This window comes from Chrysemys picta, chromosome 5 (assembly GCF_011386835.1).
Source record: "Chrysemys picta bellii isolate R12L10 chromosome 5, ASM1138683v2, whole genome shotgun sequence".
In the NCBI taxonomy this organism is placed as follows: Eukaryota; Metazoa; Chordata; order Testudines; family Emydidae; genus Chrysemys; species Chrysemys picta.
This window is the reverse complement of record NC_088795.1, coordinates 129,515,297-129,633,906: the sequence shown is the minus strand read 5'-3', so window position 1 is coordinate 129,633,906 and position 118,610 is coordinate 129,515,297. Positions and strand designations below refer to the sequence as shown.

At 42.8% G+C, this 118,610-nt stretch overlaps 3 protein-coding genes and 1 long non-coding RNA gene across 10 annotated transcripts; 3 read left to right on the top strand and 1 right to left on the bottom strand.

Moving 5' to 3' along the window:
* The first annotated feature begins 206 nt into the window (after window positions 1-206).
* CD8A (CD8 subunit alpha) lies at window positions 207-38,164 on the top strand. Of its 2 annotated transcripts, none has more exons than XM_065597244.1 (6): window positions 207-391; window positions 1,106-1,480; window positions 3,905-4,000; window positions 28,740-28,856; window positions 30,059-30,089; window positions 35,196-38,164. In XM_065597244.1, the coding sequence occupies exons 1-6, from the start codon at window positions 268-270 to the stop codon at window positions 35,245-35,247; spliced, it is 795 nt and encodes a 264-aa protein (XP_065453316.1). In that variant the 5' UTR covers window positions 207-267; the 3' UTR covers window positions 35,248-38,164. The 2 variants fall into 2 exon arrangements, with proteins under 2 accessions (XP_065453316.1, XP_065453317.1); XM_065597245.1 differs by lacking the exons at window positions 207-391; window positions 1,106-1,480; window positions 3,905-4,000 and adding exons at window positions 22,844-23,006; window positions 23,459-23,636; window positions 24,459-24,833.
* Window positions 38,165-49,336: 11,172 nt separating this feature from the next.
* RMND5A (required for meiotic nuclear division 5 homolog A) lies at window positions 49,337-85,269 on the bottom strand. Its single transcript, XM_005292446.5, has 9 exons — window positions 84,956-85,269; window positions 75,554-75,696; window positions 63,673-63,807; window positions 63,374-63,474; window positions 56,607-56,773; window positions 54,639-54,804; window positions 51,801-51,903; window positions 50,176-50,330; window positions 49,337-49,492 (listed from the first exon to the last, which is right to left on the bottom strand). Exons 1-9 carry the CDS (start codon window positions 85,095-85,097, stop codon window positions 49,429-49,431), a joined length of 1,176 nt encoding a protein of 391 aa, XP_005292503.1. The 5' UTR covers window positions 85,098-85,269; the 3' UTR covers window positions 49,337-49,428.
* A 47-nt stretch (window positions 85,270-85,316) lies between these two features.
* Window positions 85,317-88,347, top strand: LOC122174204 (uncharacterized). The gene is made up of 2 exons (XR_006175717.2): window positions 85,317-85,449; window positions 86,193-88,347. It is a non-coding gene; the product is annotated as an uncharacterized LOC122174204 (long non-coding RNA).
* Window positions 88,348-94,687: 6,340 nt separating this feature from the next.
* Window positions 94,688-116,022, top strand: RNF103 (ring finger protein 103). Of its 6 annotated transcripts, none has more exons than XM_005292442.5 (5): window positions 94,688-94,972; window positions 96,661-96,929; window positions 100,425-100,564; window positions 110,388-110,503; window positions 113,993-116,022. In XM_005292442.5, exons 2-5 carry the CDS (start codon window positions 96,704-96,706, stop codon window positions 115,563-115,565), a joined length of 2,055 nt encoding a protein of 684 aa, XP_005292499.2. In that variant the 5' UTR covers window positions 94,688-94,972; window positions 96,661-96,703; the 3' UTR covers window positions 115,566-116,022. The 6 variants fall into 6 exon arrangements, with proteins under 6 accessions (XP_005292499.2, XP_065453308.1, XP_065453309.1 ...); XM_065597236.1 differs by having other exon boundaries at window positions 94,720-94,972; window positions 96,527-96,929; XM_065597237.1 differs by having other exon boundaries at window positions 94,944-95,039; window positions 96,527-96,929.
* The last annotated feature ends 2,588 nt before the right edge of the window (window positions 116,023-118,610 follow it).

Genomic DNA, 118,610 nt, shown 5'->3' with positions numbered 1-118,610 from the left:
GATCCAATGCTGCTCCAATCAACATTCGTCTGAGTGAATGGTAAAGGAAAAGTACAGTAGCTGGCAAGAAGACAGATACATGACAGATCATCCCTGTTTACAATGCAAAGGTGTTTGGCATTAAATGGAAAGATAATTGAAACCAATATTTAAAAATGAACCAAGACTGACTTAGGGATAAATTCTTCTCTCTTGGTTCATTTAATTTTGGAGGCTGAGAAACTTTCCCATGATGTTTGCTGACATCACATCCTCCCAAAAAGCACTATGTCCTATCAAGCCAGACCAGCAAATTCATCTTTGCTCTGCTGCGCCTTTCTTGAGACCAGTCAGCACAAGGAGATAATGGCCAGATATTTTTCTTTGCTGTTTTTTCTCAGTCTGAACTTGTGTGAGTACAGAATCGCTATTTAGTGTAATCTCTTTAAGAGGGGTAATTAATAATGGGAGTTTAGGATGGTCTCTCCAGAGTCATCTGGATGGAGGAGTCAAAACGAACGGGCAAGGAGTCAAAACAAAGGTTAAAAAGCAAACAAACCGGCCAGATTAATTTTTAGTTTTGTGTTTTACTTTGTTTCTGTGAGCGAATAGAGAAAATGGCCCAGAGCCTGAGCTCAGTCATGCTGGTGCAGCCAGTGGAGTTACTCCAGATTTACTCCAGCATGACTGAGAGCAGAGTCTGGCCCAAAGATTTTTTTGAGTTCCAGCACAGTTAAAACTAATGCATCATTTTAAAAAACTTGGTATATGTCAGTGTAACCTGAGCTTTCACCCAGATGGCTTCTCTGCATCAGATGATCTACTGAACTAGGGCAGCCGGTGTAAGGACTCGGGCGATCGCTGAGCACGCTGTAGAACTGAATCCTGGCAGTCGCTGAAATGGATTACCCGAGTCTGCCTGAGAGCGTGTTAATCCCTTAGCCCTGTGCATGTTCTTGGTTCACTGCTCTGGGTGTCTGCATGGCACTAATCAGCGAGGATGGAGCTCTGAGTGAGGTCTGAGACCCCAGTAAGGGGAATACGGCTTGGGATGGTGCTGAGGACGCTCTCTGTGGATGGGTGTGACTGTGCTGATAACTGTGCTGGGTGAATTTCTCTCCCTCAGGCTGCTGCAGATCCCAGGACCAGGGAAGCAAAATGAGTGTGAAGCTCCGCAGCGGCGGCAGCCCCCTAACCCTGAAAGCCCCGGTGGAGCTGGAGTGTGTGATCTCAGGCCCTGGGCTGTCCGACAGCGGCGTCTCCTGGATGCGCCAGCACAGGCAGTCTGCCCCCCAGTTCATCTTGTTCGTTACCTCCCTCGGCCGGGTGGCACAGACGGAGAATGGAAAACCACCCGAACGCTTTGACGCAAGAAGAGAAACCAAAAACTACAGACTGACCGTGAAGTCCTTCCAGGAGCAGGACCAGGGCAATTATTACTGCATCATCAACCAAAACCAGAGGCTGCACTTCAGCTCCGGGATCCCACTCCATCTGCCAGGTCAGCACCAACCTCACCCCATTTCAGCCCCCTCTGCCTGGGCTGGAGCCCCAGCATTCCCCCTCCCTCCCAGCCCAGCATCATCCTTATCATCCTCATCACCCCTCAGACCTGGCCCTTTCTTCCTGTGTGCCCAGGTGGGCAGGTGTCAGGGGTCCCTGTAAAGAGCCTTCTGCCCAGGATGCCCCTCTCAATGTTTCGCTTTCCCTAAATGTCTCAGCCACATGGACTCTTGGCATCTGCCTCACCCTCCTTCTCCGTCACTCCCCTTCACCTCCACTCACTGCCCATAACTTCCAGCAGTTGGGTGTCCTGAGCATGGTGTAGGTTTCCCTGTAGGGTCCTAATGATCCCCCTCTTTCAGGAGACTGGAGACAATGGGATAGATGCCTGCTCACTTTCCCCTCCCCATTCCCAGTCGTGGCTCAGCATGGATAATGCCGTAGGAATGATGCTTAAAACACTGGCGTCCCCTTCTACCCAACAAACCCCATCACTGACCCCCCCCCCCCCTTGTACCTAACAAACCGCATGTGACCCGGGTCCCAGTGGGGAGCCAGCTGTGATCACTCAATTCGGGTGAACTGCAAAGAATGGGGCAGACAATCCTCATAAAGCTGTTGGATATGCCAATACTTAGATTTACCAAGACAGCATAAAACAGCTTCTTTATTACCTTACTGGCTACTCAGAAGTCCAAACAACACAGTTCCCTTAAACTGATCCAGCCTCAGGTCTCCATCCAGGTACCCACATCAAATATGATGATTTCTGAAAATCTTATTTCATCATATAAAAGAAAAGGGTCTACCAATCCCAAAGGATCAGACACATTACCTCCCAGGTTGATGAATGTTTCAGATCTTACCCAAATATATGCTGCAGCCAATTCTTATTAACTAAACTAAAAGTTTATTAAAAAACAAAAGAGAGCAAGTATGGTTAAAATATCAATATACAGACAGACATGAGTTCAATTTATTTAGGTGCAGATTCATAGCAGAGATGGGGAGCTTTGTGGTTGCAAAGAGTTCCTTTAGAATTCAGTTCATAGGTCATAGTCCAATGTCCAAATCTTATACAGTATTCAGGGTGCACCAGCATAACTGGGACCTCAGTCTTGCGACTCAAACTTCCCCTGATGAAGTCTAAGCAGATCAGAGAGGACAGATTCAGGCCTCAAGGATCTTTTATACAATTTCATGTCTTTTGACAAGTTGGAGTTCCTCAGGGAACAAAAGGTAATTAGGATGACTTTGAAGAAAGTCCATCACCTGTATTTAGCTATGCGAATTAACATAATGCCATTTGCTTGTTCCTCCACCATCCACAGTACATTTCAAAGAGAGATGAATACTGAGATATCATGTGTTTACAATTCATTTACATGATAGGATGTTCTTTTGACCTCTGAATTATCAGAATACAGTATAGACAGGGACTGTTGATTACATTGTCCACCCTATTCATACATATGTAAATACACAAAAACACAAACATTATCCCCCCACATGTCTTCTGTGGGTTATTTATTTTGCAGGATGTTTAACCCTTTCTAGCCATACATCACACCGCATCACTCACACCCCCTGCTACCCAACAAACCCCATCACTCACACCCCTTCTACCCAACAAACCCAATCACTGACACCCCCTTCTACCCAACAAACCCCATCACTCACACCCCTTCTACCCAACAAACCCCATCTCTGACACCCCCTTCTATCCAACAAACACCATCACTCACACCCTTCTATCCAGCAAACCCCATCTCTGACACCCCCTTCTATCCAACAAACACCATCACTGACACCCCTTCTATCCAACAAACCCCATCTCTGACACTCCCTTCTATCCAACAAACCCCATCTCTGACACTCCCTTCTATCCAACAAACACCATCACTGATACCTCCTTCTACCCAACAAACCCTAACCAACCCCTAAACATTAAGAAAATCTTTTAAACAATCAAACCCCAAGCCTTACCCAAGCAGAGTTTTGACCCCAAAACGGGATAAGTGCCAGAGACTCCGTAACGTCCACTAGGGGCTTTGCTATTGCTACTGATTTTATGAGGACTGGAAGATACCCAGATATAATGATGATGGGCAGCAGGATAAAACCAGAATAGATAGATAGATAGATAGATAGATAGATAGATAGATAGATAGATAGATAGATAGATAGATAGATGAGTTTGGAGTCTGTTCCAGGACTGGGATTTCCCCAGGAGATCCCTACAGAGTAGCCTTGGCTGGGGAAGGAGATGCTGTCCACATGGGCTATGGGTACGTGGGAGCACGGCCTCTATTGGCTCTATTGAGGGAGTGAGTCCTGGAGGGAGGGACAGAGGAAGGCAGCGAGAGGAGATGAAGGGACAGAGATTGACTTCACTACCTGTTGTTTCCATTCTTGTTTCCAGCACCCCCCACCACAGCCCCCACTACGAAGGCGACCACCCCCCAGCCCAGCACCGCCACCGACAGCAAGGAACCCTGCCAACACTCCCCGAACACAGGTACCGGCTTTGGCCCATCCCCACAGCTTTGGGAGAGCCAGAGCCCCCAGCGGCGGGGCTGGCTGTGATTGCACACGCCCTGGCTGCTCGCTCTGCACGCAGCATTGGCTCCCGGACTCGCGCTGGCTTTCCCGGGCTGGACAGATCCCAAACCCGGGTTTGCCGGCCACGTGTTTTCCCTGCGGAGGGAAACCTGGCGGCTCATTAAACCAGCCCTGCAGATAAATTCAGCGGCTCACATATGAGCACCAGCCCCGTCCTCCCCGCTGGGATCGCTGCTTATTAGCAGAAATGGCTCCCCACACTATTGGCCAGCACGGGTCGTCTCTGTCTCCACAGCACGTGGTGCACCCTGCACCTGTCCCTCCCCTGCATCGAGTGCATCCTGCACCCCCACCCACCGCCTGATCCCTCCTCTTGGAGCGGAGCCGGGGGCGGAGGATCGCTGAAGCTCCTGGTTTAGTTTTATTTTTTACGCTATTTTGTTTCTGCAGCGAAAGCCCCAAAGAAGGGGCTGAGTTTATCCTGTGACTTTTACATCTGGGTCCCCTTAACCAGCGCCTGCCTGCTCCTCCTCATTGCCCTGCTGGCCACCATCACAGTGTGTCAAAGTAAGTGACTCCCCTCCATCCGGCTGAGCCAGATACTCCCAGGCCAGAGAGCAGCGTTTAAATTTAAAAATTGTCAGTGATGGTGACTCCACCATGACCCTTGATAAATTGTTCCAATCGTCAATTACTTGCACTGTTACAATGTACAGTAGGCCTTATTTCCAGACTGACTTTGTTTAGCTTTTTACTGAAAAAGTCCTCCTTCTTTTTCAGGTTCAGGTCTCAGTTACCTCGTATAAATTTGGTTGTGCTCTTCTGGCAATCCATGCCGCTTGCCTATTGTAGAAATAACCACGGCAAACAAATGTTCACCGGCTTTCCAGATTGGTATCGATAGCAAACACTAACGTACAGTCAATGCTCCAGTTTTGAGTTTTAGTCCTGAATACAAACCGAAGGCTCAATCCTGCAGCCATTAATCATATGAGTGGCTCTTATACCTGGGAGCAATTTCATTGACCTCAATAGGACTATGTGTTGGATAAGGACTACTTGCCTTGCTTAAGGGTTGCCCAAAAGAAAACTAAAAGAGACAGTGGCCGGACCAAACCTACAGCAAATATAAACTCAACTCTAGCATGCAGAGGACGATTTGGGGGGGGTGGGAGGCAGAATGCTGGTAATGTGTTGCTGCAGCGTCTTTTTTACTGAACGATGACTCGCTTGCTAATTCTTTCAACTTCATCTTCTTTTCTTTTAAAAGAAACCAGAAGACGAAGATGCAAATGTAAAAGGTTGGTAAACTTCCATTTGGGGCATTTTCTCTTTAGTTCAGTGGCTTCTTGCGCAGCATGTTATAAAGTAAATTGATACCACAAGCCAAAAAGTCCCACGCATCGGCCCCCTCACATGCACACAATATTACTTCTGAGGGCTTGTGTGTGTCGTTAAGTCCGGAAAATCAGCCTTAAGGTTCTTGCTTTAACCCTTTCCCCTTTGTTATTATTATAGACCATTTAAATACACTAGCACCCAATATAGGGTAGGTGCTGTACAGACGCACAGGAAGACAGTTCATGCCTCAAAGAGTTTGCAGGCTGCAGACTTTGTGGATATGAATTACAGTAGGCCCTTTCATTAGAGGATCACCCAATGTACCTACCAAATGTTACATGTCTCCGTCATGTCTACATGGATAATAGGGAAAAGTATAGTTTGTTTTTCCAGCAGGCGTGCTGTCACATTGGCCCGTGTTATCTAAGGGCTGCAAGGTGCTGAGCCCTCTGGGCCGGACCCCAAAAAATATTTTAGCACATGCATGATCCTATTGAAGACAGTGGGACTACACACATGCTTAAAGCTGAGCTGTACTTAAATCCTTTTCTGGATCAACTGAGGCAGGCAGGTTTAAGTAGTTTTAAATGACTTCCCGAAGGTCTACAGAAGATTTTTTAAACTGGGGCAAGTCACACTTGTGTGAACCTCATTTTACACTGTCCCAGTGAGTGCACACTAGGGATTTGCACTGGTGGAACTACATTGGTGCACAAATCCATACAATAGACAAGCCGTAAGTGTCAGGGTTCGGATTAGCATTTAGACGATCTGGACTTAATGAATGCTCAGGGTGATATTTTCAAACCTCCAGAGCCTTTTCTTTGGCAAATCCAATGCCTGCAGACGAAGCTAAACTCACATTCCCCCTTCAGGACCCACATATGTCAGATTTTAAATTTCAGAACAAGCTATTTTTGAGTTACCTACATGAATAAATTCATCAGAGAAAAATTTACACCAGAAAAATATTAAATATTTAAATAAAATGTTTTTAATATCTCCCTAAGACAGAATGGTTACCAGATTGTTAAAAGGTTTTAAAAATGAACTCCTAGGCTGAGATCAAGCATTAGAAATTGCTGCCCAAAGAGTAATGTTTTGTGAAAGGGTTTTAGAATGAAAATGCTTCTGATCTTTAAATATAACACAGCGATCACAGTGTTGGGACCACATCATAGCAGCTTAACACAGGAACCTAAAAAATATATATGCCTCTATTATCTCACTCTATTTCCAGTATGAGCTATGTATTGCCTTGCAAAGTGCCATTCTAATTCACTGCGGAGTGTGTGTTACAGGCCCCCTCTGTGCTGATCTACAGACAATGGAAGTTGTTATGGTCAAGAGCTGAGCGTATAACAGATTTTTTTCAGTTTGTGGGTTGAATTGGGGGGGGGGAAATGGTTTAGTTAGAACCAAAACTGAATTTTTGCTATTTTTCCTTGCCAAATGAAAAATTTTTGTTTCAGGTCAAATGAAACGTTTTGTTCAACCCAAAACGAGGGGTTTTTTTGGCTCAGTTTTGGATTGTTTTGGGGTGCCTTTTACCCTTTCTTTTTCTAAAAATTAAATTTCAAAATAAAATACCCTTTTGAAACCAAAACTCCATATTTTTCATTTTGAAATGGCTGAACCGATACACTTCAACATTTTTGAAAATAAAATTCCCATTATTTTCGGCCAAAACTACCCACTAACTTTGACCCTAATTCGCAAATAGTTTTGGTGACCTGAAAAATGCATTTTGTGGTGAAAAAAGTATTCACTTAGCTCTATTACAGCCCCCAGCTAGAAAGGGTTGATACCCCAGTTCAAACCCTGGTGTGTTGGCCAAGAGGTCATCATGCCACGACATATCTTTTTGTTCTGTGTTTGTGCAGCACCCAGCACAATGGGGCCTGGGTCCATGACTGGGGCTCCTAGGTGCTACTGTAATAACAAATAAAAATATTGCCTGTTTGCCTACCCAAAACTCCCATTGAAATTCCTATGCTATGTTAGTATGGGAAAAACCTAACAGCAGAACTATGGAGTGTAGAACCAATACCGTGAGATTCCAAGTGCCTCAGGAAACAGATTTTCTGTGCAAGTCAGAAAAATTATATTTTAATTACTTACATTTCCATTATTTTAAAACTTTCCCCCCAAGAAACCTAGCAAAGCAATTATGCCTTAGTGTGTCAAGTTCATCTATTGATATGTCATTTGTGCACAAAATGAAATCTTGGGAAAATGGGAACAAGTATGTATATTATTCCAGACTCCATTCAAAAACAGCTGAATGGGTTGCACTCAAACTTCCCCAGAAATTCACCTGAGGGCTGACCAAAGATTGGAAAGTTTCAGGCCAGAAAGAACATCTTGGAGAATGTTAGAGCTAGGAGCTGTTAAAGGGGAAGTACCAGTTTTCTTTTTGCAGTGTGAGGCATTTAAACCTTACACTTTACCGTAGTGAATAGAATGAATATCACACATATTGACGGGAAATGAGAATTAAAGGCCCAATCCTGAAAACCTTTATTCACAGGAGTAGCCCTTGTTCTGGTGAGCAGTTCACTGATTTCCATAACAGCTCTTCAGAAGTCAGTGGTACGACTCAGGGTATGTCTAAACTACCCGCCGGATCGGCGGGCAGCAATCAATCCAGGGGGGGCGATTTATCGCGTCTAGTGTAGATGCGATAAATCGACCCTCAAGCACTCTCCTGTCAACTCCTGTACTCCACCAACCTGAGGTTGCATAACTTAGATCAATCCCTCCCCTTCCCCCTCAGTGTGGACCAGGGCTAATATGATAAAGGACTGCTTCTCAACAGGATCTGGCCCCAGGACTGACACAGGCAACTTCAGGGTTTATTTTTTCCACCGCAAATGAATTTTCAGTGAAAATATGCTCTGTACACTGAGCTAGATCTTCAGCTGCTGTAAACAAGCGTGCATCCAAAGGCCCTGGAGAGGCGCAGATTTACACGGTTTGAGGATCTGGCCTGCTAGACTTTCCTTTTAGCTGAACCTGATGCAACAGATTACGATAGAAGAAGGTGATTCCAGACATTACACTGACAATCCTGGGCCTGATCCTGTGTGTACTGAGCCCTTCCTGCAAGGTGACAAGTGCCTAAAATGAATGGAGGTGGTGGGTGCTAAGCAAGAGGCTGGACCCGTGATCCTTTGCTCAAACAAGCAGTCCCAGTGCTTTCGGAGCTACAACTCACATGACTGAGAAGGGTTAGCAGGATCAGGCCCGAGATGCTCACCACTTGTCAGCATTTGGCCGTTAGTAGACTTGGAGAGCACAACAAGAGGGAAATAGGAGCAGGCTTATTATTTGCTGCCAGCTTTCATCATAAAGTAAAGTATGATGGTGATTATTTATTTGTACTATTGTAGCATCTAAGCGCCCCAGTCACGGACCAGGACCTCTTTGTGCTAGGTGCTACACAAACATAGAACATAAAGCCCCAAGGAGCTCACAGTCTAGGTATTAGACAGGAGACGACGGATGGATACAGACGTACAGGGGAGTAGATTCATAGATTCATGATTATAGGACTGGAAGGGACCTCGAGACCGCATGGCAGGACCAAATACTGTCTACAGTACAAGGAACCAATGAGACGATATTGGTCAGCATAACAGGCAATGGTCTCAGAGCACCAGCAGCCTAACCGTTGTCAAGTTTTTTGTAGGCATCACAGCCAGAAAGAGTTTGAAGGAGGGATTTGAAGGAGGATAAAATGTATTAGTTATGCAGATGTTTATGGGGAATTTCTCCCAAGCATGAGGGGCAGCATGGGAGAAAGCACAAAGTGCTTGTTTGAAAATTTAACAAGTGAGAGATGGAGTCTGATTTCATGGCCTATCGGAGGCAGTAGTTGATAGGTTGTGAGGGGCCTTGAAAGTAAAGCCAAGTCTTTAGTCTTAGAAGGATTCAATTTTTAATCAGTAAATGTCAGTAAACACTGATTTCACCGCACACACACAAACCGACAAAAATATATTTCCATCGATAATTGAAATTTACAAATAGGCAAAGTAAGAAAAATGCTGTTTAAGAACTTATTAGTCAACATTCTCTTATTTATTCTTGTGAATTAGGCTTATTGCAAATGGACTAGCAAATGAATAGTAAAAACAGGTATGACTGCTTGATTTAAGGCTATTTACTTTGTATATTTTGACATGTGATGTTGACAATTTGTGTTTTAATGGTTTATAAAGCTCTAACTTTAAAGCTTTGAATTTCAACGTCTAAGGTCATGAAATAATTGTCCATCCCCCATAATTTCCCACAATTGTGAACATTTTAATCGATAAAAATAGAAAAAAGTCTTAAAACCCATAAATTGTGCAACTGTAAATGTAGAAATTGATGAAAATCTAAAAAATTGCTTTAAAATAGACATTGACATTATCTTTCAAAATTATACAAAAAATAAAAATCAAATTCTGCCAAGCCTACTTATGTTTGATACAAGATTTCTCTACAAAGTACACATTTCGATCTGTGGTTCTTAAACATTTACATATTTTCTTAAGATCAGAAGCATCCCAGGGACCACATGCCCTTTCCCCCTCCAAGTCCAGAAGCCACATCTGCCTTGCAGAAACCAGGAATCTTAGCTACGTGAACAAGTAATAGCAGGACAGTATAGCAAATAAACTCACTCTGACATGGTTGGTACTGACAGCTTAGTTACTTCCCTCCTTTTTTCTTGTGTCTATTTCCTGTTCTCTGCGCAGAACCTTATAGTACATTCTACTGGATTTCCCCCAGTTGCCTGCAGCCCCCACTGCCCTAATCAATCCAGGTCACTTTGCATTATAGTTCTCTTCCCTGAGTGCTTGTAACTCCTGCAGGTCTGGCACAGCAGACAAATTTGATCATGGTTGTACTTCTTCCAAAAAAGCCACAAGATAATTCTTGCCATTTTATCAAAAGTCTCATAATATTTAATGTTAAGGTGCTAACTCCAGGAGTCATGTGATTATGTAAGAGTCTCGGCTTTCATTAAAAAAAAGACATTTCTAGCCCACATGATTTCAGAGAAATCCCTGAAAACATAACCTGAGTGTATCCCAAAGGCTCAGAAACCAGAGGCAAATAAAAGAATCCAAAATGCATTATTATTATTATTTTAAATCTCATGCTTTTAAAGGCAGTCTCATGATTACTGGGGCCCTGACTCAGGATTTTTGATGTTTGGGATTGGCAATACCGTCTCACAAAGAACAATACGAAGCAGCTGTACAGGATCCAGATTGGGGACTGTTTTGTTGATCAAAAAGCCTTTGTAAGGTCCTGAAAGAGTTATGGAGCGGGCTACAGCAAGCAGAAGGTGTCACTAGTTGATGATTGGCAGGTGCTTTGCCAGTGTGAAGTGTACCCAGAAGTACTCCATGGCCTACAGCTTGAGAACCATTGGTTTAGATGAAGGCCAGATGAGCTGATCAATGCTGGTGGATCTTGCTTTTTTACAGAACTCATTTTCTTGTTCACTTCACATCCAAATAAATTGTAAACATTGCCTTTTCCTCTCTCTTTAGGCCTATGAATGGAACCAATGGAAAACCCACCATGTCAAACAGATACGTGTAACGTGACTGAGCCATTTGCATTTGGATCTCCAAGCGGGAGCTGTCACTGCATAAACAAACCCTACGTCCATTTCCATTACTGATTCTCACCCTCACTTTATTTTTTAAAACGTTCTTGTACTTTCTATTCTGTTAATTTTTAAAAGGCAATTTCTTCCAAAAGAACGTATAGGTAATGCTGGACACCAGCCACATCCTACATCAATTGTATTGCCTGGATTTTAAAATGTAGCTCCCTCCAAAATTTTCTTGGTTGAATCTTTCAAGCTGGTTTCCAAGTCATTAAAAAGAAAAATATGCCAAATGACATAGTCCATAACTCTAACAAAGCCCCCACTTACTGAAGTCTGTGGCGCAAATCCTGAGATTTTCATTGTCCTTACTCAGATATATACCAATTGACTTCAACAGCTAAGTAAAGACCTCAACATTCAGTCTGTTGGGAATTTTGCCTGAATAAAAACCAAATAAAGACTGCCAAATTAGGCCTGCCACGACAAAGTGTGTGATCCTGCAGCAACTGAAGTCAGTGGTAAAGCTCTCATTCACTTCAGTGATGCAGGACTGGGGCCTTCGTGAAGACATTTTTATTTGTGATGCTGTCTACAATGGGGAAAGGAGATCAAAGGTATTTAATCTAATGAGTATCCCAATCCGAGCTAACTGGTAGTGGGGCATTAGCACAGGCTAATTTTAATTTTTTAATTTTAAAATGGGGCAAAAAGCCAGACAAGTTTGAACAATCACAGAGTTTAGTATCTACAACTGGCTGAAATCAATGAAACTGTAAAACTTTTAGAAGACATGAGGCAGGGTTGAAAGGGCAAATGCTAAAAAGGGCTGTTATTCTTTTATGGTCCCTAAGACTAAAGATTGCAGGCTCCAGCATTCTGCCCTTACTCAGGTAGACGCTCACTGACTTCAGTGGGAGATTTGAATGATCAAGGTATGCAGGATTCATCCTATTTCTAGGTACCCACAGGTAAGTGGCAAAAGAGTAAATCTAACCCCACTCTCCCTTCCGCAAACCAGTGTTTTAAGCACAGAATGAAAGATCTTCGTTTTTTCAATTATGTAGTTGATGTAAATATTTTCTTGCTATCATTGCCATAAAGTTTTTCAATATTTCTGTTCCCAACAATCAGTATAAATACTGTGGAACAATTCAACTATACTTCTAGATATTCTCACTAAAGTACATTTCCTTTTCTTCTTCTTAGCCTCAGACAAGCTAGAGAACTAAATAAAAATATAAATGACCTTTATGCTGAGACATTTGAATAAGAGAAGAAAGGTGTTGCTGTGGTTAAAGATACAGGACAAGGCTTCAGAAGACTTGGGTTCAAATCCCAGCTCTACCACAGTCTGTAACCTTAATCGCTCTGTGTCTCAGTTTCCCATCTGTAAAATGGGGACAATAACACTTTCGTATCTTGCTGTCATGCTAAACCCATAAATACTTTGGGGATAAAGGCCTTATAAGTCTGTAGATACAAGATGTTGAGTGGCAAGAGAGATCTCTTACTACATATTTGTATACAAATCAGCCGGGCAAAATGTTCCCATCTGTATTGGCACTACCACAGCAACACAATCCAAATCCACTTCCAACATCCCAAGTGTCTCTCTCCTTAAACAATGGATCTGGTAATAAGTGTGGCCCCAATTTAGTAAAGTCCTTAAGCTTGTGCCTATCTCGAGACTTGTGAGGAGTCCCATTCACTAGACCAAGAAATCCTTTTGTGACAGATGTTGAGATGCCATGTAATAATCTATGAATACTGAGATATAATAATGTTATGAACACTGCATGTGACCTGTTCTGTAAAGGAAAGTTACAGTAGAGTATGGTGGGTTATTGGAATTTCCTGAATGAATGTATCCATCTGACTTAATAGGAGGTTGTGAGAAAAGCAGGCAGGAAAGCAACAAAATAGCTAGAGGTAAGCAACCCTCCCAACAAACACGGGGGTCAGGGAGGGAGGGAGTCTGAGGGGCAATTGTAAGACAATGGCATTCCTCCAGGCCCTAGGCCAAAGTGACATAGCGGTTCTGCTATCAAAGGGCTATAAACAGTTAAGCCTCCTCAGAAGAAGAAAGAGGATCAATTGTCAGCATGGGTGACAGACCCAGAGATAGGCTCTGTGGAGGAGTCTGAGAGAATAGGATCTTTCCCCAGATCCAGGGAACAGTAAGCCTTAGGAAAAGACAGGATAGCATATAGGGTGTTGATTGTTTTAAGATCTGTTTCTCTGAAAGTCTTTTGTACTAAATAAAGAATACATTGCTTGACGAATGCTGCCTGGTCACTAGTTATCACTGTCATTGCTCCAGAGGCGATGGAACTGCAGGCACTGAGAGTAAATCAGACCTGCTGAGGTAACCATGGTTGATCACAGGGGACTTCAGAGTGGGAGAATCACATGATTCCATACCAAGAGAGGTGATGGCGTGATGCCCAAGACCTGAGAGGGGTGCATTTGACGAGACCTGAAAGAGTCAGAGGTGCAGTTAGCTCAATAAATTGGACAACTTTGTTACACAATGCATAACTAATCTGTGGAACTCATTGCCACAAGATATTAGTGAAGCCAAGACCATAGCAAGATTCAAAAAAGAACTATGTAGTTATATTGCAGTAGCACCTAGAGGCCCCATTGTGTTAAATGCTCTACCTACACATCATGAGAGACAGTCCCTGCCCTAAAATTTATAGTCTACATATACAAAGGGTAGGAAGGGCAATAGAGGCACAGAGAAGGGAAATGACTTATCAAAGGTCACAGAACAGGTGAGGGGCAAAGCTGGGAGTAGCACCCAGGTCTCCTTACACCAAAGTAGTATACGGCTTGATAGTATTCATCACCATGTATTTTTGACAGGTTTCCACACCCCATTTAGGGCTTATGTTCTGTCCCCGTTTCCATTGGTGTCGAAGTTTGGCACCGTCTGCCATTTTGAAAAAAAAATTGATTCTTTTTTATGTTTGTATAGGGGAAATGTTGCGTGCTTGTGCTTTCATACATTTTCTTGATTGTTTAGAGAAAAAGATTGAAAGAATAGAATGAGAGAGCTTAAAGATTTAAAAAAGAAAGCTTTGGTAAGGTTTAGAGGAAAAAGAAGAGAGAGATTTTTGGTGAGGTTGAGTAAGGAGAGATGATTTTAAAGGCCTAGTTTGGCATGTTATTAAAGAATAGAAAGAGAGAACTTTTAAAAAATAAAGATATTTGTTTTAAAGAGTTAGTTTGAAAGTATGGAGGCAAGTTATTAAAGAAAAGAGAGATTTTTGGTGAGGCTTAGTAAGGACAGCTGTTTTTAAAGAACTAGTTTGGTATGTTATTAAAGAATAAAAAATTTTGAGATAAATGTAAAAGGTATATTAAATATAAGGGTAGGTTAAGAAAAGATCATTTAAAAAAATTTAATACTATTGAAAAATAGGATAAAAAAGAATACACCTGGCAAAAAAAGAGAATTTACTAAAGCAGAGACGGTTTAGTAAGCACATAGTAAAAAGTATAAAAGGAGGTTAATAGAAAAGCATTTAAAGTATTAAATACAAGGATAGGTTAAGAAAAGAGCATTTAAAGAGTTAAATAAAAGAGAAGCATATAAAGATAGGTTAAAAGAGAGAACAGGGTAAGAAAAAGGAAAAGAAATCCCCTTTGTAAACCTTCCAACTGTTCCTGGGGAAAGAGGCAACTTCCCAGGTTCACAGCCCCTCAGGTTAGTTATCTCCACCTTTGGATTGGACCAATCAGATGCTGTTCTACAGCTGCGTCATAGAATACATTTTCCTGAACCAATCCTATAGTCCCAAGATTTTTAAACAAGAGCCATCTCCCTTCCCTCCCCCTTTAACTGCCTTATTCTCATCTAAAGAAACAGACCTCAAGCATCTTTCCCACCATGTAGCCCTTTTACATAGGTGCTTTAAAAAAGGTTAAAACCATAATCCCTTAGTAACGAACAATTTTTAAAAGTTTTCCCCAATGTTTTAGACCAGGTCTGCACAACTTGTAAAGTGGCGAGGGCCATATTACTCCAAAGAAAACAGCTGAGGGCCGAACCCCCCCGGCCCCGCCGAACACCCCCCCCAGCATCACCGACTCCCCGCCCCCAGCACCACCCAGCCACCCCCGAAACACAACACCCCCTCCCAGCGCCGCCCGCCCCACAGAAACAACCCCCCCCGTGCTGCCGAAACACCCCCCCAGTGCCGCCCAGCCCCCCCCAAAACAACCCCCCCCCCAGCGCTGCCTGCCCCGTGGAAAAAAACCCTCCTTCCCCAGCGTCACCCTGCTGAAACAGCAGTATTGAACCTTGGTAATATGTTATAGCTGGCCCCTAAGGTAGTATAATCAAGGTAAAAGAAAAATGTCTTTTTGCTAGAAGTAAAATAAGATCTTCCCTCCACTTTGTAATCAATTGCCCCGTTGAATGAATGAGGTGTGGAAGGCAACACCTCCAGACAGCTGCAACCCTTGGAGAGCGGATGGGAGCCAGACCAGATCAGTAGAACAGGTCAGCCACCGACTTGCCGCTCGCCTCCTCAGCCCCCCACCGCCCCGGCTCACCCACTCAGCCCTCCTCCCCCACCGCCGACTCACCTGCCCTCCCACCACTGCCCGCCCGCTTGTCTCCTCAGCCCCCCACCCCCCTCCAGCTTGCCTACTGACCCCCCACGGGCTGCACAGTGAGCCCACCTACTCACCCCCCGCGGGCCGCACAGTGAGCCCACGCGGGCTGCATGAGGCCCCCGGGCAGCAAGTTGTGCAGGCCTGTTTTAGACTAACATTGGTTATTTTTTAGTGAGGACAATTTGAAGCTGCAGCAAAGTCCCTGTTAGCAAAAACAGCGTCTGTGAGTCAATGGATCAGAGATAAGAAGGCTGCTTCTTCCCCCACTTTTAACAAATAGAGGTGAAAGTTCTATTAAGTTTTGTATAGCTATAAACACTTTAAAAGACAAACCTATATGAAGACACGTCCCTTTATTTACAGTGTGTTTCAATAAAATAGAGCATGCAGAAACACCCCAGGTTTAAAACCACAGGTCCTTAGTAACAGCCAGTTTATATTCCCCTTATTCTGTAAACCAGTGGATCAGAGAGAAGAAGTTTGTTTCTTCCCCCACTTTTTAACAAATACAAGTGAAAGTTATATTAAGTTTTGTAAAGGAATAAACACTTTAAAAGACAAGCCTATATGAAGACAGAGCCCTTTATTTAACATTTTTACAGGTGTTTCAATTTTAAAAAAAAGAGCATGAATCTTAGTAACGGCTAGTTTATATTCTCCTTATTCCGTAATCCAGTGGATCAGAGAGAAGTTTATTTTCCTCCCCACTTTTTAACAAATCCACGCAAAAGTTATATTAAGCTTTCATTTTCTTAGGACTTTTAGATTTAAGTATGAATTTTTCTGTTGCATTATCAGAATGTCTTTGTTTTTAAATGTTTGCCACCCGCGTGCTGAGACTCAAGTAAAGTTCCTGTGTTTGTTCTGGGTCCATAGATTTTATTAAAATAATACATCACAGACTGGAGCTGTGGCTTTCTCTACATTTTCAAAACAGATTAGACTAATTAGGCTAGCCAGTGATCCATGCACTATAGTCTGCCTTAACAATGCTCTAGGGCAGAGCATCCTGCCCACGGGACCATCCTGCCCAGCCCTTGAGCTCCCGGCCGGGGAGGCTAGCCCCCGGCCCCTCCGCCGCAGCCTCAGCTTGCCGTGCCGTCAGCGCTCTGGGCGACGGGGCTCCGAGCTCCTGCCGGGCAGCACGGCTGCGAGAGCCGCCAGGGGGTAGTGTATTAAATTGCTCCCCGTAGGAATGTGCTACTTATGGTGTTCTACTTACGTCTGCCAGTCCTGGTGCTCCATGAGTAGCACATTCCTACGGGGAGCAATTTAATACAGTTTCGGAACCCCGATGTGGCCTCAGGCCAAAAAGTTTGCCCACCCCTCCTCTAGGGGTCACCCTTTCAGTTTGCTTCTTTTTTCACACAGATTCTTTCGTAATTTTTTTAACGCTGTTAAAGTTTTAACAAAGGGTGAGATTGCATTGAAAGACACTTTGTGAAAGTTATAACAAGTATTTTATTCCATTTACTGATTGTAAAAGACAAAAAACGTCACTTCGTGACTGCATGAAGCTCAGAGATAGCCTATCTGAAGAACACCCCTACTCTTGACTTTTCCCCATACTTGTAACACTTGCTAAACCTGCAGTGTTTCATTATATAAAGGGTTTTTGTTATATTTAACATGAAAAAGCAGTATTGACTGAGCTGTAACAAAACAGGCCACTCTTAGAGATATTTTATAGAAGTTTAGTGAACTAAAAAGGTTTAAGATACTAGCCTATCCTTTTAAAAATAGTGTTTTTAAAGTACCAAAACAGCAACTGGGTAAGAATATGAAAACTGGCAATTGAGGGGAGTTTACATGTGTTTTAATTAACAAAAAAATAAACAAGACTGCTTTTTAAAGTCTGGATTTATACAAAAAAAAACAAGAAAAAATTAGCATATGTAAAAAAGTTAGCTGGTTTTCTTTTTAACCAGCGATAAGGAGTCTGTCCCCATCCCCCCCGCCCCCCCCCCACACACACACAGCTTCCTACTTCCCCCCCCCCGCCCTTCTTCTTTTCTAATGTTTTTTAAAATCTAGACCGAGGACAAACAAATTTTTAAAAAAGCCACAGTCACAGAGATCAGGCCATAGGGGTAAGAAAGCTGTCCTGAGTTTTAGGGGGAATGTTGATAACTCTTTTAATGAAACAGTTTTGTAGACAGCCATTCTGTGTTAGATGTTATGGTTTAGCATGGGCAAGCGGTTGTCATTCGGAAGCACTTTCCTACTTTATGAGGTATTTTCTCCCCCATCCTACAGCATATCAGAAAGATTAACAAAAACAAACTTAAATATACTTTATAGCAGGACCTGCAAAGCAACAATTACAATTTTGTTTATCATTATCTTGTCTAAGCCCCTAGAGAATATATTTTGTTTTGTTTTTATAAAACACTTTTATGCAAACTGTAACCCTAGATGATGTACAGCATTAAATAATATGAAACAATAGATGAGAGACCAGAGACACTGTTGAAATCAGAGGGGTCATGATTAAGTCTTAATGCAGAGGGCCTGGGATGGAAAATGAAAAGGTACAGCCGAAGCGGAAGACGGTATGATTTAAGAGGGGTTCTGGGGCTGTTTTGGAACAGTCCAGATGCCCCAACAGCCTATATCCCTCACGCACAAGCGCCAGGGCTGGGTGGGGTGAGTGGGCCTTTGTTAGAGAAACGGGCCGTTCATATACCTCTTGTTGTTGTTGACAAACTGTAACCTAACTGCACATATACTATGGGGGCATCCTACTGCCCTTTTGACAAACCCCACACCCCTTGAACTCCATAAAAACACGCTTCACACAGTTATTTTCAACTGACATTTTATTTTACAACACGCCCTGTTTTGTTCCCAAAACATGCTCTAACTTTTAGTGTTTTTTCTTAGCAAGATTTTGTAATTTGCTGAACAAAGAAGACGGTCAACATTTCGCATTAAAGATTTATCTGTCGGTTTGATGATTTCATCTAAAACGCTATTTGGGTCCTTGGCCTCTGTCACTTTGTCCACCAATTCTGTCCCTACAGCTAAATGTTCCTGGGTTAAACAGAGGCACTGCAGCGCGTATTCCAATGTGATGATGATATTTAATACACTTTCCATACACAAACTACTGCTAATTTCTTAAATTTTACAGTTCACATCATCTAAAGACCAGTACACACACTCATGATGCCTCTGACCGGGGGCATCTATGGTTCACCCAGGACAATCCTCATTTTGTTTCTCACTCAGGTAGTGCTTGATGATTCCGTGCACAGCCACTCGCACAAATGCTCACATCACGGTTTTATGGTTATGAACTCGCACAGGCTTAATACCGAATTTCTCTGTCAAGTTTAGACAGTACAGGGCGGCCTATAGAATAAGCATCCCCTCTGTTTCAGCATTCTGTTTAGCATCTGGTTTTGGGTCTGGGCAAAAACAGATCGGGCCCAATCTGATCGTCCCTTCAGAGCTGTTGGTGTCCAGAACCTCCTGGATCAAGAGACCCCTGCAGCACGCAGCTTTTAAAAACAACAAACAACAACAATTGCAATATGTCTCTGTGCGGGCTTGATCCAAAAGGCTCTAGGTGCAGCCATCTTTAATCATCAGACCCATTTAAGTAGAAGCTCCTCCTTACTTACGGAGGGAGAGCAACGTCAGCTGTAAACTATTGGCTAAGAATGTCATGTGGCCTGGCTAAAGTAATAATCATAGAATCATAGACTTTAAGGTCAGAAGGGACCATTATGATCGTCTAGTCCGACCTCCTGCACAACGCAGGCCACAGAATCTCACCCACACACTCCTGTAACAAACCCCTAACCTATGTCTGAGCTATTGAAGTCCTCAAATCGTGGTTTGAAGACTTCAGTGTGCAGAGACTCCTCCAACAAGTGACCCGTGCCCCACACTGCAGAGGAAGGCGAAAAAACCCCAGGGCCTCTGCCAATCTGCCCTGGAAGAAAATTCCTTCCCGATCCCAAATATGGCGATCAGCTAAACCCTGAGCATGTGGACAAGACTCACCAACCAGCACCCAGGAAAGAATTCTCTGTAGTAACTCAAATCCCACCCCATCTAACATCCCATCCTAGGCCATTGGGCATATTTACCGCTAACAGTCAAAGATCAATTAATTGCCAAAATTAGGCTATCCCATCATACCATCCCCTCCATAAATTTATCAAGCTTAGTGTTGAAGCCAGATATGTCTTTTGCCCCCACTGATCCCCTTGGAAGGCTGTTCCAGAAATTCACTCCTCTGATGGTTAGAAACCTTCATCTAATTTCAAGTCTAAACTTCCTGATGACCAGTTTACATCCATTTGTTCTTGTGTCCACATTGATACTGAGCTTAAATAATTCCTCTCCCTCCCTGGTATTTATCCCTCTGATATATTTAAAGAGAGCAATCCTATCTCCCTTCAGCCTTCTTTTAGTTAGGCTAAACAAGCCAAGCTCTTTGAGTCTCTTTTCATAAGACAGGTTTTCCATTCCTCGGATCATCCTAGTAGCCCTTCTCTGTACCTGTTCCAGTTTGAATTCATCCTTCTTGAACATGGGAGACCAGAACTGCACACAATATTCCAGATGAGGTCTCACCAGTGCCAGGTATAACGGTACTAACACTTCCTTATCTCTACTGAAAATACCTCGCCTGATGCATCCCAAGACTGCATTAGCTTTTTTCACGGCCATATCACATTGGCAGCTCATAGTCATCCTGTGATCAACCGATACTTCGAGGTCCTTCTTCTCCTCTGTTACTTCCAACTGAGGGGTCCCCATCTTATAACCAAAATTCTTGTTATTAATCCCTAAATGCATGACCTTGCACTTTTCACTATTAAATTTCATCCTATTACTATTACTCCAGTTTACAAGGTCATCCAGATCCTCCTGTATGATATCCCGGTCCTTCTCCGTATTGGCAATACCTCCCAGCTTTCTGTTATCCGTAAACTTTATTAGAACATTCCCACTTTTTGTGCCAAGGTCAGTCATAAAAAGATTAAATAAGATTGGTCCCAAAACCGATCCCTGAGGAACTCCACTAGTAACCTCCCTCCAGCCTGACAGTTCACCTTTCAGTGTGACCCTTTGTAATCTCCCCTTTAACCAGTTCCTTATCCACCTTTCAATTTTCATATTGATCCCCATCTTAATTAGCTAATAATTCCCCATGTGGAACTGTATCAAATGCCTACTGAAATCGACGTAAATTAGATCCACTGCGTTTCCTTTGTCTAAAAAATCTGTTACCTTCTCAAAGAAAAGGAGTATCTGTGACACCTTAGAGACTAGCAAATTTATTTTTGCAACAGAAAAACTTGCAATTTTGCAACAGAAAAGCTTCAAAAATGGACTCCAACGAGAAACTGCTGAACTTGAATTAATATGCAAACTAGATACCATCAATTTAGGCTTGAATAGAGACTGGGAATGGCTGAGCCATTACACACATTGAATCTATTTACCCATGTTAAGTATCCTCACACCTTCTTGTCAAACTGTGTGAAAGGGGCCATCTTGATTATTACTACAAAAGTTTTTTTTCTCCTGCTGATAATATCTCATCTTAATTAATTAGCCTCTTAGAGTTGGTAGGGCAACTCACACCTTTTCATGGTCTCTGTATGTGTATATATATCTCCTTACCATATGTTCCATTCTATGCATCCAATGAAGTGGGCTGTAGCCCACGAAAGCTTATGCTCAAATAAATTTGTTAGTCTCTAAGGTGCCACAAGTACTCCTGTTCTTTTTGCAGATACAGACTAACACGGCTGCTACTCTGAAACTTCTCAAAGAAGTAGATCAAGTTGGTTTGGCACGATCTACCTTTTGTAAAACCATGTTGTATTTTGTCCCAATTACCATTGACCTCAATGTCCTTAACTACTTTCTCCTTCAAAAATTTTTCCAAGACCTTGCATACTACAGATGTCAAACTAACAGGTCTGTAGTTACCCGGATCACTTTTTTTTCCTTTCTTAAAAATAGGAACTATGTTAGCAATTATCCAGTCCTACGATACAACCCCTGAGTTTACAGATTCATTAAAAATTCTTGCTAATGGGCTTGCAATTTCATGTGCTAGTTCCTTTAATATTCTTGGATGAAGATTATCTGGGCCCCCCGATTTAGTCCCATTAAGCTGTTTGAGTTTGGCTTCTACCTCGGATGTGGTAATATCTACCTCCATATCCTCTTTCCCATTTGTCATCCTACCATTATCCCTAAGCTCCTCATTAGCCTCATTAAAGACTGAGGCAAAGTATTTGTTTAGATATTGGGCCATGCCTAGATTATCCTTAACCTCCACTCTATCCTCAGTGTTTAACAGTCCCACTTCTTCTTTCTTTGTTTTCTTCTTATTTATATGGCTATAGAACCTTTTACTATTGGCTTTAATTCCCTTTGCAAGGTCCAACTCTACATGGCTTTTGGCCTGTCTCATTTTATCCCTACATGTTCTAACCTCAATAAGGTAGCTTTCCTTGCTGATCCCTCCCATCTTTCACTCCTTCTAGGCTTTCTGCTTTTTCTTAATCACCTCTCTGAGATGCTTGCTCATCCGGCTTGGTCTACAACTCCTGTCTATGAATTTTTTCCCCTAAGGAGGAGCTTCTACTTAAAGAGGTCTGATGATTAAAGATGGCTGCACCTAAAAGGCCCTGGCCAACACCGGCAGTCAAGCCTCTCATGAAGAGACATTATATATATAAATAAATATAATATAAACTGTCTGTGGTTTTAAACCTGGGGTGTTTCTGCATGCTCTATTTTATTGAAACACACCTGTGAATAAAGGGATGTGTCTTCATATAGGCTTGTCTTTTCAAGTAATTAATTTTATTTCATTTATTATATTATTATTTTATACTTTATTCCTTTACAAAACTTAATGTAACTTTTACTTGCATTTGTTAAAAAGTTTGGGGATGAAGCAGCCTTCTTATCTCTGATCCATTGACTCACAGACGCTGTTTTTGCTAACAGGGACTTTGCTGCAGCTTCAAATTGTCCTCACTAAAAAATAACCGGTGCTAGTCTAAAACATAGGGGAAAACTTTTAAAAATTGTTTGTTGCTAAGGGCTTATGGTTTTAACTTTTATTAAAGCCCCTATGTAAAAGGGCTACATGGTGGGAAAAATACTTGGGGTCTGTTTTTTTAGATAAGAATAAGGCAGTTAAGGGGGGGGGTAGTGAGGGGAGGGGAGGGAGATGGCGCTTGTTTAAAAATCTTGGGATGAAAGGGTTGGTTCAGAAAAAAGAATTCTATAACACTGTTGTAGAACAACATCTGATTGGGCTGATCCAAAGGCGGTGATAACAAGCCTGAGGGGCTGTGAACCTGTGAAGTTGCCTCTTTCCACAGAAACACTTGGAATGGTAAGATCTCTCTCTCTCTGACTCAACCATGTGCTGTCAATCTTTGCCCTTTGCAAAGGGGCTTTCTTTTCCCTTTTCTTGCCCTGTTCTTTCTTTTAACCTATGTTTAGATATTGAATCTATCTAAACTCTTTTTAAATGCTTTTTTCTTAACCTACCCTTATATTTAATGGTTTAAATGCTTTTCTATTAACCTATCTTTATACTTTTTACCATGTGCTTATTAAACAGTCTCTGCTTTAGTAAATTCCTTTTTCTTGCCATGTGTGTTCTTTTTAAACCTATTTTTCTCTTTTATTTAATGTTTTTAAATGTTCTTTTCTCAATCTACACTTATATTTAACATTTTAAATGTTTCTTTCTTAACCAAACTTTATATTTTTACCATGTGCTTACTAAACAGTTTCTGCTTTAGTAAATGTGTTTTTTTTTTTTTTCATTTAATTTTGGAGGCTGAGAAACTAGCCCATGATGTTTGCTGACATCACATCCTCCCCAAAAGCACTATGTCCTATCAAGCCAGACCAGCGAATTCATCTTTGCTCTGCTGCGCCTTTCTTGAGAACAGTCAGCACAAGGAGATAATGGCCAGATTCGTTTCTTTGCTGTTTTTTCTCAGTCTGAACTTGTGTGAGTACAGAATCGCTGTTTAGTGTAACCTCTTTAAGCAGGGTAATTAATAATGGGAGTTTAGGGTGGTCTCTCCAGAGTCATCTGGATGGAGGAGTCAAAACAAAGGTTAAAAGGCAAACAAACCCACCAGATTAATTTTCAGTTTTGTGTTTTACTTTGTTTCTGCGAGTGAATAGAGCAAATGGCCCAGAGCCTGAGCTCAGTCATGCTGGTGCAGCCAGTGGAGATCCTCCAGATTTACTCCAGCATGACTGAGAGCAGAGTCCGGCCCAAGGATTTTTTGGGGTTCCAGAAATCAAAACTAATGCATTATTTTAAAAAACTTGGTATCTGTCAGTGTAACCTGAGCTTTCACCCAGGTGGCTTCTCTGCATCAGATGATCTATTGAACTAGGGCAGCCGGTGTAAGGACTAGGGCGATCGCCGAGCACACTGTAGAGCTGAATCCTGGCAGTCGCTGAAACAGATTATCCGAGTCTGCCTGAGAGTGTGTTGATCCCTTAGCCCTGTGCATGTTCTTGGTTCACTGCTCTGGGTGTTTGCATTGCACTAATCAGCGAGGATGGAGCTTTGAGTGAGGTCTGAGACCCCAGTAAGGGGAATACAGCTTGCGATGGTGCTGAGGACGCTCTTTGTGGATGGGTGTGACTGTGCTGATAACTGTGCTGGGTGGATTTCTCTCCCTCAGGCTTAGGGTGACCAGATGTCCCTATTTTATAGGGACAGTCCCGATATTTGGGGCTTATTTTTATATGGGCTCCTATTACCCCCCACCCCCGTCCCGATTTTTCACACTTGCTATCTGGTCACCCTACTCAGGCTGCTGCAGGTCCGAGGGCCAGAGAAGCAAAATGAGTGTGAAGCTCCGCAGCGGCGGCAGCCCCCTAACCCTGAAAGCCCCGGTGGAGTTGGAGTGTGTGATCTCAGGCCCTGGGCTGTCCGACAGCGGTGTCTCCTGGATGCGCCAGCACAGGGACTCTGCCCCCCAGTTCATCTTGTTCATTTCCTCCCTCGGCCGGGTGGCATCAACGGAGAACGGAAAACCACCCGCACGCTTTGACGCAAAAAGAGAATCCAAAAACTACACACTGACCGTGAAGTCCTTCCAGGAGCAGGACCAGGGCAATTATTACTGCATCGTCAAACACAGCCAGAGGCTGCACTTCAGCTCCGGGATCCCACTCCACCTGCCAGGTCAGCACCAACCTCACCCCATTTCAGCCCCCTCTGCCTGGGCCTGAGCCCCAGCATTCCCCCTCCCTCCCAGCCCAGCATCATCCTTATCATCCTCATCACCCCTCAGACCTGGCCCTTTCGTCCTGTGTGCCCAGGTGGGCAGGTGTCAGGGGTCCCTGTACAGAGCCTTCTGCCCAGGACGCCCCTCTCAATGTTTCACTTTCCCTGAATGTCTCAGCCACGTGGACTCCTGGCATGTCCCTCACCCTCCTTCTCCGTCACTCCCCTTCACCTCCATTCACTGCCCATAACTTCCAGCAGTTGGGTGTCCTGAGCAGGGTGTAGGTTTCCCCATAGGGTCCTAGTGATCCCCCTCTTTCAGGAGACTGGAGACAATGGGATAGATGCCTCCTAACTTTTCCCTCCCCGTTCCCAGTCATGCTTCAGCATGGATAATGCCGTAGGAATGATGCTCAAAACACTGGCATCCTCTTCTACCCAACAAACCCCATCGCTGACACCCCCTTGTACCTAACAAACCCCATGTGACCCGGGTCCCAGTGGGGAGCCAGCTGTGGTCACTCAATTAGGGTGAACTGCAAAGAATGAGGCAGACAATTCCCATAAAGCTGGTGGATATTCCAATACTTAGATTTACCAAGACAGCATAAAACAGCTTCTTTATTACCTTATGGATTACTCAGAAGTCCAAACAACACAGTTCCCTTAAACTGATCCAGCCTCAGGCCTCCATCCAGGTACCCATGTCAAATATGATGATTTCTGAAAATCTTATTTCATCATATAAAAGAAAAGGGTCTACCAATCCCAAAGGATCAGACACATTACCTCCCAGGTTGATGAATGTTTCAGATCTTACCCAAATATATGCTGCAGCCAATTCTTATTAACTAAACTAAAATGTATTAAAAAACAAAAGAGATCAAGTATGGTTAAAAGATCAATATACAGACAGACATGAGTTCAATTAATTTAGGTGCAGATTCATAGCAGAGATGGGGAGCTTTGTGGTTGCAAAGAGTTCCTTTAGAATTCAGTTTATAGGTCATAGTCCAATGTCCAAATCTTATACAGTATTCAGGATGCACCAGCATAACTGGGACCTCAGTCTTGCGACTCAAACTTCCCCTGATGAAGTCTAAGCAGATCTGAGAGGACAGATTTGGGACTCAAGGATCTTTTATACAATTTCATGTCTTTTGACAAGTTGGAATTCCTCAGGGAACAAAAGGTAATTAGGATGACTTTGAAGAAGGTCCATCACCTGTATTTAGCTATGCGAATTAACGTAATCCCACTTGCTTGTTCCTCCACCATTCACAGTACATTTCAAAGAGAGATGAATACTGAGATAGCCCATGTTTACAATTCATTTACATGATAGGATGTTCTTTTGACCTCTGAGTTATCAGAATACAGCATAGACAGGGACTGTTGATTACATTGTCCTCCTTACTCATACATATGTAAATACACAAAAACACAAACATTATCTCCCCACATGTCTTCTGTGGGTTATTTATTTTGCAGGATGTTTAACCCTTTCTAGCCATGCATCACACCCCATCACTCACAGCCCCTTCTACCCAACAAACCCCATCATTGACACCCCCTTCTACTCAAGAAACCCAATCAGGGCCGCCGAGAGCGGGTTCGGGCCCCGGTGAAAAAATTTTGGGGGCCCCCCAGCAAGGGCAGACTGGCTAAACAGGGCTGACGAGAGGGGGGGGAAGCTGGGCCCCGGGCCCCATTCCGGACCGCCGGGCCCCAGTAATTTGTACCGGCTTTCCCCCCCTCTCGTCGGCCCTGAACCCGATCACTGATACCCCCTTCTACCCAACAAACCCCATCATGCCAACTTCTGCCCAACAAACCCATCACTGACACCCTGAGCTACTCAACAAACCCCACCACTGACACCCCCTGCTACCCAACAAACCCCATCACTGACACCCCCTTCTTCCCAACAAACCCCTAAACATTAAGAAAATATTTTAAACAATCAAACCTCAAACCTTACCCAAGCAGAGTTTTGACCCCAAAATGGGATAAGTGCCAGAGACTCCGTAACATCCACTAGGGGCTTTGCTATTGCTACTGATTTTATGTGGACTGGAAGGCACCCAGATACTATGATGATGGGGTGATGGGTTGGATCACAGAAACCCCCTTGGGAACTGCCACCTGATGTGCCAAGACTACTTCTGCCCCTGCTTTCCCTCTGCCAGCCTGGGAATCCAGCACCCTGTCTTGCTGAGCCAGACACACCCGTCTGTTCCAATACAGACTCAGGGTCCGAACCAAGTGCCCAAAAGCTGCAGACTTAACTGAAAACAGCTTACAGAAATGTTCCTGTCTTTAACACTGAGATACCCAACTCCCAATGTGGTCTAAACCCAAATAAATCCGTTTTACCCTGTATAAAGCTTATAAATTGTTCGCCCTCTATAACCCTGATAGAGAGATATGCACAGCTGTTTGCTCTCCCAGGTATTAACAAATACTCTGAGTTAATTGATAAGTAAAAAGTGATTATATTAAATACAAAAAGCAGGATTTACGTGGTTTCAAGTACTAACAGAAAGAACAAAGTGAATTACGAAGTGAAATAAAATAAAACACGCAAACCTATGCCTAATATAACTGAATACAATTGAGTACAGATACAAATCTCACCCTTAGAGATGTTTCAATACGTTTCTTTTCTCAGACTGGACACCTTCCTAGCCTGGGCACAATCCTTTCCCCTGGTACAGCTCTTGTTCCAGCACACGTAGTAGCTAGGGGATTCCTCATGATGGCTGCTCCCTCTTTCCCTGTCCCAACCACTTATATATCATTTGCATAAAGCATATTCCAGTTACACTATAGTCACTCATTAGCATATTTTTATAAAATCATATAGACTGCAGCGTCACAATGGGCAGCAGGATAAAACCAGATTAGATAGATAGATAGATAAAGGAGTTTGGAGTCTGTTCCAGGACTGGGATTGCCCCAGGAGGTCCCTACAGAGTACTCTTGGCTGGGGAAGGAGTTGCTGTCCACGTGAGCTATGGGTACCTGGGGGCAAAGCCTCTATTGGCTCTACTGGGGGAGTGAGTCCTGGAGGGAGGGACAGAGGAAGGCAGTGAGAGGAGATGAAGGGACAGAGATTGACTTCACTACCTGTTGTTTCCATTCTTGTTTCCAGCACCCCCCGCCGCAGCCCCCTCTACGAAGGCGACCACCCCCCAGCCCAGCACCAAGGAACCCGGGGACTGCAAACACTCCCCAAACTTCGGCTCGTCCCCACAGCTTTGGGGGAGCCAGAGCCCCCAGCGGCGGGGCTGGCTGTGATTTCACAGGCCCTGGCTGCTCACTCTGCACGCAGCATTCGCTCCCAGGCTCGCGCTGGCTTTCCCGGGCTGAACAGCCCATTGCAGAACAATCCCCAGAGCGCCAAGCTGTGCTCACTTCTTAGCACACACAGCCAGGCATGCCGGGGGGACAGCCCCGCTCCTGCCCCTTTGCCAGTGCTGGGCTCTGTGGGAAGCACAGGGCGGACAGGGAGATCCCAAGCCCAGGTTTGCCGGCCACATGTTTTCCCTGCGGAGGGAAACCCGGCGGCTCGTTAAACCAGCCCCGCCGATAAATTCAATGGCTCACGCACGAGCACCAGCCCCGTCCTCCCCGCTGGGATCGCTGCCGAGTAGCAGAAACGGCTCCCCCCACTATTGGCCAACATGGGTCATCTCTGTCTCCACAGCACGTGGTGCACCCTGCACCTGTCCCTCCCCTGCAGCAAGTGCATCCCGCACCCCCACCCACCGCCTGATCCCTCCTCTTGGAGCGGAGCCGGAAGCGGAGGATCGCTGAAGCTCCTGGTTTAGTTTTATTTTTTACGCTATTTTGTTTCTGCAGCGAAAGCCCCAAAGAAGGGGCTGGGTTTATCCTGTGACTTTTACATCTGGGTCCCCTTAACCAGCGCCTGCCTGCTCCTCCTCATTGCCCTGCTGGCCACCATCACAGTGTGTCAAAGTAAGTGACTCCCCTCCATCCGGCTGAGCCAGATACTCCTTAGCTCCCAGGCCAGAGAGCAGCATTTAAATTTAAAAATTGTCAGTGATGGTGACTCCACCATGACCCTTGGTAAATTGTTCCGATCGTCAATTACTTGCACCGTTAAAATACGCCCTATTTCCAGACTGAATTTGTTTAGCTTCAGCTTCCAGCCATTGGATTGTGTATTTCTATAACGGGTGAGTGTAGGGTGACCAGATGTCCCGATTTTATAGGGACAGTCCCGATTTTGGGGTGTTTTTCTTATATAGGATCCTATTACCCCCATCCCCTGTCCCAATTTTTCACACTTGCTGTCTGGTCAGCCTAGGTGAGTGGCAAGGAGATTCCCCCAGCAGAGAGCAGCCTGGCCATGAAAATAATTTTGACCAAAGATGTGGCCTGCTTCTTTGTGCTAAAATAAATGGTTCTCCCATATATTGGGTCAAATACAGCCCTGGTGCAATGTCAGTGGAGTTATGCCAAGGATGACTTTGGCTAAATGGGCCAGATCCACCGTTGGTGTAAATCTGCAGAGCTTCATTGAAGTCAGTGGAGCAATGGTAATTTACACCAGGTGAGGATCTGGCCCAATATGTCTTATTATCCCAGAGTACGTTGGCAACAGAAATGGATTTCGTGACCAGTGCACAGGGGGATCTTTACTCAAAAAAACCTCCTTCTTTTTCAGGGTCAGATCTGAGTTACCTCGTGTAAATTTGGTTGTGCTCTTCTGGCAATCCATGCCGCTTGCCTATTGTAGAAATAAGCGTTGCAAACAAATGTTCACTGGCTTTCCAGATTGGTATCGATAGCAAACACTAACGTACAGTCAATGCTCCAGTTTTGAGTTTTAGTCCTGAATACAAACCGAAGGCTCAATCCTGCAGCCATTAATCACACAAGCGGCTCTTATTCATGGGAGCAATTTCATTGACTTCAATAGGACTGTGTGTTGGATAAAGACTACTTGCCTTGCTTAAGGGTTGCCCAAAAGAAAACTAAAAGAGACAGTGGCTGACCCAAACCTCAGCAAATATAAACACCGCTCTAGCATGCAGAGGATAATTTGGGAGGGGGGGGGGAGAGAAATGCCAGTAATGTGTTGCTGCAGCGTCTTTTTTCCTAAACAATGACTCGCTTGCTAATTCTTTCAACTTCATCTTCTTTTCTTTTTAAAGAAACCAGAAGACGAATGTGCAAATGTAAAAGGTTGGTAAACTTCCATTTGGGGGCATTTTCTCTTTAGTTCAGTGGCTTCTTGCACAGCGTGTTATTAAGTAAATTGATACCACAAGCCATAAAGTCCCACGCATCAGCCCCCTCACATGCACACAATATTACTTCTGAGGGTTTGTGTGTGTCATTAAGTCCGGAAAATCAGCCTTAAGGTTCTTGCTTTAACCTTTTCCCCTTTGTTATTATTATTTACAATTTAAATACAGTAGCACCCAATATAGGGTAGGTGCTGCACAGGAAGACAGTTCATGCCTCAAAGAGTTTGCAGGCTGCAGACTTTGTGGATATGAATTACAGTAGGCCCTTTCATTAGTGGATCACGCAATGTACCTACCAAATGTTACATGTCTCCGTCACGGATAATAGGGGGAAGTATAGTTTGTTTTTCCAGCAGGCGTGCTGTCACATTGGCCCGTGTTATCTAAGGGCTGCAAGGTGCTGAGCCCTCTGGACCGGACCCCAAAAATATTTTAGCACATGCATGATCCTATTGAAGACAGTGGGATTACACACATGCTTAAAGCTGAGCTGTACTTAAATCCTTTTCTGGATCAACTGAGGCAGGCAGGTTTAAATAGTTCTAAATGACTTCCCGAAGATCTACAGAAGATTTTTTAAACAGGGGCAAGTCACACTTGTGTGAGCCTCATTTTACACTGTCCCAGTGAGTGCACACTAGGGATTTGCACTGGTGGAACTACAATGGTGCACAAATCCATACAATAGACAAGCCCGAAGTGTCAGGGTTGGGATTAGCATTTAGACAGACTTAATGAATGCTCAGGGTGGTATTTTCAAACCTCCAGAGCCTTTTCTTTGGCAAATCCAATGCCTGCAGACGAAGCTAAGCTCACATTCCCCCTTCAGGACCCACATATGTCAGATTTTAAATTTCAGAACAAGCTATTTTTGAGTTACCTACATGTATAAATTCATCGGAGAAAAATTTACATCAGAAAAATATTAAATATTTAAATAAAATGTTTTTAATATCTCTCTAAGACAGAATGGTTACCAGATTGTTAAAAGGTTTTAAAAATGAACTCCTAGGCTGAGATCAAGCATTAGAAATTGCTGTCCAAAGAGTAATGTTTTGTGAAAGGGTTTTAGAATGAAAATGCCTTCTGATCTTTAAATATAACACAGCGATCACAGCATTGTGACCACATCATAGCAGCTTAACACAGAAACCTAAAAAATATATATGCCTCTATTATCTCACTCTATCTCCAGTATGAGCTATGTATTGCCTTGCAAAGTGCCATTCTAATCCACTGCAGAGTGTGTGTTACAGGCCCCCTCTGCTGATCTACAGAGGAAGGAGGTTGTTATGGTCAAGAGCTGAGTGTATAACAGATTTTTTTTCAGTTTGTGGGTTGAACTGGGGGGGAGAAATGGTTCAGTTAGAACCAAAACTGAATTTTTGCTATTTTTCCTTGCCAAACGAAAAAAAATTTGTTTCAGGTCAAATGAAACGTTTTGTTCAACCCAAAACAAGGGTTTTTTTTGGCTCAGTTTTGGATTGTTTTGGGGTGCCTTTTACCCTTTCTTTTTCTAAAAGTTAAATTTCAAAATAAAATACCATTTTGAAATCAAAACTCCATATTTTTCATTTTGAAACAGCTGAACCGATACACTTCAACATTTTTGAAAATAAAATTCCAATTATTTTCGGCCAAACTACCCACTAACTTTGACCCTAATTCGCAAATAGTTTTGGTGACCTGAAAAATGCATTTTGTGGTTGAAAAAAAAGTCACTTAGCTCTATTACAGCCCCCAGCTAGAAAGGGTTGATACCCCAGTTCAAACCCCGGTGTGTTGGCCAAGAGGTCATCATGCCACGACATATCTTTTTGTTCTGTGTTTGTACAGCACCCAGTACAATGGGGCCTGGGTCCATGACTGGGGCTCCTAGGTGCTACTGTAATAACAAATAAAAATATTGCCTGTTTGCCTACCCAAAACTCCCATTGAAATTCCTATGCTATGTTAGTATGGGAAAAACCTAACAGCAGAACTATGGAGTGTAGAACCAAAACTGTGAGATTCCAAGTGCCTCAGGAAACAGATTTTCTGTGCATGCCAGAAAAATTATATTTTAATTACTTACATTACCATTATTTTAAAACTTTCCCCCCCAAAAAACTTAGCAAAGCAATTATGCCTTAGTGCGTCAAGTTCATCTGTTGATATGTCATTTGTGCACAAAATGAAATCTTGGGAAAATGGGAACAAGTATGTATATTTTTCCCGGCTCCATTCAAAAACAGCTGAATGGATTGCACTCAAACTTCTCCAGAAATTCACCTGAGGGTTGACCAAAGATTGGAAAGTTTCAGGCCAGAAAGAACATCTTGGAGAATGTTAGAGCTAGGAGCTGTTAAAGAGGAAGTACCAGTTTTCTTTTTGTAATGTTAGGCATTTAAACCTTACACTTTACCATAGTCAATAAAATGAATATCACACATATTCATGGGAAAAGAGAATTAAAGGCCCAATCCTGAAAACCTTTATTCACAGGAGTAGCCCTTGCTCTGGTGAGCAGTTCACTGATTTCAATAACAGCTCTTCAGAAGTCAGTGGTACGACTCAGGGTATGTCTAAACTACCCGCCGGATCGGCGGGCAGCAATCAATCCAGCGGGGGTCGATTTATCGCGTCTAGTGTAGATGCGATAAATCGACCCCCAAGCGCTCTCCTCTCAACTCCTGTACTCCACGAAGCTGAAGTTGCATAACTTAGATCAATCCCTCCCCTTCCCCCTCAGTGTGGACCAGGGCTGATATGATAAAGGACTGCTTCTCAACAGCATCTGGCCCCAGGACTGACACAGGCAACTTCAGGGTTTATTTTTTCCACCGCAAATGAATTTTCAGTGAAAGTATGCTCTGTACACTGAGCTAGATCTTCAGCTGCTGTAAACAAGCGTGCATCCAAAGGCCCCGGAGAGGCGCAGATTTACACTGCTTGAGGATCTGGCCTGCTAGACTTTCCTTTTAGCTGAACCTGATGAAACAGATTACGATAGAAGAAGGTGATTCCAGACATTACACTGACAATCCTGGGCCTAATCCTGTGTGCAGTCTAGGTATCAGACAGGAGACGACAGATGGATACAGACATACAGAGGAGTACAAGGAACCAATGAGACAATATTGGTCAGCATGACAGGCAATGGTCTCAGAGCACCAGCAGCCTCACCATTGTCAATTTTTTTGTAGGCATCACAGCCAGAAAGAGTTTGAAGGAGGGATTTGAAGGAGGATAATGTATTAGTTATGCAGATGTTTATGGGGAGTTTCTCCCAAGCATGAGGGGCAGCATGAGAGAAAGCACGAAAGTGCTTGTTTGAAAATTTAACAAGTGGGAGATGGAGTCTGATTTCATGGCCTATCGGAGGCAGTAGTTGATAGGTTGTGAGGGGCCTTGAAAGTAAAGACAAGTCTTTAGTCTTAGAAGGATTCGATTTTTATCAGTAAATGTCAGTAAACACTGATTTCACCGCACACACACAAACCGACAAAAATATATTTCCATCAATAATTGAAATTTACAAATAGGCAAAGTAAGAAAAATGCTGTTTAAGAACTTATTAGTCAACATCCTCTTATTTATTCTTGTGAATTAGGCTTATTGCAAATGGACTAGCAAATGAATAGTAAAAACAGGTATGACTGCTTGATTTAAGGCTATTTACTTTGTATATTTTGACATGTGATGTTGACAATTTGTGTTTTAATGGTTTATAAAGCTCTAACTTTAAAGCTTTGAATTTCAACATCTAAGGTCATGAAATAATTGTCCATCCCCCATAATTTCCCACAATTGTGAACATTTTAATCGATAAAAATAGAAAAAAGTCTTAAAACCCATAAATTGTGCAACTGTAAATGCAGAAATTGATAAAAATCTAAAAAATTGCTTTAAAATAGACATTGACATTATCTTTCAAAATTATACAAAAAATAAAAATCAAATTCTGCCAAGCCTACTTATGTTTGATACAAGACTTCTCTACAAAGTACACATTTCGATCTGTGGTTCTTAAACATTTACATATATTCTTAAGATCAGAAGCATCCCAGGGACCACATGCCCTTTCCCCCTCCAAGTCCAGAAGCCACATCTGCCTTGCAGAAATCAGGAATCTTAGCTACGTGAACAAGTAATAGCAGGACAGTATAGCAAATAAACTCAGTCTGACATGGTTGATACTGACAGCTTAGTTACTTCCCTCCTTTTTTCTTGTGTCTATTTCCTGTTCTCTGCGCAGAACCTTATAGTACATTCTACTGGATTTCCCCCAGTTGCCTGCAGCCCCCACTGCCCTAATCAATCCAGGTCACTTTGCATTATAGTTCTCTTCCCTGAGTGCTTGTAACTCCTGCAGGTCTGGCACAGCAGACAAATTTGATCATGGTTGTACCTCTTCCAAAAAAGCCACAAGCTAATTCTTGCCATTTTATCAAAAGTCTCATAATATTTAATGTTAAGGTGCTAACTCCAGGAGTCACGTGATTATGTAAGAGTCTCGACTTTCATTTAAAAAAAGACATTTCTAGCCCTCATGATTTCAGAGAAATCCCTGAAAACATAACCCGAGTGTATCCCAAAGGCTCAGAAACCAGAGGCAAATAAAAAAATCCAAAATGCATTATTATTATTTTTTTAAATCTCATGCTTTTAAAGGCAGTCTCATGATTACTGGGGCCCCGACTCATGATTTTTGATGTTTGGGATTGGCAATACCGTGTCACAAAGAACAATACGAAGCAGCTGTACAGGATCCAGATTGGGGACTGTTTTGTTGATCAAAAAGCCTTTGTAAGGTCCTGAAAGAGTTATGGAGCAGGCTACAGCAAGCAGAAGGTGTCACTAGTTGATGACTGGCAGGTGCTTCGCCAGTGTGAAGTGTACCCAGAAGTACTGCATGGCCTACAGCTTGAGAACCATTGATTTAGATGAAGGCCAGATGAGCTGATCAATGCTGGTGGATCTTGCTTTTTTACAGAACTCATTTTCTTGTTCACTTCACATCCAAATAAATTGTAAACATTGCCTTTTCCTCTCTCTTTAGGCCTATGAATGGGAGCAACGGAAAACCCAGCATGTCAAACAGATACGTGTAACGTGACTGAGCCGTTTTCATTTGGATCTCCAAACGGGAGCTGTCACTGCATAAACAAACCCTACGTCCATTTCCATTACTGATTCTCACCCTCACTTTATTTTTTAAATTGTTTTTGTACTTTCTATTCTGTTAAGTTTTAAAAGGCAAATTCTTGAAAATGAGCCTATAGGTAATGCTGGACACCAGCCACTTTCTACATCAATTCTATTGCCTGGATTTTAAAATGTAGCTCCCTCCAAAATTTTCTTGGTTGAATCTTTCAAGCTGGTTTCCAAGTCATTAAAAAGAAAAATATGCCAAATGACATAGTCCATAACTCTAGCAAAGCCCCCACTTACTGAAGTCTGTGGCGCAAATCCTGAGATTTTTATTGTCCTTACTCAGATATATACCAATTGACCTCAATAGCTAAGTAAAGACCTCAACATTCAGTCTGTTGGGAATTTTGCCTGAATAAAAACCGAATAAAGACTGCCAAATTAGGCCTGCCACGACAAAGTGTGTGATCCTGCAGCAACTGAAGTCAGTGGTAAAAATCTCATTCACTTCAGTGATGCAGGACTGGGTAGGGTTACCATATTTAAAAAATAAAAAAGGAGGACACTCCACGGGCCCTAGCCCCGCCCATTTCCCACCCCGGCCCCGCCCCAACTCCGCCCTTTCCCCGCCCCTTCCCCAAAGTCCCTAACTCCCCCTCCTCCCTCCCAGCCACGCGAAAAGGGCTGCCCGAGCGCTACCGGCTTTACGGTTTGCCGGGCAGCCCCCAGACCCTGCGCCCCCGGCCGGCGCTTCCCCAGTGCAGCTGGAGCCGGGACGGGAAGCTGGAGGCTGCCCTGCAAACCATGAAGCCGGTAGCACTCGGGCTTCGGGCAGCCCCATGCCTCCGGACCCTGCGCCCCCGGCCAGGCACTTCTGCTCCCCGGCTCCAGCTGCTCTGCTCCAGCGGCGCAGGGTCCGGAGGCACGGGGGCTGCCCGAAGCCAGTAGCGCTGGCTCGAGCAACTTGGCTCTTAAACAGAGCCGAAGTCTGAGTCCGGGGAGGAGCAGAGCAGCCACGGGAGAGGAAGTGCCCGGCCGGTATTTTTCCCAGACATGTTTGGCTTTTTGGCAATTCCCCCCCGGACGGGGGTTTGATTGCCGAAAAGCCGGACATGTCCAGGAAAAACCGGACGTATGGTAACCTTAGGACTGGGGCCTTCGTGAAGACAATTTTATTTGTGATGCTGTCTACAATGGGGAAAGGAGATCAAAGGTATTTAATCTAATGAGCATCCCAATGCCAAGCTAACTGGTAGTGGGGCATTAGCACAGGCTAATTTTAATTTTTTAATTTTAAAATGGGAGAAAAAGCCAGATAAGTTTGAACAATCACAGAGTTTAGTATCAGCAACTGGCTGAAATCCATGAAACTGTAAAACTTTTAGAAGACATGAGGCAGAGTTAAAAGGGCAAATGCTAAAAAGGGCTGTTATACTTTTATGGTCCCTAAGACTAAAGATTGCAGGCTCCAGCATTCTGCCCTTACTCAGGTAGACTCTCACTGACGTCAGTGGGAGATCTGACTGATCAAGGTATGCAGGATTCATCCTATTTCTAGGCACCCACAGGTAAGTGGCAAAAGAGTAAATCTAACCCCATTCTCCCTTCCGCAAACCAGTGTTTTAAGCACAGAATGAAAGATCTTAGTTTTTTCAACTATGTAGTCGATGTAAATATTTTCTTGCTATCATTGCCATAAAGTTTTTCAATATTTCTGTTCCCAACAATCAGTATAAATACTGTGGAACAATTCAACTATACTTCTAGATATTCTCACTAAAGTACATTTCCTTTTCTTCTTCTTAGCCTCAGAAAAGCTAGAGAACTAAATAAAAATATAAATGACCTTTTTGCTGAGAGATTTGAATAAGAGAAGAAAGGTGTTGCTGTGGTTAAAGATACAGGACAAGGCTTCAGAAGACCTGGGTTCAAATCCCAGCTCTATCACAGTCTGTAACCTTAATCGCTCTGTGCCTCAGTTTCCCATCTGTAAAATGGGGACAATAATACTTCCGTACCTTGCTGTCATGCTAAACCCATAAATACTTTGGGGATAAAGGCCTTATAAGTCTGTAGATACAAGATGTTGAGTGGCAAGAGAGATCTCTTACTACATATTTGTATACAAATCAGCCGGGCAAAATGTTCCCATCTGTATTGGCACTACCACAATAACACAATCCAAATCCACTTCCAACATCCCAAGTGTCTCTCTTCTTAAACAATGGATCTGGTAATAAGTATGGCCCCAATTTAGTAAAGTCCTTAAGCTTGTGCCTATCTCGAGACTTGTGAGGAGTCCCATTCACTAGACCAAGAAATCCTTTTGTGACAGACGTTGAGTTGCCATGTAATAATCTATGAATACTGAGATATAATAATGTTATGAACACTGCATGTGACCTGTTCTGTAAAGGGAAGTGACAGAGTATGGTGGGTTATTGGAATTTCCTGAATGAATGTATCCATCTGACTTAATAGGAGGTTGTGAGAAAAGCAGGCAGGAAAGCAACAAAATAGCTAGAGGTAAGCAACCCTCCCAACAAACACGGGGGTCAGGGAGGGAGGGAGTCTGAGGGGCAATTGTAAGACAATGGCATTCCTCCAGGCCCTAGGCCAAAGTGACATAGCGGTTCTGCTATCAAAGGGCTATAAACTGTTAAGCCTCCTCAGGAGAAGGAGGATCAATTGTCAGCATGGGTGACAAACCCAGAGAGAGGCTCTGTGGAGGAGTTTGAAAGAATAGGATCTTTCCCCAGATCCAGGGAATGGTAAGCCTTAGGGAAAGACAGGATAGCATGTAGGGTGTTGATTGTTTTAAGATTTTTTTTCTCTGAAAGCCTTTTGTACTAAATAAAGAATACATTGCTTGACGAATGCTGCCTGGTCACTAGTTATCACTGTCATTGCTCCAGAGGGGATGGAACTGCAGGCACTGAGGATAAATTAGACCTGCCGAGGTAACCACGGTTGATCACAGGGGACTGCAGAGTGGGAGAATCACATGTTTCTATACCAAGAGAGGTGTTGGCGTGAGGCCCAAGACCTGAGAGGGGTGCATGTGATGAGACCAGAAGGAGTCAGAGGTGCAGTTAGCTCAATAACTTGGACAACTTTGTTACACAATGCATAACTAATCTGTGGAACTCATTGCCACAAAATATTATTGAAGCCAAAAGTAGAGCAAGATTCAAAAAAGAACTACACACATATTTAATTATATATATGTTATATATATAGTTAGTTATATTGCAGTAGCACCTAGAGGCCCCGTTGTGTTAAATGCTCTACCTACACATCATAAGAGACAGTCCCTGCCCCAGAATTTATAATCTACACATACAAAGGATAGGAAGATCAATAGAGGCACAGAGAGGGGAAATGGCATGCCCAAGGTCACCCAGCAGGTCAGGGGCAAAGCTGGGAGTAGCACCCAGGTCTCCTTACACCCAGTCCATTGCCGTAGCCTCTGAACAATAGTGCCTCATTGAGTGTATTCAGAGTTACAGTAGACAGATTTTTTTTTTGTTAATGTTTGTTAAGAAGGGAGCATTTACATTCATGCTGCAGGGCATAAGCCAACTTCTAGCTTATTAGAGGTTCAGAAGAACCTTCCCCTTTGGGGAGATTATTCCAAAATTGTCCACCAAAGCATTTCTTACAGTTTCCTCTGAAGCATCTGGCCACTGTCAAAGACAGGATACTAGACTAGAAGGAACCCTAGCCGGATCCAGTATGGCATCTCCTCGGTTCCTAAGAGAAGCTGTACTCTGGGTTGATACTTTCCCCTAAGGAATAATGGGGGACTCAGAAATAGTCTCTGCACCTAAAACAATATATCTGGGGTCTGTAAAACAGGTATTACAATCTCACTGCACTGAGCTCAGACTAAGAGAGTTGAGCTGTCGTAAATAGAACCGTAGAAAATCTCACTAGTTGGAACTTTTTAAAAAGTTTTTAAAAGTAAAGAAAGTCCTTTTCTTTCCCCCACACATCAAAACAAAGGCCGAGGTGTGTTGCTCTACTCAGTAGTAGCATTTGTCACTTTAAAAACAATAGTCCAACCACTTTTTACAGTAACTGAAAGATCAGAGAACCCCTCCAGCTGTGACATCCCCAGAGAGCTGTGTGCTCATCGAGGCATTTTAATGACATTATGTTAACCACACAAGTAAAGGCCACATAGTTTGTGTTGGTTTTCAGAACCCTAAGAGAAGTTGGTGGCCTTTGTATCTGTTTACACCTATTGCGTATTTACAAGGGCTTCCATGCCTGTCTCTAAAACTACAGGCAATCAGCATAGTCTAGTGACTGGGAAACCTATCCGGGGAAATCCTACTATCAGCCTTGCCACTGAGTTGTTTTCAAACCAAAACTTCTCTTTGCCTTAGTTCCCGCTGCTTTAAAGACCTAGCCTTGCCAAGAGCTCGAGTGTTTTGGAAACTGCTGTATAAGTGCAAAGTATTATAACTGCAGTGTGTTCTCATGAGTGGTATGGGTAATGCCTAGTGCCACAAACTGTACAGTTGTCCAAACATCAAGCAAGTGAACATCACTCCAGAGAAGGCCCTTTTTCTGGCGAAATCCCTAGGGTCCAGGGCGTCTGACCACAGCAAGGCTTGGCCGAATTCACCCAGTCAAAGCTCTGTCCGAGTCCTTCCTCAGTGACATATTGGAGCTGTGGAACCACAGAAGTAGCCTCCCAGGCTCTCTCTGAGGAGCTTGGATTCTGAGGTCTCTTGAGTTATTTCTGGGACTTCCTACAGGGCATCTTCGCCAGAGACCAACCCTTCCGGCTCTCCATGGAACCACCAAACTTCAGATCTGAGGCAGGTTTCACAGACACACCATTTGGGCCTGGAGAGCTTCACTTTGCAGAAAACCTCTCCAGGTCTGGAGTTGTTAAAGCTCCCTCACACCAGAAAGTTTTAGAGCCTTGCTCGGTAATCCTTTGAAAAGAGGCCGGGACACTGGGCAATTCTTTGCTGAATAGCCTTTTCCTAACCAAGAGAGACATACTTGGTACCCATCAGAGGATGGGAATTTGCTGGGAATGTGGTGCACCTCTTCAACCCATTGATTGTTTGATATTTTGCCAGATCCGCAATAATGACCAGATCCAAAAAGATCCTATAAACTTAACAACATATGAAATAGAGTGAAGCACAGAACTAGCTCCAGGGCAGAGATTTCACACCATTTTCCCGCATAGAGCAAGAGGAGGGAAAATTATCTAGATCACTGAGTTTGGCACAGAAAGAGGAACTGGGGAGTAGAGGAAATGGGTTAATTATAGCATCAACCCAGAGATGGTAGGCATGAGGAACATACCTGCATTTCCAACCATAAGGCTTGAAAAAGGTTCCGTGGTCCAACAGCTAGGCACCCAGGCCTACATTTTCAAAAGTGACTCATGGTTTTAGGTGCCCAGGTCAGGACACCCTGATGGAGCCTGATTGCCAGAAAGCACTGAACATCTGCCCTCTAAAAATCAGGCCCTAAACACTGAGGCACCCAAAATCACTAGTCACTTTTGAAAATTTAGTCTACAAATACCTACTGTAGGGCTTTGGGAAAGGCAGTGTCAGGAAAGAGAACCAATCCTTTTCTCATATCCACACTGGCTCCCTTAAACGCTACTCACACTGGATTATCGTCTGCAATGCTCCCTGATGTGTACAGAAAGGTGCTGCAGGAATATGGTAAAATGTGCTCATCATGTATTTTTTGTCACAAAGAGAGAGACGTTATATTATGCACAGTTATTAACGTCTTTTAAATGAATGACCTGAAGAAGAGCTCTGTGGAGCTCGAAAGTTTGTCTCTTTCACCAACAGAAGTTGGTCCAGTAAAAGATATTACCTCATCCACCTTGTCTCTCTCACATCTTTTAAAATAGCATTTCCTGTTCACAGTCCTTCAAAACTTCATTAGATACCACAGCTACGTGAGATGTATAAATAACGTTAAGCAGAATATTACCAAAACCAAATACTATTCCATTTTTAAGTAAGTCCCTGTAAGTGACAGTGCATACTCAATAGATTTTTCAAATCAAATGGACTGATTCTTTCACGATTCATGCATTAAATAATATCCGTCTCAGAGTGGAGTCAGCAACTAGCTCATTGGAAAGCGGTCCATTGTTACAACAAATATTCAGGTGCACATTACAGCCAATTCTAAGTGGCAAAAACAGCCTGCAGGCCACTCACATGGTATTTGAAGGGGGCTATCCCTAGGTGAAAATAACAAGGCTGATCCAGACCCATTGAAGGCCATGGAAACCTTTCCATGGACTTCAAAAAGGGTGGGGACTAGGCTTATAATGCTGTGTATATTGAAAGTGCTGGGAATGAGAGGAAAATTCAGAATAATTTAACTCTGAGGCCCTAATCCAGCAATTGGATCCATGCAGCTGGCCATATGCCCATATTAATCATGTTGTTTAATGTATCATTAGGAGACACCCAGATAATACGGCAACGAGTACAGTATACAAACCTATATAGAATACTCTGTGGAGGCCCAGTGACTTCCTGAATTAATCTGCTGCCAGGTTCAGGGCCTACCTTTATATATATATATATTAGTAATTACTGTTTAAATTGAAGATTAACATAAAAATTCTATGATACGAACAAAGAAACAAAAATAATAACCCTCCTATGTATTGTCTAAAAATACATTTGCAGTCCCACCTATTTTGCATATCTAGTTTAATCCCAACATCTATTTCAAGAAATTTTGTAACTATTCATATACTCTTCATGCTAAATCACCAAGCTGCACTCTGCTGGCCAGAAGTTAAATAGCACCATAAGTATTTTCTCCTCAGGAGCATTCTCAAGTGCTGCGTAGCACAGCTGTAGCTGCTGTAAAAAGAACAGCATTTGAGATCACACAGCCAAATGCAGCAATTGTTCCTTTTCTAGATGCCAGTCCAAATCCAGATTATTTGGTCTGATGCCCAAAAACGCATTCCCCTTCCTAGACTCCTTCCTAAAGATAAAGCTAAGTAACACCTCGCCTTTTAAAATAACCAGAGTCTTCATGGATACACTGATGAGCCTAGCAAGATCTCCATGATTTTTGAGCTTAAAGAAGCCTCTTGTCACAGTACTTATGCAACATGCTCCCTCTCTCAAGGTTAGAGCTGACTGTTTCAGAGGGAAAGGAAGGATATTTAGCTCAAAAATCTCAGCATCCCTGACAGGAAAAGCGTATTTACCCTCCTCCACACCACTGGCTACATTGGGACTGTGCAGTGCTAGGTTACAGGCAATTGCACTAATTATTTCACAGTCACCATATTTTCTAGTTACTTTGATTATACATTTAAGGCAAAGGTCGGGACTCTCAATATTTATATATATTGTTTACCAAAGAACATGGGATCAGTGCTACTTACACACACACTGCCTATGGAAGTGAGATTCTTAAATATCCACATGAAAACAAACCATTCTATTCTGTGTTAGAAATTAGTTGGTTCCACATCACACCCTTCCTCCCCCCGCACTCTCTGCTGCACTATCTCCCCCAGTCCATCCCCATGGGGGGAGGGATAGCTCAGTGGTTTGAGCATTGGCCTGCTAAACCCAGGGTTATGAGTTCAATCCTTGAGGGGGTCACTTAGGAATCTGTGGCAAAAATCTGTCTGGGGATTGGTCCTGCTTTGAGCAGGGGTTTGGACTAGATGACCTCCTGAGGTCCCTTCCAACCCTGATATTCTATGATTCATGGGGAGGTGGGTAGGCAGATCAAGACAGCCAAGTCATGTTCTTTGCCTTCTGTCCACATGGAGAATCCGCAGACTAGATTATACGGACCGAGGCTGCTCCTAGCTGGGGGTCCTGAGTGCAGCCATGGCCAGAGAGGTCCTGGTAGTGGGGCTTCAGTGAAGTGGTATTTCCAGAAAGGATGCCAGGGACCAGGGCTATTGTGGTGGCACAGGACCCCTGGAGAGCAGCGCTTCTGGCCTTTCCCATGGTAGGTAGGGCTAGAACATCTGCTTCCCTCAGTGGTGCAACACAAGGAACAAAGCTTGGAGCAGCATGGAGGAATCTCTGAAAGGGATTCTCACAGAAATTCCCTCCCTTAGAGCCCTCTCCTCAGGTCTTACAGCAGGTGGAGATAATCTGGGCCCTGGGTTTATAAAGTAACAGTTTATCACCATTAAAATGGGAGAATGCCAAGGAGATGAGGGAGCTGGAAGAAGAATGCTCTGGCTTTCATGTCTGATTTTACTATACAGCTCTTATCGTGAATCGCTCTGTGGAGCATTTACATCATACAGTGTTGTCTCTCTTATTTCCAGACGCTAAATTACATCAAAGACTGCTGTAAACTCATTAAATGCTCCTACCATTTTTCCATGTAAGCACTTTCTGGATTTGCTACAAGGGATATTATTGCAATGGCATGTGGGAGGAGCCCTCACAACCGGGAAGGGAGATGTCTTATGAACCTTCACAGTATTTAAATATGGTTCATGCTATGAAAGTGCTTGAGAACCCCTATTCCATTGCTTTAAATCAATGGGTATTTAAAATATTATTTAAAAAAAACAATCCTGCTAGCATCATCTCTTGAAGGCAAGGATGGGGGTTAAAAACTGCAAATAATTCCTGTTAAAGCAAATGTAGATTGCTTTTACCAGGAACAGGACGGCAAAGGACTTAGTAATGCAAAATCAGGGTGTGATGAAAATAGTAAAGCGATTGTTTTAATTATTTCCATTTAAATATATTTACAGACATGCATTACATAAAAGGCGAAACATGAAGGTGTGGTATAAAGATTCTGGTGGCATGGCTGAATGACTCATACCTGCCTCACATTCAGTGAGGATGAGGGAAGATGAATGAGGTCTATGGTCTCCTCATACTGCAAGGTTGTGACTCTGGCCTAGGCTTTTCCATTCTTCCTGCACAAACGGCGCACCTTCTAACTCCCTGGGTGACAGAGTGAACACGAAAGCAGCTGCTCCACAGGAACTGGACTCACCCCAAGCTAGCATTCCCAGAGTCCCAAGCAAGAAGAAGCTTGTTAACAGTAAAACAACCTGTTGAGAAATACTCAAGAGGCAAGAGACAATAAGAATGTCATATTTAGGGCCCTAAAAACACATCACGGACCGTGAAATCTAGTCTTTTGTGTACTTTTACCCTATCCTATACAGATTTCACCAGCATTTCTCAAACTAGGGGTCCTGACCCAAAAGGGGGGGTTGCGGGGTTATTGTAGGGGGGTTGCTTTATTGCTACCCTTCTGTGCTGCCTTCAGAGCTGGGTGGCTGGAGAGTGGCAATTGCTGGCCAGGCGCCCAGCTCTGAAGGCAGCACCCAGCTAGCAGCAGCACAGAAATAAGGATACCAATACCATGCCACGCCACCCTTACTTCTGCAATGCTGCCTTCAGAGCTGGGCTGCCGGAGAGCGGCAGCTGCTGGCTAAGGGCCCAGTTCTGAAGGCAGCAGCGAAGAAGTAAGGGTGGCAATATTGTACCATGCCATCCTTACATCTGCGCTGCTGCAAACAGCGGCGCTGCCTTCAGAGCTGGGCTCCCAGCCAGCAGCCACCACTCTCCGGCTGCCCAGCTCTGAAGGCAGCACTGCCGCCAGCAGCAGAGTAGAATTAAGGGTGGCAATACTGTGACCCCCATACAATAGCCTTGCAACTCCCCCGCAGCTCCCTTGTGGGTCAGGACCCTACATCTGTTACAACACTGTGAAATTTCAGCTTTAAATATCTGAAATCATGAAATTTATGATTTTTAAAATCCTATGACCATGAAATTGAACAAAAGGGACCGTGAATTTGGTAGGGCCCTAGTCATACTGGGTCTGACCAATGGCCCATTTAGCCAGGATCCTGTCTTACAACAGTGGCCAGTGCCAGAAGGGATTCAGAGGGAATTAATAGAACAGGGCAATTATCAAGTGATCCATCCTGTTGTCCAGTCCCAGAGGTTTGGGGACACCCAGAGCATGGAGTTGCATCCCTGACCATCCCTAACAGCCATTCATGGATCTATCCTTCATGAATTTATCTAATTCTTTTTTAACCCAATTATACTTTTAGCCTTCACAACATCCCCTCACAACGAATTCCACAGCTTGACTGCATTGTGTGAAGTGCTTCCTTGTGTTAGTTTTAAACCTCCCGCCTATTAATTTAATTGGGTGACACCTGTGAAAGGTAAATAACACCTCCCTATTCACTTCCTCCACATCAGTCATGATTTTATAGACCTCCATCATATCCCCCCTCAGTCATCTTTTCTTAGATGAACTGTTCCAGTCTTTTTAATCTCTCCTCATATGGAAGCTGTTCCATCCCCCTAGTCATTTTTGTTGCTCTTCTCTGCACCTTTTCCAGTTCTAATATATCTTTTGTGAGATGGGGCGACCAGAACTGCATGCAGTATTCAAGGAGTGGGTGTACCATGGATTTATATAGTGGAATTTTGATATTTTCTGTCTCATTATCTATTCCTTTCCCAATGGTTCTTAATATTGGCACTTTTTTGCCTGCTGCTGCACATTGAGCAGATATTTTCAGAGAACTGTCCATGATGATGCCATGATCTTTTCTTGAGTGGTAACAGCTAATTTAGACCCCATTTTTTGTATGGAGAATTGGGATTCTGTTTTCCAACGTGCATTACATTGCACTTAAAAGAGCCCAAATACCCTGACAGGGAACAGCTCCACTCAGGCACTATCAACTTTATCAGACTCCAGCTGGGAGACCCTAATCAACGCACTGATATGGGAAAGCATCACTTACTGCATCGAAGCAAGATAAAGACCCCATGCATGTAGCCAGAAAGGAGACATTGTGGTTGGTGTTCTCACTGCATTCAACATCATAAAACACAGGCAGCGTGGGCAAAGCGGCAGGCAGAGCTCAAAGCTAGTCCAACATTGAAGAACACACATGGGTTCCATATATGGGAAAAGCAGCAGGCAAAGCACTAACCAGGCCCCGGTGCTTGGTCCTGCGCCACTCAGGCAATGCAAAGGAAATGGCAATGGCCCACAAGGTCCCAGCTAGGGAGATGCTGGAGGAAGGGCCAGGGGGCCTAGAGGCAGCATAGCTAGCTCCTGCATTGCCAACAGCAACAGTACAGGAGGCAGAGCCAGCATGCATTACACTCCAGCTCTTCTCAGGTGGTGGACAGTCTTTTTAGGGACTATCAGCTGCCAGGGGTTAGAACAAGGGTTGGCAACCTTTCAGAAGTGATGTGCCGAGTCTTCATTTATTCACTCTGATTTAAGGTTTCGTGTGCCAGTAATACATTTTAACGTTTTGAGGTCTCTTTCTATATGTCTATAATATACAGTCAAACCCCGTAATAAGACGCTCCGCCGTAACGCGAAATCGCATATAACGCGATCACAATTTGGCCCCCCTTTAAGACACACAGTAATACAGTACTGTATGTACTGTACCAGTGGTCCCCAACGCCATGATGGCTGCCGGGACATTGATGTGCCCCCGCCTAGTGCCAGGCAGGGGAGAGGAGCCGCGGCCCCGCGCCTGCTGGGGACAGGGAGCTCGAGGGCTGCGGGCGCCGGTGCTCTCTGTCCTGGGCAGGTGGGGGGCCGCGGCTCCTCTCCGGCTTCAAGAGGAGCCGCGGCCCCGCGCCTGCCAGGGACAGAGAGCTCCAGGGCTGCAGACGCCGGTGCTCTCTGTCCCCGGCAGGTGCGGGGCCGCAGCTTCTCTCCCCTGCTGGGCACTAGGGGGCGCACATCAATGCACCGCGTTGGGGACCACTGACGGGCTTGAAACCCCGCTATACCGCGACCACGCATTTAGCACGATGTAATTTTTTGGACCCCAAACATCGCGGTATAGCCGGGTTTCACTGTATAACTAAACTATTGTTGTATGTCAAGTAAATAAGGTTTTTAAAATGTTTAAGAAGCTTCATTTAAAATTAAATTAAAATGCAGAGCCCGCCGGACCGGTGGCCAGGACCCGGGCAGTAGGAGTGCCACTGAAAATCAGCTCGGGTGCAGCCTTTGGCATGCGTGCCATAGGTTGCCTACCCCTGAGTTAGAAGCTGGTCCTTGCAGGCCAGGATGGAGCCAGATGGAGAACTAGAGAACAAAAACCAGTTCCCTAGTAATCCCTATCTCTGTCCCCAGGCCTGAGCATATTTTGATTACACAGGAGACTCTGGGACAAAGTTTCTACCTACTTAACATACAAATGGCACCATTTGTATGTTATGAACAATTCTCTGTTCAGGACACCACAGAAATTAGCTTTTGTTTATGGTGATCCCACTGCACCAGCATTATAGATAGCACTATATGTTACAAAGTGGAAAGATACAATAACATTTTTTAAAATTACATTTCCATCATTTTTCTTTACAATACACATGCTATTTTGCTGAAATGCCAAATAAAGCAATTCCACTCAAGATAAAGGTTAAAAGTAACTTCACCGAGACTAAAAATCTACATTAAAAATAATATCCTCACCCGTTTATTGTTGATTTCACCACTTAGCCTCGTTTTTTTTAACTCAGTATGAATACAATTTAATTGCAGAAAAAGTCACACACACAGCTCTATTTTTTCCACACACATACTGAACACATATTCAAAGTTTAATGTGTCTTGGTTTGCTCCTCTTGTCTCACTCAGAGTGTCCATTGCCACTGAGCCCAAGTCCATCTCTTAAATCAGACGAAACAGGGATGCAAAAATGTAGATTTCTCAGTGATGTTCTTCTCTGTCGTGCATTGTACTAGTGCATTCAAACAGTGTCAGAATTCAATCAGCTAAGCTGGGGGGGATTATTACACAATACAGAAATATATTTTTACATGTATCTTAACATGCCATATGGCTGCTTGCCCTACTATAGTACAGTGCAATAAATACAAATATATTCACACTAGAAAAGGTTTAACTGCCATGATCTACATCTGGTTTATGAGTACAAATTCACCTAGTCAACAATATAACAAACTGAGCAGGAAAAAGTGGCATTGGCAGTAACAGTCTAGTACGAAACGCAAGGCTAGAAGCAAAGTGTTTTCAAGCTACAGAAAATTTGCAAGCTTCTAATATGAGGATGTAGGGCCCAATCCTGCAAGGTGCAGATTTGTGATCAGTAGATTGCAGCAGAACATGGGTTGTTTTTTCCCCCCAATTTAACAATGAATACTCTGACCGTTTATTTGGCTTTGCTAACCGTTTATAAATAACACACGATGTCTATTAAACTATACAGCAACATGACATTTATAGCCTAATCCTGAATACAAAGTTCAAAGAACATGACTACAAAGGCCAAAGAGCAAGTGTCATTGACTAAAAGCATTTCCACTTAGAACTCCATTTTATTGAATATTCTGTTACACAAACATTTCTTGATCACGAAAGCAAAAGGAACAGGATTCCCTATTCCACTCCATTCCAGTAGTAATTTATCCATACACCACTTTTATAAATTAGTGATGGAATTTAACAGTTAGCCCCTCAGGGCTATATATTTATATATTTTATATATATATATATATATATATATATGCACATTTACTTTGAGTTCTATGTAAAAATTGAAAAAATGTTTGAAAGAAAACTCAGAATATATCACAGCTTTTTTTTTCCCAGGAAAAAAAATTAGTTTTATAACACTAGTCAACTTATCAAACTTTTTCGGAAGTATTTACTTTGAATTATGTACACATTACTGGAAATAAAACTTTTTCCACAAACATTCCCTAAGGTGACAGTTATCAACAGGATGACAGAAGAATAGCAGGATGAATATTAAACATACTGAGGGGCGAAGAGGGAGGAGGTGATCCGTTTATGCTTTAAAAAGTCACCATATAATTAAGTACAAAAACCTGCATTGAATGACAACTGCTGGTGTAGTAACTTGATCAGATATGGAGACCAAGAGTATAGTAAAGCTCTATGGTAATATTATTTCTGTAGCATTTCCACTCTGTATGTATATACTAAATGTTGGCAAAGTTTCTGTAGCATTAGCTTATACAAACACAGGAGTCCTCAGTCTGCTGCGTAAAATGGAACAAGTGTTTTTAATTCTTCTGAAATGCACCCGTAATTCAGAGTGTCACTTACAAACTGCATATTGAATCATTTCTTCAGAAAAATATCTGTTTGGCATCTCCAGGGCTCTGTTCCATTGGACAATAGGGGCATTTTAATCTAGAGACAAAGACAATGTGTTAGGATTGTTCTAATAAGACAGCCTACAGTGGAGCAGCAACTGCAATTTCTGGACATCTCAATTGTTTTGACACGTTGAAATAACAGAGCACTAGGCATTTACATTCATTATTATTTGTATTATAATAGCGCCTAGTTCTCAATTAAATTCCATAGGGTAGGCAGGAAAAGGAGACTAGATAGCCCTTTCTGCATAATGCTTTCCTAAGCGCCACTGAACAGATCCCTACCTATAAAGGGACCCTAGCCAGAGTTAGAATAATTATTTTAAAGATGTAGTTGCTACTTACCTTATTAGTCACACCTAGATTATTAAAAATGAAGAAGTTAGATTTTAAAATTCATTCTTTATCCTGCGCGGTTGCTTGCTGCATTTTGCTCATTTTGGACTATGAAATTAGACCGGTCACTTACAGTTAATGTCTAGACAGTTTCACGGACTGCCTTCAGTGTCATACAAGAGTATAATATACAGCCAACTCACATTGTTATTGTTCTAGTGCACCAACCATGCTATTCTGCTTTGAAGTCAGCCATCAGAATTTCAACTAGCTTCCACCCATTCTGAGTTTATGGAGTCTTCTCCCTCCCCAAACTCACTATTTTAACCTTAAAATTGGTCATGGCCCACACTTTGCTAAGAGCGAAAGAATGAGACTTACTTGCTGCCATTAAACATTTTATTCAGAGCGTCTCTTGATATAATATGACCACAGACCAGTTTCATAGGTGGATTATTATCTGTTGTTTGCTGACGAAGAATGGGACAGGCAAATATTGAGTGATACCAGCACTTTTTACCAAGGTCCACTTCAATCTGTATAAAAGAATACATTAATTAAAATCACCATGTATCTTGCGTAACTGCATTTCCAGCAGACAGTCATCACTACTCTATACAGGACCATTAAACACATTTCAGTACAACTTTAAGTACACCAGAATCACTTGTGCTGATGAGTGGGAAGCCTTCAGCCAGAAATATCTCAGAGTGATCTTAAATTAAACTGTTTTAGGTTTTTTAAAGCAGAGCATAGTGCTGGCCCACCACTTGTAGGTACACATTGTAGAACAAACCAGCATTGACAGGAAAATGGACCTGGAAATGAATGATCCCACAGGACTTATCTGTTCTAGGCAGAGATTTCCAAAGCTGGCTAAGGGATTTGATGACTAATTTCCATTAGAAATTAACTAGAACGGATTATCCACATTCCTAAAGTGCTTTTAAAACTCCCACCACTAACACGTATATGATTCACATCAAAAGTCATGTAACATCTTGGGATCACTTGAGTCAGAAGCCAATGCAGAAGATACAAGTCCAGGCAAAAATTCCTCCACCGCTCCTCAGGCAGGAGGGTTGTATGATTTCAGGAAGAGACGAATGCAAAGACAGAGAGAGAAAAATGTGGCTCAGTAGTTTAGACAAAGGACTGGGGACTAGGAACTCCCAATTTCTAGTCCTGGCTAACCCTCGTGGTTCTGATTGAGTCATTTAACCTTGATATTACTTAACCTCTCAGGATTCTTGTATGTAAAATAACAACAATGCTTTCCATACCTTCAGCGCCTCACAGGGGCGTGGTGAAGATTGATTAGGCAGCGTTTGTGAAGTGTTTAGAATATGCAAGAAGCTATATAAGTACTATTAACTAATCCACATCTGCTGGATAATCCTTTGCTAAACCACTTTCTTTCCAGTGATTCTTTCAGGACTGGTCACCCACCTCAGACCAGATTCAACAGTCACACTTATAAAAAGCAATATCAGACTGGTCCCAACAGACACATTGGTGCCACACATGGATCTTCATCACAACTACAGTCAGAAATGCGACGTCTGCTGCTGCCCAGCTCAATGCCTGAAAAGTTTTCTCCTTCTCAAAGCAGGAGCAGAGAGCCTTGAACAGTTCCATGGACATGGTCCCACGGATTTTGCTATGAACAAGCTCCTCCAGAAGTGTGTCTGTGGGTCCCAATTCAGTCCACCAATCATGCAACGATGCCATTCCTGGTCATTTCAAGCCCACCTAGTGTTGTGGCAATACTCCAGCAAGCTGTGGATGGAGCTCAGGCCTGGCTGAACAATGGTAATATAACAATTTGATTTTTTTCCTCCCCATTTTTATGGCAGCATACACTCCTGGCTGTTTTAGCAGTTATACAGTTCACATTGACTTTTGGGGTGACGGAAAATCCATACACACTTTCAGTATAAGAGAAACTCAAAGGGTTTGCTCATTGTCCGAATCCTGGTCTGTCTGAAAGTACAGAATATACTCACCGGCAATTCATCTTTCTGGTTCCAAACTCCAGTGCACTGTCTTTGTTCGATCACAGCTTTGATATTAATTAAAGCTGGCAATGCTACACAACCTGCTGAAAAACTGCAGAATGCACAGAAATATTAGCACAGGATGCTGTTTTGAAATGAATATTTCTCATAGCTCTACTTCATTAGTAAGTTACTGGGGACAAAAGACTGTCATATTTCCTCAGTCCGTTCTTGCCTTCTCTATTACTACCCAACCAGTAAGACTGCAGGTTGCTGGGATTCTGGGTTCTGTTATGTACAACAAGCTGAAGGGTAACAATTTGAGCAGAGCACATCAATCATCTGATTTACTGTACCATTTGTTTTGGCCAAAATGTGATCTGAATGCAGCCTAAGGAGTTGTACATACATGGACCACAATCAGACCTTTAATAGTGTGTTAGTGTAACTTCAAGAGACCACATATCTCACTACCTATGGTCCCTGGGATTAAGATGGAGAAGGAGTCTCCACAGAACGGAGCTGAGGAAGGTAATGCAACCTGCTCTCTTTATGTTGCAAATGTGGTCTTCAGCTGGGCTAAGATTGGGTGCTACACAGAGTCTGTTCCAGGAGCTTCCTGTTACCCAAGTATATTCTATTCCTTTGCAGTACTCCACGAGGTTGCCACAATAAATGTGGAAATGATTTTCGGCAAATTAACAGGAAAGTCTGAATATTTTGCACTGAGTACGTTTACCCCCTGCAACAAATTAACTGAGGACAGGAAGGGGAGCCAAGAGTTCTAATCCCAGCTCTGCTACTGACGTGCTATGTTGCCTGGGCAAAGTCACGTCACTATTTGTGCCAGTTTTATCATCTGTGAAAATAATACTTGCTCCTTCACAGTAGCTTTGAGAGGTTTAGTTAATAAAATGCTTTTAGAACATTGCCTCTGGCAGGGTCGTCTGTGGGGACTACACCTGGAACCTCTGGATCTAAAAGCCTGAGCCTGTAGCATCTGAGCTAAAGAAACAGATCCACTACCTCAGACACAGTAGCCAGTTCAAACCGTTATCTGTGCTCTAGCCAGTAGGGGGAGACAAAAAGCTACAGCATTAGCCTACATTACACTTGGAAGGTTTATATTCTGCACAAACAAAAGCACCACCTCACTTAGTAGTCCTAAAAGAAAACCGCTGTGAGGGATGTCAGAGAGCCTTCTGAAGACTAACAGTAGCTAAAAGAAATTGATTTAATACATGACAATTTATTTGGATTGCAGTAGTGCTTAAAGGGCCCGATTCAAAGCCCACTGAAGCCAATGGGAGTCTTTCCGCTGACTTCAACGGGTTTGGATCAGGCCCCGAGGGCCCCAATAAGATTGGATCCTCATTGTTGTAAGCCACTGAACAGCCGTAAAAAGAGAAATGGTCCTGCACCGAAAATGAAATTTTGTAGGCAGGCTTTTATTTCAAACTGGTTTAATTTTTAAAGTATTTGCTACGTACGTGCAATAGCTACATTTTAGAGCAGTCTTGTTTATGCCCTGAATGTCAATAACACATGCACAATCAAACATCACAGTTCAATTGATTTCACTTTGGGCCCAAAACGGCTGTCTAATCAACACAAGTATCAATAAAAGGGAAGGGATTTTTCCACCTCAGTGGTAGCAACTCCTATACTTGTACTGATAATGAACTGTGCACATTACTCAGTCAATGCATGGGCCATTAAAATGTCAGTGTGTGACTATTAATTCGCTGGATATTGTTCTGGGAGGAAAAAGATGGACTAAAAAATTCCTTAGCGCTCATTTTTACATCCACATACTAAAATTAATCAATAAACGTTGCTACAGAAGGATGTAGATTCAGGCATACTTTTCCTTTCCATTCTGCTGCTCCTTTCCAATGCATGAGCCTGGCTCCAAAAGAAATGGGTCCACCGAAAATCATTTATTACTATTACTTGGAAGATCTGTGAAATGTTGCTGTAATGAGTTTGTACCTCTTTAAAAGTGGTCAACTAAGCAGGAACGTAACTAACAGTCACAAGCAAGCAGATAACCATGAAAAAAATTGTGGCACTGCCATAGGATTGAGTCCGCTGAAAGACAAAACCCATCTCTCTTTTCTCATCTAACCTCTAAAAGGAAAGTCAGGTACAGTGCATTTGGGGGACGTACAGCTCAAAGTCCGAGTGGTGGTTAATTCTTCACTATCTGGATAAAGGGTGGTTTACGATTTGACTGCTGTAGGCCACTATACTTGTAAAGAAAAATTAGATTTCTGTATTTTCAGTTAAACACAACGTTAATATTCACCACAGAGCTGGGAAACACCAGTTCCCATGAAAGTGCAAGATTTCCTCTTTGCAAAGCTTGAATTCCCATGAGTGGGTTGTAAATTTTACCAGCTGAAATCACATTCTAGCATATTTAGAAACAGAACCTCAACACAGAACCAATGCGAAGTGAGAAAACTGAATTAAAGATAACAAAATTGACTAAAAGTGTTAGCAAGTAGATAATTGGTTCAGGCTTTTTCATTTTTAAGTGTCAAGTTGTGGTACCAATTTTCACACACTTGTCCTAAGCTCAAGGGGGCTGGTTGCCACCTCATCTTTAATATGGGTGTATAACCTACGGCATCTTAAGAATCCCAGAATACAGTGTTCCACTTTGAACTGAATGGAAGGCCATTTGGCCACACTGCATGCTGGAATCTGCAGGCTTACAACTGGCTCTATTTAATGCACATTAGGCACGTCTCTTGCATTCCTGTCAAGTTAGCACTGCAGCCCGCAGCTGGGAATAGGTTAGGCACCCTAGCCTTCAAAACCTTTCAGTGGGAGATAGCATACCTAACACTCAGAGGTGATTCAACCGAGAGACCCAGCAGAGCACAGGCGTCCCTTGTAAAGATGTCACAGATGTCTGCCCACTGGTTTGCATCTAGTAGATGAACGTATGGAGAGTTCTCTATACCCTGTCTCAAGTACACCAGGCTGCCCATCAAAACCTGAATATCTGTGAAGGACAAAAAAGCAAATCTTTAGCTATTACATTTTACACTGCTTTATGTTATAATGGGAAGATACATCCCAATCTAGTACAAGATAAGATGGTTTGACAAAACAATGATGTTTTGTCCAAGATATCAGGAACAAGGGGAGATAACAAACGGATGTCATGAAATGTGTAAGGTGGTTTTAACTGTGTGTTCCAATTCTTTGTTTCAGCCTAGAAATGTCAGGGTACTTTGCCGTACTCCTTTGTCCAGCCTAGGGGGCAGCAGAAAGTCCCGCAGCTGACTGAGCTGAGTCCATTGTAACGAGCATATCTGTGTCAGTGTAACTGTAGACATTGATCCAGGGAGCTAATACCGTGCTTTGTGGACAATAAACCTGGCCGAGCGCCTTCACCCCCGAACCGTGCCTGTGGTCTTCCTTTAGGAGTCTGCTGAACTAACATGCTGCACTATCTACTCATAACATTGAAGCTACAAGGACAGAAGCACTGAGCAGCCTAAACAGCGCTACTGAGGCAACGACATTCCAGCCTCCCGCACTTAGCCAGCGTGGTTAATACTACTGAGGTCTGCTGAACCAGCTATCTGTGCAGAACTGGACAGCACGCTGAAAGAACACACATACCCAAGCCACTGCCAACAACATAAACAGAGTATACAATGGTATGGAATTAAGCTTTTATTGGCTCTCATTTGGGATGGCATGTTTAACTCACTCATGGCTTCCCAGCTTGTCGAGATATCAAGTCACCTGAATCTCGCGATAAAAAAAACCTTTATATTGTCACATACAGCTGGAATACCAGATGTCTGCCCAAACAGTAGGTGTGTGTGTTTTTGTATACTTTACCCTGGCAATGTATCTATATTAGAGGAGACCTAAATAAAAAGCCCAACAACATTATAACCATAGTTTGAAAATATTTGATTGTCACCTTTAAAAGATAAAAATAATTCAAGCTACCAGGATGCCGGGACAGTACTCCTGAACATGGGGGGGGGGTTTACATTTCAAGTTGCGGTGACAAGTTTCAAGAGCATTAAGAGGATGGGCAAATAAAAGGTTCTGTGTTAGCTTGTTGGAACAAGCTAGCTACTTGTGAGAGATGCTGCAAAGCAAGGAGGAATCAGAGGAGTGGGAATGCAAGTGGGTGGGAGAGACGAGAGGGATAAAGAAGAGTGGAAGAGAGAAAAGCAAAATATCAGGTGAGTGACTTTAAAAAAGTCAATTGAATAATATATTTAGGTTGTCTCTCCTCCCAACCCTTCCCCAACAGTGGATAGACTGTCAGTGTCAAGCCTGAACAATATCGCATTCTACTAGTTGTAGTCTATAAAGATTATACAAGCTTTAAACTAGGATGAAGGAAGTGTGAAAAGAAAGACAGATTGATACTTCAGATAAAGGAAGATACAGACAATCTCACTAACCCATGATTCTCACCCTCTCACTTTCTAGCTAGTGTGCTTAAAACTATTTTATGGCTGTAATTCCACCTTGGGGTTTCTGGAGAGCTGAATGCTTAACTCAACCTGCCCTTCACTTATTCAATGCTCTGTCGCCTATGTAAAGCTGCTCTTAGCTCATTATTCCTTGTGTTTATTAACAGTCAAGAGTTCGTTGTGGCATCACAACTTGCTCTTGAATATATTCTTATATTAAGAAAAGGCCTCCACATCTTCCCCTGGAAAAGTAAATAAGGGGCTTGATGAAACACAGCAATAGAATACAAAGGCAACTCAAACTGAATGCCAAGTACCGAATGTGTTACAAATTTAAAAACAACGAAAACTCACTCACCTTTCTGATGGTTTAGAGCAAACGGCTGAAAGTTTTTAGCATATTGCAATGCCTCTCTCTGATTTACTGTTCCACCCATCAATAAACTAATGAAATATAGCCTGTGTAGTTTAAATTCCAAGGAACTATTCTGGGCCATAAGCATTTCTCGGTTAGATACTGCCCACCTAAGGGAAATTGGAGAAAAAAAATCAGTTTCAGCCTACAACAGTGCAGAATTGTTAAAATTATAACTTTAATTTCAAGGAGCATCTCAGTAAGAATATGGCTCCGTATCCTGCACTTCCATTAGAATACTCAGTGCTCAGAGGATCTCAAAACACTTTACAAATAATTAAGCCTCACAGCTCAGACAAGGAATACATATAAATACAAAGGGGTCACTTAATCTACCACTTAAATGCCGCCACTTTTGGGGTTGAATAATGCAGCCCCATTTAACAGCACACAGTAACACTACCCAACAACCCAGGACAGGAAGTATACACCATATAGCAAGCTAAAACTATAGGAGTATAATTAAGCAGAATATAGAGCTGGAATTTAACCAAGACACTGAGATTAATATCCATATTGTATTGCTACAGGATCTTTAATAGCCACAAATTGTCAGGACCTCTATTTTAGATACAGGTTGAGTCTTTGGATGGTAAGAACATGGTGCCCCTCTCCACTCTCCAAGTGTCATCTACTGAATCACCACATTATGGATGTGCACCGGAGCAGTCTCCACTGGGAGTTCTTTACGACAGATCTTACTAACACCTGGCATTTAAAAAAAATCTTTGTTTTAATAACTGAACTTTGTACTGATTATGCTATTATTGTATTTTCTCTGTTATCCTTCAGCTTGAACAATAAAAATAGCCTCGTTAATCTCCCTTTCCTCCTGCCATGCACTATCACAACACTGCAATGTTTTGAGTTGCAAATGCCACAGCAAAATGTTTACATACAAACCAAATAAAGTGTAATGGAACATTCTAAAGAGTTTCATGGAAACATTCATATTGTTTAGGTTTTATGGAACCTCATTTTGATGTTTTAAACACGGCTGGACCTAAACCAATCTGATCTTGTCCCTTTAAGAAGCCTTTTGATAAAGCCCAAATTCTAGTAAGATCAGTCACACCTGTTTGTTATTAGTGGATATCTGCTTTTTAGCTGGAGTACCATTAAGCTAGGAGAGCAGCTTTCCACCTCTCAGCAAGGAAGTGATGTAGTCAATAATGTCTTTTACAAGGAAGAGCTGGATTGGGGGTCCAGGTGAAATTAACAATCCAAAAAAGCAAGGAAATGTATCACCCTACCACTCTACCATATCAAAAACACTTCAGTCCTTTAGTGAAAATCACCCAGGTAGGCAGGTCTTACATCTCCAAACAAGCAAATGTATACTTCCATTTTATTGCAATGAAAGAGTCACAATCCTGATTTAAGCATTGTGGGCTTGAAACCTGAACTGTTGACTTGAACTTTAAATGATGCCTGGTGGAAAATATAACCTTCATAATCAGCAGGGAGCCTAGAAATCCGTTTGCCACGGAAAAATGCAGAATTTGCATTTTTACAGAGAATCTTTAGTTTTTCCATTTTGTGAAAAAATAAAAACATATACAGTGGAACCCCACCGGGGCCAGATTTGGATAATCAAAATTTTGGATAATCAGGAGAATTGGTGAAGAGTTTTCTATCCCCTATTTTAAGTTGGCAGTGGGGAGGCTTGGGTGGTCAGCCCCAGGTGGCGAGAGCTCGGGTGGTCGGCCCCAGTCGGCAGGGCTGACAACTAGAGCCCAGCCATCCAGGGTTGACAGCCCGAGCCCACCACTGTCAGCCCCTGGTGGCTGGTGGTTCAGGTAATACGGAGAGCCGGATAAGGGAGGCTCAAATAAACGGGGTTCTACTGTATGGAATAGAGACATGGAAGCATTGGTATATGTAAGAAATACACATTACAATTCTATTAATTTTATTACAGTGCTTGATGGCACTGGTAGGCTTTGAACTTGCTTAAATATTGTAAATATATCAATAAAACATAGAATCCCAGGGTTAGAAGGGACCTTAAGAGGCCATCTAGTCTTGCTCAAAGCAGGACCAATCCCCAGACAGATTTTTGCCCCAGATCCCTAAATGGCCCCCTCAAAGATTGAACTCACAACCCTGGGTTTAGCAAGCCAATGCTCAAACCATTGAGCTATCCCTCCCCCAACACTGTGTTCAATTGATACCTATATATACTGTGGTTAGGGAAACTAAAGTTCAGCATTTCATTTTAATCATGGAAAAATGCGGATTTTTATGCTTTTTTTTTTAATCGGTAAATTTGGGGTTTTTTAATCATGGAAAACTAGAATTCCTGACAATCAGTAAACTTAGATGCTTGAATTTCAGCAGTGCAGTATAAGTCTCAGACTGTTCAACCCAACCAAGTCTGTCAGCATTGTATCTCCACTAGGTGGCTAATGTCACTGAAGAATGTATCAACAGAACTTCTCAACCAGGAAGCTAGTATCATTAAAATACCGTCCATGGTACAGTCCTGGTCAGCTGACTATTGCCACTTAAGGTCTGTCCCTTACTAGGAAACAAGTTCCAGCAAATGTCATCCACAGAGTGATTAAGTGGCTCCTAAGTAGGAAAGTGTGTTCAGCAAACCCTGCAACTAGAATCACAGAATCATAGAATCGTAGGACTGGAAGGACACTGATAGGTTATCTAGTCCAGTCCCCGGCACTCAAGGCAGGACTAAGTATTATCTAGACCATCCTTGACAGGTGTTTGTCCAACCTGCTCTTAAAAATCTCCAATGATGGAGATTCCACAACCTCCCTAGGCAATTTATTGCAGTGCTTAACCACCCTGACAGGAAGTTTTTCCTAATGGCCAACCTTAACTGCCCTTGCTTCAGTTTAAGCCCATTGCTTCTTGTCCTATCCTCAGAGGTTAACGAGAACAATTTATGTCCCTCCTCCTTATAACCACCTTTTGTGTAATTGAAAACTGTTTTGTCTCCTCACACTCTTCTCCAGACTAAACAGACCCGATTTTTTTAATCTTCCCCCATAGGTCATGTTTTCTAGACCTTTGATCATTTTTGTTGCTCTTCTCTAGACTTTCTCCAACTTGTCCGCATCTTTCCTGAAATATGACACTCAGAACTGGACCCAATACTCCAGTTGAGGCCTAATCAGCGTGGAATAGAGCAGAAGAATTACTTCTCACGTCTTGCTTACAATTCTCCTGCTAATACATCCCTGAATGATGTTTCGTTTTTTTGCAACAGTGTTGCACTGTTGACTCAGATTTAGCTTGTGATCCACTATTGCCCCCAGATCTGCAGTATTCCTTCCTAGGCACTCATTTCCCATTTTGCACATATGCAACTGATTGTTCCTTCCTAAGTGGAGTACTATGCGTTTGTCTTTGTTGAATTTCAACCTATTTACTTCAGACCATTTCTCCAGTTTGTCCAGATCATTTTGACTAATGTCACAATCAGAGACAGCAGCACAGGACATTCTGTTCTTATTAAAAATATTCCTGCCAAAGCAACAAGTGACACTCATTTGTTAACTAAGTTCAAGTTCAACCCCCATATACGCTCTACCAAGCTTTGAAATGAAGCATTAGTCACTGCACTGTTTGCCCTCCCGAAGAAGGCTGATACTTCTTTCAGAACAATACTTGCTTTTCTACATATTCACTTTAATGATTCAAATCTAGCTGAACATTTATTTCTATACAGTACATAATTAAAAACAACCTTCAAAGTCAAGCTTCATTCTCACCTAATCTTTATATCGCTGTAGTGCTCAGAGACCCCCGTCAATATCAGGACGCTGCTGTGCACAGGGCAGTACAGATACATAGGAAAACAAATCCACTCCCTGAAGAAGTTACAATCGAAAGCCTAGATCCTGTAAGCTGTTCTGCAGAAGTGAACCCCTACACCCGCACAGAGACCCACTGAAATTAATGGGGCTCCACAGAGGCACAGGGATCCATCTGGAAAGGACCTACTGCCTCAACCTAGCAATCAGACTGAACGAGCAAACCTCTTTGGCTGTGCAGAGCTCTTTTGAAGTCAGTGGGGTTCTACACAAGTGCAGGAATCTCAGGGGTTAGAATGTAGGATCAGGGCTGAGTAGGCTACCTGCTCAAGCTGAGTGAAATGTACAAAAAATAAATAAACAGCATAATTGTAAAAAAAAAAAAGTAAACTAGATATAAATGTTAGCCCACGTATTACTAATCTTAGAATTTTAAAGTTGTATAGCTTTTATATTTAATAATCTAAAGGGTAATCAGTAACACAGATAGATCTCTCTGTTTCATAAACTTCCACCACTCTGTCTGGGCACATGAACTTTAATTGAAAGTGTTCCATTTTAAAAAACTGCTTCACTTTAAAAAACAAATGGCCAGCGATTATCTTTAGGTGGTTGGTTTTTCGTTTGTTTGTTTTCGGGCGGTGAGCAGTTGTGTAACTAACCAAACACTGTATCTTCCCCTGCCTGACTAACGGTGCCGTAATTAACAGTTCTTTCCCTGTTTCCCCCTTTATGCTCCATCGACATCAGCAGCACAGCCCTGGGAGCAGGGCAGCCAAGTACTTGAGCCTGCCATTTAAACACTTCTTTTAAAGCTATATGTAATGTTGACAGCCTTGTCTGCCTGTTTGTTGGCTTCTCACACAAACACTGCCATGCCTCCTGCATGGATCGAACCTTCCTGAGCTCATCCCCCAGGGCCTCTACCCTCCCTTTCCAAACTCCGTTCCCTCCTGAAGCTCCACTTCTGCTGCGGCACCCATGGGAAACTAGCTCACTAATAATCTCAAGTTTGAGGAGTAATTGGGAATGGCTTATAGTACCTCTTTATTCGTTCAGAACACTGTTCACATAACTTTTTATAATCAAGATGTGATTAACCACCACTTTATATGCTGCACTACTTTCTTCCACCCCCTGTCTTTGGAATATGAAATCCTTGGAGAAAAGACCATGCCTTCCCTCCTGTTTGGCAAGTGCTTAGCACATTGTGGGAGTTACCAGAAATAAACAAGTAGCAATGAGCGAGGCACGGGGTATTTCCTGGAAATGTGTAGCTAGCTGGAAGCAAGAGGACTTGCTGCCCTGAGGTGCAGATGACAGTCATTAATAGCAATCAATCTCCAGGTAATGCCCTTCACTAAGGTTGTGCTACTATTATAACTACAAGAAATAGGTGTATGTAAATGGCAGGTGATGCCGTTTCAATTGGTACATCCAGGTCATCGTTAGATTATTAATGCCCTGTAATTATCTAGTTCAGTGGCACTGAACCAGCTCAACATTCCATTCACCTTAGCATATTAAATGAGTAATTATTTATGCTGCCCTCCTCATGTTCTATAGAAAGATTTCAGTACTCGGTGTATGTGGAGTAATGCCTTAAACTTCACAGCGTCAGTGCATTTAACTTTTAAGCCAATTTCATTATCCTAGATTCTCAAGGTAAGACTATAAGACTAGTAGTTACAAGTGAACACAAGTGTCAAGGGAAAAATGTCTTTGCCCATATGAAAATTACTTCACTGAACAATGAAGGAAATTGGATGCAATAAAATATGAAGGATTTCTGTTTGCTTTGCTCTACTGTTTCTAGTAATACAGAATAAATATCACAGGCTACCAAAGATGTATTTTAACAACTCTATCTTTAATTTGTCCAGATTAATTTATGAGAGAGAAGCTAAAGTTAAGTTACATAGAATTTGATGCACACTGAGAACTGGACTCAAGTGCCAAAATCTCTTTCAAGGTTGCATGCTTTACTGCAAGCTGTAGAGCACATCCTAATCAGTTATCCAGGGTCTGGAAAGGTAGAAAACATAGTGTAATCCACAAGAGGGGATTTTTCATCATCTTGCCTTTTTTTTTTTTAAATCTTCCACTTCCCCTTATAGGTCTAATGGGAGAAAAGCCTACTAAATCCAAATATATCATAACCTGAAGTTCAACAACATATGCTAGATGGTCTTTCCTTGCACATCAGACACCATTCTCCACTGGCTCTTGCCACTGGGAGAAAGGATAACTTTGTCTAAGAGCAGGACTTCACCTGCCATCCATCTTCCCAATCTGACCTCAGGTGAACCACGGACTCTACCTGCCTAAGGAAAAAGCAAAACTCTAGTGTGAAGCTAACACCACCACTCGCTTATTACCACCAGCCCATGAAGAGCACCTATCCTTCAAACCACTTGCTCCTCCATCCTCCTGCTTCTCCCTTCTCTTGTGATCTCTCTGATCTGTGTTTGATTGGCAAAACTGACAAAATGAATGGCTTTGAACATGATCCTGCAGGGCCCTGAGCACCTTCCGCCCCCATTAAAGTCAATGGGAACAGGGGGTGCACAGCCACGAGGTACTTAGCACTCTCTACTTTTAGACCCTTTTTAAGTCAGTGACAGTGTTTCGTTGTAACCTAGGTAACATTTCATTGTTTAAGGCATACAACTGTTTCTGTAACTGATAGTTTTTCCTGCAAGCTTAAATTAATAACAGGATTATACCATGTGTAGTTCAAATTAAGCATTCGACCAGGAGAAAGAACCTGGAAGGTCAGCACTAACCGTGGGGGGAAAAGACCACAGAATAACATCTAAACCTCTTATAAACTATGACCCCCTCCTTAAAGTATATTGAAGTCAATGCCAAGATTTCCACCACCCTTTGAATTTTCACTTAAAGTATTCAAATAAAGAAAACTGAGCAACTCACTCTAATGCGGGTCTCAAAACTCTAACTTTTAATGCTTCCAATATTCGATTTAACTCCACAAATGGTTCTTTTTGACTTTGGTCTATAGAAAGACCAGATTCCTGAAAAACAAAGTCACACCTTTTAGTTACCAGAAAAATGGCCAGAAAAAGTCTACAAAGCAGTATCTCATTTTTGAAATGATTTACACTTTAATATTAATATTCCAGTTGAGAGTTTCAATTAACAAAATTTAAGATGCTTATCTGGGGTATAATTTCTATTTCTTGGTAATGTTAAACATCCTGAGCTATGGTTACCTGACAGAGCTCCTCAGCGACATCCAGCATTCCTTGTCGGAAAAAATGTTCTACCATCACCTCATTGAGAATTCGCTGGCTGTCAGCCTGCCAGCATCCATCTATCCCCACGCTGCTGATGTCGGAGTCAAAATTCTGAAACGTACAAATTAACATTTAATAGGCTGGAACAAGTAACTCCGTGTAATTATTCTTTAATTAGGCAGAGACACCTATGTCTACACTCTGATGCTTTTTGCTTGTTACTCAGCTGCCCTCAATTACCTCCCATTCTAAGAGAAACATGCTTCGTTATCCTCTGTGTGCAGTAAGAAGAAATCCTTGGCTTGCCTGGAATCTGTAATTTATCCAATATAAGGAATGATGCTAGCAAATTACAAGTCTAGTTAATTAATAAAAGGATTTCCAGCCCATGATATGTCCTCACAGAGAAGTGTCAGCAGAGGAGAGTTTTCCATATCTTCTAATCTGTCCCTCCACTGTCTCCCCCCTATTTGGGAAACTCTAGAACCCTGGGTCAACCTGTTGTCAGGTGCTAGAACCTTGCATAAAGGTGCTACTGAGTTATGTTAACAGGTGGTTCATTAGCTCCAACTGAGATATCAGAAAGACTATAGTATTTCACTTGATAGAGGAAATTAAGAGTATAGAAGCTGTCCTGCAGGGAAAGCTTAACCTGAGGCTGAAGTATGTTTTGTTGTTTTAGTTAACAATGAAGCCAAACCACAGAAAAGGGGGACATTTGGACTATAAACACTGGGCAGATACTCTGTTTAGAGTAAAGTGGGAGCTTCACAAGCTTATTCTACCCAATTTAAACTACTCATCTTTGCTTTCAACTACAGCTCCCCTTCACTTGCCAATGATGCCCAGGGTCTAACTGATCTCTATATTTGGGGTCAGGAAGGAATTTCCCCCCAGGTCAGATTGGCAGAGACCGTTGGAGTTTTTTGCCTTCCTCTGCAGCATCGGGCACAGCTCACTTACTGGTTTGAACTAGAGTAAATGGGGGATTCTCTGTAACTTGAAGTCTTTAAACCAAGATTTGAGGATTTCAGTAACTCAGCTAGAGATTATGGACTTATTGCTGGAGGGAGTGGGTCAGGTGACCTGTGATGTGCAGGTCAGACTAGATGATCATGATGGTCCCTTCTGGCCTTAAAGTCTATGAATCTACGCCAGCTTCACTGTTCCCTTTATTTCCTGCACCAAATCCCATCTTCATGCCTTTTTCCCTGCTGCCCCCTACATGTGGAACAACCTCCTTCGCTCAGTGCATAAGGCCTCAATCATCTCCTTCCGAGCTTAAAGACACAATCATTAATGAGGAACAAAAACAGTAGCCCTAAGTCAACCAACTGTCTTCTCCACCTCATTATAAGAGGGGAGACATGGAGTGATACAGAAAGCTCAATATTAAAAATATAAAAGCTATGACCATTCACAGGCTGTCTCACATTTAACAAGAGTTTTGTCTTAGGTGTCTTAATTTGTAAACTCCTTGAGGTATAGACTGTCTTTTCTTTCTTTTTTTTTTTTTTTTTTTTTGCATGTCTTGAACAGCCCTGAGCACCTTAGAGCTTAATAATAATAATCCTCATATCTGAAACAATCTTGTGAACCATGCAAGGTTCATCTCCATCACTGATCCTGATGACAATTTCCCAGGCACATTGGGACTAGACAGATGGAACCCATTACAGCTGTGATATTTAATAAGCATTCAGGAGTTTGGTCTATCGGGGAGGAATGCACCGCTACAAATAAACACTCAGACAGGTCCAATTCTGCTCAGGCTTCTGCTAAAGAACCTTATAGTAACAGTGGTTCTTCAAGATGACTTGTCCATGTGGATTCCACTCTTTGTGAACATGCACCACATGCACGCAAGATAAGATTTGTCTAACCTGTAATGTCTATTAGGGCCATGCTTATGCTCTAGATGTCCTCATGTCCTCCCAAACAAGATGCCATAAAGAGTGGAGCAGGTCAAACCATCCTTCAGTTCCTTTGCCAATACAGAATTCATGAGGAGTAGGACTTCACAGTAGTGGGGAAGGATGGTGGGTCATAGAAACCATGTGGACAACACAACTCAAAGAACCACAGTTACTGTAGGGAAGTCATTGCTGTTTCTTCTTCAAGTAATTGTCCACATAGATTCCACTCTTGGTGACTAATACACAGTTATCTGTTTGCCTGGAGGTAGTAGTAGGAGTCCTACTTAAATGACTGCGGGACAGCCCTACCAAAGAAGGCATCCCTCTAAAGTGGCTGGGTGGATTTAATCAGGCTAATTCATAATATGTCCTTTTACTCAGATAATCTGAGACGACATTGCCTGACCTGTAACCCTCTCTGCAGAGGACACGAATCGTCTAGATGTGTTCCTGAATGGTTTTGTCCTGTCAGTGTAAAAACGCAGAGCTTTTACTGCTGCAAGTGTGTGAAGATTAGCTTCTCTCAAGGTTAAGTGAGGCTTGGGGAAGAGAACTGGGAGACAAATGAACTGGTTTATATGGAATTCTGAAACAACCTTGGGAAAGAACTTGGGATGAGGCCTGAGCATGACCATATGAAACATTGTATAAGGGGGATCCACCCTGAGGGCCTGAAGCTCCCCTACCCTTTGAGCTGATGTAATGGCTACAAAAAACGCAATCTTCATTGGTAGGTGGTATAGGGCAGGGGTTCTCAATCTTTTTCTTTCTGAGCCCCCTACCCCACCGCACCATGCTATAAAAACTCCACAGCCCACCTGTGCCACAACAACTGGTTTTCTGCATATAAAAGCCAGGGCCAGCATTAAGGGGTAGCAAGCAGGGCAATTAACTAGGGCCCCACGCCACAGGGGCCCCCGTGAAGCTAAGTTGCTCAGGCTTTGGCTTCTGCCCTGACTGGTGGGGCTCAGGGCCCCAGGCTTCAGCCCTATGCAGTGGGGCTTCGGCATTCTGCCCTGGGTTCCAGCAAGTCTAACGCTGGCCCTGCTTGGAGGACCCCCTGAAACCTGCTCACAACTCCCTAGGGGATGCCAGGCCCCTGGTTGAGAACCACTTATATAGGGAACAGGTCGCTAAGGGCTTAAGGGGGGGGACCTATCAACTCTGATAATACTATAGTGAGATTCCAAATGGGAGAGGGCTCCTGAACCAGGAGAAAAATAATCAATTAGACTTTCAATTAATCAAGCCACTATAGGTAAGAACTTTCAGTATGACCCTGGACAGGAGCAGATATTGCTGCTAGATGGACCCTTACCAAGCCAATAGAAAGCCAAGATTGTTTCAGGGCTAAAAATAGTATTGCTGTAGTGGGTGTTGTCAAGGAAGGCAGCAGTGCTGAGATACCCAAATAGAAAACCTCTTCGTAAGTCTGTCTTTCCTGCTTTGGAGGATAATGTTCCGAACTTCAGCTCAACAGCTTCTTTCAGTGGACATCATCCAGCCAGCATCCAAGCTGTCAGTTGTACTGAAGCTAGGTCCAGGTGTAAAATCTGACCATTGTTCTGCCACACTATATTAGGCACTGCACGGTAAAGTGATCGGGTGCTGTGCGCTGAGGACATAGGAGGGGGAGGAGGAGGGCATACCTCAGTCCCAGTGTTCAGGAAGTGAGAAAGGCATCAACAGTGAGCCTGGACTAGATCCCCTTTGGAACAGAACACATGGCATGTCTTGTTCTGGTCTGCGATAAATAGGTCTATTTTGACTTGTGAAACACATTCTGTAAACACTGGGTCCTTGACTGACCAGTTGTGGTTATTAGGGAACTGTCTGCTGAGGTGCTCGGCTAGCAAGTTCTGAATGCCTGGCAGACACAAGGTGAGTGGTGTGATATGGTGAAAAATACACCAACGCCGAAGTTGAACAACTTCCTGACAGAGTGGAGAAGACCTGGCTCCTCATGGTCTGATGACATAGTGCATAGCCATGGGGTCAGCACTTGGATAATGGATCCCTGGAGTAAAAAGCCGAAATGCTCTGCATGCTAGAATGATGACTGTGACCCTAGGACGTATATGTGCAGATAAGTTTTCTAAGGGGAACAAAGGCCCTGAGTACAAAGATGGTTTAGCTGAGTAGAGGTATCTGTCACCACAGACTTGGTAGGTAGAGGTGTAGAGAAGGTACTCTGTTCTGCACCAGATGAGAGTCTTTCCACCAGAGAGAGAACTTCTTGTGGGACCATAACCATCATGCCTGTGTGGTTCGAGATGGGTAAATACACCCATTTTAGCCACCCTTTTATGGAGCACAGGTGAAGTCTGGCAACATGCGTCACAGAGGTACATGAGGCCATGTGTCCCATTAGCTACTGACTTGCAGGAATTGGGTTGCATATCACATGGTACCAAGTAAGACCAAAGTTCGTAGGCATATGGGTATGGACCCATGGAGGAGGATGCTGGGAGCCTGATCTCTATGAGAACAGCCTTTTCCTACTGAGAACAGTTCCTGGAATCCCTCTTGGATTCCCATTGTGACCCCATGGAGGTGAGTGGGAGATGAGTCCCTACTGTGCACTGACAGAGAGGATGAGGAGTACAGAGGTAGGGCAACACTTTCAGATGTACAAGGACACTAATGATCCCTCCACTCAAATAGGGGATGGAGTTGGTACCACTCCAATATAGAGGATTTGGTGACCAATGGTCTAGCCAGCCCCCCTGTCAATCTCTCCAAAGGTGACTCTAGTACTAGACTCCCAGCTAAATCACTCAGTACCATATATGTTCTAGGTACCAGTAGGGACAAAGTGCCAGAAGCCAGAGGAATAGCAGCCTGCAGGTATAGGGGGTACCACAAGCATCTCTTTAACAGCTGGTCCCAAGAGACCTTGGTCAGACCAATGGCTGCCCTTCAAGTGCTTAGTCTGAGGGGAGTCAGACCCATGCTAACTTTTTGTCTGGACCTTGTAGGCAGCAGGGAGGATGACCTACACTTTGGCTCGACTCTGGAGAGGTGCTCCTTCCTGCCCCTTTCCAAAGCTGTCATCACAGGTATTGAAGTCGACGACTGGGGTCTCTAAGTCGATGTTGCCCTGGAGCTCAAGGTTGAATCACGGCTCACCGCAGCGCTCCTCAAAAAGGAACAAGCCTTCACTAGGTCCTTCTCTCCATGCGTGAAGAGGTCTTCATGGAGCACTGAAGAAGAAATAATCACAGATGGGTTTTCCCAGGCCTTTTGAATCCACTTGGAAAATGAGTGGCAGATGGAACAGCACTCTGGGATATGCCCCTCACCATCATTTAGAGGCACAGCAGCCTCCCAAGAAGGGAAAATTTTTGAATGCTGGGGATTTTGCTTCTGCTATGATGGCTAGAGCTCTTGTACAAGGGGGTCCCAAGCCTATTAAGTGATAAAAGGGGGGGGGAATTATTTGCCAGTGGGTAAAATAAATCTACATAACAACACTAACTAACCATTAGGACAGTGTTTATAGGAAACAGGAAAGCAAGTTGGCACTGTAGTGGTTCTGTCTCACTGCCATGGGTGGTAAGAAGGAACTGAGGGACAGCTGGGTCCACTCTGCTCTTTACACCCTCAGGTGGGACTGTGCATGAGGGGAGGATACCTCGGGTGCAGGTGTGGCCCCAACAGACATTGCTGGCCAAAAGACTCTAACCTCAGGCACATGCACACCAAGAATGGAATCCATGTGGACAGTCACTCAAAGAAGAACCTTTAGTTCATACCGAATGGGGTCAGAGGCTTACAGGTACTAGTATAGCACTCATAATGGAATGCCAGGCTTATATTTACCTGCACTCTGTCCCTTTAAGGCTGTGCCCTCTCCCTTTAAGGGTTTGGAGTTCTGCTGATGAGGTTAAAGTGAACACAGTGGGGAAGCAAGATGTGATCCCAGGAGGATTGCTGTTGTCCTTCAGTGAGATTGAGCATGTACAAGCTGCGTTTGTTTGGAGGGTTGTGGATATTATGTTTAATAAAACCCTACTTTTAAAACCGTTCCTGGTCTGGGAGTGTAACACTAGTATAGTCACTCCTATACTATTATCTCATCTCATTTGCCTACTCACTCCCATGTTAGTAACTACATGCATAGCCTCACCTTTTAGCTATTTTAATTACTGTTAAGGCAACACTTAGTTTTGAAATAACATCTGGTCCATAAACCTTGCAACTCTTTTCAAAGCCACTTAGTGCTGTATGTATCTGGTTAGTCTATCAGATAGCTATAACTCCCTGAAACCAGGCTGATTATGTTGTGGTTTCAAGTGATGTGCTAGACCATGGTGATGTCAGTGCCTGAAGTAATTCTGCTGGCCCGTATCCTAATTCTCTCTTCCATTCTTTAAGGAATCATGTCTTCATTTTTTATTCCTGTTTCCACAGGTTTACAGATGTCTCTGGTATTTCATGTAAATTAGCAATTTCTCTAGTATTTTGTCACAGTTACTGGGATTTCGAGACCCTGCAGTGAATCTTTTGTGCTTATCAGAAGCAATTACAGATACCACAATGAGTGCTTACTCCATGTAGAACAAAACATTGCTTGCCCTTTGTTTACATTATATTTTAGTGATCAGGCATTTCTCAATGCTGCTATCTAGATGAGTGAACGTGCTCCATCTTCAGTTCAATATAATTTCTGACATGGTGTTTAATAAGGATCCAAGAGTCAGACTTATTAGAAAAGGCCCAGAATTTGTATTAATTACATGAGCACTTATATTATCTGACCCTGCTCAGGCTTCTGGAAACATTATTCATACTCAGCATGCTTGGAGGCTTAACCAATGTAATAACAGTTGCTTCCAAATTAGTAACTTGAAAAAAACATCCTAACAACAGCCAGAATAGTAGACCTAGGACAAAGAAATGTAGAAGATGATGTGGTGACTATACCAAAGCCATATCGTAAAAAAAAAAAAAAAAATTACTGATATTGATGAAATTTGGAAGAAACTTCAAAAAAGAGCAAGGAAAAAAATATATAAAGTGACATTGTCAGGTAAAAATATCACTTTAAACAGATTACTGACCTTCCCTATGTTATTAGTAGTACCTAAGACTATTAAAAGTGAAATGTTTAAGATCTAGTTTATTTTTCACAATTGTCCTGTTAATCATTACCTTTTGTAATTTTCTCACTTTTGAATGGACATAAAAGCGAGACTAGTAATAACTAGTCTATTTCACCATCCATTTAATTTCCTGGTTCATAATATAATATTTGGGTTGTAAAGAATGGATCCGTTAATAGCTCATAACTGTAGTATCTGAACATCACTCCAAGGGAATATTTATTTTTAAAATGTGTGTCCGTCCCCCCGCATCCCCTGGACTAATTTTGTTTCATGGAAAATTTTCCAGACATCTTAGTTAAAGCTTGTTTCCCCAAAACTTACAATTGGGGTGAAATTTGACCTAACTGTATCCCATTAAGGACAAGGTTTAGAGAAGGTATGGAAGAATTGGATGGAGCCAGCATTTCCTCCATCTCATTCTCCTGATGACAGTCTCACCTCAAAACACCAGCACGGGTATCTAACTACTAACGAGATGGAAACTGCTAGGATGTGAGCTTCTACTATTCACATCCCAATCATGATCAGCCGGTGTCAAACCATTCAAGAGTATTGTTTTACATTCAACAGGTAGAAATCACTGGCCAACCACTGCAAACAGCTTGTTGGATTATAACAATATGTCCCTAGGTGTCCCTAGCCTCTGTCTGTCAGGGTGGAGATGGATGGCAGGAGAGAGATCACCTGATCATTGCCTGTTAGGTTCACTCCCTCTGGGGCACCTGGCATTGGCCACTGTCGGTAGACAGGATACTGGGCTAGATGGACCTTTGGTCTGACCTGGTACGGCCTTTCTTATGTTCTTATTCTGATCCTGGGAGAGGAGCAGAGAAACTACATTAAGATTAAATTTGGCTGCAATCATTCCCTTCCAAGGAAGCAACAGCCCTTTGTAATAAGGAGTAACTTTCACAGATGTGGAACCTGGGAATCTTGAATAGTTGATATGGAGACAAAGGGTTTGGTTAATTAAAAATCTTGGTGAGGAAATACTAATACTTCATGAGAAAATTTGAAGTTCCTCTTCAGTTGTTATGATAATGAGCCTGTGATCTCAGCGAGAACCCTACTGAGTAAATCTAGTAAATGTGTCCAGCTCGTTAGTATTGAGTTGCATAAACAAAAGACTGGCCAATGGAAATATCATGCGTAGGCCCCTCCCTTTCATTACACAGGAAATGAAACATTTAATCTCAACTCACTACGGACTCATTGCACACCAAATTCCATCAAAATCTGAGCTTGTTGAGCAGGAAGCACTGGTTGATTTGAAACAATAGATATCACTGGGATGTAACATTCAACTAAAATTAGTTCCAATAAATACTGGAAGCCTCATTCTAATCTTGAAGCCCACGATAAATTCATGTGAGATACACTTGTCCACATCTGATCATATCTTAACAAGAACCTGATGACCTCCAAAACACCAATCACATTGTCATGGGGTTTTATTCTATCTGTAAAAATAAAGACGAAAATGAAGATGCTGCTGGAAGGCTATTGTAAATACAAAACCTACATCTTGTGAATTACAGTAAAAGACTCATTTGTCAGGTTCTAATGAGGATTTTAATTATTGACAGCAAAAGTTTGTCTAGTATTTGTCTGGAAGCCATGAGGGATCGATTCACTAGATCAATTATATCTAATTACTTTGACTCGGTTTAAAATTTAAGTATATTATTTGGGGAGACTTTAATTTAAATTGGTTATGGAACCCTAATAAGCCAATAGATACTTCACTAGACAGAATCAGATTTGTTTGAAATGCAAACATTATCTTAGTCAGTGCAGGCGGATAGATTAGATGAACCCCATGAGACCTTCTTCAACCTGACCGTCCACGAAATCATTATGTTCCACTTTATACAATGGATTTTGTGAATAGACCAAGAAGGATAGAATATATTTTCTGTAGTTTTATTTGTCTAGGGAAATTCTCAGCAGATGCAGCTCCTGCTTTCTGGCCAGTTTTCCAGCTGTATGGACTGAAGTTTTTGGTTCAAGTGACTTGCACAAGATCTCACAGAAAGTCTGTGTTTCAAGGCATGATCTTGCGAAGTGCCAAATAACTTGGAAGAAGTGTTTGTGCCCTGAACTCCCGGTGATATTGATGGGAGTTGAGGTTGCTCAGAATATCACAGGACTGAATTTATTGGCAATCCTGCACCCACTGTGGGCACAGACCAGATGAACTTGTTGATGTCTTTCCACTTCTTATTTCTGTCAGTCTCTAAAATGTGGTTCCTACAGTTTAATAAAACTTTTATATGGTCCATTTTTTAATACTGGGCAAACTTAATTTGGAAAAGTGACAATAAACCTGTTGGGAAACTACACAAGTGAATAACTGAAACAGTTATTTGGAAACAAAAGACCATGTCTAATTTTATCAAATACCTAAATGTCAGGGGGGTTATACCTCTTATTTTTTGTAACTACAAACAATTTCCCTATCGTTTCACTCAGTACTTAAGTCCATCTAAATTACGTTGCTATTATTTAGTGCTATTCTGTTTTACCAGAGCAATTAAATAGAAAAAGAACCTAATCAAATTCAGAATGGTTCATATGAAGTCCATCTGTTAAATCAAAGGGGGGCTGAAGTTACAAGTTTCAAACTCAAGACAAGATTAAACAGATTTATAGCAGGTTTCAAGCTAGTAATAAGGATGGATTGCTTTTACTCTAGTTAATTGGTTTAGATACAGTAGGTAGAATTATGAACAGATGTATCCTTAAGCTTTGAATATCACACTGATGCTTGGATTAGCACTGTTGGTATTAAGCCATACATTCTTTTTTAGATCTATATGATAGCTAAATATAGAGAAAACAAACAAAATCACAATAGTTGAACAGATATTCCACCCAATAATGCAGTGTGCTGTGTATCATGATTGTTAGTGCACTCTGCTCTACTAAATTAAAACTTAATAGATTAGATGTCTTGTTTAAGCCTGGTTATGAAAGATTAATCCTTACTTTGTATAGCTGGGTTGGCTCTTTAGAGGCAAAAGACATATTCACAGAGGTCTCCTTTATAAAAGAATTGTCTGCGGTCTACCAACTCTATGTCTGTCACTGTGTTTAAGAAATCTGTCAGTACATACAATCTGAGATAAATCAAACGAAAATCTGAAGAAAAAAAAAAGGGGTTGGGGGATTTTTTGTTTTGTTTATTACAGATGCTCTTACACAGAGAATTATCTCCCATGAGAGGGAAGAATGTTTCACAATATTGTTTCATGGAAAAGGGTGGTTTGAACATTTACAAATGGCATCAATTGCTGTGAGAGAGAATTCTGGTACCTGTTCGAAGGCATATTGAAATCTATCCTACAGTAACTTGTGGAGCTCCCAGAAATCCTTGAGATCGGAATTTGTATCAGAATGTCTCACCAGAAAAACTTCAGTTATGATCATTTTTGTGCTCTCTTTATTTATTAAGTGCCCAAAAGCATCATATTAATAGCCCTGATCCAGTGGGGCGCTCAGCACCTCACAGAACCAAGACCTCAGTGAACTGATTAAAAGCAAATTAGAAAAAAAAAAACATGCAAAAATACCTTTCTTGATAAAGCTGTTCCAGATTAACAGGTCTCCTAAAACAGGATACAACTGTCTAAACATCTGTTACCAGTGATTAGACAGAAAGAAGACATGATACCCAGAATTAATATGTTTCTTAGCTAGAAGATTTCTATTAATCCTGTTAGCCCTTTGCTATATTACTATAATACATTGAACCATCTCAGAGTCACGGATGATATTGTGTTGATTGCAGAAAATACTATCAAACGACAGAAAATGCGATGAGAACGCAACACAAAAAGCAGCCAAGTCGGACTGAAATTAACCGCTCCAAAACGAAATGTATGCGGTGTGATACCTTGCCAGAAGCCCAAATAACAATCAAGGGAGAACAAACAGAAGAAGTTGAGCAATATGTCTATTTGGGCCAAGAAATGAACATGCGCCACGATCAGGAAGGGGAACTCTCGCGAAGAAAGAAAGCAGGTTGGTGCGCATTCAGTTCTATCAAGGATGTTCTCCAAGGAAAAAAAATCAACAAGGCAACACGCACCAGCCTCTTCAACTTAACAGTACTGCCAGCAATGTTGTACAGCAGCGAAACATGGGCGCTGACGAAGACAGAGGAGCAGCAACTGTCTGTCACAGAGAGGGCGATGGAAAGAAGAATTCTGGGAATTTCAATCCTCGATCGAGTCCCCAATGAAGTGATCAGACAGCAGAGTGGAGTGCAGGACGTCGTTGTTGAGAGCAGGCATAGTAAAATGGGATGGACCGGACATACAGCGAGGCTCACTGACAATCGATGGACTGCAGCTGTCGACAAGTGGTACCCACGGGAACTGAAATGACCACTTGGCCGACCTCCAAAGAGATGGGAAGATTTTATCGTGAAAAGACATGGCCGCACATGGAGAAGGAAGGCCAGGATATGAGAAGAATGGAAGACGTGTTGTGATCGGCATAATCTATACAAGGGCTGAAGGACCGATCCATCAAGATGATCAAGGTGACATTGAACTATTAATCCTGCATATGCTAATGGGCATTTTCTCTTGTTAATATGCTTGAAAGGGGGACAGTCTCTATACAGAGTGGTCTGAACTTTCAGAAGATTAGTTTATACAAGGATAAAATCCTGGCTCTGCTGAAGTCCATGGAATTTTTCCAATTATAGGGCCAGGATTTAACCCCAACCTTTTGATTCCAAATATAGCAGGGTTGACTATATACTATAAAATACAGGGGAAAAATACTTAGCAAGTTTCAACACAATAAAACTCATAACATAAATACCTTATCAATGGCTTTTCCAACTCGGGAAACGCTGCTGTGAATGTCTTTATGATCTGAGGCCAATTTCTGAACTGTGTCTTTTATTCTTTTACAGCACTGTGTCATAACAAGGGAAATTGTCCCTGACAAGGCTCCATCTTGGTCTAGGCAGAAGACAAGAAAATTAATTACAAACTTTATTATAAACAAATGATAATGCTAAATCCTTCCCAAATAGGTGAAGATGATAAAAGGTGAAAATGGTACTGGAAGAGTGAAGAGCTCTGAAAAAACCAAAGTCAAAAGCCAATCTAGAAAATGTAGGCAAAGGAACATCAGCTAACCACAGTTTTTAAAAAAATAAAACCTATAGGATATGGGACAACTTCATTAAGATGCCAGTCCCGGTTTTGCTATGGCAGGTACAAATTCTCCTGAATGGAATAACAGTTTTTTAAATTGATGAATTCAAGGTTAATGATAAATAGGACTTTCTAGTGCCTTTCACCAAAGGATCTCAAAGCACTAACATTAAACCAAACTTCCTCACAGAATGTACTGGGGTATCATTTCTACCCACACTGTAGGATCAGCTTTCATTTGTGCAGTTCTTTGAGGATGTACTAATGCTAGGCATTACATTATTGCGTGCGTACACACACAGAGTCCAGGATTAGAACCTAAGAGCCCAATTCATTATTGCCCACACCTTATATAGCTATTTACACCAGTGCAAAGTGAGTGCCGAGTGCTACCGCTCTGATTTGGTAGCATATTGTATTCAAAACAAAGTGCAAAGCAATACAATTCGGGTCCTAAATCTTCTAACTCACAATCCCATGTCTAAATAATTAAACCAACAGGTCTCAAACACTGATTCCAAGAGCAGAGTTGGGCCATAGAGCACTTGCTGGTGGTCCACAAAGAGCTGGCTCGTCACATTGTGCTGGATTTCCTCATTTCCAGTTACTAAATCACATGTGACAGCTAAAAATACATTGTTCCTTTCCAGATATTCCATTGCATCAGTTTCAATAGTTGCCACAGGAATGTTATGGGATCACCAGTGGGAGGGGAGGAGGCACACTATGTATAAAATAATAAATATGAAAATGTCTGAGAACCCCTAAACTTAATCCCAGTATCTCCCAGGCAACTCACACTGTCTATGCCTCAGTTTTCCTATGGGTTAAATAGTCACAGTTGGAGAAATGGACTTTTTCTCTTCAGTGTTCTGCTTCAGTCCCACTTTCAGATCCCAGATTCAGGAATACTTTCTCCTCCAGTCTTGTTTCAGAACCTATTGCTGATGAGAGGATTTTTCTCATCACTGCTTCCGCCCAGATCGTTCTACGAGTTACATCGTTCAATCAGGCACACACTCAAGTCTGTGTTAAAATATCCTTCAGGTAGTGTACACAGTGATGGTTGAAGTAAACAACTAGTCCAAGAATGGTTTTCTTAACAGCCCTAGCTATAAATCCTTCCCATGAGAAATATTTAAAAGGATGAGATCCTAATAGTTCCACAACATTTAATAAAACGAGGTTCAAAAAGCAACCCCTAATCTTAATCGCTATTCTTTTCTCATTCTGTGTCTTGAATTACTGTTGGTTGGAGCAGTGTATTGCACAGTCAGTTTCTCTTCTGATATTTCAGGCATTACAACATGTGTAATAAACTGCCATCACAGGAGTTGCAAGTGTGGGGAGAGGAGAAACAAAATGTAACTACCATAATGTATAGCCCCTAACTTCATGCCTTACATTCTCTTACAAGTTGTGTGAAGGAAATCAAAGAAGTCTCACAACTGAAGAAGTGTAGCTGCAATCAGAGGGACTAGGTACAAACTTACAGCTCCTTATTCCACACGCCTGCTTTGAGGTACCTCAACCATATCTGCCTATTTTACTGACAAAGCAATATTTTTCTGCCATGAGCACCACAGAGCCAATACAGCTCCAAAAAAGCAAGCCCCCATTCTGTCTCATGAATTACCAAGATTGCGTGCTAAGTTCTAGTTGCAGAATCTTTACTAACAGCAATGTTTAAGGTTGCATGTTTGCTGCAGCCATAACAATCACGTTTCTCCTTTAGGTGCTCTTCATAAAGCCATGGTCTTTGTCACCAAGGCAAAGAACTACTAATACTCCATAGTCTTCCTAATAAACGAATATGAAGTAACAGCAGGGAGCCAGTCTCCTCTACGAAATGTTACATATTTGGCTCTGTGCACACAAAGCAGGGAGCATGTTTATTGGAATGGATTTGAACTATTAGATAAATCTTATTGTTTTAATAGCTGTTATTGTAAAGTAAGGGATATCTGACTTTTCAGTAAAATATTGTATGTCATGACTTAAAAAAACCAACCCCTATCTGGCATAAAATCATGACTTTTGCCATGACAAACCACCAGCCTTATTTCAGAGTAGCAGCCGTGTTAGTCTGTATCCGCAAAAAGAAGAACAGGAGTACTTGTGGCACCTTAGAGACTAACAAATTTATTAGAGCATAAGCTTTCGTGGACTACAGCCCACTTCTTCGGATGCATATAGAATGGAACATATATTGAGGAGATATATATACACACATACAGAGAGCATAAACAGGTGGGAGTTGTCTTACCAACTCTGAGAGGCCAATTAATTAAGAGAAAAAGAAAAAAGAAAAAAACTTTTGAAGTGATAATCAAGATAGCCCAGTACAGTTTGATAAGAAGTGTGAGCATACTTACAAGGGGAGATAGAATCAATGTTTGTAATGGCTCAGCCATTCCCAGAGGCAGAAAGAAATCATTCCACTCATCAATATTTCCTTATCAACATTCACTAAGATCAGACCTGATGGCTAGAATAGTCCATTCTGGCCTTAAAATTTATTAATCTGAAATTAAAAGGATGATGTCAACTTGAAAGCTGCTCAATTTTTTTTTTTTAAAGTTAAAGTAGTTTCAGGTATTATGCTACACCTGTCCACCGATTTCTCTCCCCCACCAATTATTGTAGTTTCACAATTTCCCTAATTAAAAAAAAATCCCTCTTCTGCTGTGTGAAAAAACCCACACAACAAGTGGAAACTGATTAGAGAGAAACAAAGACAATCTCGACACAGAAAAGGCTGTCAACCGCACAAAGGAAAGACAGAAGAAAAAAAATTTTTCCCCTCTCAAATCTTTCAGTTACAGTAACACCTGAGATAACTTGAAACAAATAATGGGTTTAAAAAAAAATTTCAGACAGAAATTGGTGTCCTTTTAATAATGCAATGTTCATGGACAGCAACAGTCTGACACTGTTATCACATCATCATGTGTGTATAATTATGATTTGGGATACGAGAATACACACATTACTGATCATGCACCATGACAGAGAGAGAAAGTCAAAATCAAGTTTTCTACCAATACATTCATACCACACAAACAGAACTGGCATAGTTATTGCAACTATTGTAGTATGCTGCAATACACTGTGGGACAGTGGTTCTCAACCAAGAGGTACGCATACTCATGGGGGGTACATCAATTTATCTACATATTTACCTCGTTTTACACCCAGTACTAGCGAAGCCAGTACCAGGATGGATAAAAATCAATTATTTAAAAAAAAAATCAGATTTTTTAAAATTTAAATCGGATTTTTTTGAAAAAATGCTTTTGGAGGGGAAAAACCTATCTAAAGATAGTTTTAATTAAGATACATTATAGCTCAAAGATATCTCCTCATGGAATAGGGATTATAAATTCTAATTCTATAGTATGAGACAATATATTCATGTAATGTTTAAGAAAAGTTTTGTAAATGAGTTCCAATAGTTCATGGATTAGGGATCCAATTTTATGGCTTCCACAGGCTTCTGTATAGATTATTTAGGTTAATCTTTCTATCTACCCAATGGGACTCGGTGCTCAGTCTAGAAGATACCATCTGAGTAACCAGTAAGGTAATAAAGAAGCTGTTTTATGCTGGTTTGGTGAATCTAAGTATTGGAATATCCACCAGCTTTATGGAGATTGTCTGCCCCATTCTTTGCAGTTCACCCTAATTGAGTGACCACAGCTGGCTCCCCACTAGGACCCGGGTCACACACTTGATTAACTTACTTTAATCAATGCTTAGTTGCTTAATTTTGCAGTTCTCAAACTGTGGATTTGTGTCTCCAGAGGTAACATGCTTGTTAACAGGAAAAATGTTTTTAAATAAATAAATAATATATAGAGGTGAGACATAACAGACTTCAACTCTATTGTCCCTCTGCAAATTTGTGTTCACAGAGTCAATCCCTTACCTCTCTCTAAAAGTGCAAACCTTCAAAAAGTTCAATGAATAGAAGATTGTTGGGGGCAGAATAGACCTGGACGAGGAGAAGAAGTCTGGAGATAAATGTGAGAAAGGAGGGACATATGCTTGTTTTGTTAAAATATTATATGTTTGCTGTTGAAGAAAAAATCCAGACTACTTAACGTTGTTGTTTTAGTTAAATAAAACAATTTAAATGTCTGCCTGGTGATGTTCTCCTCCTAATACAGCATTGCAAGAAAATCCTCCAAATATTAATGATTAACCTGTTGAATTGGAAATAGTTCACCTCCCAATGACTTCATAAATATCTGCTTCAATTACCTTTGGTAAATGAAATAACCAAACAATCATTCATTTTCTGATATAGCTGTAAAACTAATCTGAAAAGTTTTCAAAATAAATCACTGTTTAAAAATGTATAGTGTGTACCTTCTAAAAATGAAACCTACATCTATCTCTGAGTTGTGAAGAATATGTATTACGGTTATAACAACCAACAAGAATGCACTTTTATGTAGAAAACCATGATTAAATCAAGTCTCCCTGACTAGTGATTTAAATCAATTTGATTTAAATCAAATCCACCCTGGACTCAGTACAAACTAAAATTTCATACAATAACTTGTTTATACTGCTGTATATAGTATACATTGAAATGTAGGTACAATATTTATATTCCAATTGATTATAATTATATGGTAAAAAATGAGACAGTAAGCAATAAGATAAATTACTAACAACAAGAACAAAGCTTGAACACCTTGTTCTATTTTTAAAAAGTTATAAATCACTAGTGAAAATTAAATTGGAAATTTTGCTATTCAAAAAGGTAGCTTTATAACGTCCCCAAACTGTCTGAAGCTGCACAGTAAACACTCCTTACTTTATTTCAGAGTGTTTACTAAGCAATGGCAATATTCACATTCACATTGCTCATTCATTAGGTACCAACGACATACATGGCCCTTTACAAGATATGAAAAAAGATAGCACCAGCCTTGCTAAAGGTCTAGAAAAGAAGCACAGCGGGGACACAGTCACAAGAGAGTAAAGGCATACAAGAGTGTTTTGGTTTTTTTAACAGATAAGAGGCTTGGATCCCGCAAATATCCTGATCTTTCCGGCTAAGCAGAACTCCACTGAGGTCAATGAGACCCTCTGCAAGCAGAAGGATCATACCAAACAACTCTCCTTGCAGGATAAAAGTCTCAATTTTTAAGATGTATATTTTATTGACTGTCTTTAACATATCATTATTGTCGGTGTGTTTCAAGGTACTGGAGCGCTTGGTCCTACAGCTCATATTACCCGACGTGGAGAGAATTTTGAGCCCTGACCAAGCCGGCTTTCGCCGAGGCCATAGCAAATGCGACCAAGTACTCGCACTGACCACATTTGTTGAAAATGGCTTCCAGAGAAACCTGAAAACGGCCGCTGTTTTCATCAATCTAACAGCGGTGTACAATATGGTATGGCACACTGGCCTGCTCATGAAGGTATCACGGGTCCTGCTACCTTGGGTCATAGGCGTCGTTGAACTGTTCCTCCGTGATAGGCAATTCAGAGTCCATATGGGGGAGAAGACGAGTGCTTGGAGATGACAGAACAATGGGTTACCCCAGGGCTCTGTGCTTTCTCCAACCCTGTTCAACCTTTACATCAACGACCTGCCAACAACAGAGTCACAAAAGTTCATTTACGCAGACGACATCTGTTTCGGTACCCAGGCCCGGACATTTCACGAGCTTGATGCCACCTTAAACTGGGACATGATAAAGTTAGCTGACTACTGTAAGACTTGGCACCTCCAGCCAAGCATCATAAAAACAGTCTCCACTTTGTTCCATCCTCATCAAACCAGCACAACCTGACAACTGAATGTTTATCTGAATGGTCAGAAGGTGAACCACGAAGTAGAACCGTTCTATCTAGGTGTGACCTTAGACCACACACTGAGTTACCATGCCCACCTGAAGAAGACAGCAGCTAAAGTTAAGAGGCGCAACAATCTTCTTAGCAAATTGTCAGGTTCATCATGGGGTGCTTGTGCTCCAACTTTGCGGACGTCAGCCCTTGCCACCTCGAATTCGGTGGCAGAGTGCTGCACACTAGTTTGGAGTCGATCGTCACACACCAAACTGCTGGATACGCAGTTCCATGTTGCCATGCGTATCATCTCTGCCACCACGCGTCCGACTCCACTCCCATGGCTCCTAGTTCTGAGCAATAATGCTCTTCCTCATATCAGACGAGAGGTTGCCACTGGCCGGTTACTGGAGAAAGTACGCACCAACTGAAGCCTGCCACTGCACAACCACCTTTTTAAACCACCAGCTGCACGTCTGCCATCACGTCGCCCATTATGGTCTCATCTGCCACGCCAGGATGTTAGGGCGGTAACACTCTGGCGAGAGGAATGGATATCTGTTATAATCCCCAACCAGTCCCTCGTCGCCGACCCCACAATTTGCCAGCCTGGTTTTGACCTGCCCCGGCACCAATGGTTGAATAGGTTCCGGACCGGGCACGGTCTCTGTGCAGCCAACCAATATCACTGGGGCCTTCGTGACAGCCCTTTGTGCAGCTGCGGCACAACACAGCCGATGACGCACACTGTTGATGAATGCCTGCTGACTAGGTTCAGCGGTGGCCTAGAAGAACGGCATCACGCCACTGAAGATGCCATCGCTTGGCTAGACGACTATGCACACGCTAAATAATAAATAAACATACAAAGTGCTGGCCACTTAGTCAAACCGTTTTGTACGACAAAAAATTTCTTTGAATTGTGGACCAATAAAGGAGGGTGCAGAAGGAACAGATTTAATTTAATTTTTACCTGCCTGGACAACTTGAAAAAAAAGGTATGAGAGACTATTTAAAACGTGCTTCCAAAGAGGAAGATTCTCTAAAGAAATAATTTCTGGTAGATAATGCCACTAGGAATTTCTGATCCACCAACCCTTGAAAAAATATGCAGCTGGAACAAGTTTTGGCAGAGGATTAACAGCTGTTCAAGAACTTCTCACAGAATGAAGACTCTACTGCCTATATTGGACTGGACTTCTACAAATACCTAAATTGTAAGATCATCAGAACAGGGCCCGACTCTATAGTCTCTCTGTAAACTGCCATATATAAATAACAGCCCTGATCCTGCCAACATCTAACTTTACTCACATGAGTAATCCCCCGGACATCAAGGCAAGTAAAGTTATGCAGCTGCATTTGCACAGGACTAGAACAAACAAATACGACTCTTGGAACTAAACAAAAGTGGATTCTCGAGCACAGCAACAGTAAATACAGGACTGGGAGCCAGGAACGCTCAGATTCTAATCCCATATCTATCACTCACTTCCTCTATGGAACTGGGTAAATCACATGATTTGTCTCACCACTGCCTCCCATTACATGTATAAATACTGAGTTACTTACCTCTCAGGGATTTTGCAAGGTTTACATGGTTCATGTTTATAAAAGCTGCTATGGTGTATGACACTCTGAAAGTGCTAAATATTATTTGCAAATATAATACTTAGGGGGCTATGTTTATCTTCATCTGAAGCCCCATTAAATCTAGCCCAGAAAATCCAATAAACCTGTTGTTTATGTCAGCCAGCCTGGCTTTTATGACTGCTCTTTCAATAGCAGTGACTAATCCCATTATTACTCAATGCAAAGGAATAAAGATATAAACATATTGACCAATATAAAGATGACACAGCAGAATCTCCTAGCCAGGAATAAATGTTTCTATTCATTAAAGAATAAGTAGGCGTACCCAAAATCGACCAATGCCTGTCCCAACTCAACACCCCACAACCAGAAGTGCTAATGTCCTCCAGCACCCAAATAAGGCTCTGTTTATGCTATGGTTAGAACCACGGTAGCAACAAAGGTGTTTAAGTTCAGAGGGTAGCAGAGATCTGCAGAGTTTCCCTGAATGAGCATGAAGAAGGATTGTTTCTTTCTTTTAACTGGTCAGGGAAACAGAAAAATGCCCCTGTCCTTGCAGTATGCAGAAGTTGGTCTAATAAAAGATATTACCCCTGTCCTAGCACGCAGGTCAGGAAAACCCTGCTAGAACCCCAAACTACTACTAGCAACAATGGTGCTCAAACGCTCTTGTCTGCATGTTGTTAACTATAAGGTGTGGACGGGATCTAAATTTAAACATGGTTGTAACCTCTTCACTAAACTGATGTGACTCACGTTTCCCCCCACAAGGGCATTTAATACCATCTCAGAAACCGTAAACAAAGGCTTGTTTCCCTTTACGAAAACTGCATAAGCATGGGAAAGGAAGAAAAGGAATGAAGGAAGTTTGTCTAAAAACAGTTTCCTTTAACTTTTACATGTTTTGACTGGCTGGGAATTTTCCCCCTTTTACACGCTGCTTATGAAATCGCTATTTCATTTTCCTTGAGTGCTTAAAAATCACAGCATCTGAAAAAGCCATGGGCCCTTTCAAAGTGGCAGGGACAGGCTGGGGGTGATGAGGCCAGGAAGTGGGGGGGAGGAGGAGGGAGACACCGCAGCCCCGGGGAGTTGTTCCAAACGGGGAAGGGGCGATGGTGGTAGTAGTGGTGGTGGTGAAGGGGGCCGCTGGGGCCGGGGAAAGGGGGCACAAGGAGAAGCCAGACCGGGACATTTGGGAGGTGGAGGGGGGAGAAGCCTCCGGGTCTCTGGGGGGTGGGGGGCTCCTGCGGACACAGAGAAAGTGGACCCCCAGGGTTTCTTACAGTTACGGCTGGGGAAGGGGTCCGAAGAGAACCGAGATCGGGGGGTCGTTCGGGCGAGTGGCCGAGAAGCCGGGATCGGGAGGGGGGGCAGATGGGGGACGGGGGACGCTCGGACAGGATTTAGGGGCCGAAGAGAACCGGGATCGGGGGAGCCAGGGGAGTGCTGAGAAGAACCGGGATCGGGGGGGGGGGGAAGCCTGGGAGAACCGGGACTGGGGGAGGGGGTCTAGGAGAACCGGGATCGGGGGGGGGGGGAGCCTGGGAGAACCGGGACTGGGGGGGGGGGTCTAGGAGAACCGGGATCGGGGGGGGGGGCTCTCTGGCGGGGCTGAGGGGTAGCTCCCCCCGCCCCGGGCCCGGCGCGCCGCACGTACTCTCGCTCTGCAGGATCTCGCGGCGCAGCCCCCCCGCGTACTGGATCAGCTCCTCCAGGCTCCGCTCGCAGAGCTGCCCGTAGCCCGAGAACTTCTGCAGCACCTTCTCCAGCTCCCGCTCCACCGTCACACACTGATCCATAGCGAGCGCGGCGGGGCTCCCCGCTCCCTCGGGCCGGGTCTCCCTGCTGCCGCCGGGCTCCCCGCCGCTCGCCGGGCGGAATTTTGTTTAGAACTTCTACCGGAGGCTCGCTGAGCAGTGTTATTGTGCAGGCAACGCAAAGGCAGCCAGGGTCCTCAGCGGCAGCGGGCTCACTCGCTGCGCAGGCACTGTACTAGGCACCCGAGGTCCTCAGGCAATTATTGTTCAGGCTGCATGGTAGACAGTTGGGGTCCTGAGAAAAGCTCTATTTAAAGCAGCTGGAAGGGCGCTGAGGGTCGTCGGTGGCGTTGTTACTCTGGGAATCAGGAATGATCGTTCGGATCCTTGCTCAGTGCGTGTGCTGTGGTTGTACAGGCGGTTGGAGTCCTCGGTGGAATTATTATTCAGGCACCGCCAAGGGCACCTTGGGTCTTAGACGGCGGCTTGGTAGATAGACGGGGTCCTTGCCTGCGTTGTTTTTCAGGCAGCCCCATAGACAGCAGGGCTGGGGGGCTTTGCTACCGCTACTGTTCAGGCCGCCGCCGCTGGCGGAGATGCTGCGAGCGCGCGCTGCTGTCGCGCCTGTCCCCGGGATGGGGGTGGGGCTCGGGGGTGGTGGCAGGAGCCGGCTGGCTGCCTGTAATGGGCAAAGAGGCGATTCGCAGGGAGCAGGCTGGTGGCTTGGGGGAAGACAGGTGGGGGCTGCGCCCTGGGGCGTCTCCTGTCCCTAGGTAGGCAACGGGCTTGCTTCAGCCAGCGTCAGGTGTGGGAGCTCGCAAGGGAGAGGCGGTGAGGTACAGGGGGGTTACGTGCTGTATCTGTAGCTATAAATGCTCAGGTGCGCTTTTGAGGGGGCGATTTACGCAGCTCTGCCTCCAGCTACACACACGTGGCTGTCAAGGCAATAGTTGCCCCTGAGGAAACTGCACAGGCGGTGATCCTGCACGAGGGGGTAATGCGGTGTCAGTGGCCTAAGGTGATACCTGTGGGGCAGTACTGGCTGTAGGGAGAAGGCTTAGGGTTTGGGGGGCGAGGGGGTGTTGATTGTGCTTGCTGTTTCCTGGGTTTTGTAACTTGCCCGTGGCCTTTTTCCAGGAGAAGTGGGCACTTTAGATTTCTACGTGGACTGGCTCAGGAAAAGGCATTTGAGGGGTCCTAGAGCTACGACTTCACCCAGGATTCTGCCCAAATTGAAGCATCTTGTCTTGAAAACGAATGGAAGATAATACATGTTTAAAGTATCTTCATCTCCATCACTTTGCTTCTGTATCTAATCTTACCACCTGCTTTGTCTCTTCAAGCTTTAAAAGATCTTATTTCCATATCTGCAACATCCTCCCAAGGATGTGAATAGATCATTTCATCTTATTGCTGTTAGCTCCATGGATCTGCATATGGTTCAGTGCTCAGAGCTTTTTCAAACAACAGTGGCCTGGAATAAGAGCAGGATTTTGGTAACTTTTACTGTTGCTATTCAGAATCCGATCCCATATGTAGCAGTGGAACTGACAAGAACTATGTCACTTTAACCCTGCTACTTGGAAAAATCCTGAGTGGCAGCAAAAGAAACTACTGGAGAGGGAAATTCAGAGTATGAAGGAAGGTGGAGGATAGACTAGTAGAACAACTTTAAGGTTAGGGGCTGGTAGAGAGAATGCTCCTTCTTTTGCAGGGGGAATATATGGGGACGGGGCTTCAAAACTGTCAGACACCTACTAGCAAGCAGCTGACATAAAAGACGGAGCCCTTGAGTAGGGTAAAGGGACAACACCATGGTAGGCAGCAAGTTGGGAAGGGTAGTTGGCTTTTCACTAGGTCATTAAGTTGGTCAGTGAGCTTCCTCCTGTCTTTTTATTTTGGACTCTGTCTACTGAGTTTAATCTTTTGACTAGTTGGTATCTGGTAAATTTTTCAAACCCTGCTTTAAAACTTCATCCCATTTCTTTAACATCACTTACTCGGTATTCACTGTATTTCCCACTTTTCTGATGGGGAAACTGAGGCACTAATATCATAATCAAGCTCTCTCTTCTGTGGCACTGTAACTAAATCTTATGGCAGGAATCACAAATTATGCTTCAGTATTAATTTACTCTATAATCATGGAATACTCTTCATTCCTATGGCTAACTGAATGTAAACTTAATGATTATTTTCAATTATGGTTTTTTTTAAATGCACTGTCAAGGTTGTCCATCTTCCTGGGCTTCTGCTGTACTAAAGTACATGCAAATTGCTTCACGTGAATCTTTTTCTTATGTTTATTTTCTGTAGTGAATTATAAATTGAATAAGTCAGCACTGGTGCAGTGACAACATATTAACTATTTTGTAGTAATAAAGAGAATTTTTTAAGAGCTACTTAACTTATTCTGCTCCTGGTAATGCTGGTTGGGCCTCAACTCACGTACAATGAATGTTCAGGATATTGACTACTAAAACTTTGGAGGAGAAAAGAACAAGAAAGGTACAGTAAATAGAACAAGACCAGTAGGAATACTGCATTGTTGAAGTTAGGAATTTTGCCCCAGTTCACATTGCAGTGATCTAGTTAATATTTGCTGATACACACATCTATATATCCACTTCCATATTTACTCAACAAATCTACCTTGAGTGTAGCCACCTGTAATTCTTCCTGTTAAGTTGGCCTCTTATTCCTCTGTATGCAGTTACCAAACAGTTTCATAGCTATGAGTCAGTAAACCCAGTTTAACTCGAGTGCCCACCCTGAAAATATGCACTATTAGAAAATGCTACATATTGTCCCATTATTTGTGTCACTGGGGCACTTAGAGACTCATGTCAAGATTAGGATCATCGTACTGGCATTTTACAGATCTGTAGTGATAGGCAGTCTCTGCCCTGAAGATATGATGATCTAAATATCTAAGTATATTTTGGACAGTGCATCCTTATGTAGATGACTGGCTCCCAGGCATGAGGGGCCAGAGTTGAGATGTTTCTGGAGCCTTATCTCTATATATCCTGACTTTCACACATGCTTGTCTTTTAATAACTGTGGTCTAATAATGACATGATGTATCCAAGGCTTTAAAATCATGCTTTAATTATGTCGATGACAGTGTAACTGAATCCTCTGACAATTCAATGTATAGAGCAGACAGGATCGTGAAAGATGTTTCTTAAGGGTTAGTTTCAGAATGTCACAAATTGTGATATATCAAAGTGCTTGCTGGAATTTGTGTTGATTTGTGACTATTAAAACTGCCAATAAGACAATTCAATGATATCTTGCCTTTGCACAATATAGATTATGCTATTGAAATTTCATTTAAAAGGATACTGTTAACTGGGGTGGTTTAAAACATTTTTTTTTTTTTAATTTTCATTGTGTATATAGTTGCATCTTAAAGGCTTGAAAATACTACTTTCCCTGTCATTTAGCAAAGTTTTGGGTTTATTTATCCCGTTTCTCAATGAACTTTAACCAAAATATAGTTAATCTAAACCATGAATTCTTGTTTTTAGTTCCAAACTACCAGCGGGTGGGGAGTGAAGGCAATTCTGATTATTTGTCAATGGACAGTTGAGACTTCAAATTTGGCTGTCTGACAAAACATGATTGTCCCAGTTTTCAGGCTTCTGTCTTGTTCTTTCAGGTATATAACAATGAAAGATTGTTGCTGCTGTTACTGTCTAAACGTGTTTCTCCATAATTCATTTTTGTACCTAAATCAGAGCTTTATAAGTAATAGAGTACTCTCTTCACACTCACAGTACTTGCTTTTTTGAGTACAGGATGAGTTTTCTGACCATTCACAAGTAATTCTGCTAAATAGGTTGTTAGAATTAATTTTAAAATGGGCCCTTTAAAAATGCCAGTACATGTCTCGCCTTTCTGTGGTCCAAACACTCTTAACAATTGAATTAGGGACTTTTCAAACTTTTCATATAGTTAACTCATTGAATACATGTGTGGGCTACATTTGGGGAAAAAAATAGGTTGTAATTCAGCAAAGTTGATGATTGTATCTAGCCTATAATCAATATAAGTAGGTCCAAGATAGGTTGGGGAGAAAATGAGGGGTGGGGGAAGAGGGCTGTGTTCGACTAAGGCCTTGTCTACACTACAACGTTTTGTCTGCAAAAGTTATGCTGTTTTAACTAGCACCACTGTTGCATGTACACACTAGCTCCTTGTGTCGGCGGAGTGCATCCACGCTAACAGCTCTTGCATCGACACAGCTATCACAGATCACTGCTCTGTTCCCGGCTGTGCAACTAGCTGCAGGATGCTTTGGGAAGAGTTTGCAATGCCTGATGGGGCAGGTACTGCATCATATGATGGTTTCTCAATCCCATTGTTCCTGGGCTTTCTAGTAGATTGTCAGCTGCTTTTTCAACTGAAGTGTGTGGAGGGGAGGAAGAGGAGAGTGGTGTCTGGGGTGGGGGAGACAACAGGCTGACTGACCTATCCTGGGGAAGGGACACACACACACCCCACATCAGCCCCCAGCTCTGCTTGGCCCAGCAGTCTCTCCTGAAGCAGCCCACTCTGCCTGCCTATGGTTCTAAGATTCCCTCCAAGTTCTCCCTCAGCTGCTGTGAGCGGCCTTCTGAGCAGCTCTGTGAGCTCTCCCTCCTGAAGAATATGGGCTTACCTACATTTTTTTAGTGCTCTAACTTGCTGGCTCAGGGGTGTGAAAAATCACCCCCTTGAGTGCAGCAAGTCTGAGTGTTTTAAAGCGCTAGTGTAGCCAGGCTCCGAGCCACGCTCGGAGCTAATCCTGTTGTGGAGGTGGATTACTGGGAGCGCTCTCGCTCGCACGTGACTACACTCGCACTTCAAAGCACTGCCACGGGAGCGTTCCCACGGCAGCACTTTGAAGTTTCCCGTGTAGACATACCCTCTGTCAAAGCAGCACAGCAGTCCTGTACCTGCAGCAGCTGTCTGCCTGCTGCTGTGTTCTTAGTGCAGGGCAGAAAAGGCGCATTCCACATTAATGATTTGCTCTTTGTTCCCCAAAGGGTGCAGCATGCTCAGCTGTTAGATACTTCCTGGATCTTTGAGAGGGGAGGGGGCGCATGCCTGCGGGGCAGCAGAGATCAAAACAGTGAGCAGAGCGGTCATGGCAGGCACTGTGGAATACTGGTCCTGTTGGGATCCAGGAAGTGGGTGGGTGCGCCCACTGCTAAAGGACCTCCCCCCCCCGCCTAGGGGGAGGATCCACAGGTCTGCGGTTCCAAATAATTGCGGGGGACAACTAAGGAGATAACAGGAACGGGAGTGAGGTCACAGGGCTAAACTAAGGGAACCTGACGGGGACACTGAGCAGAGAACCCCAGACAGCGCCCACTGCTCCTCGAAGGTGTCAAGGGAGCCAGTGGACACCGCCCAGAGGAACTCTGCCCGGATGGGTGAACGGACTGAGGAGCGGAAATAGGCCCCACAGTCGCAGGAAACCGCGTCGGCCAACCTCCTCTCCCTGGTTTTGTAGATGGCCATTTTGGCCAGGGCTAGGAGGAGGTTGACAGAGGTCCTGCGACTTTGTGGGGCTACGGATAGGGAGTGAGTAGATGAACAGGTGAGGGGAAAAGTGCAACCAAAAATTTAATAATATATCCCAGAGGAGACGGAATAGGGTGGGAGCCAGTTATGTCAACAAAACAAACCGCAGTGTCTACGCTGATGCTTTGTTGCTTTAACTTTGCTGCAAAAAGCTCTATGCTTCTTGTCGGGGTGGTCTTATTTTGTCAGCAAAACAAGCTTTGTAGTGTGTACACCTCCCTTCTTTTGTCAGCAAAAGGCAGCTTTTGCCGATAAAACTTTGTAGTATAGACAAGGCCTAACACAATGTGATGGGGGATACAGCCTAGTCTCTGTCTGCTGATATCTCTCTACTTCAAGGGCTCCTCCTGCTTCAGTTCACCTAACTGGGTCACCTAGGTGCAAAATGGAGTTGAGGCAGAAGTGTTGTGGGGAGCCTTTCAACTACTGAGGCTAAGCCAGATCCCAGCCAGATTCACAGGCCCCTCTTCCACTAACCCTCTTTCTCTACAGAGAAACATTGGTAGTCTCCACTTCTTTGCAGTGAAAGTTTAATTCAGTTACCTTGCTGCCTAGTCTATCTCTGGGCTTTGATAGAAAATCAAATTTAAAAAAGTAGTGATGTCTGTTTCCTTACTATTAGGACAGTCATATTCCAGAGTTTCATATTTTGGTTTATTGGCCAAAATATCAGCATGTGACTATATATGAAAAGCCAGAAAGTTGAACTATAAGCCTAAAGAAACTATTTTAACCAAAAAACACAATCAATGCGCGGGGGGGAGTTGGGAATTAACTTTGAGGCTGTTGGCAAAGGTAATGCTGTTCTGCTTCACTTAGTCCATTGACAATAGGAAAATGCCATATTAGAGACACGCTTTGTCTATGTGCACCTACCACACCTCCCTTAATTGACATTAAACAGTTTTGCTGTGTGCTTTCCAAATTGATGAGGAGCTGGACAGCCCGTACCCTGCAAAGCATACTCCCTAAAACCACACAAGCAGTTAGGGATACAACATATGAGCAAAGTGTTCATATGGTAATAAGTCCACTGCTTATTAAAATCCTAAACAAACTTGTAACTAAAATTAAACATGGTAGGCTCCTCTCTCTTGCTTTCCTCCCACCCATCCATCCACATATGTCTGAGCTGCTCACTTTAGATAAATAGATTAATTAGTCAGCTAGGTTCTTGTAAGTGTCTCAGAAGAAGTATGTCTTTAAGAGAGATTTAAAGGAGAAGAGGGTTGTGGCTTTGCAGACCAGTTGTAGCATGGGTACAAAGAATCTGTTAGGGGCCTGACGTCAGATGAGGTTGAACATGCTTTTTATAATGCTGTTAACATTTTGGTCCTATCTACGCTAGTAGCCAAACCATTTTCTGCATGGGCAGGGGTGTGTGGTGGCTGGTCCTGTTAGTGGTCATTACAGCAGTGAGTCATTTTCTCATTATTTAGATGGATCCTTAGTGCATGGAAGATTTGACAGAGAGACCCACAAGTTATGCCTCACATTTGTCAGCTTGATAAAGTTTTGTAAACTGTGACATGTTATGAAGAAATGCAAGAGCATTACAACCCCTCCCTCTCATAGACTAACGTTAAAGTACCAACTGATCCCTGGATACATTCTGTTCAAGCTGGTCTTCCCCCATGTGGCTCAGTATTTAGCCAAACTATCTCATGAAATCAGTTTGTCCTTAATTGTCCAGTATTAGAGCTGTGTGGTTCACCCTTCAAATCTTTACTCTTGACTACCCCCTCACAAATGTACATAGTAAGAATAAAAGACTATAACTTTCAATATAGGGAGCAAAGTTGACAAAGCCAAAAGGCTCAGCTTGTGACCAGCTACCACTAAAATCAATTAATCTTGCCACTCTTGACTACCCGAACTCTACTCAGCAAGTACATTGAGGATAAGAGTAGCCATGTTCAAATTTGGGGAATGGTATCTATGGTGTTCTCATTGAAGAGGCCCTGGCTGTGAACTAACTTGCACCAGAAATTAGGTTGAGCTTGTGTCCTGAGACAGCTGCTACTAGACTTATTTTTCTGTAGGCCCTGCTATTATTATTTAAGGAGCCTTAGACCTTGTCTACATTACACAGTTTTGTCGACAAAAGTCAGCTTTCATCGACAAAACAGTGGCGGTGTACACACTCCAATGCTCCTTCTGCCAACAAAACTCTCCTTTTGGCAAAATAAAACCACCTTGATGAAAGGCATAGAGCTTTTTGAGGCAGAGTTAAATCAACTAAGTGTCAATGTAGACACGGCCTTTGGTTATGTTGCTATAATTGGCCTCCATGAGGTGTCCCACAATGCCCAGCCTGACCACTCTGGTCAGCAGTTTGAACTATGCTGTGCTGCACCCAGGTATTCACGCTTCCCCCTTTTAAGGCCCAAGAATTTTATGAAATTCTGCTTCCTAATTGCTTAAATAAATGAATTAATGGAGATATCCCACCTCCTAGAACTGGAAGGGATCTTGAAAGGTCATCAAGTCCAGGCCCCTGCCTTCACTAGCAGGACCAAGTACTGATTTTGCTCCAGATCCCTAAGTGGCCCCCTCAAGGATTGAACTCACAACCCTGGGTTTAGCAGGACAATGCTCAAACAACTGAGCTATCTGCTCCCTGTGGGCAGCTCAATGCATCTTCCCAGTTGACAATGGGGGTTCCACGCAGCAAATGCTCTCCCACTTGGAGCACACCTGAATTGTTGGCTCTGCTGGCATTGTGGGGACAGATGCCTGTGCAGTCGCAGTCCCAGCTCCGCTTCAGCTGTAGGAACTTCGATACCTATGGTCAGATTTCTCGTGGCTTATTGGATAAGAGTTACGAATGGAACATGCATCAGTGCTATGGTTTTGTGAAACTTTTCTTTTCATACAAAACTTAAATGGGGGTCCGAAGCTGCCTGATTCTGCATGGCTTTTCTATACTTAGGCTTGCAAAGATTACATTTTTATTTGTAAATGTCAATTTCACCATCCACACACAAAATGACAAAATTGCTAATTGAAATGTAAAGAATAGGCAATGTAAGAAAAATCCGGCTTGAGAACTTTAATTAGAGTTTGATTTAAGGATATCTACTTTGTATATTTTGGCATGTGATGTTGACAATGTGTGTGTTAACGGTTATAAAGATTTTATTTTTTGAATCTCAATGCCTACTATCATTAAATAATTAATATCTGATGCCCCCCCCCATTTCCTGCAATTGTGAAAATTCAATAAATAAAAAAAATGCTTAAACATTAAAATGTCAAAAGTATTAAAGAGGCTATAGTCAGTCACCACAGAATTTACCATTAATGTCCAACTGAGCACAAAGATTAAACTCCAGCTCAGGCAAATCACTGGGACAGGGGTTCCTATCTCTAGAAGCACTTAGGGCCTCACCCTGGGGAGCAGCAACATTCGGGTTGCTTGTTATCACTTTGGGTGAGAGGAATAAATCATGTGAGCTAAGGGGGGAGCACACCTTAAGCTCCATCAGACAGAGGCCACACATAGGGTGACCAGATGTCCTGATTTTATAGGGACAGTCCTGATTTTTGGGTCTTTTTCTTATATAGGCTCCTATTACCCTCCAACCCCTGTCCCGATTTTTTACATTTGCTATCTAGTCACCTAGCCACACAAGACAATCTGCCATCCTAGGCAAAACTTCAGTTTACCGCCGCCGCTCCTCCTCACAAGAGGACAGCAGATTTGGGGGGAGGGATAGCTCAGTGGTTTGAGCATTGGCCTGCTAAACCCAGGGTTGTGAGTTTAATCCTTGAGGGGGCCACTTAAAGATCTGGGGCAAAATCAGTACTTGGTCATGCTAGTGAAGGCAGGGGGCTGGACTCAACCCTTCCAGTTCTATGAGATAGGTATATCTCCATATATTATGATTTGCCCTCCCTCTGTCATGATGGAGGAGCAGATGGGCCATATTTGAGTGAGTGGCATTGTGACCTGGTGCATGGGGTTACAGGGCCACCCAAATTTGACCCAGCCACCTCCCCATCATGACAGAGGGGTGGCTGGGCCAAACCTGCAGCCTCAGGCAGCTGCCTAGCTTGCCTATAGCTAGAGCAGCCTCTGTCAGCAGGAAGGACCGGGCTCCTCGCGTTACACCCCTGTTCACGTGCCCTGGAGCTCCCTTGTTTGTGGAGTGTCAGCCCGTCACAGCAGGGACTGGGTTGGGGAGGGGAGCTGCGGAATCGCCAAGGAGGTTATTAAAAAGCCCGGCTCGGGGTGTTAAAAGCATGCCTGCCCCACACGTCAGCCTCTCCCGCTTCCGCCTCGGCTCGCTTGGTGTGGTGGCGATTCAGTCCTAGAGGGGGCCCGGGAGCTGCGGGCCGAGGTAAACACGCTGCTGCCCGTGCGCTTTAGCAAATGATAATACCAGTCACAGGATAAAGTCGGGGGAGGTAATAATTCCCGGGGGGCAATGAGGGGCTGGGGAAGAGATGGGGGGGGGGTGCGTGTCCGGGGCCGGAGAAAACGGGGGAGGGGAGAAGAGATGGGGGGCAATGAGGGAGTGGGGAAGAAATGGGGGGTGAGTGTCCGGGGAAGAGATGGGGGGCAGTGAGTGGCCAGGGAAGAGATGGGGGGGAGTGAGTGTCCAGGGAAGAGATGGGGGGCAATGAGTGTCCGGGGCTGGAGAAGAGATGGGGGGGAGTGAGTGTCCAGGGAAGAGATGGGGGGCAATGAGTGTCCGGGGCTGGGGAAGAGATGGGGGTGGGGGGCAATGAGTGTCCGGGGCTGGGGAAGAGATGGGGGTGGGGGGCAATGAGTGTCCGGGGCTGGGGAAGAGATGGGGGTGGGGGGCAATGAGTGTCCGGGGCTGGGGAAGAGATGGGGGGGGCAATGAGTGTCCGGGGCTGGAGAAGAGATGGAGGAGGGAGTGAGTGTCCAGGGAAGAGATGGGGGGGGGGGCAATGAGTGTCCGGGGCTGGGGAAGAGATGGGGGTGGGGGGCAATGAGTGTCCGGGGCTGGGGAAGAGATGGGGGGGAGTGAGTGTCCAGGGAAGAGATGGGGGGCAATGAGTGTCCGGGGCTGGGGAAGAGATGGGGGTGGGGGGCAATGAGTGTCCGGGGCTGGGGAAGAGATGGGGGGGGCAATGAGTGTCCGGGGCTGGAGAAGAGATGGGGGGGAGTGAGTGTCCAGGGAAGAGATGGGGGGGCAATGAGTGTCTGGGGCAGAGATGGGGGGGGGGGGGCAGTGAGTGTCCGGGGCTGGAGAAGAGATGGGGGGGCAGTGAGTGTCCAGGGAAGAGATGGGGGGCAATGAGTGTCCGGGGCCCGGGAACACGGGGGAGCCTGGGGCTGTCTGGGATCGGGGGTCTGTGTTTCTGGCCCTGCCCCCCTCCGCTCCCTTTGGCGGCTGGCTGAGCGCCCAGCACCGCCCGGGGGCGGGCGGAAACAGGGAGGGGGCGGAGCCCGAGATTCCCCCTCCCCGGCGCCCTTTGCCCCTCCCGCGGCTGTCCCCGGTTGCGACGTCACTTGTTATGTCTCCGCCGGCGGCTCGGGCTCCGCTGGGGCCAGGCCGGGCGGGGGAGGCCGGGACCCGGAGCTCGCAGGCAGGCGCCAGGCCCAGCGTCTCGGCCCGCTGACCGTTCGGCCCCGGGGAGTCCCCGAGCGGAGGCGTCTCCCCCCAACCCCCGCAGATCAGCCTCCACCCCCGCCTGACTGGGGGGGCCACTACCCCCCTTACTGCTCCCCCCCCGCCTGACTGGGGGCCACTACCCCCCTTACTGCTCCCCCTTCCCGGCCTGACTGGGGCCTCAGCTCCCCCCCTATCCCCATCCCCTCCCTGGCCTCACTAGGGGCGCAGCCCCCAGCTTCTTTCACCCTCCCCCGGCCAACTTGCCAACACCCCTGTGATCTCCTTTCTCTCCCCCCAACACCTGACCAGGGCAGCAAGGAGCGGGCCCAGGAGCCAGGGCGAGGAGGAGGATCCAGGCAGCAGCAGCAGCAGTGGGGTTATTGGTCTGAATAATTCGCTCCTTCCCCCTGCCTCCTCCATTGGGATCTCTCTCTCTCTCGTAGGATTGGCTCTCTCTGCAGAGAGTCACACACAGCGAGAGGAAAGATGTGGCTGAAGCTGTTTTTCTTGCTTCTCTATTTTCTGGTCCTGTTTGTCCTGGCCAGGTTTTTTGAAGCCATTGTCTGGTATGAAACTGGCTTCTTTGCCACCCAGTTGGTGGACCCGGTGGCCCTGAGCTTCAAGAAGCTGAAGACCATTTTGGAGTGCAGGGGGCTTGGGTACTCTGGGCTGCTGGAAAAGAAAGATGTCAGGGAGCTGGTGGAGAAGTCAGGTAAGAGATCATACGTAAGAAGATATTTCACCCATTAACGTTGAGAGGTTTTTTTGCCTAGGAATGGTTTTCTGTAGTTAATCTCTGAATGCTTGATTTAAAAAAAAAATCTTAATACACATTAAGAGCTTATTGGGGAACAAAATCATCTCAGTAGTAATAATCTTACATTTCTAATAGCAGCTTTCATACTGAAGGATCCTTAAGTGCTTTCCAGATTATACAAACAGCACTGAAGTGCAGCCACCTCTGGGGTGTAGGACAGCAGCCAGCTGGCACAGGGCATGCCTTACAACAGTATTGTGGGAGGAGGGAAATTTTGGCCAAGGACATCAGGGCAAATGCTACTCTTCTGAAAAGTATCATGATATGCTTACTGTGAGGGGACAGAGCCTCAGTTTTTCAGGTCTTGTCAAAATGTTATATACAGGACACATTTCTATTTCTCAATCTTGTGTCCACCTTTATGGGTTAACAGCTCGCCAAGCAGAATTTAAATAACCAACCAGTTGTCTTGGTCGACCAAATAATAAAATATTAGTGTGATAAATGTAAGAGATCGTTCAAAAAGCTGTAGAACTGTGAAATATATTAAATTTCTAACACAAGTTGTAAATGTGAATATCATATTATACCATCTGTCAAGAAAATAGGCCTTTTATATTCAGTAGACTAGTTACAGAGCAAAGGTTTTGCTTGCAGGAAAGAGAATATTTCAGAGAAGTTAGTCTGAGTTGCTGAGGGGGGTTGAACCTGAATGTTAGATTATGTTTGCACAGTAGGAAGTATGCTGTCAGCTTTGCTTCTAAAAGTCAAACTTTTTTTTCCCCTCCCATTCTGCATCCTCCTGGCTACTCTAGCCCTCTGTCAGCAGGAAGGACCAGGCTCTTAGCACACTCAGACCCTACGTGTTGCTATTAGATGAACTAGTCTCCATCCGAAGAAGTGAGGTTTTAACTCACGAAAGCTTATGCCCAATTAAATCTGTTAGTCTTTAAGGTGCCACCAGACTCCTTGTTGTTTGAGTCCCTTTGTGAATCTAGCCCAGTGATACTCAGGCCTAGGTTCATGAGCCGCAAGTGGCTCTTTAATGTGTCTCCTATGGCTCTTTGCCTCACACGATATTAAAACACTGTGTGATTTAATTATTAATCAATCGGGATGCTTTTACTATGTTATTAACCCATTTTAGTTGATAAAATAATAATACTTTGTCCATCATTTTGCTGTAAGAATAATAATATATAATATTAAAGAAACAATGAATTCACGTTACTGTGGCTCTTTTGGATAATGTTGATAGCTAATTTGGCTTCTGAACCACTGAGTCTAGGGGTACATCTTCACTACCCGCCGTATTGGCGGGTAGCAATCGATTTATCCGGGATCAATATATCGCGTCTCGTTAAGACGCGATATATCGATCCCCGAACGCGCTCACCGTCTACTCCGGAACTCCACCAGAGCGAGCGGCGGTAGTGGAGTCGAGGGGGCAGCCGCGGCTGTCAATCCCACGCCGTGTGAACCCCAGGTAATTCGATCCAAGATACTTCGATAGCGTAGCTGAAGTTGCGTATCTTGGATCGATTTCTATTCCCCCCCCCCCCCAGTGTAGACTGGCCCTAGGAGAAGAGAAGGATACCAGCAAATATGTTAATCTTTATAATAATGTGCCAGCTTTCCCTATGTGCTCCTCAACCTAGCAATCTGACTGGTTTCTTACAGGTGTTGCTTCAGAGGTGGGTCTTGAGGAGAGTGTAGTGTAGTGGTTTTATAGCTCTAGACATAAGAGCGTCACATGTACAAAATGCAGTTGGGAATTAGGCATGGAAATGTTTGTGTGAGAAGCTGAGAAAGGATGAGGTTGGCATCTTTGAAGGTGGCAAGCAACATAACGATTGAGCAGACCAGTAAAGAAGTGCAGTGTTGTAGAAGGGCCTTGATGATGAGGATGTGAAATTAGAATGTGATATGGCGAATGGGGTTGGGAGGCAGTGGAGATAGGGCTGATGTGAACTGAGTAACAGGCAAGGAAGATAATTTCAGCAGCTTTTTTAAAATTGATTGTCAAGGGGATGTGGGTGTAGGAGAGGGGGAGGATGGAGAAGATGCAACAGTAATCAAGATGGGAGCTAGGACCTCAAAGAGTGTTTGGGCAGAAAGAAAAAGACTAGCATGGATTGATTCTTAATTTACACTAGTGAAAGTGAGAGGAGATTTGGGTCCCTTTGACTTAAAAAAAAATTGTTGTTATTAATTGCTGATACCATTAACACTGACACTTTAAAAATCTAACTTGCTTTTCACCATTTACCTTGTTTAGTTACTTTTTTTTTTTTAATTACTTCCCTGGTTTGAACAGTGACAACTGATTAGTCAATGTTGCTTGTCACTTTTGCTTTTTGGCTCACATACTTTCATGAAGTTGTAATGTTTGGGTGCAAACACTGAAGGGGAATGTTTAACTCCAACCAAAATGTTGTCTGTTTTTTTTTTAATGTCACAGAAACACTCCTATGATTAAGTTTTGTAACATTCCCCCCCTCCTCTTTTTTTTTTTTTTTTTGGCTTTAAATCATGAGATGTCTCTCAATGAAGTTCATAGCTTTCTAACTACCAAGAGGTTCTACTTTAATTCTAAATTTCATACGTTCTGTAAGAAACAACTTCTTTGTTTACAAAAAATGTTTTCAAGAGATTGTTAATACCGAATAACATTATAGCAGTTACTGTATTAAACTATCTGGTTTGTAATGTCTCTAAAAGAAAGTATGGGAAAGGAAATGAGATAACAAAAGAGAGATTATCAAATAAGTTTATACACGTTGTTTTAAGGAAACAAATAATGTTGCTGGGCTTGAAGTTCTTAGGAAATGTTTACTACTTTGTAAATAGAATAAATCAATTTTTAGAGTGGAATAATTTAACCTTAGGCTAGCTGTGTAAAAGCTACTTTGGATTATCCCACTGTAAGTAAAATTCTAATTATAGTGTTATTGATTAGACAGGTTTTTAGAATTCCAAATTGGCAGTTTTAACAATTTGTCTTTTGCGTGATCTCTTTGTTCACTATAGAACTAAATTTAATGTAAAATAAAGGAGAAGACATCTAAACTAAAATTGATGTCTTCCAATTTAGTACTGCAAATGTCAGACAACATCAACAGGGACTTATGAGGCTGAGAATACATTTGTTTGTTTTTCAGTATGTCCAGTTATATATGTAGAGTATATCTGTGTAATGTTCATGTCTCATGGCTTATTGACAGCTAAAATTGGTGTGTGTTAACAGCATGAATACATAAACGAATAAATTAAGAATAAAGTTTTAATTGTCCCTGGACTGAAGTGATGCTGCACCCAGCTGTGTAAAATGTAATTAACAACATCTTCACTATCTGACAAAGAAATGGCTTTCGTATCAGAATATTTTTGATTAATGTGACCTTTATCAAATGTAGTGTAACTGTTTTTTCCCTTCTGTCCATTCTACAGGAGACCTCATGGAGGGTGAACTCTATTCTGCCCTCAAGGAAGAAGAGGCCTCTGAATCAGTTTCCAGTACAAACTTCAGTGGTGAAATGCACTTCTATGAGCTTGTAGAAGACACAAAGGATGGTATCTGGCTGGTACAGGTATTGGAAATTTTTCTAGTTTTTATCGTAGCTAAAATATGCTTCAAAGGAGAATATGCTTCACTTGCATCTGAAGAAGTGAGGTTCTTACCCACGAAAGCTTATGCTCCCAATACTTCTGTTAGTCTTAAAGGTGCCACAGGACGCTCTGTTGCTTTTTTCAAAGGAGAAGTTATTTTTGGAGACTAGTTCATCTAATAGCAACACGTAGGGTCTGAGTGTGCTAAGAGACTGTATTTGACTCTATGGAACAAGGGAAAACCCCAGAAGGGTTCTCCAAGGTAACAAGCACTGGAGAACTAACCTGTGTGAGAGCAGATAGGATAGGAAGTGACCGACTATCATAACTGTTTCTCATTAAACAGTTAGGGAGGGATAGCTCAGTGGTTTGAGCATTGGCCTGCTAAACCCAGGTTTGTGAGTTCAATCCCTGAGGGGGCCACTTAGGGATCTGGGGCAAAATCAGTACTTAGTCCTGCTAGTGAAGGCAGGGGGCTGGACTCGATGACCTTTCAGGGTCCCTTCCAGTTCTGTGAGATAGGTATAGGTATTAAATGTTTCTTGTAAACAGTATACTATAATATAGAATCAGTAAATAGCACAATAATACATATTTGTTCTTAAGTGTACACACTACACTGGAATATAGCCAGGTACAGTAAGAATTTGCCACTGTACGTTATGTATATGCACTGTAACATTCCAGTAGGAAAAGATAGGGATTTGGGGGGGAAATGTACTTGACCCCGACAGGGCAGGATAAAAAAATGTGTGTTTCCACCTTCCCAAAGGTCACCACCAACAATTTTAAAGGAATAAAATTGGTTGCATACTGTCAATTGCATACTGAATTTGATTGCAACGTATTATTCATCAGCTTACTTAATACATTTTAAAAATGTAGTTCTTTATTACTATGACTGATCAAATAGTAGACTATATTAGAAATAATTATTTGAATATAACTGGTATTTTTGAATAATATTTGACCAGCTATAGAGTTGGTCACGGTTACTGCAAAAATAAAAATCGTTGAATAAATTATTTGATCCAGTGCAGCTAATTGAATAGCATAGCATGTTTGCTAAATAGTATTTGCCCAGTCCTACAGAATAAAAGCAAGAAAGCTGTAGTATCTCCTTTCCATTCTTGGTTTCTCTCCATTTTTTTGTTCTAGTAAAAGCTTGTGGTATATGACTTTCTGAACTGTTTTCATTGTGTTTCTCTCTCTCTCTCCCTCTCCTCCCCTCCCTTCCACATTTCTTACTCTACATTGTGGCCTCTACTTTTTGTTCCCCTATATTTTCTGTGTCTCCTTTCTTTCTCAAATCTCTTTATCGTACTTTTTTTCTCCCCTAACTTATCTGATCAATCTGTACTGCTCCTCTCCATCTAATTGGCCACTCTGAGCCATATATATGTAGGGCTTGAAAATTTAACCAGACAGCTAATAGCCAGAGGACTAAACTCTCTAGGTACAGATCAGTAATAAAAATAGGGGCTCCAGTGTTCATGGGCAGTGCCCAGGGAAGATGCCAACCCTACCTCTGTTTTTTGCCGCCCCGAGCATGGCAGTCAGGCAGCCTTCGGTGACACACCTGCGGGCAATCCGCAGTCACACGGATTCAGCGGTGTTTCTGCGGGTGATCTGCCGGTCCCGCGGCTTCGGCATACCCGCCACCGAATTGCTGCCGAAGCCGCGGGACCAGCAGACCTCCCGCAGGCATGCCGCCAAAGGCCACCCGACTCCCACCCTCACTGCGACTGGCAGGCCGCCCCCGGCATGCGCTTGCTGCGCTGGTGCCTGGAGCCGCCCCTGCCTACCTTCTTTTCCCCCACATTGCTAGCACTAATTGCTTGGAAACAGAAAGGAGCTGGGATTCCTATCAGGGTACGGTCCCTGGATCTCCAGTCAGCTTTGGCGACTGTAATGAAGCAGGGGAAGAGTGACAGTCACAGCTCACCACGTGCCCAGCCAGTGTTTTGTAGGCTTTACAATTGAGGACGGTCTTAAAGTGGGTTTTGAAAGAGGATAAGGTAGTGGGTCTACACTTTTTTTTGGGTTTTGTTTGTTGTTGTCCTCCCCGGGAGTCTTTCCTATGCGTAAATAATGGCACAGAAAAAGTACGGAGATGTTAGATTTTTCCTGAAACTGGTGGGTGCAAAGGCTGGTCAAGTGAGGGCTCACTTAAGACAGGTTTATCTGTGAGTTGTATCTGAGTGTATTGTTTAGGGCCAGCAATATAAACATTTGAAGAAACAGATGAAAGTCAGTATGCAAAGAAATGTCAAGTATTTTGTGGCTATGTTCCTTCTTTTTCTGTAAACTCTTACACAAAGCATCCAAGATAATCTACATCAATACAAACAATCGCACCTTCCTCAATCACTGCATATGTCAAAGTGCCTGGTACTTCTCCGGGGAGCTTCCTTGGAGTCCCCGGAGCAGGAACATTCTTTCTCTTGTATGAGCTCATCACCTCTTTCCTTTTATTCCTCTGCTTCTGACTTGCCAGCTGCTGATGTGGCATTTCCTCTTTGGTTGATAAGGAAGATAAGCAACAACTCCAAGAGCTGAGGGCAGTGCAGTTTACCATATTGATAACCATGTTGATGTAGGATTGGTATGTGGCACTCTCGCTTCCTCTTATCCCTCCTGCTACAGCCTCAGCTCTGCAGACAGGTTGTCGAATTTCCTCATGCCTGGTGACATGAGTGATTCCAATATCATTGTTACATTATATGACTCTCAAATATACAGCAAGTCATCTACAGATAAAATGCCTCTTTAAACGATGTTGAGTATCATGTATGTGTTGTCAGGGCTGTGGCCTAGCTACTGCCATATACCATAAATGGACAGACCTGCAAAAACCTTCTGATCAGGTCTCCTGTCTCTGACCGTAGCCATTGTTGGAAGTGTCAGAGGAAGTTGTGAAACCCTCACAATATACCTGTACAACAACAACACCTTGAATGTGGAGAGGAAAAGGAAACTTCCAGGCTTCTGCTGCTGATTAGCTTGTGACATGAAAACATAAGGAGAGCTAGAATGAAATAAGGACTGTCAAAGGGCAGCTGCAAAGGATGTTCTAATTCATGTAAAATGTTGAAGTCTTTTCTGAATTTAAGCTGTTTGCCTGAATAATGTAATGTGGCAACAAGCTTTTTTGTGTTTTGGGAGGTTCTTGTTTTTGTGTTTTGCACACAAGGTCTTAACTTTTATATTTGCCTTTTAATTAATCAGGTGCTCTCTTGTTCTTGCATTTTAAAGAGAGCTGAGTAGAAGTTCTCCACTCTTACAAAGAAGGCTGTTATTTATATATCACTTACGTCTTTTCCAATGGAAATAGCCTTTTATGTCTAGATTCACAAAGGTACTTAGGCACCTAAGTTCCAGTTTTAGAGTCCACTGCAATCCACAAGACTTCCAGGGAACTCATTCAAGCCTTAGGGTAAAAGTTCCCTAATCACCTAAGGTTTTGCCTCTGAACATGCATGCTTATGCCTCACTCTAGGCATTCAGACACCTATCTCCTGCTTAAGGCCCAGAGCAATTCACAAACAGGGAAGATGGGCATTTGTCTGCTTAACTTGCAGATGGAGCCAGATTAGGGTGACCGTATTTCCCAAAGGGAAAAGAGAACACCGGGTGAGGCTAGCCTGAGGTGCCCCACTCCACCCCAACCCCCACGTGGGGCTGGTGTTGCTGCGCGCCCAAGCCCTGCCTTCTCCTCTGCGTCAGGATGAGGCTAGAGTTGCTGCTTGCTCGAACCCTGCCTGAGCCCTGTCTCCCACTCTGTGCGGGACTGGCATCACCGCTCCTCCCCCCCCCCCCCACATTTCTCTGCACCCCACTTTTTTTACAAAACTGGGCGTTTGCTTTTGCCAAAAAAGTCGGGACAGCTAGGACAGGGCTTAAAAAAAGGGACTGTCGGGCCAAAACAGGACGTATGGTCACCCTTGATTCAGTAGGTATGCTCAGAGGCTGCCTATTAGATCAGGTCCCATTCAAAATCTGAGGGGAGAGGAGGAGAAGGTGGTGCCCATCTTATAACTTTTAAACCAGTGGTTAGAGTACTCACCTGGGATGCGGGAGACTCAGGTTCAATTCACCCCTCTGCCAGAAGCAGGGAAAGAATTTGAACAGGTGGTCTCCCATCCCTCAGGAGAGTGCTCTAACCATTAAGCAATGGGATATTCTGATGTAGGGCTCCTAGTCTCCAGTAGAAGCTGTTCTACTGTATATAAATACTTTGAGTAATTGGAACGGGGGACTGGTCCCTGGGTCTCCATCCTCCAAGGGGGCGCCCTAACCATCTGGCTACAAAGTCATTCTTTCTCTCTCTCTCTGGCCCAGTGACTTTAAGTATTTATCCACAACGGAAGAGCTTTAACATAAGAGACTGGGGGAGGCCTTTTCAGAATATCTAGAACTCAGTGGTTAGTGCACTCTTCTCAGATGTCAGACCCCTGTTCAGTCCCCTTTTTTCTTTTAAGTTGGTATTTATTTCAAACAGCTGCTGTTTCACCATAGATAGGTGAAATGATCCCCAAGTAGGTTCCATATTAGTTTGTAAAATGCTTTGGGTTCCTTTAGAGATTCAAGGTGGGTAAGGTAATATCTTTTATTGGACCAACTTCTGTTGGTAAGAGAGATAGGGTGACCAGACAGCAAGTGTGAAAAATTGGGATGGGGGTGGGGGGGTAATAGGAGCCTATATAAGAGAGAGACCCAAAAATCGGGACTGTCCCTATACAATCGGGACATCTGGTCACCCTAAAGAGAGACAAGCTTTTGAGTTCACACAGAGCTCTTCTTCAGGTCTGGGAAACGTACTCAGAGAGTCATAGCTAGGTACAAGAGAGATCAGATTGGTTAATTTATTTATTGGTTAATAATAAAAGGTATTACCTCACCCACTTTGTGTCTTTAATATCCTGGGACCGACACAGCTACAACAACATTGGGATTCTTCAGTCAAACAACTTTAGTCACCCTGTGTTCTTGATAAAGTACTACATTTTAAATCAGGATGGATAAAAATCAATGATTTAAAAAAAAATTTTTTGATAGGTTTTTTCTTCTAAAGATAGTTTTAATTAAGATACATTATAGCTCAAAGATATCTCCTCATGGGATTATAAATTCTAATTCTATACTATGAGACAATATATTCATGTAATGTTTAAGAAAAGTTTTGTAAATGAGTTCCAATAGTTCATGGATTAGGGACCCAATCTTATGGGGTTCCACAGGCTTCTGTATAGATTATTTAGGTTAATCTTTCTATCTACCCAATGGGACTCGGTGCTCAGTCTAGAAGATACCATCTGAGTAACCAGTAAGGTAATAAAGAAGCTGTTTTAAGCTGGTTTGGTGAATCTAAGTATTGAAATATCCACCAGCTTTATGGAGATTGTCTGCCCCATTCTTTGCAGTTCACCCTAATTGAGTGACCACAGCTGGCTCCCCACTAGGACCCGGGTCACACACTTGATTAACTTACTTTAATCAATGCTTAGTTGCTTAATTTTGCAGTTCTCAAACTGTGGATTTGTGTCTCCAGAGATAACATGCTTGTTAACAGGAAAAATGTTTTAAAATAAATAAATTAAATAATATAGAGAGGTGAGAAATAACAGACCTCAACTCTATTGTCCCTCTGCAAATTTGTGTACACAGAGTCAATCCCTTACCTCTCTCTCTAAAAGTGCAAAGTTTAAAAAGTTCAATGAATAGAAGATTGTTGAGGGCGGAATAGATCTGGACAAGGAGAAGAAGCCTGGAGCTAAATGTGAGAAAGGAGGGACATATGCTTGTTTTGTTAAAATATTATATGTTTGCTGTTGATGAAAAAAATCAAGGCTACTTAATGTTGTTGTTTTAGTTAAATAAAACAATTTAAATGTCTGTCTGGTGATGTTCTCCTCCTAATGCAGCATGGCAAGAAAATCATCCAAACATTAATTATTAACCTGTTGAATTGGAGATAGTTCACCTCCCAATGACTTCATAAATATCTGCTTCAATTACCTTTGGTAAATGAAATAACCAAACACTCATTCCTTTTCTTATATAGCTGTAAAACTAATCTGAAAAGTTTTCAAAATAAATCACTGTTTAAAAATGTATAGTGTGTACCTCTAAAAATGAAACTTCATCTATCTCTGAGTTGTGAAGAATATGTATTAAGGTTATAACAACCAACAAGAATGCACTTTTAGGTAGAAAATCATGATTAAATCGAGTCTTCCTGACTAGTGATTTAAATAATGATTTAAATCAAATCCACCCTGTTTTAAATTAGCATGCATTATACCTTATTCTCTGTGATATGATGAAAGCATTATTTATCATTAAAATTGTCTAATCTTATTTTAATGTTTTTTGTATCAAAATATACCTAATCCCTCTCCTGCATCTCATCATAATCCCTCTTGTGCCTCAAATGCACAGAACGTTTTTATCCTATGTCTCGTAACCACGGTGTGTGTGTGGGGGGATCTTTTAGAAATCAAAAATGCTAAAATAACATACTGTACTGGAGACGATACCAAAGTTTTACAATTAAATGCTGTTCTTGTTTTCATTTTTCAACTGCTTGATCCTTCATTCACATTCTTGTGATGTTTGCACATCTTCTTGGAAATTTAATGAGGGACTAGATATTATTATAATGACCTGCAAAAAACTCTGCATGAAATAGCATGAAGGATATCTGGCTTAAACCAATAGCAGAAATGAAATTTAGAATTTATGCTGCTACCCTGCTGTACTCATGTTTGTGTATTTCTGGGGTAATGGAACAGGGAGTGATCTTTCTATGTTGCGTAGAGACAGCAGCTGATCTGGACAGTAGGAGTGTTTAATTTCCTCAAATTCATTGGCTTATATCAAACCCTTCAACACTTGTATGGGATTTATAGTGGAATAATAATAAAGTTTAAAAAAAAACCTTATAAGGGCAATTGGCAAAGCAAGTAGCAACTATACTGATTATCTAATGATGGAGAAACCATTTGGCTGCACAATTGTCTGAGATGCTTTCATGTTGGGGGAAAGGGAGAGTCACTTCCTACTGATGTTGTTCTAGGCATCTATACCTTACTCATCCAAATATCTGTTCTTAAAGGGCTTTTGGTCTCTTTGCCCCATAATTTTGAGACACATTTTCATTGAGACTTCATTTGAAATCGTTTGGGACCTTTCACTCTAATCCAATGTCAACAAAGCTATTGTATTGCAAGTTTTATTGTGCAATTTCCTGTCAAAATCTACAGGATTTTACATTGTTACCATATTGTATATTCCTATATTAATTTTAATTTTAAGTAATATCTTAAAACAATATTATTGTGTATTAGAATATTAATATAATGTTATAATAGACATGTATCTTTTTGTTTTTTAAAATGTTGTAATTAAAAAACCTAAGCATCAGAAGTCTGGAAATAATTAACGATCCAATACTAACTTTAATTCTGCTTTCATACTTTTCATTTATCAGTGGGATCACCGGTCTATCTTCAAGTACATAGATGGTACCCATTATCATAGTATCTGAGCATCTCATCATCTTTTAAAATAATCATCCCTTCAATTCTGTAGATGAACTGAGGCTTAGAGAAACTAAATGACTTACCCAAGGTCACACAGGCACTTTGTGGCAGAGCATGGAATTGAATCCACATCTCCCAGGCTAGTGCCCTAACTACTGGACTATTATGTCTCTCCAAGTTGCCTCACTACTCTACCTGACTAATTGCTACATGACAGCAATTTGTCTTCTCTCTTCCATATACAGATATCAGTGATCTGGACTGTGTAACCTCAACCAACCCTTCTCACCTGTATTTAGACTCAGACTATGCATATAATCTTTAATATATACAGGATTGTTGGTTAACACAGTACTTTTGTTATTAGGTCCTCTTGACACATTAAATCCCTAATGGACTATTATGATGTAAATTTTATTACATTAATTCCCATTCAAACTGAGATCCATTTGCAGATTATGAACACGTATAGCATGAAATGTGATGCATAGAGGATAAAATCCTACCCTGTCTGTGCACTGAACTAGTGATGTCAGCAGGTGTTCACTGTGCAGAGTGGCTGCAATATATGGCTCTTTGCCATCTTAGTATTTTACAAAGGAAAAAAAACAAAAGACACAATTCCAAGAAGTGCTGGCAAAACTTCATTTTGCAAAACCATGTTGTAAATTAGTTTTTTAACTAGATCCGTCATGGTTTAAAACCACTAATAATGTGTTCATTCTCTAGTGCAAATAAATAACCAATTCCAACAGAGAATCCTTTTTGTCACTTGAACATAATGCAACTGTGCTGTAATGGTGCAATCAGTGCAAACAGCCAAATTGCACTGACACCTACTAGTGACTGTTGTATTTTCTTGGCGGTCATTACAAGTAATTGTATAGTGCAGTATGAAAGTGGGAGAGACAGTGAAGTAGTGTTTCACTTTTATGTAATGTTAAAATATATTTGTCCTCTGGACTTCCGACAGCCTTGTTTTTTCCCTGTACAATGGAAGAGTGTTTCTGGCTGTCTTAGGGTTTTTGGTTCTGGCCATCCAATCTTTAATTATGTTTCAGTTGTCCTAATGTTTGCTCACAATGACTATGCAGCCGCCTGCACGAGCAACATAGGGTGGCTAATCACGATGGAGATAGCAACTTTTGCAGTGTGTGTGAAATTTCCGATTGTTAGGTCAGATGATCATTGGGACCACTTTTACTGTGTTTATTAAAATAAACACTTGACAAAGGTGAGTTTTAAAATTGAAGTCTGAAATCATTTAGAAAGTGACAACCAGTCAGCTTTTAGGGCATATTAAGCATTTCTAAAATAAGCAGTGTGTGTAGATACTGTAATGTCACACTGATTGATTCGTGATCAATCATATAACTTAAAATTACCTGTCAGCAGCTTGCAGGCAGTATTTTAACACTCTCTTTCTTTCCCTCGGTTTTGATAAGTCAGATGATGAGTGTTTAATCATTTATTTGTGGCACCTTTGATCAAAGAGGCTCTGAGCATTTTATAGACATTATTAACTAAGCCTTGGAACCTCTCTGTGAATTAAGTATTAACCTCATGTTGCAAATGGGGAAGAAGCCTCATGTTGCAAATGAGGCATGGAGTAGTTACATACAGTCCTAGAGTGAGTGACTGGTAGAGTTGGAATTAAATTCCTAGGTGCCGATCTGTGGATCTAATCACTAGACAGCATTGCCTCCTTTGGCAAATGGCTTAAGGGAGTCTAATATGGTAATGGTTGTGTGTAGTCTAAAGCAGCTATGTATAATTCTACTTGCTCTGGGTCAACTTCTTTTGGGTAGGTTTTAGTTTTTCATTGGGATAGAGAGGAGAGACTGGTGAGTAATGTATCACTAACATTTTCCTCACTGTGGTAAAGAGCAAGCATATTTTTGTACCTGGGCTGGTAAATTTTAATGAGTTTTGCAAGGCTGCTATTAAATGTTAGATGCTTTGGTATGTAGCAAATAATTATATTAGTTGTCATGTCCCTGACATGTTTTTCTCTTGGCAAGAAACCATTATACTCCTACTACCAATGTTACAGCTTCACTTACCAAACACAGTCATTTAGCTAGGGATAGACAAAACTTCAGAATGAAATCTTTAGTATATTCTGGAGGAAATGAAATATTGAGGATGAACCGGTTTCTGTTTTCATTAAAAGTGAACTTAATTGTAGGAGAGCAGATGTCGTAAACGTTGATTTAAGTTTGTTTCTGGGACTAAAGCTTTTTTCCCCCTTTGGCAATAGGTGATAGCGAATGATAGAAGTCCTCTTGTGGGTAAAGTCCATTGGGAAAAAATGGTGAAGAAAGTATCAAGGTTTGGCATACGGACAGGCACTTTTAACTGCTCCAGTGACCCCAGGTATGTTCTTTAAAGGGTGATCTAAATCCGTAAGATGTCTTAAAGTACAGTTGGATTCTAACTGGAATGCCTTCTGTTGTAAAGGTAGCCACGACAAAAGGCTGCTACCTGCAGGTTTTTATCTTCACTAAAGTATGTTCAAAACTCTCCATTATGATTTTCATAAATTACCCATAAAATTGCTGCTACTAAAAGCAGCATCAGAGAAATATATATTTACAGCAGTGTGAAAAGATGACTAAATGAATCTGTTGGTTTTATAGCCATGACTGAAGTTAATGGGAATTGTGCTCACTTATGGCCTGGCTGAATCTGGCCCATGTTGGATGCATTTATTAGTTACAAGACTCTAAATCTTAGTCTGAAAAGGGGGGCATATATATGTTTTATGGCCACCATGTTTTAACTGTGGGGTTGTCCAAATGGGCAGGGAAAGTCCACTGGAGCTCTACACGCTAGCTACTCCACACTAACTCACTGTGTGGACACTCTCTTACTGTGCACCAATATGCCTTTGTGCACATTAGCTTAATGTACTTTGGAAGTGCATTAAGCTAAACTGCCTAAAGGCACTCTTAGTGCTCATAAGAATGGCCATCCTGGGTCAGACCAAAGGTCCATCTAGCCCAGTATCTTGTCTTCCGACAATGGCCAATGCCAGGTGCTTCAGAGGGAATGAACAGAACAGGTAATCATAAAATGATCCATCCCCTGTCACCCATTCCCAGCTTTTGGCAAACAGAGGCTAGGGATACTTCAGAGCATGGTTTTGCATCCCTGCCCATTCTGGCTAATAGCCATTGATGGACCTATCCTCCATGAACTTATCTAGTTATTTTTTGAACCCTGGTATTGTCTTGGCCTTCACAACATCCTCTGGTAAAGAGTTCCACAGGTTGACTGCGTTGTGTGAAGGAATACTTCCTTTTGTTTGAATTAAACTTCCTGCCTATTAATTCTTGTGTTATGAGAAGGAGTAAATAACACTTCCCTATTTCCTTTCTCCACACCAATCATTATTTTATAGACCTCTATCATATCCCCCCCTTTAGTTGTATCTTTTCGAAGCTGAAAAGTCCCAGTCTTATTAATCTGTCCTCATATGGAAGCTATTCGATATCCCTAATCATTTTAGTTGCCCTTTTCTATACCTTTTTAAATTCTAATATATGTTTTTTGAGATGGGGTGACCAGATCCGCACGCAGCACTCAAGATGTGGGCATACCATGGATTTATATAGAGGCAATAGGATATTTTCTGTCTTATTCTCTATCCCTTTCATAATGATTCCCAACATTGTTAGTTTTTTTGACTACCACTGCACATTGGAAAAAGGGCTCAGTAAGAATGTCCACATGGGGAGTTAGTGTGGAGTAGCTAGTGCACTTTAGGCTCACATCCTAGCTTACTGTGCACGGATTTCCATGTGTAGACAAGTCCTTTGTTTGAACCTTGACAATAGTACCCTATTCTCAGAAGAATGTACATAGGATATTGTTCCCTCTGAGCCTGAGGAATGTGTGTATATACATGTGTAAATATGAACACACCCTTTTAACAACATATAGTATCCTGTTGGAAAGTAGACATAATGTAACCGAAGCTCTTAAATGTGCCAGAGACTCTCTGATTCTTGAACATCACTATACATGGAAGAATCTCCGAAGAATCTGTTTCCGCTGCTTCAACAGCAGCTGTTGCTATGCTGTTGCAAAACCAATAAAATCCTTATCACTTAGCAGGCATCAGTGGTCACTTCCTTCAGAGGACAGACCAACTTGCCATGAATTTCAGTAGTATATACAGGAAGAGTAGTATGTGTGCATGATTCTTATAGGGTCTGAATCCTAAAAGTTTACAGAAGTCCTAAACTGAATAGGATGAGAGAAATTTTAGATTATACGTGTTTATGCAAGCTAATATTGTATGATTTTTTTTTTACTTTAAACATCTTAAAAATGAGAGGCAGCATTCAGAGATTCATAGAGTTTAAGGCCAGAAGAGACCATTAGATCATCTAGTTGTGTACGTAATTTCTGACTAGCCTTCACATTGTGATCAAATATTAGTTTTGTTTCTTTAAGTTAGATTTTATTTAAAAATAACATTGTATTTTAGACTTTTTTGTCTTGCTGAATAAATGCTCATGAATAATTTTCATCAGACAACAGTTGAAACTCCCACTAGAGCACCAGCATCATCATCATCCGTTAAGATTCTTTTGCTATTGGCATAATATCTTGTGGCCCTTTCAAAAAATTAATGTTAACTTCTTTTTGTGGTGGCAGCAATTAATTTTTTTATATGGGGAATTTAAAAATAATTGCTCAAAACTACAACTACAGATAGAAAGGGAATAGATTATTTGGATGGTGAGCTAATCTTCCTGCTTTTATTCCTTTGCAGGACTTGTTTGTCAGGCTTGGAAAGAGAGGCAGATGGCTGTGTTTATAGTTATTGTTGGTTTTTTAAGATGTCCTGAAAAATTTATCAGACACCTGCTAACTAAATGGATTAGTCTTAGGCTGATACAAAAGGTTTGTGGGGGAAGAGGTCACTAGTGAGTTCCAGGAACAACACCTGGCTGACCAGCCCAGCCCCGTAGTTGCTGGAATTAGAAAAGGTTCTTGGAAATCTGCCAGGGAGTTGTCTGTGGACCCTCTTGGGAGCTTAGTCTTTATCAAACTTGGGCTAGTAGGTGTTTGTTTGAAGTCAGTCTCTCTTCCCTTCCTTCAGCCAGCTGGGAAGCAGAGAAGCTTTCTCTTGTAGAACTTCAGTCCAGAACCTCCTGGCAGAATGCCTCTGTTCCTTTTCCCTTAACAGTGCTTCTTTTTATGTCTTCCACCCCACTGAATAGCTTCAGTACCTGCCTCTGTGGCTCATAGCTTTGCCAAGAAGCCAAAGAGTGAAATTACATGATTCTTCTCTCTTCAAAGCAGCAGTGAAACAGACTAACTTCACTCTGCTACTGCTTGACAAAGCTATGAATAACAACAGAAGCACCCGGGAGGTTAGTTTGCAGAGTCAAGAAAGCAGGGCTGCATCTGTTTACATTGTAAAGGTTATCTCTACAACTGGAAGGCCTAGGAACTTAATCACTTCTAAAATTAACGCTTTCTACTTACCTCTCGAAAGTGAGCACGTTTTTTTTCAAGTTTTACTATAAGAACTTCAATATCAGTGATACATAACTTTATTACTTATAATAAACCCTTATTTAGCACTTTCCTCATAAACAGTGCTTTACGCATCTTCTCAAGACCCCACAGCACCCTTGTGAAGTATGTAGGAAAGTAGAAGAATTATAACAGCAGGTTCTGGGAGTGGGGAAAGGTTTCCATGGGTGTTGAGGGCACACACCTCCCATTTATTTCGCTGTGTGCAGGTGCTCAGCGCCTCTGATAATCATCAGACTTGCATTCAAAATTTAAGGACTGCTGTCCTAGAAATATAAAACTCCATAGTCTTATCCACTATTTTCTTTGCAGATACTGCAGGAGAAGAGGCTGGGTGAGATCCACACTAATTATGTCAGTCCCACAAACCAGTACCTCCAAGGGGAAAGTGATGCTTAAAGAATACAGTGGACGCAAAATTGAAGCTGAGCACATTTTCAAGTGGATAACAGCCCATGCAGCTTCTCGGATCAAAACTATCTACAACTCTGAACATTTAAAAGAAGAATGGAACAAAAGTGACCAGTATCGGGTGAAAATATACCTTTTTGCTAACCTTGACCAGCCTCCAGCTTTCTTCTCTGCACTAAGTGTAAAGTTTACTGGAAGAGTTGAGTTTATTTTTGTGAATGTAGAAAACTGGGACAACAAGAGTCATATGGCGGAGATTGGTATCTTTAAGACCCCATCCTACATACTTAGAACTCCAGAGGGAATTTACAGGTATGGGAATAAGACTGGTGAATTTATATCCCTACGAGCCATGGATTCCTTCTTGCGCTCAATACAACCTGAAGTTAATGATTTATTTGTTTTAAGCTTAGTATTGGTTAATCTGATGGCTTGGATGGACCTATTTATCACACAAGGTGCTACTATAAAGCGTTTTGTGGTTCTTATAAGCACTTTAGGGACGTATAATTCTCTCTTAATTATTTCTTGGCTACCTGTGTTGGGCTTTTTGCAGTTACCTTACTTAGATAGCTTTTATGAGTATAGTTTAAAACTCTTCAGGTATTCTAATACAACTACTTTGGCTTCGTGGGTGAGAGCTGACTGGATGTTCTACTCATCACACCCAGCCCTATTCCTCAGCACTTACCTGGGTCATGGCTTACTAGTAGATTACTTTGAGAAAAAAAGACGACGGAACAACAATGATGAAATAAATGCCAATAACTTGGAATGGCTGTCAAGTCTGTGGGACTGGTACACCAGCTACTTGTTCCACCCAATCGCTTCTTTTCAACACTTCCCCTATGAATCCGATTGGGACGAAGACCCAGATTTGTTCTTAGAGCGATTAGCTTTCCCTGATTTATGGCTTCACCCTCTGATACCAACTGATTATATAAAAAGTTTACCAATGTGGCGGTTTAAATGTCTTGGCATCCATTCTGAAGAGGAAATGTTGGAAGCCTCTCAAGAAAGTGAAAGTGACTCAGACAGTGAAAGCAAAGATGTCTTGAGTGGTGAAAAAGAAGTATCTGAGGATGAGCTAAGTACAGTTCACAGTCCCAGTGAAGGAGAGCCTCAGTGCAATGCTGAGATCTGTTCATGTGCCAATAAAAATGGTCATAACGAGCCATATGAAAGGAAAGCGAGGTCGTATGGATCATATAGCACTACAGAAGACATGGAATCAGATTGGTCAGCCTGGCCCTCTAATATGTTGCACTGTACAGAATGTGTTGTGTGTCTAGAGAATTTTGAAAATGGATGTCTGCTAATGGGTTTACCATGTGGTCATGTGTTTCATCAGAATTGCATCGTGATGTGGTTAGCTGGGGGGCGACATTGCTGCCCAGTTTGTAGATGGGCTTCTTATAAGAAAAAGCAGCCATATACACATCATCAGCCTTTGTCAAATGATACCCCATCTTAGCTGTGTACTAATGTCCTTTGTAAGCTTTAAGTATATTACAGCTTGCCTTTTAAATGTTAGTCACTTAAAGATTTTGTGGTTTGAAGTTTTAGTTTAAATGTTAGTGCAGTGAACTAAAATATACATGATGGTAATGTTAATGACAGAATCATTTGGTTGCCTTGTATGTTGAAACTGAATGCATACTTACTATACAATTAATTATTTTTTCCTCTACAACGTTTGGAAACTTCATGCAGTTTTTGTAAGCACAAAGATCAAGCCTACAACAAAAGTGTATTCCAGCAAAAGTTTACAAGTTAGGGTTTGGGTGAACATTTGAAATTCTAATCTGAGATAATTGCATAATTTGAGTTTCTTCTTTTAGCGTCTGCTCAGCACACCTTTGTTGAATAATGTATGTTATATGACAGTACCATTTAAAAATAAATCCGTAAAATAAATTATTTTAAAAGGAGACGGCTGCAGATTTGTAATATTATTTTTGATAAATATCCTGTGCGTGTGGCTACAGATGTCACCAGTCTTACATAGCTGTGAAGACCAATAAAAACGTAATGCAAACTTTTGTCTCTGTGTACAGAAAAAATGCAAAAATCAGTAAGTACAACTCCTTATCTCACTCGGAGCCATTTGAACTCACTACTATTTCAGACTTGGAGCAAGACCTATAGATCATCTTTCTGGTGGTGGAAGAATTTGTTTTATTGTGGTAGTTCCAAAAATGTGCTAGACACTTGCCAAACACTGGAAGACAATGTGTCCCTGGCTTGAAGAGTTCTCCTTTTGTAAGCATTTCTGAGCCTGCTTTTTGCTGTTGTGTGCTGTTCTGCAGTTCATTCTGCAGACCACTTTGTAAAAGGTCTATGACAGAGGATCTCCCTCTCTCCCCTCATAACCCTCCATTGCTTGGTCCTTTGTGTCTCATTCTACAGCCGGCCATAAGGGCATATGGAGCTTAGTATGAGATCCACTGTACTAGGTGGCATAGCATTGTCACATAATAACCAAAACCACTTTTATAATACTGTTTATCTAAATAACAAGTTTGAGATGTCAAAGTCCAACTGTTTCTTATTTCCTGTGTGTACAGTATGGGCAGCAGTGGGGAGGATGGGTGCTTAATATAGTGGCAAAGTGTAGGTGTTACAACCTTGATGCATAAAATGGATGAAGGTATTTTGTTTACACGTGTCAAAAATCATCTAGCTGAAAATCCAGCGTGGAAACTTTCAGTGCAAAAGATAACTTTTGATAAGAAGGTAAATAAAAAGAATGCAACTAGGCAGTATTTCTTTTTAACAGGGGCTCAGTCAACTTGATGTTAATTTGAACATTTGTACTGCATAGTTCTGATTGAATGCTGTTGAACTTGCTTGAATACGACTAATTTTACCAGGTGTCCCGTATTCACTATAGGGAAATATGGTCACATGTCAGTGGTTCTCAAACTTTTGTGTTGGTGACACACAGCAAGCCTCTAAGTGCGATTCCCCCCTCCCTTTTATAAATTAAAACACTTTTTTAAATATATATTTGACACTGTTATAAATGCTGGAAGTGAAGCGGGGTTTGCGGCGGAGGCTGACAGCTCACGACCCCCCATGTAATAACCTCACGATCACCCCCCAGTTTGAGAACCCCTTTCCTATGTTAAGTACCCATCGGGGCGAGCTCAACACCCAGGGCCATTGGCTGCAACATGACCTAGCCCTTCATATCAATTCAGGGAGCTCAGAGGGTTTGCCTAGCATGCCAGGCTTTCTTGCCCCACCTCGTAGGCAAGGTGTGCAGGTCCTGATGGACAGTACAGCTGCAATGTACTACATCAACAGGCAAGGCGGCACCAGGTCTTCAGCCCTCTGTCGGGAAGCGCTCAGCCTCTGGGATTTTTGTGTGCGGCACGCCATTCATTTGGTGGCCGCCCACCTGCCTGCTGCCAAGAACGTCCTGGCGAATTGCCTCAGTAGGACCTTCTCATCTCAACACAAATGGTCGCTCCATCCGGAGGTGGTCAGCCTAGTTTTCCACAGGTGGGGGACTCCCCAGGTGGAGCTGTTTGCATCCAGACAAACAGGAAGTCCCACGTGTTCTGTTCTCTGCTGGGCAGGGACAAGGGCTCCCTGTCGAACACATTCCTGATCCCGTGGTTGGGAGTGCTCATGTACGCCTTCCCGCCAATGCCACTAATCCACAGAGTCCTGCTCAAGGTGAAGCAAGACAAAGCAACTGTCATCCTTGTAGCCTCAGCATGGCCTCATCAGCACTGGTTCACCAGGTGCTGAGTCTTTCAGCAGCCACCCCGTTGCAGCTGCCTCTTCAGCTGGCGCTGCTGTCCCAGAACCATGGGAACCTGCTGCATCCGAACCTGGCAGCGCTGCACCTGCCGGCCTGGTTTCTGCATGGCTGAGTGGGGAGGAACGGCAGAGTTCCACTGGTATCCAGCAGGTCCTGCTGTGCAGCAGGAAGCCTTCCGCCAGGGCTACCTACGTAACAAAATGAAAGCAGTTCACGTGTTGAGCCTCGGATCGCCACATCCGGGCGGAAGAGAGCCCCCTGCAGGACATCCTGGACTAATACACCTGAAGCTCCAGGGCCTGTTGCTGTCTTCAGTCAAGAGGCACTTGGTGGCCATTTTGGCTTTCCATCCTCTGTTTCAGGGCAGGTCACTATTCGCCCATCTTGTGATAGCGCGGTTCCTGAAAGGTCTGGAATGTCTTTACCTGCATGCCCAGGACCCAGTCCCTCCTTGGGACCTGAACCTTGTGCTGTCCAGGCTCATGGGACCCCCATTTGAGCCCCAGGCTTCCTGCTCCCTTCTGCTTCTCTCCTGGAAGGTTTCCTTTTTGGTCACTATAACTTTGGCCCATAGGGTGTCCAAGATCAGGGCGCTCACGTCAGAGCCCCCTTACATGATCTTCTATAAGGACAAGGTCCAGCTGCGTCCATACCCGGCTTTTCTGCCCAAGGACGTCTCTCAGTTCCATACTGGTCAGGACATATATCTTCTGGTCCTCTGCCCAAAGTCTCATGCTACAGATGAGG

Excerpts from the sequence above, each read along its gene's own strand:
- CD8A (XM_065597244.1), top strand. The coding sequence starts at position 268 with ATGTCCTATCAAGCCAGACCAGCAAATTCATCTTTGCTCTGCTGCGCC. Across the intron at positions 1,481-3,904 it reads GATCCCACTCCATCTGCCAG|CACCCCCCACCACAGCCCCC; the intron begins GTCAGCACCAAC and ends TCTTGTTTCCAG. Across the intron at positions 30,090-35,195 it reads CGAATGTGCAAATGTAAAAG|GCCTATGAATGGGAGCAACG; the intron begins GTTGGTAAACTT and ends CTCTCTCTTTAG.
- RMND5A (XM_005292446.5), bottom strand. The coding sequence starts at position 85,097 with ATGGATCAGTGTGTGACGGTGGAGCGGGAGCTGGAGAAGGTGCTGCAG. Across the intron at positions 54,805-56,606 it reads TGCTCTAAACCATCAGAAAG|ATATTCAGGTTTTGATGGGC; the intron begins GTGAGTGAGTTT and ends TGTCCTTCACAG. Across the intron at positions 51,904-54,638 it reads GAATCACCTCTGAGTGTTAG|TTTTTCAGCAGGTTGTGTAG; the intron begins GTATGCTATCTC and ends TGCATTCTGCAG.
- RNF103 (XM_005292442.5), top strand. The coding sequence starts at position 96,704 with ATGTGGCTGAAGCTGTTTTTCTTGCTTCTCTATTTTCTGGTCCTGTTT. Across the intron at positions 100,565-110,387 it reads ATGGTATCTGGCTGGTACAG|GTGATAGCGAATGATAGAAG; the intron begins GTATTGGAAATT and ends CTTTGGCAATAG. Across the intron at positions 110,504-113,992 it reads AACTGCTCCAGTGACCCCAG|ATACTGCAGGAGAAGAGGCT; the intron begins GTATGTTCTTTA and ends TTTTCTTTGCAG.